This window comes from Myripristis murdjan, chromosome 21 (assembly GCF_902150065.1).
Source record: "Myripristis murdjan chromosome 21, fMyrMur1.1, whole genome shotgun sequence".
NCBI lineage: Eukaryota > Metazoa > Chordata > Actinopteri > Holocentriformes > Holocentridae > Myripristis > Myripristis murdjan.
In genome coordinates, this window is record NC_044000.1 from 14,168,811 (window position 1) to 14,273,075 (window position 104,265).

General features: G+C 42.4%; 7 protein-coding genes across 10 annotated transcripts; 5 read left to right on the forward strand and 2 right to left on the reverse strand.

The window, feature by feature from the left end:
• Positions 1-416: 416 nt before the first annotated feature.
• On the forward strand, positions 417-20,510 carry trpm2 (transient receptor potential cation channel, subfamily M, member 2). Its single transcript, XM_030080632.1, has 32 exons — positions 417-586; positions 980-1,148; positions 1,563-1,743; positions 1,831-1,997; positions 2,496-2,673; positions 2,816-2,877; positions 2,984-3,184; positions 3,294-3,396; positions 4,635-4,756; positions 5,856-6,203; positions 6,405-6,545; positions 6,913-7,042; positions 7,186-7,331; positions 7,939-8,051; positions 9,275-9,368; positions 11,060-11,299; positions 11,841-11,959; positions 12,046-12,178; positions 12,920-13,091; positions 13,299-13,479; positions 14,799-14,980; positions 15,709-15,841; positions 16,953-17,040; positions 17,268-17,364; positions 17,509-17,651; positions 17,788-17,852; positions 18,171-18,200; positions 18,299-18,385; positions 18,487-18,565; positions 18,667-18,768; positions 18,851-18,964; positions 20,032-20,510. Exons 1-32 carry the CDS (start codon positions 417-419, stop codon positions 20,155-20,157), a joined length of 4,416 nt encoding a protein of 1,471 aa, XP_029936492.1. The 3' UTR covers positions 20,158-20,510.
• A 1,828-nt stretch (positions 20,511-22,338) lies between these two features.
• map3k13 (mitogen-activated protein kinase kinase kinase 13) lies at positions 22,339-58,207 on the forward strand. 3 transcript variants are annotated; one of them, XM_030080365.1, is made up of 15 exons: positions 22,339-22,417; positions 34,519-34,602; positions 45,054-45,764; positions 47,132-47,315; positions 47,561-47,752; positions 49,136-49,294; positions 49,584-49,742; positions 50,318-50,426; positions 50,666-50,775; positions 50,961-51,077; positions 51,827-51,970; positions 52,394-53,165; positions 53,285-53,355; positions 53,462-53,753; positions 54,626-58,207. In XM_030080365.1, the coding sequence occupies exons 3-15, from the start codon at positions 45,122-45,124 to the stop codon at positions 54,725-54,727; spliced, it is 3,054 nt and encodes a 1,017-aa protein (XP_029936225.1). In that variant the 5' UTR covers positions 22,339-22,417; positions 34,519-34,602; positions 45,054-45,121; the 3' UTR covers positions 54,728-58,207. The 3 variants fall into 3 exon arrangements, with proteins under 3 accessions (XP_029936225.1, XP_029936224.1, XP_029936226.1); XM_030080364.1 differs by having other exon boundaries at positions 34,519-34,594; XM_030080366.1 differs by lacking the exons at positions 22,339-22,417; positions 34,519-34,602 and adding an exon at positions 35,999-36,193.
• Positions 58,208-60,302: 2,095 nt separating this feature from the next.
• Positions 60,303-70,954, forward strand: pfkla (phosphofructokinase, liver a). The gene is made up of 22 exons (XM_030080691.1): positions 60,303-60,557; positions 61,065-61,138; positions 61,328-61,405; positions 62,237-62,426; positions 63,115-63,280; positions 64,087-64,131; positions 64,246-64,354; positions 64,549-64,644; positions 65,012-65,104; positions 65,807-65,932; positions 66,023-66,087; positions 66,472-66,535; positions 66,764-66,910; positions 67,015-67,085; positions 67,825-67,912; positions 68,013-68,165; positions 68,716-68,880; positions 69,438-69,499; positions 69,760-69,871; positions 70,033-70,132; positions 70,240-70,345; positions 70,501-70,954. The coding sequence occupies exons 1-22, from the start codon at positions 60,473-60,475 to the stop codon at positions 70,646-70,648; spliced, it is 2,343 nt and encodes a 780-aa protein (XP_029936551.1). The 5' UTR covers positions 60,303-60,472; the 3' UTR covers positions 70,649-70,954.
• Positions 70,955-71,726: 772 nt separating this feature from the next.
• Positions 71,727-74,247, reverse strand: LOC115379788 (neurofilament heavy polypeptide-like). Its single transcript, XM_030080693.1, has 10 exons — positions 74,201-74,247; positions 74,063-74,105; positions 73,881-73,968; positions 73,605-73,746; positions 73,390-73,457; positions 72,781-72,992; positions 72,484-72,619; positions 72,361-72,402; positions 72,251-72,278; positions 71,727-72,169 (listed from the first exon to the last, which is right to left on the reverse strand). Exons 5-10 carry the CDS (start codon positions 73,432-73,434, stop codon positions 72,024-72,026), a joined length of 609 nt encoding a protein of 202 aa, XP_029936553.1. The 5' UTR covers positions 73,435-73,457; positions 73,605-73,746; positions 73,881-73,968; positions 74,063-74,105; positions 74,201-74,247; the 3' UTR covers positions 71,727-72,023.
• Positions 74,248-76,625: 2,378 nt separating this feature from the next.
• tmem169b (transmembrane protein 169b) lies at positions 76,626-80,366 on the forward strand. Its single transcript, XM_030080692.1, has 3 exons — positions 76,626-76,749; positions 77,443-77,852; positions 78,533-80,366. The coding sequence occupies exons 2-3, from the start codon at positions 77,579-77,581 to the stop codon at positions 79,165-79,167; spliced, it is 909 nt and encodes a 302-aa protein (XP_029936552.1). The 5' UTR covers positions 76,626-76,749; positions 77,443-77,578; the 3' UTR covers positions 79,168-80,366.
• Positions 80,367-81,313: 947 nt separating this feature from the next.
• Positions 81,314-89,052, forward strand: LOC115379778 (X-ray repair complementing defective repair in Chinese hamster cells 5). Its single transcript, XM_030080679.1, has 21 exons — positions 81,314-81,410; positions 81,737-81,850; positions 81,946-82,129; positions 82,392-82,440; positions 82,828-82,950; positions 83,240-83,437; positions 83,605-83,719; positions 84,144-84,282; positions 84,471-84,583; positions 84,751-84,813; positions 84,897-85,034; positions 85,135-85,222; positions 85,438-85,568; positions 86,333-86,529; positions 86,779-86,869; positions 87,052-87,121; positions 87,269-87,378; positions 87,763-87,859; positions 88,079-88,146; positions 88,283-88,357; positions 88,528-89,052. Exons 1-21 carry the CDS (start codon positions 81,393-81,395, stop codon positions 88,540-88,542), a joined length of 2,196 nt encoding a protein of 731 aa, XP_029936539.1. The 5' UTR covers positions 81,314-81,392; the 3' UTR covers positions 88,543-89,052.
• LOC115379777 (collagen alpha-2(VI) chain-like) lies at positions 88,990-98,693 on the reverse strand. 2 transcript variants are annotated; one of them, XM_030080676.1, is made up of 28 exons: positions 98,500-98,693; positions 97,496-97,652; positions 96,663-97,270; positions 96,544-96,564; positions 96,233-96,298; positions 96,074-96,127; positions 95,877-95,921; positions 95,747-95,773; positions 95,626-95,652; positions 95,453-95,497; positions 95,298-95,351; positions 95,110-95,172; positions 94,763-94,825; positions 94,613-94,666; positions 94,462-94,497; positions 94,301-94,363; positions 93,618-93,680; positions 93,261-93,323; positions 93,056-93,118; positions 92,898-92,948; positions 92,719-92,817; positions 91,905-91,967; positions 91,775-91,810; positions 91,642-91,687; positions 91,364-91,516; positions 90,155-90,610; positions 89,979-90,017; positions 88,990-89,878 (listed from the first exon to the last, which is right to left on the reverse strand). In XM_030080676.1, the coding sequence occupies exons 2-28, from the start codon at positions 97,638-97,640 to the stop codon at positions 89,277-89,279; spliced, it is 3,105 nt and encodes a 1,034-aa protein (XP_029936536.1). In that variant the 5' UTR covers positions 97,641-97,652; positions 98,500-98,693; the 3' UTR covers positions 88,990-89,276. The 2 variants fall into 2 exon arrangements, with proteins under 2 accessions (XP_029936536.1, XP_029936535.1); XM_030080675.1 differs by having other exon boundaries at positions 97,487-97,652; positions 98,500-98,692.
• Positions 98,694-104,265: the final 5,572 nt, after the last annotated feature.

A 104,265-nucleotide genomic window follows, 5' to 3' on the forward strand; every position in this document is an offset into this window, starting at 1 on the left:
TATAGATTATGCATCCAAAACTACAATTAATTGTTGTGAATTTGTGTTATCAGCCATTTAGAGAATATTCTTTCCAATAATGCATGCTTTGGAATGTTTTGGAAACTCTCCATTTTGCTATTTTGGCATTAAGCTGAAATGAAATGCATCCAGTCTCAATAAAGCCAGTTATCTATTGATTACTCCCAGAGCTGGCGCCTGGCTCCCTCTGTCCTGTGAGCCAGAGGTTTGTTTTCAGCCCTGCCCAGCAGCCTCCTGCTGTAGCGCTCCTCTCGGCTCTGACATCACTGATGCAGTGCTGAGTGCCAGCCTGCTACAGCACCAACTGCAGAGGCGACTTTGCTGTCATGCTGCTTTCAGCCCCGGCTCCGGCCTGAACCACACCTGAGCACAGCAGCCCCCATGTCGCCTCCAGGATGGGGGTCTCTGAGGTGGAGTCTAACCTGGTTCATTCTCTGGCTCACAGCATTGCTACGACCTCTAAGCACCTATCTCTGTCTCCCTCCTTTCAGCGCTGCACCCTCGCCTCCTGGATCAGGGAGCACATTAGGAAGAAAGAATGTTTCTTTTATGAAACGGGTGACAGGTAGGCTGTGCTTTGTGGTACTGTGTTGAAATTTGGATGAAATTCTCCAAAATGACCTTGTGGTTACTGCTGCTGTTGCATAGTAGCATAGCAATACTGTAGCATCTGTCCTCTCCTGTCCTCAGCACACACCTCCCTCAGCATGTTGTGCTTGCTTTTTGTTCAGTATATGGTAATATGCAATCTGTGCTCTCTGGCCTATAGCATAATCACCGAGTAATTACATCTATTATCCATTAGCTGTATACAGTAGCTGCCATCATCCTCTTGCTTTTACCCAGCTACTGTTTTTCCAGTTGTCTGCTGGCTGCTGAGTAATTATGCATATCAGTTTATGCTGCTATTTTGTTATCCTGACATCTCCATGCAGTTTCCTTTTTGTCTTTCCACTAGGGAGGGGGTATGTAAGTGTGGCTACCCCAAGATCCATCATGTGGATGAAGCAATCAAGCCGGAGGACTTTGTGGGCGAGTCATGGAACAGACACAGACATATATGTGAAGTGCCCACTGACGCTTATGGGGACATCAGCTTTGACGGCGTGGGACAGAAGACTGGCAAGGTAAAATATTCGACTTTGTGACTCAGAACAGTTTGCACGTCACTGTGATTGCTCATGTGTGCATTTGTGTGTAAATAAATGTGGGCATTGGTGACAATATTAATGTTTTTGTGTTAATGCGTGGATGTGTGTGTCCTTTAAGGCTGGATCAAGCCTAAGAGTTCCTGAATCCCAGTAGGCAGCTCAGTAACTGAATCTTGAATCCACAGTGTTCACTTCATTGTTCACTTTATTGTGTAATTCCATTATTTAAATTGTTCTATACTCATTGTTTATAGTGTTTATATTGCTTGTTGCTATTTATTTATTATGCTTCATATTTTGCTATCCACTTTGCTGCTGTAATGCTGGAAATTTCCCCACTGTGGGACTAATAAAGGAATATCTTATCTTATCTTATCTTATCTTTCCCAGTATGTGCGAGTGTCCACAGACACCCGGCCCGAGGTCCTGTACCAGTTACTGACTGAGCACTGGAACCTTACCCCCCCCAACCTGTTGATCTCAGTGACTGGAGGAGCCAAGAACTTTTATCTCAAGGCCCATCTCAAGAACATGTTCCACCGAGGTCTGATCAAAGTGGCCCACACAACAGGTGAGCTCACTAAGAGAGAGAGCGAGGGGGAGCCTCCTGGTTGTGTTTTTACTTCTTTCACTGACGCCTAACATGCGGTGTGTGCAGGTGCGTGGATCATCACAGGTGGTACCCACACAGGTGTGATGAAACATGTAGGGCAGGCTGTGAGGGATCACGCCCTGAGCAGCTCTTCCATGCGGGGCCAGATTGTGGCCATTGGAGTGGCCACATGGGGAACCCTCCATAACAGGCACGCCCTGGTGCAGCCAGAGGTAAAGACTGAAGATTGTATGTACACACTAGCAGAAACTTGTTGCTGCACTGCCTTCCAAAAGTTACAGCTTTCAGGTATGTCGCAGCTGTGGCCACACCCAATCAGTGATGTCCAGTCAAACTCATATCTCTGGGAAGCCAAGCTAATGGTGAAAAGTAGTACTGGTACTGGTACTAAACTGCCTGATCTTTGGTGCCAGGTAATGGTGCTACCTGTTGCACCTTGTAGAAGATGACATCACCTGCAACCAAAGGCCAACCAACAGCAGGCGGCCAGTTCAGTACCCTACTTTTCACCATTCGATGTCAGGCTTTACAAAGATTTGTGGGGTTTATAGTCTTTATCATCATGTTATACAAAGGGCCTTACAAGTACATAGAGTGCATGCATTTGTTCTATGGGTTTCCACGGTGAAAATATGGCATCATACCCCACAACTGAAAGTGCTACAATATGTTCTATCCATACCAGATCCTCTTTCCTGCCTCGTTCTCAGGGTTTCTCCACCCATTACTCGATGGACATCCAGGGCCAAGGCCACCTGACCTGCCTGGATGACAACCACACCCACTTCCTGCTGGTGGACGATGGGACCCATGGGCGTTATGGCGTGGAGATCGAACTGCGCAGCCGCCTAGAGAAACTCATTTCCCAGCAACCTCTTGGAACCAAAGGTGACACGGCTTATGCAACGTCTACAAAAAAAAAACAAAAAAACAGCCAGACTGCCATTACAGATAACATCTCCTAACGTCTCCTTTTATCCTCCCTGTTCTTTTTTTTTTTTTTTCACATCGATCGCTTTTTGCCCTTCAGAGAGTGATGTGACCATCCCTGTTGTTTGCGTGGTTTTGGATGGAGGACCAGGTACTCTAAATGTGAGTCATCCATTTGTGGTCAGGCCACCTTCTGTCTCAATCTCTCTTTCTCGCTCTGTCTCTTCCTCTCTTTCTCACTCAGACTGTCTTGTTTGTTTCCCTCCAGACAATCTTTAATGCCATGCTGAATGGTACTCCATGTGTCATCTTGGAGGGCTCGGGGAGAATAGCAGATGTGATTGCCCAGGTGGCAGGACTGCCCATGACCAGGGTCACTATTGCTCTCATTCATCAGTTGATGAAGAGGTTCTTTGGTCACGAGTACGAAACCTTCTCGGCCCACAAGATCATAGAATGGACCAAGAAGGTACTGTTTCTCTCAAATTTCGCAATTCATTTCTCAAACAATAAATGACCAACCTGCTTTTGATATTGAAATCAATCCACTGTAAGTGAATATTCATTTTCTGCACCAGATTCAGGACATCATCAGGATGCCTCACTTGCTAACAGTGTTCAGAATAAGCGAGGACAAGCATGGGGATGTAGACGTTGCTATTCTTCAAGCACTACTTAAAGGTAGGTAGAGTTAGTTTTTGGTTGCACCTTTCATGGTTAACCTCGGCTGAAAATGCTCAAGTCCTTACTGGAACACTTAGACATATGAAAGGGCATGGGGCCAGAACAGCTTTTAGAAAGTATAATGTTCCCTCTTAAAAAAACGAAGTGACTGGATGATGATATCAGAAGTGCTGAAGTTGAAACTCTAGACAGATGCTGCTGCAGATATTTTTGATTTTGAGATTGCTTGTGCAACCGCTCTATGCAGACACTGATATCACCTTATTTATAAAGAATGAGTTTTGTTTCTTGAATGCTAATACTGCCAGTGTTGCTGATCTTGAGAAAGAGTCATCAATCTCATTTAGACCAAGCCTAATGCAGGCTGTGAAAATGGGCACTGATCTAATAGCATACTGATCCAAAGTGTAGACTTCATGTACCATATAGGAGATCAACCTGATACTAATGATTTGTCTATTTGTATATAAACTACTTTATTTCCATTACTGATTCCTATATCTGCTAGAGTACCCACCAAGGAATTACAAGGCATTTCCAGGCAGTTTTCATGTTGTACCCATGTCATCCTCTCTCTTTCCTATCAATGATCACAAAAGTAGAGAGTTTGTTTGTGTGTATAGTCTTGTTACCTGACAGTCTGAGCATGTAATTATTCGCATGATATTTTATGGTGTACATCAAGTCAGAACCTCCAACACTAGGTGATGTTACATTACAGTGAAATACAGGGAGGGACTATGGATTAGCCCAGGGCTGTCCATTATCACGCACAATATCTTGGACACCACTGATTGGCTTTAAATAAAACTCAGGGAAATCTCCCCACTGCATACCAGATTTCAAAATTACACTGATTGTCCTGAGGGAGAACAACATTTACAGCCCCAAACAAGAAGACATATTTATTACTGACTGGCCCAGATGGGGACTTCATTAATTGTAGAGGGACGGCGTGTTTGCTCTTGTCTAGTTATCCATTTATTATGCATCACTTACATGCAACTACAGGCCGCAATGACTTACATCCTTTAACCCATGAGTGATGAGGATGGTAGGACGACCCAGGTCCCACGTATGACCCTGTAACAGCTAATGACAACAGATATGTGTCGTAAAAATGTCCTTGAGCAAGACACACCACCCCATCCTGCTCACTCATTGTACACTGCTAGGGATAAGAATGTCTGCTAAATGCTGTAATGTAAATGCAGTATACGTTGCTGTCCTCTAAGCTTCCAGGAACAGCGAGTCACTGGGCAGAGAGAGCTGGCAGACGCAGCTGGAGCTGGCTATAGCCTGGAACCGGGCGGACATAGCTGAGACTGAGATCTTCACCGAGGAGAGCCAGTGGAAGGTGGAGCTTCCTGTTACACCACATACCAGAACACCAACAGCAGCAATTTATCACAGAAAAAGGGCTGACAAACGTAAAATAAAACCTGTGTGAACTTGATCCAATGTTGAAATCCTCTCCTCCATCTGTAAGATAAAACAATGGAATTCTGACTGTTGAAATTGCATGATGACTACACAGATAACAGCTCACTCAAACAGGAAGCCAAAAAAAAATAGGCAATTTTATTTTCCATTTTTTGACGAGAGGAAAGTGCAGCAGTGTTTAAATGGTGCAAACATCTTTTGCTATACCTCATCGTCAGATTTGTTAAAAAAAAAAAAAAAAGGAAAATAATTTTTGCCGGACATAGGAAATCAAAAAAATGAAAAATGGAATAAATCTAACATGACAAAGATATCAATTTTCACCATCTAAAAATGATGATAGATAGATAGATAGATAGATAGATAGATAGATAGATAGTAGAAAGAGCACTAACAGTTGAAAAGTTGTAAGTTGTGTGTTGCTGCAGTTGTTGGAGCAAGAGATGTATTGTAATAATAAGCCCAGTTTATTACTTTCTTTGGTGCATGATACTGGACTAACTCTACAATATTGTCACAATATTAGACATTCTGCTAAAACATGGTGTGTGATGGAATGAGTTTGGTTCAGGTTATCTGTTCCTTTCTTCAAGTGAAGACAGAAATCAGCAAAGAGCGATATGTCTTGATACAGTGCTTTGGGGTGAAATCATGTCATTGATTTAAGCATCTTTCTGTATTTTGTATATGATTATACCCATGGGAGACCAGTGATTTTGTGATACATTTTTGTAGCACAGTACATTGTTAGTACGTTGTTAGTCATTGAGTATGACGTTGTATGCATGTTGAGGCACATGTAATCTTCATGTCTTCATTTGGTGACCAAGGCACAGATTCACTTTTCTTGGTTGTTAGAGTATGGAAGCTCTGAAAGCCAAAATGTTTCTAAACAGTGGTGTCTAGGAGGAGTGACATAATAAAAGTGACGTAGCTCACTTTTCTCCAAAATGCAGCGCTTACTGGGATGCTCACTGTGTCCTGACCGTTCTGTCTTTTTCCACACACTCCAGTCTAGTGACCTCGAGGAGGCCATGCTCTCAGCCCTGATTGGTGACAAGCCTGAGTTTGTCCGTCTGCTGCTCGAGAACGGCGTGAGTCTGCGGCACTTCCTTAAGGAGAACACACTGTGTGAGCTCTACAACCAGCTGCCCAACTGCTTCCTCCTCCGCAAGCTGGCCAAGCGGCTCCAGTCTGATCGCTGGGGCCGAGGTCAGGTCAGCTCACGACAAGGCACCACCATCTCCATGACTCACGTCTCAGACGAGGTGCGCCACCTGCTGGGCAGCTTCACCAAGCCCCTCTACCCTCCACCCAACATGAGATGCCACATCTTGTCTTTGGAGGATGCATCTGTTTCAGTGAGTGGCATGGCCAAGAGCTGACCTGAATCTATCCATCCATCATCTTGTATGCTTTGCTTAAAACATGAGATGACAGCTAATGTGGGGAAAAAAACACAGCTATGATTGAATATGGTTTGGCTACCAACACTGAAATATTCTCCCTACATTTCCATGTACATGATGAAACATACAGCAGTTTCCTTTGCTTTTCTCCAGCTGTCAGGTAAGGGTGGGGTGAGCTCCCAAGCTCCAAGCCAACCGCAGACTGTTGGGGTATTCAGGGATCCAGAGAGAGACCTTTTTCTCTGGGCTGTACTCCAGAACAACAAGGAGATGGCTGAAATCGCCTGGGAGCAGGTGATCAAAGCCCATACTTGTATATAAATCATGGAAGGTGTATGCATGCCTGCCTGATGGTATCTGTACCAGTCTGACCTACCTGCATCTGTATTTGTATGTGAGGCATTGGCTACACTTGTCATTTCGATGCAAATTTGTATCTTTTTATCATTAAGCAATGTAGACTAGGCTCTACAATCCCTATATCGCTCGTATTGCTATCAGAGCCTCACAACCACATAATAGAAACAGTCATGCTCAAGCTAATGTTCAAAGCTTGAAAAAAAATTTCATCATCAAAAGCATCAAAAATCATATCGACAAGAGTAACCATGAGCTGTATTTGTATTTGTGTCTGTATCTGTGTCTGTATTTGTGTGGACAGTGTAGAGACTGCATGTCTGCCGCTCTGGCAGCCAGTAAGATCCTGAAGAAGATGGCTCAGGAAGGAAGCGATGCAGATGAGGCAGAGGAGATGAAAAAGCTAGCCAATCTCTATGAGACACGTGCCATAGGTACATTGACATAGACATGATGAGTAACTTTGCTCATGTAAAGACACTATAACAGGGACTAAACCACATTAGCATTTTTGCATGCACATATCACTCTTCACTGTGCATGTGTGTGTATGTGTGTATGTATATGTGCATTTCAGGGGTGTTCAGCGAGTGCTACAGCTGTGACGAGGAGCGAGCTCAGAAGCTGCTGGTCCGAGCCTCGCCGTCCTGGGGAAGGACCACTTGCCTTCGACTGGCCCTGGAGGCTGATGATAAAAGCTTTGTGGCTCAGTCAGGGGTTCAGGTATCCTTCACTTAAGCATGAGGGCTTTAACTACTTTAACTAAGTCTTTAAATTTTAATAATATTTTGTCTATTTTATTGTTGTTTGATTCTGTGTTGTACTGCTGTAACTTGATGTTTTTAAGCTGCTTTCGTGGACAGGCTTCCCTTGGAAAAGAGATCCTTGTGTCTCAATGGGATCAACCTGGTTAAATAAAGGCAAATTTTTAAAAAAAAGAAAATAAATAAATGGTTTTATAATTATTATGTAATAATTTAGGCTTTTTCCTTTTAATAATAAGAATAATAATAATAATCAAGCTTAGAAATTCAGTATGCCGATTTGCATACGCCTGTTTAGACAAACTGACAGAACACATGAATTAAGCATCAAACATGAATTTGATGGTTGATTCAATATGGTTGTCACTGTTGGCTTGATTCACTGATAACTGATGTGCTTATTTCAATTTTTCTTGCCAGTTGAGTCTAAATGATTCTTACTTCAATCAACCCTAAATTTTACAAAGTTTCATCAGTTTTCATTTGCATGATGTGGACAGCTTCATTTTAATATGCACATCTGAGTCAGTGGAATGACCCAGTCTGATAAAGTGTCCCCCTTCTAGGCTGTTTTGACCCAGATCTGGTGTGGTGAGCTTGGGGTGGACAACCCTGTGTGGAGGGTGCTGATCTGCATGCTGTTCTTCCCCCTGATCTACACCGGCTTTGTGGCGTTCAGGTGGGTTCAGCTACATCCGTGTCAAAATTACAGGTGCATCCGTCACAAAAACGGATTATTTAATGTGGTAAGGAGGAAAGACGTGAACGCTATTCCAGTATAATCTAAACATGGACAGACGGTGCAAACACCACGCTATGATAAAATTCCCATATTTCTAGATGAAACTGCTGCCATGGATACTGGTGGTCAAAGAGTGGTTTTATGAACACTGGGACCCAGTAAAATGCCTTGTGTGGCACCCTAGTCATTATATTAATACATTACTGGTCCTTTATCAGACATTTTGAGTTTATATTATTTTGTTAAATTGTACTCACTGTAGATTCATTGATTTGGTAAACAACAGAAGAGTTTGTCACGGCCATTACTGTTCCAGTGTTGTCCCTCTGTAGATTGTCTAATGCAGTGGTTCTCGGACTTTTTTCAATAATGTACCCCTTTTGAATTTTTTTTTCCAGCCAAGTACCCTGTGACCAGTGCAAAAAAAGGCACAAAAAAAAACTATATAAAGAGGTCCCACACAGCCCCACCAGTGTCTGAAACAACAACCTGATACTGACAATATTTTGTTGTCTCTGATTTTGCTTCTTTTTCTCTTCTTTCTCCTTGTCTCCAGCTGTGTCGCTGCTATGTTTCAATCACAAATCCATGATGCTGACGTTTGTCTGGCTTCCTGGTCGTAGTGAACAAACATCCTTGCTCAGTTTAAACCAGAAACACACTCGTTTGACAGGTTCAGGATACCTGGAGGGAAAATTGAATATGAAATGTGGCTTATCAAACTTACATTTAAATTTTTATTGAACTTCTTATAGCATAAGGCTGATTATTTTAGGAATTATGCATGAGTGATATTTTTTAAATTAACATGTACCTCCTGCAGTACTCCAACGTACCCCTAGGGGTATGCATACCTCCATCTGAGAAACACTGGCCTAATGTATCAGTAGCCGCCACCTGGTGGCAGTAAAAGCCCTTGTCAGGGCTTTTACTGCCATTCATGCCACAAGGGCATGAATGGTCTCTGCTTAACAAAAAATTTGATTCATACAGTTCTTCATGATTATGCACCATGAAAGGTGGATGTGATTTAATGTGGGCGCAGTTCGCCCTGCCCTTTGCTTATGAGCTTGAGTTGTTAAAGATCTGGGCACTACTGATCAGTAGTGAATGATGGTCAACAATATTACTTTATTCATTCATAAAAAAACACTCTCTAGGCGTGATGAGGCAATCCAGAGAGAAGCTGAGAAGAAAGGGGAGATGATCACCATGGAGAACATAACAGGAAGTTCAGTTCGGAGAAAGCCTCATGTCCTGTAAGTGGACAGTTGCCTTTTATATTGCATGCCCTGCTTACAGTAAAATAATAATACCTCTACTGCATGCAATTTGATGGTACATGATAAAAATGATTCCACATTATTTCTTGGTTCATTTTGGGACACTTTACTGATAAAACTAATTTTTTTTTTTTTATGACCCCCTCATTCCAAAATATTTTTTCGTTGCCTGAGGGCAACGTCGTGCAACAATGGTACAAAATCACAGAGAAAACTGTGAACTCATTTGTTGCAAAACAATGCTTAGAGAACAATACAACACCAAAAAATCTTTTTGAAATGTCAACAAATAACTAAACAAAATGCAAAAAAACCCAATTAAAACATACTGACATATTTCATTTGATACAGCCGTAGGTTTCATGTATCATCATTTCATGTATGTTTTGTGTCACATGAAATTCTCCAAAAGAAATTTTTTGATGGCTTCCCAGCGTGCAAGAGGCATTACATCAGCAACATGTGAAATGCGGCTACTGTTGCTCCAAAACATGCGGGTGGCTGGAAGACCATATAATGACATATGGAGCACAGTGCCAAAGAACTGTTCAGGTTCTTGAACAGTAAGGTTGAGTGGCTTGGCAGCATTGCATTGGATGCTGTACAGGTTTGACTCATCAACAATAAGTTCCAAGAGGTCATCAGAGAGAAGACCTTTGAAATATTGGTATGAAGATAGAATTTCATTGGCAGAAGAAGGGATGTGTAACCATTAAGACTGTACTGTAGAAACAGTGGTGTGACATGTTTTCCATCGAGGTGTCTTGGAAGAACTACTTTTGCCTAACATGCCGATCCTGTTCTTTTCTTCCATAGAAAAATACTGTGTCCATTTTCTTTCAAAATGTGTTAAAAGAAGTAAAATTTAAGACATATAAATATATTTAGATCTCATACTGTGCATGTGCTATGTAATTACATCCAAATACATAGTCAGCAAAGACATCTATTAAAAAGCACCCCTTATCGCACAACGTTGCCCTGAGGCAACGTTAAGAAAAACTGATATTCTGAACAAGCTAAATAAAAAAACTTCATAAAACCTGACAAAAGTCTTCTCTATACCTTCATGCACACACACATATTTTTTATTTACAGTTTTTGTCATTTTAAATAAGATTAAAAAAGCAAATAATCTTGCCTTCTTCTCACACCATGTGCGCCTGTGGCCATGTGTCAGAAAAGGAAGTCCCACCCTCAAATGATGCTTGATAGAGAATCCCAAACTTTACTGGACTATTATTTGATATTTTTTCTGTCACTATAGCTGGCTGCAATTATTTAAAGCAGCATACATTGGTCACAGGGCTTAAGAAAACTTTACGTTGCCTGAGGGCAACGCTGTGCAGTAGAGGGATAATAAAAAAAAATAAAGTATTTGAGAGGCTGTCAACCATTTACTTGACAAAGTACTGTAACTACTTTGGGGGTATTAAATAAGTTAACAAAATGGTCCTGTTCACTGAAAAACTTGGATTTTCTAACCATTTTGTAACAATTTGAGTCTAAAGAAGAGACACTTTGAAACCTTGAATTTTTGTTAGCCCCAGAAAAGCGGCTGAGTGTGCTCCGTGTTTCCAGCAAAGAGGTCACACGTGTTGATTGAAGAAAGATAACCAACTGAACATCAAAATATGATGCTATCTTTTTAACCCCAGTGAGTCCCGTGTGTTCAGCGCCCCTGCCAGCAGCAGGCGTCTGAAGCCTCTGAGCTGCTGGTCCAGGCTGGTGGGCCTGTACGGCTCCCCTCAGGTCAAGTTCTACTGGAATATCGTGGCCTACTTCGCCTTCCTGTTCCTGTTCGCTGTGGTGCTGATGATCGACTTCCAGGCCACGCCCTCAGCAGGAGAGCTGCTGCTCTACATCTGGCTCATCTCTCTGGTGTGTGAGGAGGTCAGACAGGTGAGACACTGCTGGTACAGACACACAAAAAAAAAAAAAAAAACATGGGCCGAGCCAAAGAACCACAACTGTTTGCAGCATTGGTATTTGCTAACTGACAAACTTGCATGGCATTAGATAACTCATTTATGAAAATAAAACTAAAATTAGAATGATTTACACTTTTTGTTTATTCATGACTGTGGTGATCGTCATCTTGGAGGCTCAGCAGGCAGCTAATTGGCTACTTAGACAGCTGTAAACTAGTGCAGCTCACTAGAGGGTCAACTAAGATAACTACTGAGGCTGAACTGCATGTTCCTTTGTTTAGCAGCAATGGTGCAAGTGTCGATACTATTAGGTACCTCCACTCTTACCTCCCGTCTTTTTCACTAGGCTTGACTTAAATGTTTATTTAGACCCAGAACACTCTGGTTCAGCCCATGGAGATTTAACTCCACCAGTGAGATTATCTCCGCTTCCAGAGCAGCTCTTTCTCCAAGAAATGTTTGTATAACTAAAAATCCAATCTGTCCATGTTAATCTGTCCTTCCTTTATCAGCTGTTTCATGACCCCGATGGCTTTGGGTGCCGTAAGAAGGCCAGGATGTACATTAACGACCTGTGGAATATTCTAGATGTGCTATCCATCCTGATCTTTATTGTCGGCCTTGCATGTAGGTAAGTGTCCCTCGTCCGAGAGAGAAATACTTCCAGGCTGCCCGCATGCTGGGCTCTCGATGTATTTCCATCTCCTTCTCTTACAGGCTAAAAACTGAGCTCTTCTATGCGGGTAAAGTCATCCTGTGTGTCGACTTTGTTGTCTTCTGCCTCCGTCTCATGGCCATCTTCACCATCAGCAGGACGCTGGGCCCCAAGATCATCATCGTCAGGAGGATGGTGAGGGGGTGGATGAGGATTAGACACAGCGCTATCAGAGATGCAGAGACAATCAGCATAATGCAACATTAGCTTTAAAAAAAAAAAAAAAACAATAACAGTATTGGTCCTGATTGTGAAATTTGGCACTGGTTTTTAATTTAATTTAATTTTTTTTTTTTTGCAGAGCACTTAGTTATCTTAAAACTGGCCTGTCTGAACAGCTGACCCTGTTTTGAACCTGTATTTGTATCCCACTTCCTACAATCATGCATATCAGTATCAGCCGTGGGTGTGGGTGAAAAGATATTGGATAACAGCACTGGCCTCAAAAAACATAATGACAACAACAACAACAACTACAACAACAATAATAATATTGATAAACTTTATTTATAGAGCACCTTTCATTTCATTAAAAATAAAAATATTGTTTGATCAACTAGTGTTATGAATGCTGGTTACTGGTGTGATGTGGGAGCAAATGCAGACCACAGAGGACAACACTCCACAATGTCTTTTATCTAACACAATAAGACGTCTCTGCCTCTGCATCTCTGGGTTCTGTTAAAGCCTGTAGTGATGCAGTTTGTGTATACCCTCACATTGTATTTGCATCAATCTAACATCTCAACCTCTCGTGAAACATGCAGCAACACACTTGAAAACATGCAGGCTACCTTTTATATACTGGGATCTGCTCCCTGCCCCTCTGATATTCTGATGTGTCAGTTTGTGATTGTTGTCTCTCTCTGCCTTCAGATGATGGATATGTTCTTCTTCATGTTCCTGCTGAGTATCTGGGTGGTGGCGTACGGCGTGGCCAAACAAGGCATCCTCATCCACAATGAGAATCGCCTGGACTGGATTGTGCGGGGGGCCGTTTACGAGCCATACCTCATCATATTTGGAAACGTACCCACCAATGTTGATAGTGAGTGAAGATGTTCCTTACAATTATGTTCACATTTAGAAAACTAATTACAGGTTTTCTAATGTGAAAATATATCAGAAAGCTTGATAACTTGTATTGCAGGCATATACACATTTTTGACATTTCAGAGGATCAAATCACTTTGTTTAATGTAAATGTTACCACAAAACAAACAAACCATAGTGTACCTGCTCTTGCCCCCTGCAGATGCCGGATTTGACTTGGATTCATGCAGCATGAATGGCACTGATCCTCTGAAGCCCAAATGTCCTGTACTGAATGAAAACCACAAGCCTGCCTTCCCTGAGTGGCTCACCATCATCATGCTCTGTGTCTACCTGCTCTTTGCCAATATACTGCTGCTCAACTTGCTCATAGCCATCTTCAAGTGAGTTTTCCTCAAATTTATTCCATGAAACATTTCAGTCGTCAGCAGTGTGAATAATTTAGATAAACGAAAGCTTTCTCTGCAGCGTGCTGCTGCGACCTTCAACGTGACATAAAAAACACATGAGCCAACACTTACAGGATGGAACTAAGTGATTAAAACTAAGTTAGACAATAATCTGCACTGGGAAAATAACATCTTGGAAGTCTTGTCTCTGTGGTGAGACCTCAAAAATGCATGCAGCCAAGGAAAAAAGTAGGTAACGCTTTACAATAATGGTATTTGAATTAAGTGTATTTTAATCTTTATTACTAATGTATGAATCATGGTGGATTAAGCCATTTACTAAGGATTAAATGATAAAGAATTAATAGGATACAGTGAGACTTTACTTGGCAGGGCACGTCCCTGTAATTCATCAGTGCCCGGTTGCACATGCCCTCAGAAGGTAATTAATACATCAGTTCATGGTATTAATTAGCACTATTAGTTCAGAAAATTGGGAATTAAAGCAAAGATTATGAATAGTTAGCTCAGGTAGATACGTAATTAATTCTTGATGATTTAATCATTAGTATATGCCTTAACTCATGATGATTCATACATTAGTTAGTAAGTATTAATGTATACTTATTTCATGTACATTGTGAAGTACATCATGAGATGCCTCATCTTCAGTCACTTTGCTGTGACTGATGCCTTTGGCCAAGAGCTGATGTCATCAGAAAGTGCCCTTTCGTCGGTTGTTTTGACTCTTAAACAGTAAAACTCTCCAATTGGTGGATTGATGGATCAGTTCCACTGATCTTCCCCTCCAACTTTCCTCCACCAGATGTTGTTGCTCAGCTGGGATCATCTGTTTCCACTTTCTTGCATCTGATTTTCCCATCGCTGGAGGTGGTTGGTTCCAAGCCCCTATCTTCCCATGCATGAGATCCCAACAATGTCCTTCATCTTTAGCACCATTATTGTAAAGTGTTACCAAAAATGTACCAAGGCACTCAAGGACACCAGTCCTCAAGGCCTGCCTGTCCTGCAGGTCTTTGTTCCAGCTCTACTCTTTCACACCTGATCCATGCATGAAGGCGTGTGGCCTTGACTGGGTCAGGTGTGCAAGAGTAGAGCTGAAACAAAAACCTGCAGGACTGGGGGTCCTTTAGGACTCATTTGGGAACCACTGCATTAGATGATGATGTGTCAGTTTGCACCACCTTATGGGTCAACTTTATTAATCTTCATCGGTTTTCTTCCTTGTAGCAGTAAAATCATTCCACTATAACACATTATCATGTTCTGTCCCTCTCTGTTTTGCGTCACAGCTTTACGTTCCAGGAAGTGCAGGACAACACCGACAGAATATGGAAGTTCCAAAGATACGAGCTGATCAAGGAGTACCACAGCCGCCCCGCTGCCCCTCCACCTTTCATTATCCTCAGCCACCTTTACCTGTTCTTAAAGCATGTGGTGCTGCGCAGACCCCCCGCCAAATATAAGGAGTTCAGTAAGTGCTCTATGCTTCTGTTTTGTCTCGCGTGAAACTGAAATGAATGGTGTATGAATTGTGTGCTCACTAACAGTGGCCAGATCATCCTCCTGAAAAAAATACTGTGCTTTTTATCCAATTACATGGACACATCTGTGGCTTATTGTTTCAGACTTTTGTCATTTTTGTAGGGATCATCTAGCCCTTACAGAGGGCTATATAACTGCTGTTTATGACTTCAAATATGTGAATAACGCTTTCATATGCAGAAACTCTTAACTGATATTTGCTTTTGTCTACCACAGTAATTGCCTAACCTGCGTTTGGACCATGTATTACTATTAGACCTCGACTGAAATATCAACAGCTGCTGTTATTGCCTGATATTTTCTTATTACAGATATGTCAATAGTGGTGTATGTGTTGTCTAAATAAGTAAAGTGAGTGTGTGTAGTACAGTGTTGTGAGTTGGCACAGTAACAAATCACAGCTCAGCAGATGGTCGTGCGGATTGTGTTAAGAAGTTAAGAAGTTTATTTTTCAACTGTAACATTGGTTCCTTTTTCCAGTTTTGTTATTAATAAAAATATATTGGCTGATATATCTTAATCAGAAGGTTTTACTCACTAAATTCACTAAATTCACTTACTAAATTCAGTATCTGTCAGGCTCTAGTTGTTATAATAATAGTATTTTTTTGTTGTCCCTCTGGAGTGCCTGACCATTAGTATTCCTGTGTTTGTCAGAGGATAAGCTTCCTCAGGCTGAGGAAGAGGAGCTGTTGTCCTGGGAGGCCTTGATGAAGGACAATTACCTGCTTTCCACGCGGCAGGAGCAGAGCCAGAGCATGGAGCGGCGCATCGACGACACAGCCCGAAAGTAAAATCTCATGGGAATATAGACCAGGATACTGCAACTCCGTAGGAATAAACATTAAAGTCAGACTGAAATTTCAAGTACTACGTCACTATTATAAATAGTAAATTGTCACTCCTAAGAATTTGTAATTATACACTTTTTAGCTCCTTGGTTTTGGAGACGTTTAACTGTAAATTGTTCTTTCTGCACCCACTCACTAGGGAGAGAGCCTCACTCCTTTCTGCTGTTTCATTGCTCTGGGTAACCCCTCTACTCTTCATTATCAGCAAATTTAAACAACTTGACAGACTGGGAGTAGGAAAACAGTCCTTTGTACAGAGTGAATACAGAAGCAGAGGCAGTACACAAACCTGTGGGGTGCCAGTACTAATATTTAGGACTTTTAGGACTGTTGTTTATTTTGACCACCTGTGTCCTCACTGACAGAAAGTCAAGGACCTTTTGACTCAGGGATTGCACAACGCCCCTCTGAAGCCCTTTGCCATACAGCCTGGATGGAAAAATAGTATTAAAAGCGTAACTGTAATCATCAAACAGAAAACATGCATAGGTAGCAGCAGCATCTGTTGGAAAATAGCATGAAGACATAATAAAACAGCAGCATCAGCAGACCTGTTTGCCTGAAATGCAAGCTGATAGGGCTCTCAAGCAACTGGACAGATAGTTACCAGATGTTCAAAGATTTTCATGATAACAGATGTTGAGGCAACTTGGGGTTGATTTCTTGGACAAAGACACAATCACAGCACATTTAAAACATGCCGGAACCCTCTGCTGAAACGAGGACGAGGTAAAACACACATGCTCTCTAAATATAAATCGTGGAGAGTTAGTGTCTTGCACACTTTTAATATAATAGTGACAAAAATGCCAATTTCTACCATTTCAAACACTTAAAATGAATTCTACACGTCTGACCATGCAGATGGCTGTGCTGCAAAATATCAGCATTGCAATTTCAGTCTGACTTTAAGGCAGCAGTGCGACATTTTTAAAAAGGTGTGATGTCCCCCGAACTCTACTTTGGCTACATGACAGCTGCATTATACACTCTGGGAGTGCTGGTTACATAAATGTCAGACAGCCAGACTGTGCTTGTTTGTTTCCTGAGGGTTTCCACCATATTGGAGCGGATGGAGCGGGAAGAGGAGGCGAGCTCTGCTGCCGTGGTGAAAAGACTAGCCCGACTAGAGGAGCAGGTTGTGACCTGATTTTCTTTTATCACTGCTCTTGCACCTGTGTCTGTGAAGACTGAACATTTGACGTTATGCAGGAGCGGCTGACACAGTTTTAGATGCAAGCCATCCGTATACATGTAATTTGGATTCCTGCAGTGCATGTGAAAAATCGGTCATGATTCAGTACAGTATAAGCTGTCACATGCGGTCAGTGAAAGTATTTGACCCAATTTTTTTTGTCTCATCAGGTCATCCAGTCAGCCAAAGCCCTGCAGTGGATTATGGACAGTCTCAAATCTCAGGGTCACCCAGCTAAAGAGGCACCGCTTTTGAGTCAGTCACTGAATTCCTTCTTCACTATTATTCTTTTATATTTTGCCATTACAGGATAACATTTGCTTTTGTTTTGTTGTTCTCTCGTTGTCAAACTGGCTGAAATGTAACATGACAAAATGTATACCCTCATCTTCCCTCTCCTTCCAGCTACACCATCACACAGCGAGAGCCCTGAAACTTTGGGGCAGGTGTCAGAGAAAGACAAGGCCAGCTTCCACGTTAACGCCCGGCAGTTCTATTACCCAGGCACCAAACTCGTCCGCTTTCCTGTGCCTGAGGAGAAGGTGCCCTGGGAGGTGATTAACATCAGTCAGCTCATGATGGCCACTGAGCCACAGCAGCCACCGGCCCATAAATAACCATTCCATAAAATGAGAGTGGTTCAGGTTTATTGGGTCCAGTAATTTTTTTTTTTATCCTTTTTCCCCCCAGGTTAGCTTCTCTTCATATCTACCTCCTTTTTATACCCCTGAGGAAATTGAGGATCATGTGGATGGGTATGTTTCCATACTGAGAAAGCTGTGCTTCCATTAGGCTCGGTATGAATACATTTTCAGATGAGCTATTTTAAGAGATGTGTTTTTATTCAAATTAGCATGGCTTTTTATTCTTAAAAAAAAAAAAAATCCATCTAGCCCATCTTGAAACAGTAGACAATGAATGTTCATTGCTGACTAATTAATAACATATTCAGTCAATAATAATAATAATTATAAGAACTGACCCGACCTTGGCTCTAGTGGTGCACTGTGTCATTAAAATCTGCTCCAAGGCACCAGCGCTTTGATTTTTATCTCCTTTGTCTCCCCTCACAGATCAGAATCTGGAGCCTCAGATAATTACAGGTATGGTACCACATAAGATACATGAGACATTTATCAGAAACCTAATGAGCATGTCTCGATATCTAATATGTATCCAATTTCCTGTAACACATCATTAGAAACCCAGGAGGGAGGACGGGCATCAGAGGCAGGGGTGCGCTCGACTGCCTGGGCCCAAATCTGGAAACAGATCTTGTCCTCACACGGTATAGGTTTTCTTCTTTCTTTCCAGTGATATAGGCAAGCAGTTGTGTACTAATACAGGCAGGCAGTACACGATCTAAAGCTTGTGTAAATGGATCTTTAGCTGGCGAGACAGTGGGCGATCCATCTTGGACTTCCTGGCCATTTGGGATGAGAGTGAGGGGGCCTGGGCTTTACCTGGGGTGAGTCCAGTTCTTTCCTCTCTTATGGTGTTTTACCTTCAGAGCTGCACAAGCACAATTACAGATTTTATTATGCTGTGACTTCCAAACTTCTCCTTCAGGGGCCTGTTCAATCCAACGAGCTCCTGCCAGCAACTCTAGAGACAATAATAGGAAAGCGGCTTTATGAAAAATTAAACGCCAAAGTGGTGGAGGGAACCAAGGTGAGTCTGTTCAGCACGATGGCTTGATGCTGCAGTGCTGACGAACAGGGACGATTAGGAGCTGCTGCTTTCTGTGTTTCAGGTGTTTGAGGGCTACGTGGACGACTGCAGAAACACAGATAATGCCTGGGTGGAAACCACCGTCCTGAACATTCACCTGGATAATGCAGGCCTGATAGCAGACATCAACCAAATGGTGATGCATTGTTATCATTATTTGTTTTCACCTCATTTATTTATAGCATTTTAAAATGTACAGGCCATCCAGCAGATTAGAAATATATAAGGCATTCTAAACATAAACGGGCATTTAAACTCTGTGTTGAGCAAGTGCTATTGTTTTAATGTTTAGTGTTCCAGTTTAGTGTACTTAGTTATAGCTTAGCTTAGTTATCTCTCTATTTTTTATTGCTGTATTTCTCTCTTTCTCATTGTCTGAGTAGCTAAATATGTTCCCATTCTTCATCCAGGCTCTTGAAAAGGAGATCTCAGTCTTGGTCAGATCATAAGATCCTAATATAATAAAGGTTGAATAATAATAATAATAATAATAATAATAATAATAATAATAATAATAATAATGATAATAATAATAAACAGACAAAGAATACACAGTTAAAACATTGTATAACTTTAATATTACATCATGCAGCTGTCCATGTTGCCGACATCGATATAGCTGTTGATTATTATGTCAGGGTTTCTTCAGAGGCTGAACCCCACATGTCCTCAGTGTCTGTTTGTTTTTCTGTAGATAATCAGCCTGAGCAGCGACAGCCTGACAGACAGTTAGCCATTTGCTTGCTGATAATTGTATTTTCAGGCCTTTTCCATAGTGATGTAACGGTATGTAGACAGAAATACACCACATTATTTTGTGAGGGACATTATTATCATTTGGAAGAACTCGATACAAAACATGCAGCATGACTAAGCTGAAGTAAAACAATACTAATAACAAAAATAACATAATTGGGTGTGTTTGGAAATACTAGTATTTGGTTGTTCTGCTGGTTCAGTACAGCTCAGTTCTAAAGTGAGATACTGAACATTTGAATGAGGTGACAGCTCCGATTGCAAAATAACTAATATGTCATCTATAAGGTCATTTAACTCCCTATATGTTATAATTATAATATTTTTTTATTTGGTCCTTTGTGTTTTAGAGGGACTGAATGACTGGACTCAGGTGACACTTTCCACACTTTTATTGTACCCTCATGTATTATTATCATTATTATTATCTTGCAACTGTCTCCTTAGGTGACCGCCCGCCGTGGCTCTGCTGAGGTGGCTCAGTGGCAGGAGGTGAGCAGTAAAACACGGCTCTGCTCCAACCAGAGAGACACTCTGCGACGCGTTGCTGAGCTGCACAACAGGAAGTTCTGATGCTGCTCCTGTCCGTCCTCGGGTTCCTCACGTCTTGAAATATGGCCTTTTATTAGGGCTGCTGTACATGCAGCACTGAGAGCACTTGAGAAAAACGCTGAGAATAAAGACATCAAAGCCATAATGTATGCTGCTACAAATTATTTTTTATTGCAATGTGTTGCACAAACATGATGGGGCAGTTGAATATTGAATATACATACTGTGGTGTGCACTTCAGTTGTAATCACACGGTATGATGAATAGAAGGATTGAGTGGTTTTTCTGCTCAGTTTCCTGGTATAATGAGCCATTAGTTTATGTTACACTGTGTTCACCTGTCAGCTGTGTAGGGTAAGCACCCCTGGCCTTAATGTTTATTAAATACACAGTACCAACTCCATTGTGTCTTGACTTTTTTTTTTTTTTTTTTTTTTGTGACTGAATCGTGTATCCTGGTACATTATCCTACAGATGAATGAAGCGGAACTGAATGAATTCACTCCACTCGTGTGTTCAGGTGTTATCCAGTGCTGATCGCCACCTGTCAAACATGCACTCTTGTAGTTTCGCAGCAGATTGGAAGAAGCTCATTGGTCCAGACAGAGATGGCCAGACAGAGCAGTATCGGTTTCACGCCCTCTTGCATTCCTCTGTGCCTTTTTTCTTTTCTTTTTTTTAAGCCATGAAATCACGCAGTATCAGTCCTTCAGCAGTGCGGATTTTATAATAATTTTCTGAATATCTGAAAATGCAGAGTCATGACTTTAATATAGTGGACTAAGCCGATTTCGGTGAAGTAGGTTATGAATACAGGAATATTGAAACTGATTAGCAAAGGCACCTTTTTTGTATGATTTCTAAACTGTTAGTCTGTGCTGCTCCACTTAACAATGGCTAGTTTTGTTTGACATCCAAAAACTAGGTTAGCATTATTATTATTATTATTATTCATCTCAGCACACCGTGGGGCGGCGAGGCTTTGGATCTATTTTTATCCACAGCGTCGGAGAGGGGCAAAATTAAGACCTCTCACTCTGCTCTTATTTCCGGGACCACGGACGGCAGTGCAAAGCTGGCTCGTCGGTGAGTGTCCTCGCAGCTGCTGGGTATCAGAGGAAGCTGAGTTGCACGTACCTAAAATCATCTTTACGGGATCAAGATTAGGCCACATATAATTTAAGTAAATTATATCTATCTATCTATCTATCTATCTATCTATATATATCTATATCTATCTATCTATCTATATATATATATATAGATATAGATAGATAGATATAGATATATATATATACACACACACGCACATATATATATATATATATATATATATATATATATATATATATATATAGTTTACAAAGGACATTGTAAACAGAAGTGAAACCGGTTTTTGAAAAAAAAAAAATCATGTAAATGATAGTGGAGCACTGTCAACAAAAATGCAAATGAAACAAAGTTGTAAATAAATTTGAATAAAGTATTTAAAAATAAATAGTTACACACATGTATTTGCTATTCATGTCTTTTCTGAATGTAATAAGAATATAAAAGCCTATTTTTTTCTCTTTTGATTGCAATTCTGTTTGGCCTCATTTTGATTGAATATGGGTTATTTGGAGCAAAATACACCAAATATAAGTTTTGTTCACCTCCAGAGATAGGATAGGCCTATATGTTTTTAGAATTAGGACTCATGTGTGTCAGCCGGGTTAGTCATCCTTATCTTGGGCAAGTCCAAGGGTGAATGGCATATACATAAATGCCACTTCACTGGGGACCAACCCTTCCAAATAATCTTGGAAGGAAGAAAATATTTATTCTGTAACCTATGACACAGAGCTGCTTGGACGTGAAGAGGAGTTACACTGTCTTAGAGCACAGTGGAGGGTCATGTGGTTGTTATAAACAAGGTAGGTGTTTATTATTATGCATATTTTGAATCAAAAGCAGTTGCTTTTTAATACTGGTGACAACTTATCCTAGATGCAGGAATTTTGCCGTGGCTCAGTTTACATCATCGTCCGTCCAGCCTGAGGCAAAATAACACGAGGCTTCATGCGCACACTTTTGCAGCCCAGAAGGATCCTCCGAAGGAGTCGACTCGCTCAATAGACGATCTTTGACGACGTGCATGCAGGGGTTACAGGTGTATGGCTCCAGAGAGTCCGGAAGTGACGCGGTCGCTCACAAGACTTGGATTAAACCATTGGATTAGACAGTAAATAGAGGCACCGAGCGAGAAGAGTCGGATAGCCGCCGCGGAGCGAACTGAATGGTAGGTTGTTGTTGTCTTTTTTTCTTTATTGAAGCTTTTTGACAGATATGAGCGTCACGGTGAGATGGAGAGCTTGGCATTTGTGGTAGTTTGACGGGCAGCGGCGGGGTTTGGCTGCGGGATGGAGCCACATTTGCTGAGGCGGCTGTCACCGGAGCTGCGGGCTGCTGGGAGAGAGAGAGAGAGAGAGGGAGAGCGAGAGGCGATAAACCCTGGCCGATGCGATTTGGAGACACTTTATCATCACTTTAGTTTATGACTGGATCCCCAACGTGACAACAACGCCCGTTAAAAGCCAAATGTATGCGACATATCAGTAAATATAACAGCCCAATTTTCCTCATGAGCAATAAACGGTGTGAAATAGCTTGCAGACACCGGGTCCTGCGCAGAGAAGAGTTGAGAGTGGGCTCTAGCCTCAGTTCTCTCCCAGCATTATGTAACGAGCACAAAACATTTTGTTTAGACCTACAAAAGTGTCCGTCCTGGCCTGTCACATGTAGGAGTTGGAGGAAATTATAGGCTGCTGCTTGCTATTGTAAGAGATAGAGCTAAATTAGTGGGTTGTGAGGAAAAATGTTTGTTTTTGTTGTCAGATGTTATTCAGGAGCGTACTTTTTTTTTTGTTTGTTTATTTATGAGGGTATTTTTAGCGCAAGACTAAAATAAAAGGAGTGATTTGCCTCTAGGCTGAGTTTTGTTTTATTTTATAGCTTTCTTCAACTTTATCAATCAGCCAATCAGTTAGACTGTTTTGTATAGCACTGTTTATACAATCAAATGTAACTTAAAGTGCATCTCACGATACAATAATTGAACAAAAGCAATAACAGCAGAAGGTGTAAGTCATAGATTAAAGTTCAGAGGTGGTGTGTGGTGGTAATCAGTGCTCTTGCCTGGCATCATCCCCCTCATGCCCTCTGTGGCAGCCATCACGGCATGTGTGGCACAGCTCAGGCATGATCATTCATCTCTCCCTGCCTTTCACCAAGCCCCGGTGTCACAACAGTTTTATGGGATGGCTGCTTTTCATTCCTGTCCCGAGCCTTGGCAGTCAGCTGTGCACGACGCTGCATGTTTGACGTGTGGATGCTGTGCGCTGTCATGAGAGCTAGCAGCATTGTATTCCACTCCATTGTGCTGAGTAGGACATTTCCAGTAAGTGTCCACGTGTGCCACTAATGGCTGTGCTACTCCTGTGACTGCTGCTTGTCTGCTATCAGCTGAGCGCTGCAGGGTGCAGTTACAGGTCACACATGGCGCCAATCAGCCAAATGTAGTCCCCCCACAAACAATGCGCTGCATGCTACACCTCTCAGGTATTCTTTGTGTGGTTAAGTATGGCACAAAGACACCTAACACCAGCTCTACAGCACATGCAAGCATCTACACATGTGGAGTGGCCTTAACCTCTTCAGCTGGGGTCAAACCCACAGAGCTTCATTTGAAATGCTTGTGGTGATCTCAGTGTTTCCAAAGATACCACATATGCCCCACTGAATAACAGGGAATTGTGTATTTTCTATTTGATGTTATGCTGCAGCCATAAAATAATGGCATGTTGGGGTTGAATGTTTCAGGTGTGATGCAGCTTCAGTTAAACACTGAAACAGTTCAACACAGAATATGTATATGACATTATCATACGATGGGGGAAAAATAATGTGTTTTCTCCCTGTGCAGCTACTGAATGGGAAGTTCAGTGGGTTTATACTTATTTATATTTATACCCCATAAACGAGAGGAGAAAACACTAAAGCCTTACAGTACAAATTTGAAAGACAGCTGTTGTCATGTACACATAATAAGCAAATGAGATTTTTGTGTAACAATTTATGTTACTCAGCCCAAGAGGCTTTTATGTTGATATTGAGCCTGACCTCTGCCACAGATGATAAATCGGCAGATAATGTCTATCTTATCCAGTGATATTAGCGCTGATGGATGAGACCAGAAATTATTCATTTGAAAATAGCCGTTTCATTCCGATTCCTCGGAAATGACAAAGACATAAGAATCCCTGATATTTGCCCCCATACGACACTAGCAACCAATATATTGTGATTATTGTTCTTCCGAGACTTTATCTCCTTTGTGTCACCTCAAGTGATGTTGTTGCATGGCAACATGTGTGTCCAGTTGTCAAGGGAACCTGCACATCCGAGTTGTCATCACTGAGTGCATAGTGTCAGCAGAGACGTGCACGGGGGTGGACTGGGCTCTACTGGTGTAGGCAGCGACAGGGAGCCGTGTTTATGTAATTGACATGTGTAGCATCAGCAGCAGAGTAGCCATGCAGCTGGCCTGATCTCTCTAATCCCAGCCCTGCAGACCAGCTCTGTTTGTTTGGGATCTCATTTTTGATGCAGTGTGGGCCCGGTGATAGGGTTGTCGTCTGTTATCAAGCTTTGATATGGATGAATAAGCTCTTTCAGAAGATGGAGATGTCAGCGTCTTGTTAACGTGATAAGCTTGTACCTGCTTCATCAGGGGTGGACTGCCCCCAGAAGAACTCATGCATTTCAATGTGTGCACATTAGCCACTCAGGTTTTGATATTTGGGAAAAAATCAAAACTAGCAGAAGATTTCACATTACAACATTATGTCAATTTTTTAAAGAAAAACATAAATATGCATTGAGATTTTCCATAGAGAGACGAACATATTTCACGTGCAAACTTGTGCTTAAAGTACTGACACCATCCCACATAGGCCACTGTTAAGTAAACAGTGAGGCGAGAGGAAATTGGAGGAGAGATACTGTAAATGTGAGAATAGCACACTTACTTCAAAGCTGTGCGCTATGCTGTGCACCCATGGGTGGATGCAACGATGAAAAGCTATTTGAAGCTGCACGAAAAAAAACAAGTGGACTCAAGTGTTTGGGTTAAGCATCTCTCTGAGGTTCAATGAAAAACCAAAGCAGTTTGTTTTGTGCTTTGTTTCCATGAGCAGCTATTGAAATAAGAGTTTACAAACTGTAGGTTTTATATACTGTACGGTCACATCACATGGTGTGCAAAGCGGCTCTTGAAGGGCAGTTGAGCGGAAAAAGCCAAACAACAAACCTTGGGCTGAAGCAGGGATGTGAACATGAATGCCTGGCCCCCTGCCTTCTCTCTCTCTCTCTCTCTCTCTCTCTCTCTCTCTCCCTCTCTCCCCTGCCCTCCAGGCCTTCCCCTCCTTTCCTTCCTGCTGAATGACATTTCTGTAATGACACTGTCTGAGCTCCACAGGGCCTGCCTCTATCCCATCCTCTCCTAGCTGTGCTCCACATGCGGGGCCAGCTTGTCACACTGAGGGCCCGCCCGGCTCACCTCACATCTATATCAGGCCCCTAAATGCCAGTAATGACGACTCGACTTGCATAAGAAAATAAGCGTCCTCCGTCTCCTGGGCCCTTTCTGTTCTCCTGGGCTTGTCGGAGAGAGAGAGTTGCCGTTTACCAGGCATTTATTTATTGGATGCACTGTCAGGCATTCTGCTGGTCAGCCTGTTTAAGCATTGCGACTCTTGAAAAGTGGGTTAAGCCCCATAACTCTTTATACTTGGGCAGGGGTATTACAGTTGTGACTGCGAGGGGTAAGCTCAACTCGGCATTGTTGAATCCCAAGTGTGCCGGGGCTTTGCTGCTAATATTATGCAGGCTTTGCTTTGCTGCCTTGGCTGAATTTGGCACGCTGCTGCCTGTCTGCTGGTAATTATGAGTGCACAGTCATATTTAGAACGATTAGCCTATAACTTGATCTGCACTATTAAAAGTTTTAAATGCACCCAAACGCCTTGAATAAATATTTACTTAACTTCATAGGAGACCCATTTTACCTTAAAAAATGTGATCAGAATGTACATTTCTCGATTGTTTATTTTCTGTGCCAGCCACGTGCAGTCCTTTGGTTGTACGTGTTTCGTGTGTACGTCTGTGTTTGTGTGTGTGTGTGTGTGTGTTTGCGTGTATGCATGTATGTATGTATGCAAGTATGCATGGCTTTAAATGTACTGCTCTCTTGTGATTCCTCTGCGAGCCGAGCTTCTATAATTACCACAGCCTGCAGCGCCTCATGGGGAGCATATTAACACACACGAGTGGAGGAGCAAGAACCAGAGCACGCACACAAGCTATACGGGCTCTGTGTGTGTGTGTGTGTGTGTGTGTGTGTTATTATGTGTGTTTGAATATTCATGTGTGCAGATGTAGTGTACAATAACAGTACAGTATGCTGCATAAATAATCTAATTATATATTGCTTTTTTATGTTTTCACAGTTAATAATCATGTAATTCTGTGATATTGAAGTGTTTGTTATATTTTCAATTCCCCTCAAAGTCGTGGTGGAGTGTATCAAGTGCTTCCTGATCAGTCAAACCCTTTGGATGTTAATGTGGACCATGTGATCCAAAACCCAAGTCAACAGGGAGATTACACAGACCATCTCCGGAGAAAGAAATGATTCACTTTTTCAATTCTGATGGACATGGACCACATTATAAATATGATAAATAATAGTGAAAACAAGACTTTCTATCTGCTTAGACAAAAAAAAAAAAAAACTGCCTTGAGAAAAGTGAAAAGTTGAAACTATGCTGAGGGCAGGCATGTGCAATATGAACAAAGTGAAAAATAACCATCATTGACAGAACATCAGTATTGTGATGATATTGCTGGGATGACTATTGGTGCTTTCAAAAGATATTTACACACAAGATTTCTGATGAAGAATCATCAGTAATGTGGATATTATAACCATAAATAGGGATTGGCAAATAATAAAACAGCCAGAAGAGTCTAAGCATCAGCATCAGTTTACTGTAATTCAGCCTTTAAAACCAGGAAACAACAACGCATATCATATCACGATAAAGAATAAAATCCTGATATTTCACAATATATGTCCCAGATGATATCTAGCCTCACGATATCGATTTAATATCAATATACCGCCATGGAAAACAGAATGCAAACTCTGCCTGACTGAAAAACACAAGCTAACACTGAAAATAACCCCCACATAAATCTTCCCTATGCCCTTATGGACAGTGTGTATTGTGTATACACTTATGTGTCGGTGTCTCCATGCAGTGCATTGCCACTTCCCTCACAATCTCTTTTCTTAGTTCCCCTGTGACCCTGCATTTCGCCGTAACCTCTCACCCTTGATCCACCACAGCAAGCGGCAGGCAGCAGCGGCGCTACATCCCCCCCTCCGCCACACAGTTGTAATCTCAGCCAGAGCTCTTCCTCCCCCTTCCCATCCACTCTCTCTCTCCATATTAAAATGTCCTTTTCACAACCCCCCCTTTTTCATTTCCCCATCCCCCTATCTCTCCTGCAATCTGGGATGTGAAAAGGAGGTGGTGAACTGTCCTCAGACACAGCGTCCCAGTGTGTGTTCACTTCCTCCTGCTTCTGTAATTCTCCTCAGTGCAATAATTAGAAGCAAGGAGGCTGGGGGAGCCTTCATAACGCTTCTTGTTATCTAAGACAGGCTGCTGTATTGCAGCTCTGCACGCAACGCCATAAATCATGCTCGGGATTACCAGGTGCATTCAGTTGGGAGGGAGGACAGCACAGCAGCCCGGCTTTTCTGTCTATCCACCGCTGTTCATCTGTTTCCTCCTACAGCCTGCTCTGAATTCATGACGGGAGGGAAGCGGGATAGAGGGATTGTTGTGGAGTGGACAGATTCCTCTGGGAGTGGTGAACAGTCATTGTTATGTAATTTCCTTGCAGCGCGGCTTGGTCAGGGCTCGGGGCCGTTTGGTAGGCCCTGCACTGTAATCTCGCAAGCATTATCTGTCTCTCAGAATCAGAGGCTGTGTGTATACAGGACGCACTCATCCATGCCCGCCGTTCCCTCCTGTGTAGAACCAACCAATCAGCCCTTTGCCCGTTTTTATCAATCCGTCTTGGACAAACAGGTTTGTCCTTGTCCATCAAGTCAGCATTCCCAGGACTAGTCCTTTCTCATCAATTTCAGCATTTCCCTGACTCATCTGACAAACTAACCTCAAACACACTTTTCTATCCAAAGAACAGTCCCTGCTACTTGTGGTGGAGGTGTTGAGATGTTGCTATAGAGCTGCCACACGAATCAATACTTAGGTACCAAGCCTACAGTATTTTTTTTTTTTTTTTTAAGATTATTTTTTGGCATTTCTGCTTTATTTGATAGTGTTAGTAGAGAGCAACAGGAAAGGCAGGGGAGGGAGAGGGACTGACATGCAGCAAATGGCCTGGTCCAGATTCATGGTACCTGCTCCATCGGGAGTAAATTTTGAAAGTAATACCAATACAAATGTTTTTAGTATCTGTATTATTGATACAACTTGATCATTCATGCATTAACTCAGTGTTGTTGTTCTAATGTAGCCTATATGTTTAAATACTTGAAACATCAAGTATTTAGTTACACAAAGTGTTTTAAATAAAGGAGTGTGCGCTGAATGACATTTCTGTGTTTACGATGGTATCAAATCAGGGATCAAGAGTCATGGGATTCACAGGTATAAGCACCAACTACCAAAACTGTTGTGATGATGAAAAAAAAAACAGTCACAGATTAAAAACTAGGGCAGGACAATGTGGGCAAAATCACATACCATGATATTTGTGGTATTTGAATATCTCAGTATTGATGCTGTGATAATATTGTAGAGTCCTTACATGGCATATTTCCACTCAAGATTGATTTAATAAACAGTCACTGGTAATGTAGAAATGATGAGTAAACAGGTAGAAGCAAACAACAGAACAGCTAGGGCAGTCTAAAAAGTTCTGACAGTCAGACCGCTTCACTGTAAAATCACTGATGCCCATAGTACAAAATGCAAAACCTCAGACAGTGTCTAGCAGTGGTGGGAATCACAGGGTAACTGGTCATACAATACTGTCAGGATAGTTTACCAAAGATAACGATGGTGTCACGATACAAGCGATTCTGCGATATGCGATATATTGTAAGATAAACAACCATGACACATCACGATATCTGTAATAAAAGAAGAAATAAATACCCTGAAAAAGACAAAATCATTTTTAAACAAGCACTAATCAGTCGTGTATTCAGTGTTTTAATCTGCACACTGGCTGTTACATGAACATGACAGAACACTTTCATTTAAAATACCGAAAGGCAGGGAACAAATATGCCTTACAGGAACTCAAATGTGCATCTGTAAAAATTATGTTGAAAACTCAAACGTCGAAGTTTATCAATCATGTGTCACAAGACAAAGTGTCACAATATTTCGATATTTAGTCCCACGCCTAGTATCTAATCTCATATTACAGTAATGATATATTAATCTATTGCCCAGTCTTGATAAAGAAATGCATCTGTGCAACAGTGAAACTCAAGATAGACCCTCGCTGACCCAACAAGACCATGAGCCCGTCTGCGGCCGAGAGAGACGTCCATCCCGTCGGCAGGTTGATTGCCTTGAATGCGATTATCAAGTTTGATTCCAAGATAAAAGATGCAGAATGTCACTGAACCAGTGACCTCTAGAATAATCAGTGAGCCACTGAATCCTGGAGGCCAAAGACTGCAATCATGAAGGGTACATGTGTCTCAGCTACAGTATCATGTGTAGCACAGCTTGGTAGGATAGCCAATATACAGTACGTCTCATCGTGCTACTTAACAGGCACGGTCAGCGCTAAGTACCTCCACGGAGTCTGTTGTTAAGTGTGCAGGTATAGGTGTGTGTGTGTGTGTGTGTGCCGGTGTGTCTGGATGTGACTGTTCCATGCGATGGCAGATTGGAAAGGTAAACCACTGTGAGCGTGTGCGTGCGATGGTGCTTTTTCTCTTATTAATGTTGGGGACACAGGAGCTGTCAGTGCTGCTGTTCCGTTGCTGGTGAAATAGTAATGAGTGTGCATAACAGCGCTCGGCCAGTGTGGTTTACAGCCGCGCTGCACTCGGGGGAGCGGCCGGGAGACATGCGGCGCTGACTGTCGGCACAGTGTGTCTGTGTGCCACTGAGGGAAAATGGGGCACCAAGTTTGGGCCACCGCTGGAATACGGCTAACTGAGACACAGAGGTCAAGCTATTTTTGTGTCTTTGGTTTGGAAATGTTTAAAGAAACCGTCCGGAGTTTATTTCACCATCTCGGCCATCAAAGCAATCTGAACAGCCTAAACACTGGGTATAGCCTAGAAGGAAGTAAAACAGAAGGATAGTCTGTTAGCCATTTCTGGTGTTAGAGCATTACAGTATGACCCTGCCAAATGTATTACACCTCCAAGCTTATAGTGCAGGTCACAGGGTGGGGACACAAGTTGAAGTACAGTTCACTTTCTGCAAGTTCGCAGTAAGAGCAGACATTTCATTGAATAAAGATGTGGTGAGTGTCTGAGCTTGCTGAAATTCCTTCCACCACCTCTCCCCAGCCTTTCAAAAGATTAAAGATAAAATAATTATTACTAAGTGTTTCAGGACAGCCTGAACTATATCAGCGCTCTCTTCCCACACCCACAGGCATGCTATGTGGTGCAGGATGGCAATGGATGTGAAACTGCTGGCATCTGTGGTAAAAAATTAAAAGTGTGACAGCAATAAGTAGATTAATTCATTAATTTGGTGGGGTTTTACCAAGTTAGATTTGTACAATGCAGATGATAGCCAAACTGCCAACGGCATTCCCACAAGCAGCCAACTAGGCATAAATAATCATCTTGATTAAACACTGCAGGCTGTGTTTTTGCATTTAAGTGAGCCATGAACATTTTTTAGATGTATCAGAATCATAATGGAAGTGTAATTGACTTCTGATCTCTATTCCCAGATGCCATTCAAGACTTAATTTACAACTTGTATATATATATGTATTTTTGCTACGTGTTGTTACCAGCATTATGTCTGGATGCAAATCAGGCAACTAGATGGGGATGTGGCAAATCTGTCTGCCACCAAACAAATATAGCAGATGACCAGAGGTGAAGTTACTGTACATTTAATTATTTTTTTTCTGCAGTTTCTAGTGGGAGGCAGCAGAGAATGACAGCAAGTCCTGTTTGACACAGTTGTCTTTGCAGCTGTTGTGAATGCTACTGCAGTAATTTGCTTACCCTGCAGGCGGGAATGGAGCAGAGTGTGTTGGAAATCTTTTGTGAATTGATGATTACATTTCTACCTGCTGTGATAACATTTTTTCCTGTGGGTGATTACTTTCTGTCTAACGTGAACACGCTGTACAGTCAGCCATACACCTGGTTGACTCAGGCTAAGGTCCGATCTCAGTGCAAGTCGGCTCGCAGTGTGTGCTGGGTGTATTTATACCGTCCATTTCCCCCAATCCAGATATGAAAGTTTGCAGCTACAGGTCACCTTTTAAGGCCACATGTTAAAGTCTTTACAAGTACTAATACAAATTGAAAGTCTGATGTACTCCAAAGTTAACATACACTAAAACATATTTCACATGCTGAAAATATTAGTAAAATACATGTTTGGTTGCTTAGTTGTGCCAAAACCTTAGCAAATCATTTTCAGGGTGAAGGATTTTTTTTTTTGGTACATAATTAAAACTGCAATAATTGAATAAGGACCTTTTTGACTCAACTGAAAATTGCACAATAATCACATTTTTCAGTGACTCAGGTGCTTATTCCACTTTTTCTTTTTTGGCAAGACACTCAATAAACCATCAGCAATTTTGATTATTTCAGCTTTAATCACCATGTAAACAAAGCTAGCTGTGGGGCAGCAGACTTTCAACAGATGTAGTGTTTAAAATGAGTATGCACAGATTAGCTTGTGTTTGGATGTCTTGTGTGGTCCTTCTTATTTATGTGTCGTTGAGCGTAAATGACTACTCAAAGGCTTTGAGTGTTCTTCATGATTTGTCTTGTGCTTGTAATAAGAAGATTTTGTATTCTGGTGCTGAAAGAGGCTCAACACTGGATGAATGGAAGCTTGCTAGTTTCCTGTGCTGAAGCAGCTCTCTACACCCCCCTGGCTACTTCACATGAACGTCTTCACATGTGCCATCCCGGCAGCTACAGCACAGGCCTCTGAGTGCTGTGTAGTTCTGCTATTCAGCTTCATAAATGGAGCTTGCTGCCGTGCCTTTCAGAGTTCCCCGGCTATGCAACACTCACTTGGGGAGCTGCAGTGTGGTTTTCATAATGCGACGTGGCTTTGCATGTTTCCACATGAGCACACAGGCTTGTGATCTCCTGACCTTTGGATTTTTGTCTATAGTGCCGGGCTCAATGCTCTCGCTGAGCAAACAGGTCAGGTAGCTGAAGTCCCTGCTCTGTCCCGGATTCCTATCTCTCTTTTAAGTTCACTGGTCAATGTTCAACGACAGTGTTGCTGCAGTCTTGGGGAATTCCCCAGCTGTGTTTTTGTGTGTGCAGGCATGCGTCATCAGCAACAATGTGGGAGTAGCCTTTTTTCGTTTACACTCACTTGTTTATATTCTTAAGAGCCTCAAGGATGTCTGATGTTTTGTTAACTTTGAACTGTGCACTGCTGAGCTGCAGTTTGGGTTTTTTAACAGATCCGGCAGCGCCTACATTCATCATTCCTTAATGCCAGTCCCATTTGAGCCAGTGTCCTTGGCCATCTGTACTGTGACTCATTTGAATGTCATTTCACGCCATTTATAGGCTGTGTTTGGAGGCCTCAGCTTTAGCCTCGCCCCAGGGTATCAAACCTCCTCCTCTGGCAGTGTCCCCTGCTGGGGCATGTCTGCAGGACAGAGATTGGACAATGCTGCTCTGATCCCCCAGCCGCCCCAACCCCCTCTCGCCATGCATCATTACATTCCTACCCCACCACCACCACTCAACACCACTGCTCCACTCTTTTGGTGCCCCACACCCCCAGAGGTTTGGGCCTATAATGAGAGGATGGGATGGAGCATCTGTTCCCTGAGCCGCTCCCCTCAGCCTCAGGCCCTCCCTCTCAATCAATCGGGTTTGATACCCCCCTGGCTTCAGTCAGTCTCAATCTCTGATTCTGGCATTAGCCCTCCAGAGACAAATACACACACACACACACACACACACACACACACACACACACACTGACAACAGTACCTCACCCCTTCTGAGTCACCTCCTCTCACCGCTTCTTTTACAGTCCCTCTCAGTGTCCAAGGTTAACTTTGATTACTGGTTGGACGATATCACAATTCAAAATCACAGTTATCATTCTGAAAATTTTCATGGTTTTCTGTGTTATTTTAAAAATTTGCTGAAATCATTTCACTATGTTTTGTATTGAAAATTACAACCTAAAGACTACTAAGTTTGAAATAGGAGGACACACTGTTTTGTTTATTAATGTTAAAGATGAAGCTGAGGAGGGTTGAAACCCCTCAGGTTCATGCAAAGATTAATAACGCATACAATTAATGTAACACTTTATACGCGTCTTTAATCTAATGTTTTGATGTCAAATGCTCACAAAACAAAAAACAATGCAGCCGAATGCTCTTATATTTTTGGGTTTGGTGGGTTAAAAGGGTTGTTCTGATCTTTTGTGGCATTTCTAAGTTCTGCTCTTTTGAGAATTGGTGGCATTCATCATTCTTTACCACATCATAACAAGGTGGGGTGCCCTGGCCTTTGAAACTGCATAGTCTGCCTTTAAATGATCAGTACTATCAACTGTTTGCATTAAAACTCACAACTAATGCCAATTGTCAACATATGAAATACAGAAGTGTACAGTTTGTGTTAACAAGACTAGGCCGCAATAACTGCAGACTAATGTGTGCATTCGGCTGTTAGCGAGATAGACAGGCAAAAGGGCAATGAGAATCAAGTGCTTGATGCTGATGTTGGTTGATGCCAGTTAAAGTTGTACCGTTAAAAAACATGAGTCTCTAAAAGCATGCAAATCAAAAACGGCTACTGTGATAATAAGACTTTAAAACGGTGCAACTAACTGTATCACAGTTTATAGGAAAATCAGTAAATGTACCATGTGCCTTGGATATGTTACACGTGGTTATTCCCCCCAGGCTTTCCAGCGTGCATTATTATTTGAACACATCCTAATTTTCCATGTTAGTGGTCTGTACAAAGTTAAACATTTCACTCATCCAGGTGACACTTTTTTCCTGTTGTTCTTATGCGTGCAGGTGAAGAGCAGGAGAGCATCTAACCTGGACCCTGAATACACTCAGCAGACTGAGATGCTCAGCAACCACCTGACAGGTCAGCAGGTATACACACTCATGCTAGTGTATACACACACACACACACATACACACACACATATATTAATGTATAAACAACAAACACATGCAAAAACATGCATGTCCATGTGTTAACGGGTAGAGTGGGAAAATAAAGTGGTGTCCTTTCAGCCCCGATCTGGAGGAGCATGAGAGAAAAGCATCAGTGACATTTTGGAGAGAGAGCAAGAGAAAAGCACTGCCCTTCTTCTATACTGACTCTGACATTTTAAAATCTTCTCTTGACTTCCTTAACCCTTTTTCCAAAACTGCAGCTGAACCTTTACTTCTGTCCCCAGAGTATAGGCTCATACCTCCTCTTTAAGTGTTTTGAAATGTGATGTGATAAAATGTTGAAGCAGGCCAACTTTGGCTGCTCAATTCAGTTGTCAGCAGCACACAGACTGTAATAACCTGTCTAGCTTGTACGTCTGTACTGTTGCAGGTCTATGTGTCTGAGAGAGGACTTGGATGTAGCTTTGATTAATGTTAGATTTTAAAGGAATACACTCTTGGATATCCTCATTCTGAGAATATGGCTCTCCGTTCCACCTCTGTTCAGCATTTAATGTGTTCTGAAATTTTTGAAAATGCTTAATAAGACAAACTAACACACAGCACGATGCAGAAATGTTCGCACACCCCACAACTAACCGAATAAATGCTGCACACAGAAAAGAAGTGACGGTGCGACCGGTCGTCTCATCAGCTTATAGTTGCATTCAAGTCAAAATTCTTTCACATCTACTCTTAATGTTAATGCTCTCTTGCTTAATTAGCCCTAAGTGCTACTGACACACAGATAGGCTTGTGTAGCCGAAAGAGAGCTGTTACTGCAGCATTATGCAATTAGAGTGACAGAGGATCAATTTTTATTGGAAAAAATTAGCTGTTTTTTCCGATACACTTTCAAAAGAAATCAGGGATGTTGCTGTATTGCAGTATGCATGCATATAGGAAATATTTTGGCGTGTAGCTTAATATACCCTTGTTAGGAGGATACAGTGCGCCTACATATGTGGGATGTTGATACAAACGGGATGGAGTGTGCTGATTACTAATTCGGTACAATGGGATTTTCTCTTGTGCAGAAACGGTCTGCCCTACTTACAGAGAGCTAGACGCCACCGCAGCCTAACCTGCTGTTCCCAGCTGGTGTTGCTTTGAAATAATACTCCCCCACCACCACCACCACCGCCACCACCAAACCCCTTCCACCTCCTCCTCTCTGGGTCTGCGTACAAGGCCCCTCCCCTCCCGCATCCCCCCCCTTTCTTCCCTATGAGCTGTGTCCTCTGTGCGTCAGGCAGCTCCATTCATGAAAAGCGTGACGTGAGCAGCTCTTCGGCGACCGGTGACGCTGCCACCCACTCACACAGCCCCGGCTCTGCAAGGCTCAGTCAGAGGAATGCCTGTCGTCCTCCTGCCTCTCTCCCTCTCTTCCTCTCCCCGTATTTCTCCATCCTGACTCCATCCAGTCCAGTCTTTTCTCCCCTGGTTGGGTTGTGCGCTTTCTTTATTTTTTCCCCTTCCTGGGCTCAGAGCTGAGGAAGGACCATGCATCTGAGCTCTGTCTGCTGTGAGTAATGTGCTGATGCAGTGCCGTTGCCTTAGATCTGTGGAGGTGGTACGCCTGCCGCTGTGTTTACGTGTGCATGTGTGCGTTATGCCTTCCAGTATGTTTGACCGCTCATCCCCGTGTCTTCATGTGTGTGTATGTCCGCGTGCGTGTGTGTAACTGTGTAAATCAATTGTCAGTGTTTGTTCAGTAGCAGCACTGCGGGAGCGTGCTGAGCGGTCGTGCATGCGGCCGTGCGTCGGTGCGTGCAGGAGCTATTTTGGGCTCAGGCAGCAGTGATGCTGCTGCTGTTTTTTGATGCAGTAGTTCTCTGCCCTCTGATGAAGGACAGGTTGAGGTGTAGGTAAAGGTAAGGACGAGCTGAGCCTCCCCCTCACACACTCCCCTTCCCCGATCCACGCCGCCAACCCAATGACACCAAACACACCCGTGACAATGCTGATGGTCAAAGAGGGCAGACTTTCCTGGGACACATGTGTCACACACAGCCACGGGACGGAATCTGTTGCTATCATACAGCATGTGCACATATACCAATCACATCCCCTGTCGATTGTCCACTCTCTCATTATGTCTTAGTGAACTCTGCCTCTTCGCTCTGTTCTCCTTCTCTGTCTTTTTCTTTTATCGCTTGCTTTGCATCTTCACCCCTCTGTTTATTTACATGTTTTCTCAAGCAGGAAAGCTCTGCATGTCTGTGTGTGTATGTGTGTGTGTGTGTGTGTCCACCTCTGTCCTCTGCTAAGCATTTATGTAACGGCTCAGGATGAGTAGCCCGCAGCCGGGCTTTAGAGGAGATGAGGAGGGGTGGAGGAGAGGAGAGGAGAGCTACATCCATCCTCCACAGAGAAGTGAAGTAACAGCCCCATATTCATATTCAAGAGGTGTTTGCTATTTGGATTTGTTGTAGAGAGTGTGAACATAAGCTGCTTGGGGTGGAACGGAGGAAGTAGTGTTTGCTCAGAGTCTAAATGGAGATGAGATGCATGTTGTGGGTTTTTTTTTTTTTTTTTAAAGGCGAGCAGGGATAGTATGAACCCAGGAGCTAATAGAGGCACTAATGTGTATTGATTTCCTGGCTTTCTACTATGGCCGAGTCTTTCTTCAGGAAGAAGAAAGAACATGTGCAACACCCACTTCCTCTCTGTGCCCCATTTTTCTTGCCTTTGTCGTTTTGTCATTTTCATATTGCTGCCATTAAAATGGTATCAGTCACGGCCAGCCTCCTGCAATATGCGTGTTTGTCTGTTGTGTCACTTTGGTGTGTCTGTCTCTCTCCCCGTCCCTCATTGTTGGCAGGCCAGGCAGGCCGTCCCTATTAAAGGAGCACAAGGGGGATTGTTGTGGCAGCAGCTGCTCTGGTGTGCTGTGCTGAGTGTGTGTGTGTGTGTGTGTGCTGTCTCCTGGCTGTGCAGGGCAGACAGGCCCAGTTCACATGGAGCCGGCTCCTCTTGTGTCCTTTGTTGTCGCTCTGGGAGTCTTTCCCATTAGAGCTCGGTCAGTACAGTATCAGCCCGCAAGCAGCCACAGCAGCAGAATAGCACTGGCTAGCATTCTGCCTCTCCTCTCTTTGCCTCTTTTTTCTCTGATCTTGTTCTTTCTGTCTCCAACTACAAATTTCCCTTGGTATCGCTCTCATTCACAGCCTCTCCAGGTCCTTTTCTTTTTTTTTTCTTTTTTTTAAATCTCTGAGCCATTCATCTATTCTTCGCTTTCCCCTGTTTCTCCTTCCACAGTCTCCTTGGCCTCACTGTCCCTTTCGTTCTGTTCAAATTCGTCACCTATCCGGATGGATCTGCTTGGTACTCATAAATAGAGCTCTATAATTATTTATCGCCAAGCAGAACCGTGAACAAAGTGTCGGCCTGAGTGAAAAGACTGCAATCGAGGGCTCTTGTGCGTCTGAGGCATAGAGTGTGCATGACAGTTTCAGATTTGAAAGTGTTTGAGGAGGCTGGTATCTCCTGCTTGCCCTGTCGGCTGCAGCCTCACTGAGTGGCTGGGGGAATGAGGCTGGAGGGAGAATGTGTGACGTGTCGATGGCGCACACACTTTTCCTCAGTTATTTATTTTCTCTGATTCTGGCTGGTACCGGTTGAGGCTATTTGAGGCACAAGTTATGTATGTTATGTGTGTGTCTGTGTGTTTGGAGTGCCTGTGATTCACAGTTCTGACACTGTCACCAGCCTGGATTTCTGTACGTTCTCATAGCTGGAAGAGCGAGCTGGGATCTGCTTGTATGCCTTTGCTTTCTGCTTTTATGGATAGACCATGCACTTGCAAGCTCACTAACAAACTGCACAATTAAACGTCACTCATTTGGACTTGAGCGCTGAAGCCGAGACCTCAGACCTCTACCTGTTTCCTTGTTACTCTCGCTGTCACCCGTCCGTCTGTCAACACTTTCCAGTCAATCTGTGCGCTGTCCCGTTCATTCACCTGACTGCCCTCCTCTCCCTAGCCTCCATGAGAAACCCAGCTCTCACAACAAGCCACGCCAGTTCCAGATGATTCCACCTGACACTTTCCCTATGGCTTCAGCGGCAGCGGGCTCGCTTTGACCTTGTTCTCATTTGCCCAGCAGCACCAGTCTAAACCCCATGCAGGCAGGCAGGCGGGCAGGATTACTGCTTTGTGGCCTGCTCTGCTCTCCCCCTCAGCCAGCAGGTATTTTAGTCAGCCAGGTGAGTCACCAGAAGGAATCAGAATATAAAAAGTGGAGGATTATGGCAACATGTTAGCCGTGTGACGACAGATGCCTGAACACTTTGCCAGAATTTGTTTATTTTCCCTTCTACCTCCATGCTCGGACCAGACAGATTAATACTGTCACCCACCTACAGCAGCTAGTCCAATCCCCTCTGGCAGGACTGGCGGCCAGGGGCAGAGAGGGAAAGCTGATTTAGGCATCGGCCCACATCCCGACAATCAAATCAGGACTGGGTGGCTCTCTCGCTGCAGTCACATTTTCAGATGTATCCGTAGTTGATGCTCCATATTGTAATTGCGTTAGAATTTCATCAAAAGAGCAGAAACAGGCCAATATGTGCAATGTCAGATATCCCAATATCTTTGATTGAGTACCTCAATGTTGATATTGCAGGGATGACTATTGGCATTTGAAATGTATACACGTTACTGTTTTTTAATTAACAATCAGTAATGTGGACTTGATGGCCAAGCAAGACAAAAAATAGTACAGCTAAACAGCTATAGTTGAGAAAATTTCATCCTTTTACTGTAACACAGCCTTTAAAACATGAAACCAAGAAAAAGCAGCAGTTAGTGTCATGTCATTCCGAAAATCCCAAGTGATCTCTAAGCCTCATATTGATTTATCCCACAGCCCTAAGGGGGAGTCCGTGCTTGTTTTGTATGATATGTTTCCAGATGAATATTTCACAAGGTTGTTTACCTGCCTGCTGACCACCGACCCTGAAAAAGTCCAAAGTCTGCACTGACTCGGCAAAGAAACACAGATACCAGAGTGTGGCTGTTCCACTGTGACCCAGAATAACAGAGGCAGTCAGGTGGAGAGTTCAGATCGGAGTGACTTTGACCAGAGTGACTCCAAAGCCGCTGATAAGTTACGCATACGTTCATTCATTGCATTTGACTTTAATACTGTTCCTTTATTACTTCCTTGAGGTGATTGGTGGTGATGAGCTCTGCACTGCACACCCCTCACCAGCCATTTCAACGGCCATTTTTCACTCCATTTGTTTCAAGGGAGCACGTTGGGAGGGATGGAAACAGGGTTCAGAGCTGGTATTTATCAAGCCTCCCACCAAAGAGCCCTTGAGGAAATCTTGGTGATTGAGTGGAGTAGTCAGCTTGGCCCGGACTGTATCTGTGAACGGCTCTGAGTCTGTCAGTGCGCGCTGCAGTCATGCTTCTCTGTGCAGGTCTGACTTCCACGTAACCTGTGTGAAAGTCACATTTTTCAAAGAAAAGAGCAATGGTGTTTTTAAGGCATATTTATGTTTTTATCTGAGGTGGAAAAAAAACATTGCTAAGAATCCTACAGATGGTGGGGTGATCTTTTTAAAGTATGACTCAGCTGTTTTCCATCATCCAGTGTTTTAAAACTAGGCATCCAAGTACACCAATTACAAGAAATTATAACATTCCATCACAATAATTTCACAGTCCCAACACTTGCACTATCGCAACACACCCAGGAATTGTAAGATCCCTGTTGATTCTCATTCCTAAAGGCAAAAAATTAGTAGTACAAGTAAAATATTATTAAATTGTGCTTCATGACTTTCAGTGAACAAATACATTTTTACTGAAAACAACTCTTAAAACGATGATATGATGTTTTCTTTCATCTGGAGAGTATGATTTTTAGGCCAGTGCATCTCTGTAGCGCCAACACATTTTACCTTTATCAAAAAGTTGCAAGTCCTGTAATTTAGATGTTGCATTTGGCCTATTGTATTTCCGTATTATTTTGATTTCAGCTGTAGTTCAGAATGGCAACCCAATATTTATTCACAAAAAGACTGATAACTCCATTGTTGTGGCTTAAAATAAGCCGTCATGCTTCTTATTTTGCCCTGTGAGGTGACAGCTTTGGCAGGTAGAACATAGCCCCCATGCTTGCCCCACCCTGGGGTTTTGGCGTTTCTAAACATGAGGGAGGGACGGCGCAGAGTGCGACTGGCAGCAGAAGGTCAGGATGGATGCTGTGTTGAATGGTAACGTGTGAATGATTGGCTGGGACGGGGGTCTAAATTGGTTCTTTGTTGGTGGCGCAGCTGTTAACTAAAGAGAGGTTCCCCTATGGGGCCCAGCAGGGCTTCCCTTAATGAGGAGTGGAGTGATAAAGACACAGATGATGCTGCTGCTGCTAGTGTGTGTGTGTGTGTGTGTGTGTGTGTGTGTGTGTGTGTGTGCGTGTGCGTATGTGCGCGTGTGCGTGATGGAGAGTTATCATGAATGCGCTGTGCAAGTGTGTATATATTAATGCTCCGTAGTCTCCCTTCATTTTCAGTTGCCATATTGGCAACATATTGCCATATTGGTGGCCCAGTTGCTTTGCGAAGCCGCTTTGAAACAGAATCTGAGAGATCGTTTTGGCGTTTGCTGACTGGTACAGAACAGGGCTGCCTTCCCCAGTGGATTGCTGGAGGTAGTGGGATTATTGGATCCTGCCAGACACGCCCCGGCCTGTGTGTGTGTATGTGTGTGTATGTGTGTGTGTTCTCTGAACCTGATCCCCCTGCCACACCAGCTGCTATACACTCACACATGAATTCTACTGTAACAATGCCAATAGCATCTTTCTCTGTCAGTGCTCCACACTTATGAATATATCTGTATCATTTATGCCATAATGCGTTATATACTATTGTCGGTTCACATTGTGGAAACCGTAAGAGAAGGAAGAAATGAAAGGAAGTGTGTAGAGGTTATTTTGAGGGGGAGGGCTGAATAGGGTCTGTGTTTGTACAAGCCTGTCTCTAGAGCCCTGTAGAGGGATTAAAGGATCAGCCCCTGGTAATTCTCTCTCTCTCTCTCTCTTCCTCTCTCTCCCACTCTCCCATTTGATTTTGCCCATTCTGCTTCTGAACTGTCTCTCTCTCCGAGATGATAACTGCGCTGGACAGTATTTTGCTCACATCAGAGGGATGCTCACCGTGCCCCGGCCTAGTCACGGTCACTACGGAAAGTCCTGTAAATAAATCACTGTGTAAATGACACCCTGGGCCTTTGTTGATTGGGTGCAGACATTATTCATGGGATTCTATGGCTTTAGAGATCTTCCATTAGTGATTAATGGGAGTGAGCGAGAGGTGCATTTCCTATTGTTGGTGTCAGATATAGATGTCCAGACCAGGCCTATTTGCATAGGAAAGAGATGGGGGCAGACAGAGGAGAAATGGGTGAAATCACAAAGTGATGAAAAGGCATCATATTGTCTGAAGATGTGCTGTCTTGATGTCCGCCACCCAGGCAAGATAATTGTGCTTTTTGAGCAGGTCTGATGGGGGTCATAGGGGTTGCTGTGCATATGGCCTCGTGCGTGTGTGTGTGTGTCCGCAGATATGTGTGTGCCTCTGTCAAGCAGACCACATCCACCCACTGTGGGCCACGTCAGTAGTCCAGCTCTGAGGATTGTCCGTGGGGTGGAATTACAGCACGGGCCCCCACTCACATGGCTCGGTTGTCTTGGCTGTGGAAGGGACGGATTTATTGGATACCTGAGAGAGCATTCTCTCCTTCCCCTGCACTCTCAGCAGCCTGCTAAGAGACAGGCCTGCATTATAGATGAGCTCCTGGCAGCCACTACGCTCTCACAGCGCTCAGGTTACCAACAGTAGATACACACACATGCATGCATTCACGCAAACACACACATACTATATATATATATATATATATGAGGGAGAGAGAGAAGATACACACACCACACACACAAACCAGCTGGGTGCCGAGGCTGCCCAGGCTGGGTGTCTTAGCATTGCGGCATTATGGCAGCAGTGTTAGAGTCATGAGATGGTTCAGCTGAGCTTCATTGTGCTGGTGTCCGGTGCCAAGTGGATGAAATGTGCACTCATGCCAAGGCTGCACACAGGGGCTTCCAAGCACACAGGGCAAAGTAAACCAAGTGCATTTCGACTGGACTCAGGACTGTCCGCTCCCCTTCAGGAAGCTGCCACGTTACACACAGCCGGCACCCTGCTCTCCCTCTCTGTCTGTCTCCTCCCTTATGGACTTTGCTCTCCTGTTACCAACTGTACAAACTGTACAGTCTCTCCCTCTCCACTATCTCCCTCCCTCTGTGCCTCTCACTCTCTCCATTTTCTACTGTATGAGCATGCTCTCTCCTCTTATTCCCCCTAGCTTGATTGGATTTTAGAGGCCATGTCCTTAGGGGGTTTAAGAAGAAAAAAAAATCAAGTGTCATTTACACTGAAATTGATTCACTGTTTTGTGCTGCTTTTTTGCCAAGATTGGTAAACAAGGACAGTCAGACTGTGGATAAATGGCCATCTGTTAATCTGAAAACGCAGTGTATGCTACAGTTGCAGCCAGTTAAAATGCACAGCAAAATATGGGGTAGGTGGACAGGCACAGCGTGGCACAGTTAAGCAGGTTTTTCCTCATCTATTTTTCTATGATTTCAGGAATTATGAATCTTTGGCCAGTGTGCAGCTTTGTGGATAACAGGGACTGGAGAAGCTGTGAGCGGTGGGAAAAACATAGGAACATTTAATCCAAATTTGTACATGGTCCATGTACCATTTCTACATGTAGACATTTCAGTAGCTTATCAAGCCACAACTAGTAGTTATTTTCAGTGACAGTCTGTCTTCTGTTTATTCATTAATAGAGCAGTAATTCCATGTGTAAAAATTTAAAAAGAGGGATAAATTCTATTCACCTTTTCCCAGTGCCCAAAACCATTCTTGATATTGCCTCCTTAGTCTGAAAAGCAACCAAAAAAACAACACCAATTTCATTTTATAGGAATATGAAACAGGGAAAAACAAATAATTCTCAGCCTATGTGAAGCTGTAACCAACAAATGTTAGATATTTTTACTTGATAAAGGACTTAAACGGTTTAATTTATCAATAATATGATCAAATATTTTTGTGTTGACTAATCAACTTATCTTTTCAGCCCTTTTGCAGACCTTTCTGTATTTGGGTCTTGTGTTAACAAACTGTAAAATGATGATCATTTGCAACCTTTAATGCTGCCATATTTGCAAGATTATCCGGTATGTTGTGTCTCCATTCTTTAACCTTTCAAACATCTGACACCGTACACCGGGGCTGAGTGCCGCTGCTGTGTGGTGCCAGGAAACCAGCAGATAGTCGCAGGGTGTCGGTAGAGTGTGTCCGAAGGTGGCATTTCAGATCAAGCTATCATCCTGTCACAATATCTCAGTAATCAGGGGGGTTTGTGACAGCAACACGTTGCTCTGTGACCTATGTGTATTTAGATGCCGGAGTAATTCCCTTTTAGGAAAAACTGTCCTTGTCCCTGGTTCAGCAGCAACTTGCGTAACAGCAGCAGGCAGATTAGGACAGTATGGATTTTCTGTTGGTGGGGCAGTGACTGTAGAATAGCTGGTATGGTGTGTGTGGTGGCTGTGTGGCTGGCTGAGGGCCTGTGATGGCTGTGGCCGGCCCTGCCTGTTATCCAGTGAGAATGGGCCGTGTGTGCCAGATGTTTCACTCTCTGCACTCCTAATACGCAGCCAGGCTTTTAATCCCAGCTATTGCTGCTACTGCTACTGCTTCACAGAGAATGTAGTAAAGCCCTGTGTGTGTGTGTGTGTGTGTGTGTGTGTGTGTGTGTGTGTGTGTGTGTGTGTGTGTGTGTGTGTGTGTGTGTGTGTGTGTGTGTGTGTGTGTGTGTGTGTGTGTGTGTGTGTGTGTGCGTGTGCATGTGTCCGTCTGTGTGTTCAGTTCAACCCAACCAGTTCCAAGAACTGCACTATTTGTACGTCCTCTTCACTGTCTTTCATTCACTAACTCAATCTCTTTTGCCCTGATTTAAGGCTTTTCCGGTATTTCCTGCATGCCAACTCTTGTAGTTTGTGCTGCATGGTTAAAAATAATCATCATTAATGTAAGCTCTTTCAATCCCAGATCTATGAGAGGAAATGAGGGGATTGAGACTCTATTTGTGGAGGTAATGGGAGTCCATGGCAACATTTCTAATCATGTGTTTATGTTGTATCAGAGGTGTCTACAATCAGTGTAATGGATTTAGCTTAGCTTGTCGTTTTAATCTGCATTTCACGTCTCATTTGTTGTGTACTTGATGATTTTGTTAACCTCTTGCTCTCCCTTTGCCTCTCTCCTCTCTCTCTCTCTCCTCTGTTTTCGTTCTACAGGTGACTTCCAGCATTCAGAGGAACCCGTGTGTTAGGACCACGCCCCACTCATTGTCCCCGGGCAGCCCATGCACATGCACGGCACCATGGGTAGCTCCCCCGAGGTGCTCTCGTGGACTTCCTGCCCCAGTCTGCTGGTGGGCAAGCTGAAGGAGGAGCTCAAACTCACCGTGGTCGGGGACGCCATGAAAAAATCGAACACACCCAACTCTCAGCCGCAGCCTCCTCAGGGCCCTCCCTCTAACTTGCCCACTCAGATCATCACAGACCTGGCCCCCCCAACACACCTGCCTGTTCCCCTGCAGACACTGCAGCCCCCCGGCCAGGACGACGACTTGATGCTGGGTGGCGTCAGCCCCCCTAACACAGCCCTGAGTGAGGACTCGACGCGGAGCGAGGGCGGGCACTTTGACAACAGCGTGCTCCAGCTGCAGGAACAGGACCACGAAGAGGCCGGGTCGCCAGCCTCCTGTGACCACGGCGGCTGCGGCAGCGGGGGGGAGGAACAGACTGAAGAGGGAAACTGTCCCATGGATCACAGCGGAGGGGGGAGACCAGGCCACCCGCAGCATCCTGACGATATCAAGCTGCACTTCCACAGAGCAGGGCCCGGGTCAGGCGGCTTCCTAGAGGGACTGTTTGGCTGTCTGCGCCCAGTCTGGAACATCATAGGGAAGACGTACTCAACAGAATACAAGCTGCAGCAGCAAGGTTAGCTCACGCTTTCATCTAACTGCATGCTATCCAGATTTCCCCTCAGAGTAGTAGTTAGGTGAGTAGTTAGGTGAGGTGGGGGCGGCACAAAAAACATTCAAGCATAAATATTAGCAACAATCTAATGTAGGTTTCTGCCGTTTGTCCAACATAGCGACTTCATTTTTGATGAAATTTGGCACAAGCCCATAGGGAGACCGGACTATTCAGTCATCTTGTTTGCTTTTTTGCCTGACAGACCCTGATCGTATCTACCTCTGTGGATCAGTTAACTAGACCCAGGCAAAAATCCAGAGAATGTTAAAAATCCATTTGTGGCGAAAACAAAAGCATTTTTTTCTTCGGTTTTCTGCTTTGGTTTTATTGGATTTTATCCAACTGACATTAGGCAAGGCACTCACCTATAAACGTCTGGGGGAAGCCCTGCCATTAGTGCAGTCTGGAAATCCTGAAGTCCTGGTGTACTAAGATAGCAGCTTCAGATGCATCTACTATTTCTCCCAGTGTACTCTCAAACCATAATTGAATAGCCATTTCCAGGTTGAGCATATTGCTGCTTTGAGTGGAGCTTTACAGCTGTCAGTTTGAATTGGGGTCGTGGTAAAGGTGAGACTCCCCTTGCTGCAGGGCTGCCTGTTGAAGCTGGACACGGGCTGCAGGCTACAAGTCCCGCTTAGACAGAACTGGGTTGGGTCTTGTGGTTGGTCAGCTGGCATGCTTGTGCCTTCCAACAGTGCGTTGGAATATTCAGCTGCACAGCCTCTGCCTCCACACGTGTTTCAAAACCACATAGTGAGGACGGAACAACATATGACTCACCATCTGAATGTATCCGACATTTATAGCACTTTCACACAGAGCATTACATTTATTTTGGTCAATATTTTTAGTTTGTGTTAGCTTGTAGTGCCAGCCATGCTGTGTGTGTTTTTATGTTGTGCTGCATATAAGGCACATACGCCCTTCCTATGAGTTATTACAACTAAAAGGATGAAAAAGAGACAGCAGGACATTTTTGACACAAATACATACAAATTCTCAGGTAAGTTAAGAAAAAATTCTAATTCACAAGGACAGAAAATCACTTCATAAAGATGGAGATGAACAGAGTTTAGACAGTCAACACTTGGCTCCTACCTCACTTATGATAATCTAGGAAAAATGAAAAATGAACACAGGGATCTATCAAAAAAACAAACAAACAAAAAAAAAACACTTAGGGTTAATATCAAACAGAGCCACAGGGTTAGAAAATAACAGCTTGTAGCGTCTAAATCATATGACATCTCTAAGTATAACAAAATTAGAATCAAACTGAGTAAATAAAATTTACACGCTTTTCTCCCGTGCTGTCTTTTGTCTAGACATGTGGGAGGTTCCGTTTGAGGAGATTTCGGAGTTGCAGTGGCTGGGCAGCGGGGCGCAGGGAGCCGTTTTCTTGGGCAAGTTCCACTCCGAGGAGGTGGCCATCAAGAAGGTGCGCGAGCAGAAGGAGACGGACATTAAGCATCTGCGGAAACTCAAGCACCCCAATATCATCGGTTTCAAGTAAGTCTACAACCATCTTGCTCACCATTAAACTGCTTTATGTTGCATAATAGGTTGATAAATTCTGTAACTGAGCATAAAGTGATTTTATGGTGTTATATAACTCATCTTAACTGGGGACAGAATGTGTGGAGCATTTGGCTGAACTAGAGTCCAGACAAGTATGCATGGCTGACACTTGTTGTTATTGTTCAGATGTCTCTCTCCATATATTCTGAGTGTTTCCTGTTTCTTATCCCACCTAGGGGTGTGTGCACGCAGGCCCCTTGCTACTGCATCATCATGGAGTACTGTGCCCAGGGCCAGCTGTACGAGGTGCTGAGGGCCGGCCGTAAAGTCACCCCCAGGCTGCTGGTGGACTGGGCCTCAGGCATCGCCAGTGGCATGAACTACCTACACCTCCACAAAATCATCCACAGAGATCTCAAGTCTCCCAAGTGAGTCGCCTCTTAGCCCCATTATCATTAAGTAGACTTTGTTCCTTTGAATATGTTCCACAGTATTTTCTTCAACCAAGGAAAAGGTCTCTTGACTCCTCCTTCGTTTTACTGATCAACATCAAACATTTTCGGCCGCTGCCTTCATCACGGTGGTACAGAGTTGAGTCACACTTCCTGAAATATGAATATTCCCTTTAGAAAATTCAAATATCCAATTATTAAATAATTAGAAATATGCCTCTATATAATAATACATATTTTAAATGATAGATCAAAACCTATTTATATGTATTTCTTTGGTTACCAGCCCTATTCGTTTATAAGAACAACCTCAATTTTAGTTCCTTCTTTAACCCGTTAGGGCTTAAAAAGGAAATTTTAAAATGCCTCCTTTAAGAAGCATTTAATCCAAGTCCCCCCTCTGGAGACAGCATTACTTTTTATATTTCAGTATATTGGAAAGATGAAAGTGAATGGTTCATTTCCATAAAATTAATTTTATGGAAATAGAATTTATGCTCAGCTATTCTTTGTTTGACTTCCCAAGACATTTTCCCAACTTATCCTTTTCCACACAGACCTGTTCACCTGTAGATTTACCCACTTGTAGGCACCTTTTTGTGTGTGTGCTTTTCTATCGGAACTGTTGACATTATTTTGTTACCGTGAGCATATGTACAATTAGGAAAATGCTGCCTAATGCTGTAGTCAGTCTTCATCAGTATTTTTCTTTTGATCCTCACGGAAGTCTGTTTTCCTTGTTTTTTCCACTGTTGTGTAGCAACCCGTGGGTGCTGTGATCAGTCTCAAACTTTATTGCTCAGCAAAGATAGCTGTGTGTGTGTGTGTGTGTGTGTGTGTGTGTGTGTGTGTGTGTGTGTGTGTGCGTGAGAGAGAGATTTCCTGGCCTGCAGCACTAACAACCAATTCAGCCTATTGACTCAGAGATGGCCTGCCATTAGCTGGAATGCCATTTTCAGCATTAATAAAAGCAAGTTGTCGGCCTTAATATGAGGCTGAAACGCAGTGCACTGTCTCACCCAGCTCTTGCCTCTCACTCTAGCCCTATTTCTCTAATCAATATCATCATGCTGCAGCAGTGCCGAACACTGTATTAGTCAGCAGAATAATGGCAGGCTGAATCTTCTGGAAAGGTCACTCACTCCCCAGCACGATGATTCAGATGGAGAGACGTGCCTCTGTAACAATAGTTTTCCGTCGTGGTGGCACAATAAGAAAGATTATACTTAAGCGCTGCACTTCAAAATGGTGCAAAAAGCAGCTCAAAGGGCCACCAGTTTCCTGCAATATGTTTTTTTTTTTCTTTCTTAGAACATTTCCAATAAGTCTCGAATCTTTTTTTCTGTCTGTCTGTTTTAGTGTTTTGGTGACCCACAACGACACTGTGAAAATCTCGGACTTTGGAACATCCAAAGAGCTCAGTGACAAAAGTACAAAGATGTCATTTGCGGGTACGGTGGCCTGGATGGCCCCTGAAGTGATAAGAAACGAGCCTGTGTCTGAGAAAGTAGACATCTGGTGAGTGCTAAAATCTAGCAAACGACCTTTTAAGAATTACACTGAAGAGCATTTGCCATCTCAGCACTGATAAATAATTCATTAAGTGGTTCAAGCTTGAGATCAGTGGCTATATTTGTGTGATATGTAAGCTAATATTAAATTAGAGGGCTGCAAACATATATATAGATATAGATATATAGATATATATTCTGTTTTTTTTTTTGCATTGTCTACTTAAAAGTACTGTAAGACCTGTATGTTGATGTTGGTGTAGCAAGACCTGTCTAGCATTACTTGTGTTATGCAGGTCATTTGGAGTCGTGTTATGGGAGCTGCTGACAGGAGAGATTCCTTACAAAGATGTGGACTCCTCGGCCATTATCTGGGGTGTCGGCAGTAACAGTCTCCACCTCCCTGTCCCCTCCACCTGCCCTGATGGCTTCAAAATCCTCATGAAACAAACATGGTGAGCACAGATCATATATTAAACACACTGATGTATTTGCTTTGTTTATAAGCGATTACCTGTTTAAGGAAGATGTCACCCAAACGTTGTATCATTTACTCACTCCGAGTTGTCTTGAATCTCCAACAAAGAGATTTGATCGCTTGCATTGCTAATAATGAAGGTTACAAAAAGAAGAGACATTGCTTTTTAAATGGAGTTGATTAGTGAATTTGACAAATTAGCAAAAGGCAGCAAAAAGGATTTGAACATATCAGCTTCAAATTCTTCAGCCACACAGTCTAATCCAAGTCTTGACTCTATATTTGTATGTTTAGAGCATCACAAACCAATAAAGGTTGACTTTAAGATTGCTAAATATGGGATTTTTAGAAAATGCTGTCATGCAATTTGAACACATGCCTCCAGCTTGTTAACTGGTCAGGAGTCCTGCTCACTCATTGACCACACGGACACCTCTGACACTGAGGTATCAGCCAGTGGGTGAGTTCCAGGCCAATGAATGTGCAGGTCAGTACGAGTACAGTTACATTGTCTTTGATTTCCTCCTCCTGGTTTTCGTCTGTCCCTCTCAGGCAAGGCAAGCCCAGGAATAGGCCTTCGTTTCGTCAAATCCTCCTACACCTCGACATAGCCTCTGCTGATGTTCTGGGAGCCCCTCAGGAGACCTACTTCAAGTCTCAGGTCTGTGCCACCACCACAACACACAAGCAAACCAGCCTTGCTGTGTATAGGTCAAATGCTCTTTCTTCAGATAGGTTTGGTATGCACTTTGTGTACATGAAGCCTGGTGTTGGAGCACTGCTCCAAGCCCTAGATCTTTGCTTGCTTCAGATAAATAAGTCCCTTGCTTAGCTTTACATCAAAGGGTTTCTGACTCAGAGTGGACTTTGAGCATTTGATTGTGTGTGTCCACATTACAGGCCGAATGGAGGGAGGAGGTGAAGAAACATTTCGAGAAGATCAAAAGCGAAGGCACCTGCATCCACAGGCTGGACGAAGAGCTGATCCGACGCAGGAGGGATGAACTCAGGTGTGCAAAAAACACAAAACACAGACAGAGAAATGACTGGATACAGAAGAAAAATGACCCATCTTAGACTTTTAAATGCTACACAAATTAGTTGCATGTAGATTCCCTGCATTGCGTGATCGGAAAATGAGGTAAGGAGTTATTTGAAGTGTGAGTGCCAAGTCTGCATCTCCCAACCCTCGCAGGCATGCCCTGGATATCCGGGAGCACTATGAGAGGAAACTGGAAAGAGCCAACAACCTCTACATGGAGCTGAGTGCCATCATGCTGCAGCTGGAGGTCCGAGAGAAGGAACTAATGAAGTACGTATTCAAACCCTTTAGCACAGTAAATATTACCCTGCCTTACTTCTATTCCACTCCTCACCCCATTGCCAGTGCTTAGTGGTTGTCAGTATCTCATTGTTTTCAAATCCCATGGACTTTCCTCTCTGCCATTTCCAATAACCAGTGCTTAAACTGATTATGACGACCTAGCATGATTCCCTAAAGTATGTTCAGCTTTTGGATGAGATTACAACCTTTTGCAGCGTGATGTAGTACTCACATTTGAAGTATTGCTCAATTTATCCTTACAACAGAGCAGAGAAGAATTCGGTCACTATTTTGGGTTGTTTTGTATTTAGTAGAACAATAGGTCATTTTTCCTGGAGTTTGATGAAAATCAGTTCTCAGACATTTCTTCTACTTCAGCCTAAGTAGCTTAGGCTGAGTTTTGCGTGAGTATGACTCAAAGGTCTCAAATGACTTTACAGTGAGTTTCCTCTCCCTTGATTTGTTGCCAGTTTCTTGACCTAGATACTCACCCAGCCAATAGCCAGGATTTCCCTTCTCTTCTCAGTGATTGCTGTGCATGTTGTTTTGTGTCTCTCATAAATGGAACTATTTTCACCGTACCAAGAATAAGGGAAACTGGACTGGATTCACAGACATTTTTATTTTTGCTTGTCCAGGGCTGCTAGTTATAAATAAATAAGACTCTGTAAAACTGGACCTGAATGCTGTTCACTGTCCTAGCTCCCTACTAACCCTGCCATCGCCCCTCCCTGTAGGAGAGAGCAGGCGGTGGAGAAAAAGTATCCTGGGAACTACAAGCGGCACCTTGTCCGACCCATCGTCAGGTCAAATGCTGTAGAGAAGCTCATTAAGAAGAAAGGAAGCATTTCACACAAGCCTGGGATGCCCCCCACCAAAAGGTCTGAGTCCTGCCAAGTTTAACAGATTGCTATAGGGGAAAGACAACAGAGCCCTTTGAAATAATTCCCTCTTATAGCTACTCTGCTTGTGTCAGCAGTTGCAGGTTCATCTTGATAGGATTTACATACTGTACATACACTAATCCATAAACTAATCCCCAGAAAATTTCAAATAATATTTCCACCATAACTCATTGTCAGAGTTTTTCAATATATTTAGCTTGTTATCATCACTTTAGAGAACAGAAATGTTTGTCACAATATCCAAACATCACCTATAATGTTGAATTATTGCCCAGCCCAAGTATATAAGGTATTATACAGTATTGTTATTAAAGTGAAATTGGCCTGAGAAAATCAAATCAACTTTAAAGTCTGTTAAATGTGTGTATGTATTAATATTGCTTTGTGTATTCCCTCCAGGCCAGATTTACTTCGTTCTGATGGCATCCCCAGTGTTGACCCCCTCCCCTCCCCGTCACCACTATCCGCCAGCCCAAAGGTCTCCACACCTCCGGGCAAGGCCCGCTATCGAAGCAAGCCTCGCCACCGCCGCGCCAACAGTAAGGGAAGCCACAGTGAATTCCCTGGGGTGCTTAAGCCCGGTGCCGGGGCAACAGAAGAGACTCAGCCCTTACAGGAGCAGCAGTACCACCATCATCATCATCACCACCACCACCACCACCCAACACAAGATGGCCCCTTCCTCCCTTTGAAGGGCCGTGAGGAGGCCGTAGTCAACTGTGCCAACAACCTGCGCTACTTCGGCCCGGCCGCGGCCCTCCGCAGCCCTCAGACAGACCACCTGCAGCGCCGCGTGTCCGGCTCCAGTCCTGACCTCATTTCCACTACAGTGGATGCGGACTCGCGCCAGCGGACCACATCCACCAGCTCCAATCCTGTCCCGGGTACCGGTGCTGGTTCTCTGTGCCCCTGCTGCCAGGCCCATCCCTTCCCCGGCTGCCTACACTGTCAGGAGACGCCTCCTGCCTCCAGCCAACCAGAGTTACCCCACTACTCACTGCTCAGTACCCAAGAGGGCACCCCGTCTCCGTTAGTGGCACCCAGTAAAGTGCCTGACCCGGCCTCAGGTGGAGAGGCCACAGAGAAAGCAGAGCCACATGAACAGGAGGCATCCCAGCGTACACACACCCTGCCCACGGGACTGCCCCGCACACTCAGACCACTCAGGAAGGTAAGCGCAGCACATGGCTGGACTTCAATGTGTGTGTGTTTGTGTGTGTTTGTGTGTGTGTGTGTAGGTAGCACTGAAAACTTGTTATGGATTAACAGCTGTAATTGCCTGTCTCTCAGGGTGGTGATGAGTCATCTGAAGAGGAAGAGGGAGAGGTGGACAGTGAGGTGGAGTTTCCAAGGAGACAGAGGTAAAACACACTTAATCAGTGTTTTACCAGTTGACCCTCCTCTTGTTCTTTCTCTGTGAGGTAAAATCTTCCTCCCTGTTTTCTCCTCCTCTCTCTCCCTTTCTAGACCTCACCGCTGTATGAGCAGCTTCCAGTCCTACTCCACCTTCAGCTCGGAGAACCTGTCGGTGTCCGATGGGGAGGAGGGCAACACCAGCGACCACTCCCACAGCGGGCCCCTGGAGAGGCTGAGCGCCAGCCAAGAGGAGCACCTCGATGAGCTGCTGTCCCACACGCCCGACATCCCCATTGACATTTCCACCCAGTCAGACGGTCTGTCCGACAAAGAGTGTGCTGTCCGCAGGGTGAAGACCCAAATCTCCCTGGGCAAACTGTGCTCCGACGAGCACAGCTACGAGGTCAGAGACACACACGTGCCCTTGCTTCTCTATTATAATATGTATAAGTACACATCAAAAGCACAGACAAAAAAACTCTATTTTTATTTTTCATTCTGTTATTGTTGTGTATTGCTTTGAATAGTGTATCGGCACATAGAGCAGAGTCAGATCATTGTACTGTTTTGACTGTTATTGGGTTGGTATCACGTTCAAGGTTATTGTAAAGAGCCACACTTGACAAATATAAAATGGGATGTTTTTTTACAGTAACAGTTTGAGGAGTTCTTCAATTTTAATGTATGAAAATGCAATGAGATACATAAAAGATAAAACAATTACATTAGCAAAGATAACTATATTTTCTTTAGTTTCCTCTTTTTTTATTCCTGTGTTAAGCTGTCCTCATATATGTATGCATTTATTTATTTATTTAAAAAGCATCTCATTTCATATTTTGCCATGGCGCTTTGATATTATATTAGCAATCAATAGATATTTGCAGTTGATATTGGATTACTGCATAATATGATGGACTCCAGCTACATAAAACTTTAAAGAATGCAATGAAATTTCATTTTCTTGCACATTCTTGCACATTTATTCATTCATTTCTTCAATAATGCACTCTATAAACAAACCCCCTATTTATATCACAGTTACATAAGGTATCAAAATTATTTCAGTGGAAATTATTAGTGTCCCCTGGTGGAAATGCTGTTTCTGAAGGTTTTACATCCCGACAAGGATAAAATACTGGCAGGCTCACTGAATACTTATCATTTTTTGTGGTATGAAAGTGGTCATGGTTAAAGAGTTTTAGGCTGAGTAAATGTATTTGAAGTGTTACCATTGTGCACTAATGTACGCACTCTGCTCTGTGTCCCCCTCAGAATCCACTACAGTTCGGTGACTCTGACTGTGACTCTTCAGAAGCAGAGTGCTCTGATGCCACCATTAGGAACAACAAACCTGGAGCCCCCTCCTCATGGTGAAACCCACCGCCGGCTCCGTTCTCTCTTTGCCTGGAAGCCATCATGTCCCACCCAGCCCTGCAGGAACTACAGCAATAAGAGGACCACACTGTAAACAAAGCTCCCCATTTGCAAAGCCCCGTGCAGTCGCTCCTAACCGACCGGCCCATCCCACCCTCTCCCAGCCACCTCATCTTCTCTTCATAACCTCTCCCCCATCTCTAACCCAGCATCCAGGCAACCCAAGGCAGGGATTCCCTTTTGAATGATACTGTACAGTAGATAGTGTAACATTCATAATTTATTTTTGTCTGAGTTTTGAGGGAAAATTCAGGAACTCTGTATATTCTCTGAAATGAACAACAACAACAAAAAAAACAACAAAAGACACGTTTTGAAACTGAGACTGAGCATGGGCTGACTGTGTTGGTGAGAGATCGAGAATGGATGAAGATGCGGTTGATGATGATGATGATGAGGAGGAGGAGGAGGAGGAAAATGCAGGAAAGTGTTTTTCCATCCAAGGCTGACAATAAATCAGTGGCGGTTAGATCTTTCATCGTCTATCAGTGATCGTTGGTCTCTCAGGTGACCGACCCAGACGAGGAGCATCACAACAAATCCTGATCTGGGACAACAGGACGGCTGCAGTCACTGTTAGCATCTTACTGCATTAGACCGAAAACCCCCTCCAACCAGCACTATCTCCATGACTACTACAGTGTGACCGACCTGCTTTATCATAAGTTTACAGTTCAAAGCCCGCCTCCCTACCAGGGAGACCATGAAAACCATGTGAACACCAGCATGAACAGCCCGACTTCTCCCAGGACACTCTTCCCCCACACCCCTCCAACCACCATGTATGTCTAGTCATCATCCAAGCATGCCTGTGTGGCTTGCAAACGCAAAGGCTGCCAGAAGACTGCATGAAGTGGACGAGCTAGAAAAGGAGAGGAAATGCAGACTCAGCTGACGTTAAGGAATTAAAAAAAAAAAAAAAAAAGGAAAGGAAAGGAAAGGAAAAAAATACCTTCCTCTCCCGTTTGCAACTCTGACCCAGCTCATCCTTCTCCGAGACATGCCGACATCATCATTGTCATTAATCAGATGTCATGAGTGGATCGCGAATTATCAGTGTTTATGAACACGAAGCCTTTCCTCTCCATCGGACATTACAGTTTCAAGTCTCATCTCAGGATCGTTCTAGAACTGTGAGAAACCAGACTGGACCAGTTATCGTGTGTTGGAATGTTTCTTGAGTGGCACATATAATGGACCATGCAGGTATATTTTAAAAAAAAAAAAGTCTTAAAGATAGCCTTGATGTCCAACCCTTTATTGTTGTAATGGACATTACTGTCACGTAGGGACGTAGAGTTTTAGTTTTAGTTGCAACCAAGGTGCAGTATCCCTTTTCTAAAAATCTTTAGGTCCAGAGTTTCCCATTTACCATTTTCTAGCAGGGTAATACATACAGTCTGATATGAGTGTTTGTATGTGGCACCAACTGTGCAGATTAGTGAAAAGCAATGTCCAAAATAAAGGCACAAAATGCTTTCCTGTGCTGTAATGAATGAAACAGCAATAACGTAGCTTGACGCTCAGGTGCAGAGGGGTTTCTAGCTCAGGATATGGGGTGTCTAGCTGGCTGGACACAACGCAGTTTGGCTAGAGGATAGCAGTAAGTGGCAAAAAAAAAAAAACTTTATAGATAGTATATTTTTAAATGGTCCCATTTTTGTGAATTTGCCTTTCCTGGTTTGATGCTCAGGTTTTAAGTTGCTGATTGAGAGCAGGAGCAATATATCAACAGCCACTAGATGGTGACAGCTACAATGAATTATTTTGCCTTGTGTTATATAAATGTACTGGCTTAATTCCCTTTATCTACTCTAGGTCCTTTATCTAATGTTCTCATGATCGTTCTAATCCTAGAATCCTAGCAATATTACTTTTTTTGTCTCGTTCTCTTTGAAATGGGATACTGCATCTTTTAGAGCGATAATTTTTATCCCTGTTTCAGTGTTTGTCGTCCACCCTAAATGATTTTGTCGTTAAAATAGCCAGCCAGGGTTGAATTTAACAAGATAATGTCAAAATGTCTGCTCAAGCGTATGAAGATGGCTGTGATTCTAAGTAAGGAATATATAAGCCAGAGACAAAGGCCACAGAGCACCGACCCGCTCTTGGTTTTCAACAACCTCATCTCAGTATTAGCTACTCCTGTATATAAACATCTGTAAATGTAATGTGACCTGTTTTATGTCCCCTCTTATTGTATTGGATGGCTCGGTCAGAGCTCCAGGCTTCTGTCGCTGACCAGCTGACTGGTTGGAAATAAGCAGGAAATAATTTCAACAGTACCCATCTGTATTACATCAGTATTGACCGCTGCACGGGGGTGAGTCATGAAAGCTGGGTAGCACAAGGTGAATCTAAAACTTTGTTGATGGTTAATAATCTTTTGCTTGACAGCTTTGGAAGTGCTTACCACTGGTACCCTTTCCAAGAGCCTGTACTCCTTCAACCTTCTTTGCTCTGTTTACGTTTGAAACAAAATAACCTAGTGTCTAGCAGTGACTGGGTAATCAGATCAAGCTGTTAATAACATTGTCTTTCTGGCATATATCCTGTGAAGTATGATTGTTGTAAAGTTTTAATTTAATTTTAATCTTTTTTTTTTGTTTTGTTTTTGGTTTGTTTGTTTTTTGTTTTTCTTTGTAGCTGGCCTACATGATGATTGAATTAATTTATTTTGAATGACTGGTCAGGTGTAGCAGTCTTTTTAATTTCAGGCAGCTTTAGAAATGTCTTGTCTTATGATTTCTCCTGAAAAGTATTATTGAAAGGAAGCACAACAAATCGGAGTGGGAAGAGGACAGTATTGCATGGGAAAAAAAGGCATTGTCATATTGTTTTTGGCATCTGTTATCTTTTCTTTTTTTTATCCATATACCATTCATCAGTTAGATTCTCATGTACAGCTCCTCTCAGCTCATGCCACTGGAGATAAAGTATGGATTTAGCTGGCTTTACATCATTACTCAGCAACGTCAAGTGCTCCTAAAGCCTCTTTATCTCAACACAGACTATAAGGAAGTCACTTCTGTTGTAAAGGACAGGCCTGTCGAAGGACTTCCACAGCAGAGATACTACATCTGAAGGCATGTGTGATGAAGGTTTTCTGTCAATTCTGCAGTGATCTCTCTCTCTCTCTCTCTCTCTCTTTTTCCTTTTTAATCAAAATGCCAGTTACTTACACCCGAGTTTCTGTGAAAGCGTCTCTAACTGTGGACATCACGTTGCTTCATCCCATGTATCAGACATCCGTTTCTTTGTTACTCTCACATTTCCAATTCCCTCTCCTGTTGAATGGCATTATGATCAACCAATCCTGTCAATTTCCTGTATTATTCAGTGTACAGTGCAACGGGTATCTGGGAGAATAAAATCAGAGCAAACAACTGCATGGAATAAATGCTGATGTACTGTACCCAACACCTTGCAGCCTCGGCCTCTTCTCTGCCCAAAGAAGTTAACACTGATTTTTTTTTTTTTTTTTCAGCTTTAGATTCAACCCATAATGTGATGCTGTTGTTTTTTCACCGACTGAGTCTTATTTCTGTGGCAGAGGATTAATTTACCACTGTTTTGCACAGCTTGTAACTAAGGAGAACAGTTTTCCCTGCTTAGTCATCTGCAGAAACATTCACCTCAACAAGTCCCAAGCCTTTCAACGAAACAAATTACATTCATTTTTGTTGAAAAATATGAACAGACATTTTGTAGGGGTTGAAAAACTTCTGAAGAATTATTGCACAGTTGTTTTTACACTTACGTGTTATTTTGACTTTAACCTGAAACAGCTGTAGCTTACAAGTAGTGTTAAATGGCAAGGACAGTGAAAGTAATTACTGGAAGTTTTTTTTTTTTTTTTCCACATAATTCACAACATATTAAAGTGGAAACAGCAAACCTAGAATATAAGAACGCTTGACTCAAAATGACGATAAAATCTACTGACTATGCACCACTGCTTGTCCAAAGGTATTAGATTATAAGTATTAGATCATAGCATGTTAGAGTCATAGCATAGCATTAAAGCATTTTAAAATCTGAAATATTAATAAAAACTAGGGAGCAGGAGCCACTGGTGGGCAGCAAATGATCATATTTTTTTGGTGCAATGGTTTGTATGGCATGAAATCACTGACACTGCCTGTTTGAGAGCTGAGTAGCTGGTATGGATCTTTTTTTTTTAAGGAAAGACCAAATTATAAAAACTTCATATGAGCTCAGTATTTGGTTACACACTCTGATGTAAAACACTGACCATGTTCTGAATACACTGAACATGCCATGGCACAGTCCAGAAAGTTTGCTGATATATAGATATAGATAGATACAGCAATGGTCGGGGCGGGCAAGTTGAGGCTTAAACTCACAATTTCTGGCATGAAGGACAAAGCTCTATCTTACTGAGCTAATTAGAAAGTATCAATTCATGTGAGGCTTCACAAATTGACTACGCCAGTCACATGATAGCAGCTACCTATGCATGGAAAGGCAGATTTCAAACCACTGTAAAAAAAAAAAAAAAAAAAAAAAACAGTCATCAAGATAAAAATATGAAAATACACATATTGCATCTAGACAGCATGGAGATGTTGATCATTTGTTTTTTTTTTTTTTTTAACAATGATTGATTGGCTCCATGAGTGAAAAACTGATGTTTAAAAATGCCATTCTTGCATTGACTCCAATTGTTCACATGAGAGCAAAATTCAAAATGCTGTCAAAAACTGAGTTTTTGAGATAAAATTCTGAAATTTGCCACACATCATCTACCATGACTCAAAAATTAAGTCAATTTTTTTCATAAACACTGAAGATTTATTTACCAAGAATTTGCAAGTGTATGTTTACAATACCGTTTACAGTCAAACATTTTGATGCACTGTAGGCTTAATTTTTGATAAATCAAAAATCTATGAGGATCGTTTGTCTGAAGATGCTCTGTAGCAGGTTTGGTGACATTTGAGCAAAAATTGTGGGAGGAAATAGGTTTAATAAGTTTTACAGTTTAAAAAAAAAAAAAAAAAACAGAGTGATGGATTTCATAATTTGCAATAGGTTTAAATGTACAAAAGTTTCTTCAGTATTGGCGCTACATTTTGGTGAAAGTTGCAAAGCTGTAGCACATATGGCTGATTTGTTATGAATTTTTAAAATTTTGAAATTTAGAGGCTGGCTGTAGCGCCACTATTGGCTTGTGTTTGCAGTTGAGGTAATCTGGCATGGGACTAGACCTTTGTGCAAAATTTGGTGATTTTTCGCGCATGGGAAGTAGGATTTCCGCGGAAGAAAGAAGAAGAACACGCAGGAATACAAGAGGGTGTTGAACCGCAGGTTTGCTGTCCGTGTTGAAGTTGCCGGCTGATATATTGCTCACAGCTCGTCGGAGAGGCTGAGTTAAGTTTAAGACACCTTGATACAACAGGAGGCGGAGTTTAGCGGGCGCTTCGGTGTCATAAAACAAGCTCCTCTTCGTGACCACTAAGGTACGTGCGCTCCTTTGGACAAGGAGGAGCCAAACGCGGTCCTGGAGTCGGCCAGGGGCTGTCAACGAGGAAGTGAGGGAGGACAAACAAACATCTGGCCGAGCCCACACCAGCTTTGCGTAACTCACCCGCTTTCCTTCAGATAAGGAATATCGGCTTGTTTTCACCCAGTTTTTGTTGTTGTGACGGGAGGGGCTTCACAATGTCATCGATGCAGTTGGAGAAGCTGAGGATGACTGGCGCTGGAAGGGCCATGGCTGTTCTGACCAGCGGTGGAGATGCCCAAGGTAACTCAGAAACCCAGATAAAATGTCACCTGTAACGCTAGCATGCCTGTAACTTACCACGGTGTTAGCTACAGTGTGTTTGAATAATAGACTTTAACATTAACAACACTTTGTGAAGGATACATTAAGTGAAAATGCTCACGAGGAGCAGCCTGGTATCTGGCAGTTCCGCCCCTTTCTCAATATCACTAGCTATCAAGGTTCATATGTGTAAAGCATGCTATAGAAGTGAGTACAGACAGTCACCAGGAACTGCCCGGGTCAGTGTTTGTGTATATAACCCGTACTATCCACGCTCTGTGTGTCATTGGCTCTGCCAGCAAAGACAAGGACTGTCAAGGTTGCAGTTTGTCTCCACCTTTGCCCCACTAGACATCATGATGTCAGAGATATGGCTCGATTGATTTCACCATGCAGGATGTGATGTAAGAGCTGCTGTGAAATGACTTGTGGAGATTCCCTGGTGCTCAGTCTAAGATGTGCTAATTGAAATTGCCCCTCACCCAGGAATGAATGCTGCTGTCCGAGCTGTGACCCGGATGGGCATCTATGTGGGAGCAAAGGTCTATCTCATTTATGAGGTACAAGCTGCTCCATCCTCCACTTCTATTAACACCATGCTATCAATCATACACACACATGGGGTTACTCCCTTTTTCCCACCTCTGATCAGTCTACAGTGTCTGAGTAATGCATACCGTATTGCATTGAACTTACTCGCAGATACATGCAGTTTCTGACATTTTTACGATGTTGAAATTTGACATCAGGGATACCAGGGCCTTGTGGATGGGGGAGACAACATCAAACTGGCTCACTGGCACAGTGTCACCAACATAATCCAACAGGTAGGCTAAAGCAGACTACACGTATTTCAGCACCATCAGTTACTGTTCAATATTTTGTGGAGAAGCTATTGAAACAGTCATCCTCAGCAACTTTACCAGTAGCCTCTCTGATGCCTCTTCCTGGTCTAAAACTCTTTCTCTCTCCCTTTCCCCCCTCATTTGTATGGTTTTGATAGGAATTTTCTTCTTCCTCCTCTTCTTTCATCCATCTCTTCACACCCCTTCTCTCCTTGCCTGTGTAGTTCTGGTTATAAACTGGTAAGGGACCTTGCTGCATGTGCTATAACCGATTAGGCATTAATCAGGCGTTATCAGCTGAAGAGCTCAAGTTTAATGATTCAAAGAAAGTTGGAAAAAGTCTCATCGTTTGTTTTGCAATGCGGAAATGGTTTTCTTGGGTCTGTGCGTCTGACATGTTAGAAAACGGCATGTGCTTCCCTCTCTGAAGTAATTTGTATTTGGGTTTTTTTTTGTCTTTTTTTCTCCCAGTATTTCAGCTAAAACTTGAAGTCCATTTGCTCGCGTATATTTCAAGTTTTACACTCCCATTTGTGTGGTTGACTGTCACCTGCTGTGCTTGGCCTTCAGTATACTCCATCCAGTAAAATCACAGATACTGATCTTTACCTCCCATATCAGAAATTCATGCCTCTCTGCTTTAATTAAGTACCTGATATGACTGATATCCCATTAAGTGCCAAAGTAAAAAGGCCTGTGCCTGTTGTTCAGCTTGATTTTTTTTTTTTTTTTCAACTATGAGAAGGTCAGCTTTGCTCTCCTTTCCTGTCTGTCCTTAGATTTGTGACTTTTGGTGTTATGTGTCTGCTGCAGGGTGGGACTGTGATCGGCAGCGCTCGCTGCAAGGCTTTCACAACCCACGAGGGTCGGCTCAGCGCAGCTTTCAACCTGGTGAAGAAAGGCATCACCAACCTGTGTGTGTGTGGTGGAGACGGCAGCCTCACTGGAGCCAACATCTTCCGCAGTGAGTGGAGCAGCCTGCTGGAGGAGCTGGTACAGAAAGGTAAGGCCTGTCAACTTGAAAAAACCTAACATTTCCCGAAGTAAATCTTTTGCAGCTCACTGATAGTAATGTGGGTCCAAAAGTTCAATATCTACCTCATTATCTCCTAGATTTCCATCACTGATCATGCTTTGGTTGTACACACAGCCCTCAGCAGTCTGGCAGAAGACACTGCTTGCTGCTATAGGGTGCACACGCAGCCAGAGCATCGCCAGCAAAGGAAATGTATTGGGCTTTTGGACCCACAGTGCAATCGTTAGACTACAAAACATTTGGCTTATGCTGTGTTAGTACTGTAGTGGGCATTTTCTGCTTTTTGTTGGGGCTGTAAAAGGATGGCCTCATTAACCTCGATCATTTGGCAGATACTGAGGTGGATCTAAAGTGGCTAACTTGCTGTGTTTTTGATGATCCTGTGAACCCCGTGCCATGAGAATGAGTAGATTAATGAATTTTTATTTCTGAGCTATTCCTTTAAAGCAATTTTTCAGTGACCAGTGCAGCAATTGTATTGAAGTAGCACATTAAGTCTCCAAGTCACAATTTGTGTTTACTTATTCCCTCTTGTTGGATGATAATTCCCCAGTTTTGCTTTAATTTTATACCCTGGTCGATGTATATAATAGCAAGCAGCTACTGGCATGTGCAACATTGTGTGTGATTGTCTGTGTGTGTGTGCCACTTGCAGGAAGGATCACAGACACCCTGGCCAAGCAGCATGGCCACCTGAACATCGTGGGGCTCGTGGGCTCTATAGACAACGACTTCTGCGGCACCGACATGACCATTGGCGCCGACTCTGCGCTGCACCGCATCATCGAGATAGTGGATGCCATCATGACCACTGCACAAAGGTCAGAGCCGCCGACAGCACCGAAGCAGCTGTGGCTTCACCAAACCTAATGTCAACACGTTTCTTACACACATAATGTTTTGTTTGTTCAGTTACTCTTGTTAAATGAGTAATAGAATATGCATCGAGGAACAAAGTATTATTTTTATAAAGACAGTCTTAACATTAAGATCAAGATTAGTCTTTATTGTCTTTCTTAAGGGAAATTTGTCTTGGGCATTGGAGAGAACTCAGTTGATGTAGCAGCACACAGCCTGTCTATAAACACATATCCTTATACATGTAAATGTAAATTGTACTTTAATAAGATAAGATAAGATAAGATAAGATATTCCTTTATTAGTCCCACGGTGGGGAAATTTCACGTATTACAGCGGCAAAGTGGATAGCAAGATATGAAGCATAATTTACACTATAAACAGTATATACAGATAATAAGTACCAAATAAACAGTATATACAGATAATAAGTACCAATCAAACAGACTTAGCTGTGCAGTATTCAGGTGTGTATTACAGTGACCTATTTGCAAGTGATTGTAAAAATGCAAAAAAAAAAAAAAAAAAAAAGGGTTAATATTATGTGTCTACTCTATTCAAGCCTGTTTGGCATGATTTCTGTTATCATGCCCATACATGCCCAAACTATTCCTGTGCCCTGCAGTATGCGGCTACATTACACTAGACAGTCCTGTCAGTGTGGTTTTCATTATTCTTTTAAACAATGCTCTGTGTGTTGATTTGGGCACTAAATCGTGTGTTTTTCTTTTTGTTTGTTTGTTTTTAATGTTAAAATTGTGCTCCACAGCCATCAGCGCACTTTTGTTCTTGAAGTGATGGGACGTCACTGTGGGTGAGTCATGGTTTTGATCTGTCATGCACATAAAATATTGTCCTGTTACCATAGTGTCTGCATGTTAATGTTGTTTAATGACTTACCATAGGCCTACCTTCTGCCTTGATTTAGGTACCTGGCCTTGGTGTCAGCGCTGGCCTCTGGGGCAGACTGGCTCTTCATTCCAGAGGCTCCTCCTCAAGAGGGCTGGGAGGACCGCATGTGTGATCGTCTGGAGGGGGTAAGACCAGAATAACCTGTAATTTCACCCAGGGATATAGATTTTTAGTCACAATAAAGGCAAGCAGTCCGCAGTTTCCCTGAGGGTAAATTTAGACATGTGCATTCCAGGTGTACACTTTCAGTTGCTCTGAAATTGACTGACATGTTTGTGCTGTATGTGGCATGATTTTTTTTTTTTTTTTAAATCTCTAGAGTCGCAGTAAGGGATCCAGACTCAACATCATTATCATTGCAGAGGGGGCGATCGACAGAAACGGCAAGCAAATCTCCACAAATTATGTAAAAGATGTAAGCTCGTATTTTCCATCTATGATATCTACTGTTTTATTTGATGAAATGTTTGTAGAACTAGTCTACTCTCTCAGGGCCCAGACCATATGAATGCAGTGATGATTGATGACTGTGTCTATGTGATAACTACGTCCCCAAATCACAGCTTTTCCAGGCTTATTTCTGGGATTAACACTTTAAAACATTACTAACCAGTGTAGGCGGGGAAGCGTTTCACACTGTCTGTGTTGGCTTCTTTGCAAGCCTGTGACTAATTTGTAAAATGTCGACATAATTGTTCTCATAGTCTCCCCATAGTTTACATCTGCTAAACGGCAAACATATAACATATAATACAGTAAAATGCCTTCATGTTTCTGTGAAGCTGGTGGTGAAGAGGCTGGGCTATGACACCAGAGTGACAGTACTGGGCCACGTCCAGCGAGGAGGAACTCCCTCAGCTTTTGACAGAATCCTGGTGAGTTATAGAACAGACATCCATATCTCTGGTTATATTGAATATTGTGATATTTGCAGCCATGTGAATCATTCTTGTGGTGGAAGTTTCAATTTACTACTTGTGTTCGGGGTGTATTCTTAAAACAGTGACTTAACTCTGATTTGTTTCAGACTTATTGTTGTATACAACTTCTGTTTGATTTAAAAAAAAAAAAAAAAGGTTAGTTAAACTTTTAGCACTGCAGCTGGTGGCAAGTTCCTCCCTGTATGTAGCTGCTGAATAGACAGAGTAACAGTAATAGCATGCATAGTGCATTTTGTTTGCACACATGGCAATTTTGTTTTATGTGCAAGTCATGCACATAAAACATCTCATTTTAAGTGTATATTTCTAAAACATCAAATATTGCGATATTTTGACATGATAATATACATCATCAACAATCACTAACAGTGTTTTGCCATGAAAGTGCTGTGTCTGTAAGCCATTTGTTTGGCTGCAGATCTCTGCCATCTAACAGCTTCACTGTTAGTACTTCCCAGATACCATACACTACCCTAGACTTTAATTAGGCAAAGCTCATGTTGTAATCTGCATGGATTTAATCAGAGCGTTATGCATATCAGCATTGTACATTACTGCAGAGATGCTGATGACACGCTTCCAGCTCAACTTAGACATTCATTATTTCTGTGTGTGTGTGCGTGTGTGTGTGTTCAGAGCAGTAGGCTGGCTGTGGAGGCAGTGGTTGCCTTGATGGAAGCCACTCCTGACACCCCAGCCTGTGTCATCGGCCTCTCAGGTAACCAGCCCGTGCGTCTGCCTCTCATGGAGTGTGTGGACATGGTGAGTCTGCTCTCGTCCTCTCCTCGATTCATATTTGTGGACACAGGCATAAAAAATGCGGCTATATATTTACCTCACTGTCGTTTGCAGACGAAGCTGGTGCAGAAAGCCATGAATGAGAACAGGTTTGATGAGGCTGTCAAGCTGCGTGGAGGGTGAGAGCTGTGATTATAAATGCATAGTAAATATTTTTTATACATGGAGTGCTATCAGTTTCATTGCACAATAAGATTTCTACTACCTAAAAAAAAAAAAAAAAAAAAGATCACCTACTCTTCAAAAATGTTTATTGCCATGAAAGTAAAGCTGTATGTGTAATGAAGTTACAAGTTGGCTTCATCTGCTTATTCAAATATGATTTTTAAATATACCTCATTATTGGAAAATGCTTTGATGCATGGTAACTTGTGTTTTTTTTTTTTTAATTTAAGAGAAAGTAGAGAGGGTGATGCATTAAAGAAAGCTGTGGCACACCATCTGTATTCGTGACTTTATACATAAAAAATACATCCAAACTAAAACCAGAGTTTTCCCTGCAGGAGTTTTGAGAACAACTGGAACATCTACAAACTTCTTGCCTTCCAGAAGCCTGCCCAGTCCCAGGTAAGACTCCTTTTGACTCTGACACACACACACACAATTCTTACTAACCGTTACTCCAATCTAAACCTAATTCTAGCTTTAACTTTAACCCTAAAAAGAAGTACAGGAACACACACAAACACATGCACAAACTGCGTGAACAAATACTCCAGGTAGTGGCTTTTAAACACCAGTTACACCAGTTTAAACACAAATACATTCATTTATTTTTGACTTGTGCTCCTTCAGACCAATCACTCCTTGGCTATTCTGAACGTGGGCGCCCCCGCTGCAGGGATGAACGCAGCGGTGAGGTCTGCTGTGAGAGTGGGACTCGCTCATGGACACAAGGTCTACGCTGTCAGTGATGGCTTTCAAGGACTGGCCAATGGAGAGGTAAAGATGCTTCATCTTTATCACATCAGAGACATTTTAGAAATGAGTAGTTGATGTGACACTGAGAGGGAACTGGACTAGCACTGACGTGTGCCTCTGTACAGGTGAGCGAGATACAGTGGCACTCTGTGGCTGGATGGACGGGCCAAGGAGGATCACTGCTGGGGACAAAACGGTGAGGCGCAACAAGCCCCTCTAATTTAAAGGTTCAACCAAAACACAAAAAAATATGTTTTTTCCCTTCCCCCTAGTATCCTCTACCTGTCTACATATGTTCTGTGTGATTTGGCGAGGTTTCCAGTCTGTCACAATCTTCTCTCTCCCAGTATGTCAGTGCAGTGGAGCTGGATGGGTACTCCTCTGTGGAGCTCAAATTATTGTAAATTTACAAGTGAAAAACTTGACAATCTCTTTCCAAAAACATTGACACAGGTAATCCACAGCTTTTCGGGGTGAAGAGTTTTCCTGATGGCAGATAGATTTTTTTTTTTTTTTAATTTGGATAAGTACATATATGGGCAGACAATAAACAATCAAACAACACTGTAGACAATGACACAATGGCAGGTAACAAGTGAGAGATCAGCAGGATTTTAACATAATGAGCAGAAGACTGAGTACATTTAGTTTCTGCATTACGTTAGGAAGATTAGGTTTTAAAAATGGTTACAACTGGGAGGAAGAAATAGTAGTCTCTTTTTGTGTTTTTGGTGAATGGTCCTTTAATGAGGAAAGGCTCAGGATACACCTTAGTTAGAAAGTGTGACTTTCACTTGTTTGTAACTTAACTGAGTAATTCATTTAAAATATATAATGTTTTGCAGTGTTCACAATGTAAAATGCAGTTGCAAATTTTATGTCATCTTAACTGAGAGCAACAGTGAACGGTTTTATCTCTCTTTTGTATCCTTCAGGACTCTTCCAGGCAAATACATGGAGAAGATTGTAGAAACCATCAGCAAATACAACATCTCAGCCATTCTCGTCATTGGAGGGTTCGAGGTAGGTATACAAGACAGATGTCTGAGGAACCTGAACTGAATTACTTGCATCTTAATTTATATCCTGAGCATGTACCAACGTGGTTCTCACTCTTCTAAAGGGTTATGAAGGTGTGCTGCAGTTGTATGAGGCCCGCAATCGCTACGATGAGCTCTGCATTCCCATGTGCGTCATCCCTGCTACCATCAGCAACAACGTGCCTGGAACATACTTCAGCCTGGGAGCCGACACCGCTGTCAATGCTGCCATGGAGGTGATGCTGAGCAGATGGCAAATTAGCATAGTGGCTTTGATGTTTCGGGATTAAGAGTAATGGACCCCGCACTATGTCAGTGTAGCGCTAAACCAGAAAACATGACCTGTAATGAACTGCTTTATTACCGTGCTAGACCTTGTCATCGTCATACTTCATACAGCCTTAGTCTATGTCTGTAGCAACTCAAAAGACTCGGAGAGGAAGGACACCAAGGCAGCCGTCTGGTTCACTTCTGTGCCTCTTTGTAAATATAACACACCACCAGTGCTTGTGTCTTCATTAAAAATCAATCCTCACTGGGATGAGTCCTACAGTTTAGCTGCAGCCTTTTCAGACTGATCCTTCCTAGAATCGGTGTCAGCTGGCGTCGTCTCAGTCCTGAGGCTGATACAGTAAATAGAGAGGGGTTAATTAAGAGCAGGTGAACTTTGTTCCTCTCAGTGAGCGCGCCTTGTTTCTCTCTACTTCCTCACCAGCACTTTTGACCCCACCTTTGATTGCCACAGTCTCCTCTCACTCTGCCACTTCTCTCTGATTTCCTCTTCAGAGTTGCGACAAGATCAAACAGTCTGCCACTGGAACCAAGAGGCGGGTGTTTGTGGTGGAAACTATGGGTGGCTTCTGTGGCTACCTGGCAACCTGCACTGGTATAGCTGTGGGCGCTGATGCAGCCTACATATATGAAGATCCCTTCAACATCCATGACCTGAAGGTGAGAACAAAAGGAAAACCCTTCTGACTCACAAAAGAAATATATTTTCGCACTTACCCCTAATGCAGTCTATCCTGCTGGATTGTTTTTGTTTGGTTTTGCAAAGTTTCCAGTTGCATATGAGGATACATAAATGAATGCAACTACTACTTCTTGCTGAAAAACACCAGCAATTAACATCTGTGTCCAGCTAAGAAGTATGAATTTTTTTGTGGAAGGCGCTGTTGCTGTATTTCACATGTATATTTTTTATGGTCTTTGCTCCACAAAATGATCTGTCTTGGGGTGAAGGGAATCAGGGAAGGTTATGAACAGGAAACCTCACCAGATCACACTGATACTATCTGAATAGAAAGACTGCACTGGGGTTGAAGTGAGGAAATATCTTTTTCCTTTTTTTGTCTTTTCTTTTGTATTTTGGGTCACCTGTTCCCATCAAGAGTATTAGATCAGGAACCCAGGGGCGCTTCAGTGTTTGGGCCCCCTGTCTCTTGAGTGTTCATCACAGTAGTTTCCATCTTTTGTTAAGACTTCTAAAATACCTTTCCTCTCCACAGACCAACGTGGAGCATTTAACAGAAAAGATGAAGAAGGATATCCAGCGGGGGCTGGTGCTCAGGTAAATGACCCCCTCATCCAGCCAGAGATCCTCACACAGTGCCAGTTTCAAAATCAGTCTGTCCAGTGTCTCTGTGTCTGTGTCTCTGTGTCTCTGCTGCTGTTGCTGCTGTATGTGTGTATTATATAATCTCCATCCCTTGAGAGCAAATGTTTTATTTTTTCAAATGAAATGCTTATATATGAAATGTTATTTATTTATAAAACATTTAGCATGGATTTTCTTTTTTTCTCATTGCTGTTCTCACTCTCGATGTACAGGAATGAAAAATGCCATGAGCACTACACTACAGATTTCATCCATAAGCTGTATTCGTCAGAGGGGAAAGGCATTTTTGACTGTAGGGTCAACGTGCTGGGACATCTGCAGCAGGTATGGAGCCACCAGATACCCACAGTTTATTTTTTACGGAAAAACAGAGAAAAGCAACTTAGTTATTTAGGTGGTAACATATTTTACTTGATGTGCTGTTATGAGAGGTCACTAAGTAACCCCGCTTACTTTCTCTCTACTTGTGTTTTCTCCCTCTCTAGGGAGGAGTACCTACGCCCTTTGACAGAAACTTTGGCACAAAGTTGGGTGTGAGGGCTATGCAGTGGCTTTCAGAGAAATTGACTGAAAACTTCCGGCAAGGTGCAGAGAAGAAATCACACTTGACATGAATCAATTTTTGTTGTAAAGTTGTTCAGAAATTTAGGGTCAAGTGGTGGCATTGTACTGATTCCACTTCATCCCTTCAGGGCGTGTGTTTGCCAACTCACCAGAGTCCGTGTGCGTGCTTGGCCTCAACAAGAAGGTCATTAGCTTCACCCCTGTCAGCGAACTGAAGGATGAGACTGATTTCGAGTAAGTAGTGAACAAAACTCCATTCACTTTTTGTCAAATGACTTAATAATTATTTTATGTTAATAACTTAACTCTTATTAATGGGGTAATGGATTAGATCTCAGAAGCACAAGTGCACTGAATGTAGTAGTACAATGTATGCCTCTGTTTTGCAGGCATCGCATACCGACGGTCCAGTGGTGGTTGAATATGCGCCCAGTGCTTAAAATGTTGGCCAAATACCAAACCAGCTTTGATGAATATGTGCCAGGAGAGATCGAGCACGTGACTCGACGTTCCCTCAGCATTGACCCTGGCTTCTAGACACTGCAGGACTCTGCACCCTCAACCCTTATCAATCAATCCATCCTGCCTGCTTCTATTAAGACTGCATACAGTACAAGTTTGTGATACAGCTCTTATGCTACTGAGGGACTGACGGCATGGAAATTTATTCTTGCCACTGCAAAACCTTATAAACCCCCCTTCCCCATTTGTACAGCAGTATTTGTGATATGAGCTCCTATGCTACTGTGGAATTAATGGCATTTAAAAATAGCATTAACCTCAGTCTAAGATGTTGTTGTAGTCATAACTATATTTAATGAATGATTAAAGAATGCACTAAAATAATTTTTAATCAATTGACTGAGGAAGGTGTATCTACAAATATTAGATTTACTACTGAATAGTTTAAAAGCAGAGTGCACAGAATATGAGGTGTAAATGGTTTGTGCCCAGAATTACATACCAAAGTAAATACTCACTTAGATAAATCACAATAATTTGCTAAATAATTTGTAATAAGTTGAGCATACAAGCACTTGTATTGTCAGAACAGCATCTTGAGGGAAATTAATGCTCAAAATGTAAAGGTATAAGTTGGTGTCTAGTCGAATATCCATTTTAAATGTCTGTATCTGAATCTGAGCTGGAAGCAAACATAAAATAATATTGTGTATCTGTGAGCATAATCAATGAGTCAAGCATCTGAGGACTTTATTTGACAGTACTGTAACAGGCTAATGTCTCCTTACAGCACCAGTGGGAGATAGAGAGGCCTAACACATAACAAAAGCTCCTGTATTTGCACAAAAACAAAAATTTGGTTTGATTTAGTATGTGGTTGTATACTTGTTTACCATGAGACAGTCACATGGCTTCTGATCTCATGGTGCCAGTTGTTCTTAGAAATGCAATTTTCCTGCTGTTTCATATATTGTATGATATTGCTTCTGCCATTCATAAAAACAGAACAGCTAACTGAAAACAAATCTCAGCTGGAGCTGAATTACTCTGAATATTTCATAGATACTTTCATCACAACTACTAAAAAATTGTAAAGTCTCCAAAGAAAGATAAATGAATGTCATTGCATTTAATTTTGATAATGATTATATACGCCTTCAGTAAAACATAAATAATGATAATGTCGGAAATGCTTTCAATTCTTCTGTTCTTACATGTCTTATTTAAGATAAACATACAAATATATACATAAACATAACTGCAAATAAATCCAATTTTTGGAGAACCTGTAAATAACTTCACTTTTTTGAAACTGTTAAAGTCTTCTGAACTTGAACTTCTGAACTGATTTGAGGAAAACAATGTTAAACCAGTGAAATCCTATCTTATTACTGTCACTGTCAAAGAAGGAAACAGGACAGGAACTGGTCCTACAAATTCAACGTTTTTCTTAAAACTTTCCAAAGTTGAATGAGAAGGAAAAGTCATCACTGCTAGTCTTATCTTGGTCAGCTGTAGTTGTCTGGGGACTCTTTGAGGCAAAGGAAAACTGGAAGTCCTCACACTTGTCTGTTTGCTCAAACAGAAACCCCGTGCCTACAGATACATGTTCACAGGTTAAAGTGGGCAACATATACATACTGCATGAAATCATATTCAAAAACATCTTATATTTACCGCTTGGTGATTGGGATTCAGAGATTTTCTGAAAAGACAGATGAACACAGTTTGGTATTTTTGTCATTAATATACTGTATGAAGTAAAGGTCACAGTGAACGTGTAGTACCTTGTCACTGAAATAAGAGCTAGTGAAGGTGAAAGGTGACTCCTGCAAGGAAACATACGTTAGTCAAATATTGAGAATCAGTGATTACTTTTAACTCTACTGGCCCTTTTCCTCACCCCTCACCTCCTCTTGGGAAGAGCCCATGTCAAACCCAAATCTAGAAAAGCCTGTGGGGCTGCGACCAGAGTTCATGGAGAACAGGGAAGCTGGAGACTTGACTTCAGAGGTCCCTTTGGATGGGGAACTGCTGGGGCTACAGCTGAAGAGAAAACCAGAGAACAAATTATCCTTGTCACTGACAGTCATAACATTGGTTCATATTAACTGCTATGTTGATTAGTCGAGACATGGGTTGTATCAACTTTGTGTACAGCACACTGAGGCTGTGTTACACAACTTCACAAACGAAATGATGATTACCCGAGTGAGAATGTTGGGGTTGAAAACATATCTTTAACTCTAGCTGGCGAGGACTGGGGACTGGCTCTTGGAGAAGACTGAGGTAAAGCACTGTGTCCCTTATTATCCTCCTCGTCTGTACTGAGTGGTGCCTGCTCCTCTTCCACAGCTACTCCATCCTCCATCTCCTCTTCCACCGCCTCATCTGTGTCTGATATGATGGCTGCTTCCTCCTATTTATAAAATAACTTGAGTGTTTCCACTAGGAACACGGGATGCCTCTAAAATGGTATTTACTGTCTAGACTCTGACACTGAGTGCTGCTGAGAGCTTTGATCATTTATAATTTGTCCAAGTGTGCAACAGACTTATATTACATAATGAAGCAAAAGTCATTCACTGAATATCATAACAACATAAGTATCAAACAGGCTGAAGACCATATGGCTCCTGGTTTTGCAAGAGAGATCACACACAAACATGGTGATTTTACTTCCATTGACTGTAAGAGCAGTATTATTAAATATTCAAATTTAATATTTCACTCAATACACTCATACTTTTGGCATCTTCAAACACAGTAAGAGAGAAACTAATGGGTAAGCTAAAAAAAAAACAAAAAAACAAGACCTGTTCCTCTGGTGCGCTCTCCTGGTCCTGATCCTCAAAGGCCATTTGATCTGATTGTTGTTTTTGTTCTGGAGGAATTAATTAACCATTTTGATGATGGGTTATGTGAGAATCCTGCAAATCTCAGAGCTCAAAATATTGTGTCACATAATATCCAAAGGAGCTGGAAGATCAGTGCATTCAGTGAAATACATGTCAAAGTTTGCTATACACACTGTACAACTGCGGATGAGAAAACAGTTGATGGCTTGCTTCCTCTGGTGCTACAGGGTAGGAAGGAGTATCCTGGGCTTTGCAATTCTCCTCAACCTCTTCAGCATTTGCCTCTCCAGATGTTTTATGGCCATCCTGAGAAATCTGTTCGGAGTTTATATTGGAGTTTATATTTTGCATGAACGATGTGTAGTGCAGCAGGTAAAAAAAAAAAAAGAAAAAAAAAAAGAAGAAGTTAGTATTTTAGCACCTTTCAAAAGGATGATGATTGTGAGTACCTTTATCTGGGCAAGATTAAGCGAGGAGATCTCTGTCTGATGATCTAACTGTTTCTCCGGTGCAGTTATGGTCAGCTCGCCAGAATCGCTAAAGGGAAAAATGGATATGATCAGAGAAAAACGAAGCTTTGCTAGAGGCTAAGTTTTATTTTTCTTACCCGTGAGGATCCTCTGATGGATACCTGTCTGGTGGTTTCTCAGTGGAAGAAGAAATGACTGTTTGACCTGGTCAGGCAGAGATGAAATGAACTGTGTAAAGAGCTGCAAACAATCCAGCCCTACCACAGCAAGGTATTTGGATTATGTAATAAGTTTATTACCAACTAGACCGTCCAGCTCTTTCTGTTTTATTGCTATCTGATCCTCACAGGCGTTGATTCGACACTCGATCGCCTCATTTTCAGCTTGTAGTGTGAGAAGCTTTCCAGCAAGAGGCCTTTGGTGGTAATACTCTTTATGCTCCTGGAACAACTTCCAGTAGTTTGCAATCCTCTCATCGAAGACCTCCCTTATTGGGTTACAAATGAGAAACATGTCAGCTTGATTTAGCATCACACGCTAAAATGCCTTGGGATAGTGTCAAAATCAACCGTGGCAGCTTACACGTCTTGGTTGTAGCTCGCTTCTCTCCTCTCCAGTTCTGCTTTCAGCGTCTTCTCATACTGAAGAAGCTGGCTGTGAGATGCCTTCATGCTGAACAGGTAGCAAGTGATAAAGACAGTACCAGTGCACACATGGAATACATTGTATGCACCTTAATAAAATGTTAAAATAAATATTACACCCCAGCTGTAATCACAAATCATCATCAGTGTGTGTACCAGCGAGTCATCCTCATTTCCACCAAAGTGCCATACCTTTTTACAGTTACTTTGTTATGTCTTACAGTATTCTGCTTCACAGAGATTTCTTCCTCCAGTTTGTTGATATTTCTCTTGGTTGTTTCAATGAAAGACTTGGTGTTGTCTATATCAGCTCTGCAAACTGTTGACAAAATAAGCCCAGAGGTCACCTCACAGGAATTGTGTTAATGATATTGGCTGACACTGACATTAAGGGACTTGAGCTGCTTTGACCAACAGTTCGCCCCAAGCCTAAATAATGTGTGAAGTTAGCCATAAAACTGGCTAACATACACTAAATAGAGAAAAGTAGACTTACCTTTAATTTGCTCGTAGATGTCATTCTTCGTTTGGAATGATTTCCGAGTTTGAGCAACTAGTAAGATAAAGATATTACATTTCTTTTTCTTGAAAGTGCCTGTTTTAGCTTAAATGACTACCACATTATCGCTAGCTGTTTTTGGTTAAGAAGCTAGGTTAGCTACCTTACGACTAAAAACACGACAAAACTATAAATATAACAATAAAACACACTAAACAACACGACAGCATAAGCTCACCTAACTGAAACAGTTTGTTGTCGATGTTTGAAAGTGAAGATTGTTCGTCGTCCATTTTCAGCGGGCAGGTCGGACGTTAAGCAGAGAAAGGCCCAGTTAACGACATAAAGACGTACAGTAGTACGGAAGCGTATTGCTGCCATGCCAGAAAAAAGAATACATACCAGTATCACGTTATTACGTGAAAAGTTTATTGTTATAACAAGATATTTTTCACGTTATAGCAAGATATTTGCACGTTTTAACATTATGTTTTCACGTTACAAGATACAACCTTATCACGTTATAACAAGATATAATAAGACATAACAATATATATTATCACGTTATAACGTGAAAAGTTTCACGTTATAACTTGATAAGTTATTGTTATAACGTGAAACTTTTCACGTTATAACGTAATAAATCGTATATTGTTATAACAAGAAAAGTTCCTTGTTATAATGTGATAAGGTTGTATCTTGTAATAACATGAAAACATTAAAACTTGAAAATTGTTATAATGTGAAATCATCTTGTTGTAACAATAAACTTTTCACGTAATAACATGATACTGGTGCATATTTTTTTTCTGGCGTGGCAGTAACATGCTTCTGTACAGTAGAGGCTCTGGTTTTGCTCTCTTTTTTACCTTCAGGAAACCCGAGTATAACGAATATAAAATGTGTTTTGTCAATATACTTTTACTGGACTTATTGTATGGGTTAATTATTTTAGGAATTAAAATGAACATTTAAAACCAAAAACACATGTAGCCTAGCTACACTCTGCAATACTCGAGATACCCGTATTACCACTGTATCTGTGTATACTCCTGCTTTTCAAATTCTTATTTGTTTGTTTGTTTGTTTGTTTATTTACATTTTAAATATGTCCAAATTTGGTCCATGAGGTACGTTATTACACAGTCTGACTTGCAGGAATCATTATCCCAGCTTTTTTTGTCTTCAGCTCTCCCTTTTAATAATTTGTCTTGTGTTGATGCGACGCAGGCTACACTACGACAAATCTCATTAATGTGTGTGTGTGTGTGCATATAGCCTATTATAATTTCTGATATTTCGCCTGTGTTTATGTTACACCTGCTGTTAGAGGAGAGCAGTAATGTCAGATAGTGGGTGATTCCGCCTACATATCGTTGCGCACACACAGAAAAGGGGCTTGTTTCTCCGGGACAGATGTGCTTTGTAGGCACAACACGCTGGATTGAGGTCTTTCCGTCAGTTTTGTCCTGTTAATCCACACACTGTCAACTGGGATTGGTGTGACAGAGGTTGGAGGGGCGGGTTTAGTGCTATTCTGGAAAACAGTTTGCGGAGCGCATCTGTATCGCCAAAAAACCCAGCGCGGTGATGTGTGCGTCCGGAGAGCTGTGTGTGAGCATTTGAGACATAATCTGGGCATATTCCGCGATTATTCACATGGTGTAGTTGTTTACGTGCTCATCCATCCCGGTGCCTGCTGAAGGTAAGATTAAATCACGTTGCATTTTCAGTCACAGTACATGATGTATTCGTCGCTGGCGTCTGCAGACAAAAGAGCGGACATGGGTGTGATTTAAATGGGAGGGGATCAGCTGTGTGGAGAATGGGCTACATTGTTGATCCCCTCCACCCCTCATCGAATTATGCATTCCTTTGGGAAATCCCTGTTTAAACCTTATGTATTTTGTAGTCAGCTGCTTAATATGTGTGTTGTAGGCCGAGGCTGGTATTTGCACACACTGAGCTCGGTTATGATAGGGTGTTGGCGCGGTGTCATGCAACGAGAGGCACCTTCTGTTGAACAAACCAAATGTACAATGCCTTGTTTGTGGCATCTGCCGTGAATGTTTCTCTTTGTCTCGTCAAATGCTCCATGCAAATATTGATCAGTGATAATATAAACCACAGATCACATGCACATTTATTAATAGGCAAGTGTTTGCTACTGTGCAGAATCCAGGCCTACACAGGCTACACAGACGATTTAATTATTTTGACAGAAAGAAAGCAATCATCACAACTCTACTTTTTCTCTAATATCTCTGTGTCTCTCCATTTGTCTATCTATCTGTCAATCTGCCTCTGTGTGTGTGTGTGTGTGTGTGTGTGCGTGTGTGTGTGTGTGTGTGTGTGTGTGTGTGTGTGTGTGTGTGTGTGTGTGTGTGTCTTTATTCAGCCACTGCTCTTCCTCAGATTGAAAACTTAAACACAATGGGTGGACATAGTTTGGGCTGCTCAGGAAGTCACCACTAGTCTCCATACAAACCAGTAGCAGTATTAGAATCAGAGAGCTCTCCCAGTCTGGTTTGAGCATGGCCCAGGTGGAGGAGCAGCAGACCGAGGGGGAAGGCAGCCCCCAGATGATCTCCTTAAGGTCAGACATTTCAGGGAATCATGTTGAGGAGGGAGAAGTGGGACATTCCATACGGAGGAAGAGGAGGAAGAAGAAAGACCCGCGTCCTGAGTCCATCATAGTCTACCGCTCTGATATGGAGAGGGCACCCGGAGAGGAGCAAGGTGGTGACGAAGGTGCAGAGAGGAACACGGAGGAGGGGGCTAAGTTCCTCTGCACACCAACAGGCGAAGGTGAGACGGACGCAGAGCAGAGGGTTTTTACTTTGAGCTCACAGTTCACATTGTCTTGATAATTATCATCATGCAAATATAATTATATTTTTCCACATGGTGTGAACAAGGCTTTTTCTGAAATGTAGTAGTCAGTGTGGGACCGTGCATGGGATAGTGGCACTCCTGTAATATTCTTAACTACACAAATAAGAAGGGATCTAAAATAGTGTTGAAACAATAAGTCAATAAACAGATTAATTGTTCTAGGGGAAAATCAGCAGTTATTTTGATTACTGATTGATATTTTTTCATTAAGTAAAAATGCCAAACATTTGCTGATCACAGCTTCAGTAAGATCACTAGGATGCTCGGATTGTCTTACTTTTTGCTGTTCATATCATTATAGACTTAGTACTACTTTTTTTTTTTTTTTTTTTTTTTTTTTTTGCTGCTAATCAAACTAAATAAGAAAACATTACTTTTAGGCTGTCAACCTCCCATGAGCAGCGGGCATTATTTTTAACACTTGTATGAATCAGTTAATTTAATAGATGAGCTTGCAATTAAAATAGTCATGCATTTTGTCAGTTAAGAGGATCTGTGCCGTCACTGCATGGTTTGTAATTCAGTGGTTGTTTACGTTGTCAGTGTCTGTCTCATGGATAACTGTCTTTTGTCATGTCATGATCTCCTGACAGGAGGAAGCTGGAGCCTTCCTCCGGACAGCCGCTACGTGACTCTGACAGGCACTATCACCCGGGGCAAGAAGAAGGGTCAGATGGTGGACATTCATGTCACTTTGACGGAGAAGGAACTCAGGGACCTGGCCAAGTCGAAGGAGCGCCTCGATGCTGAGTGCGAGGCAGGAGAGGGCTCCAAGCGCACCTGCAGCTTAGGCTTCGGCGAGGGACCCCATGTTGTCCTGTGGAGCCTCTCCTGCGCCCCTGTGGTTTTTCTCCTCTCCTTTGTCACCTCCTTCTACTACGGCACGCTCACCTGGTACAACGTCTTCCTGGTGTACAATGAGGAGCGGACGTTTTGGCACAAGATCACCATCTGCCCCTTCCTCATCATCTTCTACCCCATGCTCATCATGCCCATGGCGGTGACGCTGGCTCTGTACTCCGCTGTGGTGCAGGTGTCCTGGGCCTTCAGTGAGTGGTGGCAGGCGGTGCGCGACCTGGAGAAAGGCTTCTGTGGCTGGGCCTGTGGGAAGATGGGACTGGAGGACTGTTCCCCCTACAGCATCGTAGAGCTGCTTGACTCTGACACCATCTCTGGCACTCTGCAGAGCAAGGCCCCCAGTGAACTGGCTCAGACATCGTCAGTGTGAAATGTAGTGACTCTAAGGAACATATGCACGTAGGCTGGACTCTAAGCACTATTTGCAAATGTAATTCAGTTTGTTGGGTTGATAAAGGTTTGACAGATGAGTGGGACTATCATGCAGGACAGTCCAGTACCAGAAAGTTCAATCACAGGAAAGTCACCTCAGTATAATTTTTTTGTGATTGACAGCTGGCCACTACTTGAAATGTACTGATGTGGTAAACATTTGGTGCGAATTATGGAGCGCCTTTGAGTTGTGGTAAAACTGTAGGATCACTTTTCACTTTAAAGTCATGAATATTATTGCTGTTCCTTTCAGGTCACTAGATGGCCAAAATGAATTATTGCACAACAGCAATCCTCCCCGAAGAAGTGTGATACATAGGGGCCCTTGGGTCTTCTCTGTGTTAAGGTTTGGATCTGTCAGCTGTGGGCATTGGACATTGATAAACAAACACTACTATCTGAAGCCTGTAAGTTACACATTTTCACTTCATCTGTAAATATCTGTACTTTAATGTATCTCATCACTATACTGTGCACTGTACTCAAAAATGGCATTATTTCAAAAGCAACTGTCGAGTGTTTTACCATTGTTTTGTAGCTGGAGTGTTCATTATCATCCAATGATATTATATTTGAAGCCATAGTCATGATAAGCTGACAAATCCGATATTTTTGTGGTGAATTGAATTTCTATATTGTTATACTTTCACATGTTTGAGACACTATCAAAATAGCGTGATCCAAAACTGCCTGTGTTGTTTTCACAATTTTGGTACATACTCACGCAGAATAAGTTCTCCGTTAATGTCCACCTGACAATTCCTGCTTCATGTTCCATATTTCCCAATTTGTATTGCTTTTTAATTTATTTTAATAATTTGAGGCTAATAGATTGGCTCAAATTGTTGTAGGTAGGTGTTTTGTACTTTTGAAAAATTATTTTATTGCAATCAACTATTGAAACACACAGCTGGTTGAAAGTACTGTTTGAGTTGGTTCAGGAACCAGATGGTCTAAATATGTGGCGGTTAATATATTTAAGATCTGAGCAAAGTACTTTTATTATATTTTCATATGTTCGGGCTGGTGAAGGCGTGGATTAATACTCTTGGGTGGTTAAGTTGGTATGACATGTTATGTTACGTTTCACATTACGTATGTTGCATCTAGAGGGTGGAAAGGAGAGAAATACACAAATGAAATAAACTTATATGGCATTGCATTACAAGTGTGTGCTGTTTGGTCTACTCACTGAGGAATATTTGCTCATCTCTGTGTATAATCATGCTATTACAGCAACACATAAGGTCATTTTCCCCTATGGCTTCACAGTCTTCATAACATACAGTAAGTCAGCATATATCCCAGTGGGGTTTACACTCCTTAGCTACAGATGGCTCTCTGTGGGGTTTGGGGGCTTTAACAGTGTGTTTTGTGGTCGCTAATGCTCCTCCCTGCTTTGAGATTACTACTGGCACCCTAGTGTTGGCCTCCAACACAGGCCTCCAGACATTTGGGATGTTAATTTAGACATGTCCATATGCTGCTATGGCCAAAGTTAAACATACCTTGAAGAAGGTCAGAGGATCGAAAATGTCCACGACAAGAAATGAAAACGCAGATTCTATTTCTATGTGTGCAGGAGTATTTTCCCTCTCTTCTTGAGGATTACTAGGAGGCTCTGCACCCAGCACCGCAGTCTGAGAAGATTTTGGGCAGTGCATCTTTTTGTAAGCTGCTCTGGATCTGAATTAACAATGTACCAAAAAAAAAGAACACTTTCAAGTACTGGTGTTTTTTCTTGTTTATCTCTGTGTTTCATTAAAGCTAAAACCACACTATTAAGCTGCTGGGCCCCTTTGCAGAGCATGTCAATAGAAGAGCCCAGCCTTGTGTCACAGCGCACACATTATTCACTGGGTGCACACTGCCACTCACAACGCTGGAGGGCGTTTGACCTACTTTTTGATTTTACATTTTACTGCACACGTCCCAACACAATAAAAAATATAATTCCCGGCTGATATACATTTAGTGCTAATGTACTGCAGGGAGCATATGTTACAATAATATATCTGCTCTGAGGCATCGGCAACGAGGCTCACAAAGAAAGACGCGGAACTGTTATTACTGAGAGTGGGAACTGTTGTTCTTGAGTCATAGTTTTCCTGCGGAGTCATAACAAGGTGACGCTAGATCTGGGAGAGAGGGAAAAGAGAAAAGATGGCACGGGCAGCAAAGGTAAGTTTCTGGAGAAATTTCTGGCACTGTGGGTACAAGCGTTTGCACTTTAGGTGGCCATTCATCACTTTACTAAATATTCGTGACTATAGATTCACAAGTGCCTTAAATATTTAAATTCTTGCAGTTTCGGGCATGTAGGGGCATGTACGGCAACCGCTGTCACGCCCCCTACTGAAAATATATGAAAGCATAATAACAACTTTTCATGCCGCATGATTTATACTTTCCTAAGAAAAAAAAAAAAACATTGTATGTGTCTGCTAACTCGTGATAGCTGCTAATACCTCGGTTTATTTAACTAAAAAGCTCTTGTTGTCCTGCAGTCAGCACTGGTGTTGTGCATGGATGTGGGCTTCTCCATGTCCAACTCCCCTCCAGGAGAAGAGCCTCCCTTTGATCAAGCCAAAAAAGTCATCCAGAAGTTTGTCCAGCGCCAGGTAGCCTCACCAGCTCCCACACATCTGTAAAGACACATGAACCCGAGTCCAGCTCCCCGACATGCAGCAGACACTTCTGTATTTCTCCCCCACAGGTGTTCTCTGAGTCTAAAGATGAGATGGCCTTGGTTCTCTTTGGCACCGACGCCACCAAGAACCCACTGGACCAAGACGGCCAGTACCAGCACATCACTGTACGCCGCCAGCTCATGGCACCTGATTTTGAGCTCCTGGAGGAAATTGAGAATCACGTCCGTCCTGAGAGCCAGCAGACTGATTGTATCTTTTCACTAGTGGCAGTGGGCTTGTTTATCCAGCGGATAAAGATGTTGCATGCTGGATTTAATCGCTTCTTATTATAGATGTTTTCTTCCCTGTTATGATCAATGTGCTCTTAAAATTTGAAGTTAAGGGTGAGCTGGCTTATTTATGTTTGTCTAAACCTGTTTGTTATGTGTACGTCAATGCTCAGTGTTGCTTAAGAGGCTTTTTGTTTGCTGTTTATTGATTTGCTGGTTGTTGCTTAACTGCTGATCATCAGGGTTGGATGCTCTGGTTGTCAGCATGGATCTCCTTCAGAAAGGAGCACAGTAAGTCAAACTTTTACCAAACTAGGGCTGAGCAATTAATCAACTATTATTTAAATTACAGTATGGCCAAGAGTCATATATCTACAAGGTAAAATGTGTGGAAAAAATACCATTATAAATAAAGAGATGCCCAGGCCTACAGATCACATTGTTTGTATGGTAAACACGCCAGCAAAAATCACATCATCTTTTTTTTTTTTTTTTTTTTTTTTTTTTTTTTTTTGAGTGAAAATTAATTAATTAATTAATTAAGAATTACGATATCTGTGAACATTATGGCGAAATGATTTTTTAAGGCATTATCCAGCCCTCCTCCACACTAACTCTTGTGATTTGCTGGTAGCATTTTGATGCTCATCATTACATTGTTTTGGGTTTTGTTCTGAGGGTGAAGAAGTACGACCGTCTCAACATTGTCCTCCTGACTGACCTCAGCACCCAGGTCAGCTCCGACAACCTGGATGTTATTATTGGAAACCTGGGAAAACTCGGCATCACCCTGCAGTTCTTGTAAGACTCAGAGACACACACTGTGTGCCATTTTTAAAGCAGAAATTTCTTCATCCATATGTGTGACCCAGAAAACAGTAACAATATGGGAAATAGTTATTAGTGTAGTTTTTGTTTTATATTAAATATTGATGTTTGCATTCAGAGCATTAAAATGGTGTTTTACACAGTATGGTCCATCATATTTGTTACAATTTCATGATTGAACCAAAAAGTGCAGTTTTATCAAACCTTCACTGATGTGAAATTGTCTGATTCTGACCTCGACACTAAACATTTGTGTTTCCAGCTTTCCCTTCCCTATGGAGGAGGAGGAGCACAATGAGGAAGGAGGAGGAGGAGACGGGGACGGGGACAGAAGGGGCTCCAGTCGGCCAGGTGTGGGGAAAGGTCTGTCCAGGGAGCAGAAACAGGGCCTTGAGATGGTCAGAGACATCATGCTGAGTCTGGATGAGGATGAAGGCTTGGATCAAGTTTACACCTTCAGGTTGGAGGGCATTTGCTGAAGGCACTTTTTTATGTCTTTCTACATTTTGTTTTGGCATATTCTCATGTCACATGTTTACTCTTTTTAAACAAAAATGAATTGTAGTGAACGTTATGTCTGGATGATGTTACTGACACTGTTATTCATGTTCTTCATCCCTGTTGTAGTGAGGCAATTGAGCAGCTGTTCATGTTCAAGCATATCGAGAGGCGTCCCATGGCCTGGCCCTGTCAGCTGACCATTGGCAGCTCTCTGTCCATCCGAATTGTTGGGTACAAAGCAGTAAGTTGATTGTCATGTATCTTAGATTAATATGCATCCTTATTACGCAGCTTTGTTGCATACTGAACTGCAAGTGGCCGATGAGTGCATTCTGAGACATGTTCTTTCTGAATAATAGGCCACTGTCTCACATTTAATGTCCCGTCACATTCAAAATATGGTTTATCTTGATTTCTACTCAAATTAACAAGCTGCAGTTTATGGCAAAAGATGTTACTGTTTGGTTGCTATACAGTTTTGGAGGAGGAGTATAGCTGTATGATTTGGTAGTTGAGTGGCCATACGATTATGTAAAAGGTGATATTTCATAGTATTCTGGCCTTTTTTTTTTAAATAATGTATTACTATGATGTCATTCAAACCTACTTAATGGCATGTCAGTAGTTAATAAAGTCTTCCTGATCGAGTTGGTCATGTCGTCCAGGTGACTGATGAGAAGCTGAAGAAGATGTGGATCACAGTTGATGCTCAAACCAGCAAGAGAGATGATGTGAAGAGAGAGACTGTCTACTGCCTGGATGACGACAATGAGACAGAGGTGCAGAAGGATGACACCATTCAGGGTGAGAATGCACTCGCCACCTACCACACAGTCACTCACTCTCTCATACACACAAACATGCAAAAAATAAAAATTTCACGTTTTCATGGCTTGTTCAAAATAAGAATAATAGTAATTGTTTATAGACACCTTGAAAATCAGACTCTAAATGGTTGTCATCTTTTAAGTTTGCCTCTTATTTGTGCGCAGGTTTCCGCTATGGAAGTGACATCGTGCCCTTCTCCAAAGTAGACCAAGAGCAGATGAAATACAAGCATGATGGGAAGTGCTTTGCTGTCCTCGGGTTTACCAAACATGACTCGGTATGGTGCTCTTTATGGTTGTGCAGCTCTGTGTGGCGGCTAAACAGCATTGAGACGCAATAACACAGATGTGTGCCAGGTTCTTTCTTTGAAGTGTGATTTAAATTGTGTGTATGTCATTTCTGTACTTACATTCCACTTCCCTCTGTGTTTGTTTTTGTCTGCAGATACACCGACATCTGTTCATGGGAAGCCAAACCATCAAGATGTTTGCTCCAAAGGATGATGAGGTGAGAATGGAGCATGCCAGTACTCAGATTATAATTGTCTGCTACATACTGATACAGGTTTGTGTTCCTCTGTGTCTGAGCAGCATGCAGGAGTAGCACTGTCAGCTCTCATCCAAGCACTGGACAAACTCAATATGGTGGCCATTGTACGTTACGCCTATGACCGGCGCTGCAACCCTCAAGTAGGAGCAGCCTTCCCTTGCATCAAGCAGACATATGAGGTGAGATCGCCAGCTCCTAAATGTGCTGCTTTTCCCACTAAATTAACTGAGCATGTGTTTAATATCACTGCACTAATGGCTCCTCCCACACACTCCCTAGTGTCTGGTCTACGTTCAGCTGCCCTTCATGGAAGACCTCAGACAGTTTAGTTTTCCCTCTCTTGAAAACAAGAAGTTCACCCCCTCAGGTACAATTACTGCAACTCCTACTCATTCAAAGGAATAACTCATGCTGCTTTTCTAGTGAAAATTAAATAAAGGAGTTAATGTGATCTATTGCGTAAGGTATGAGCTGTGGCTTATCAGACCTGGCTCATGCCCTTGTTAAGGGAGGAACAAGTATGAGTGTGTCAGAGAAAAACACGATAACATGAGTTTTGTGTGTTTTTCCTGCTGCCTCTAGAGAGCCAGCTGGCTGCGGTGGACTCTTTGATTGACTCCATGATGTTGGTGGAGGAGGATGAGAACGGACAAAAAGAGGACATGTACAAGGTTCACGAAATTCCCAACCCTGCCTTCCAGAGGCTCTTCCAGGTACTGCAGTTCCCTTTATATTGGAGCCCTTGGAGGAGATGCAGCACTTCTTTTAACTTTATTACTTCTGAGTTGAATTTTTCAGTGTGCTGCAGTTTTGTGTAGTGGACCAGGCAGTCCTAACCCTAACCCAGTTAATTGTGATTTAAGGATCATATCACCCAAATGACAAGCCTAGGGTGGTAATTTTAACCTATTCCTCCACAGCAGAAAATGCTCCACATCCCTTTAAAAATGACAGCAATAACACTATTTATTAATCATCCCACTTTTACTACCGTAAAAGTCAAATGAAGGCAATTGTAAACATGCAGATGATTGTGCTTAATTTTTTGTGTAATTTTTGGCAATCATTGAAATGGCACTGATGCCAGTTTTACTGTTTATAGTTGACTACGTTTAAAATACAATCAGCTACAAAATCAAGCATTTTTTAATACAGTCCTTCTAGAAAAATGCCCTGGCTAAACTAGTCAGTGGTCTAATCTGTTGGTCCAAACGATGTGTCTGTTACCCCAAAATGTTCCCTCATTATCCAGTGAAGGATGCAAACTACTAACTTTTAGGTGAAAGTTGTTTCTGAATCATTTCTTATTATTATGCGTCCACCACTCTACTCACCTTTTTTTCTCCCACCATGACTGTGCATCTCTGTTCAGTGACTGCACTTGGACTTCTTTTGCAAGTTACTTATCGTGCCTCTCAGTCTGCTGCTTACTTCTTTACCACTATCTCTCTCACCGCTCCAACCTTCCCTCTCTCAGTGTCTGCACCACCGAGCTGTGAACCCTGGCACGCCTCTCCCCACTATGGAGCAGTGGCTGAAAGATGCTCTTGAACGCCCCAGTGCAATCAGTGAGCGTTGCCAGGCCCCTCTAGAGGAGATGAAGAGGAAGTTTCCTCTGAAAGCGGTGGAGAAGAAAAAGGAGTTGAAGACTGGTGCTCAAATTTTTGGCAAAGGGTACGCCTAGGGCCAGTGTAGGAAGGGTTCAGCTGCCTTTTGTTGTGAAAAATGCACTTTATTTGGCCAAAACAATGCCTGAAAGAGTATAGTATCACTTCATATGTCATTTAGATCAAGGATCCGGTTTTAGATTTAGATTTTAAACATTTAAGTATGTAAGGTATGCACTTAATGAAAGTAGTGATTAATAATTAATAAAGTTTTTTCCTTTGTTGTTGGTCTAACTGACTTTTTTGCCTGATATAGCTCTGCAGAGCCAGATGCCAAAAAGTCAAAGGTGGATGAGGAAGAGGAGGAATTCAACCTGGCTAAAATTTCTGAAGGCAATGTTACTTCGGTGAGAGCCAGAGGGCGCTAGATCACATGCAAGCCAACGCATATCCTGCGTCCTGTTCATATCAACCCATTTATAAGTCTAATTCTGAGCTGAATGAAGTACCTCACAGTGTGCTATAACACGAGTGCTTCTGAAACATTCAATTTTGACCTGATTCTCACCAATTCTTAATACTTACCCAGGTGGGTAGCGTGGATCCAGCCCGAGACTTCCGCTCACTGATCAATCAGAAGAGTCTTCCGTTTGGAGAGGGTGAGATCTTGTTTTGTGTCCTTTTAAGCAACCTGACTTAATGAACATTTTGTCTGATTGCATTATAAATGCTCATGACTCATGTTCAGCCCTTGTAATTCTGTTTATCGTTTTGTTTGGTTGTGGTGACCCCTGTGTCCTTCCCAGTCTGTCAGCAACTGACTCACAGGATAGAGCAGTTGCTTAGCAACAGGAGCACGCACTACTACATGAAATGCATCACCTGTATCCAGACTTTCAGAGAGCAGTCGGTTAAGGTAAATAAACATTCACTATGATCCATCTGGCTAATGCACGAAGACATAAGCACATCCATTCTTAGAGGCTGTGAGAGATAATCTTGAGATAACAGAATGCATAGTTTTGGCTTTTCTCTGGAGATTATGAGTCAACTTGAAAAGATTGCAGTGTGTCTATTTTGTTTCTCACAACTTGAGCTAGGGCCAGCTTTTCTGTGTGTGTGTGTGTGTGTGTGTGTGTGTGTTTGTGTGTGTGTGTGTGTGTGTGTGTGTGTGTGTGTGTGTGTGTGTGTGTGTGTGTGTGTGCGTGCATGCATGCGTGCACACATAGATGTTGTGTAAGTGAGCTGAGAGTGGAATCATAAAATGGGTTTTAAATGTTTCATATCTTTCCTTATACAGCTGGGGAATGCTGATCTGTACAACAGCTACCTACAGTCCCTGAAAAAGAGCATTCCAAACAGTGGGCTACAGGTCTTTTGGGATCTGCTTGTTCAAGGTATGATAAGCCTCTTTATTGGGGGCAGCAGATTTTCTCCCACTTGAATCTCCCCATAGGGTGGGATATGAAATTTCTCCCTAATGTGTTTTGAGTCCAAGATAAGTAGATTAGATAAAAGTGGGAGTTGATGTTTGTCAGCCGTGGCCTAAATTTCAGCACAAGTCTGGTGAAACTTTTCCATGCTTGTGGGCTTAGTTCTGGCTGTTTGATTCACAGATGCTATAACTCTGATCAGCAAAGACGAGGTTGAAGGCAGCACCGTATCCAAGGATGATGCTAATCAGGTATCTTTGAGAAAACCCTTAGAGCCTTATTTAAACCATTGTGAGCTGGTGAAGAATGCATTTCTCCGTGTGTAGTATAATGTGATCTTGATACTTTGTCCTTGTTGGTATAACCTGAAACCTATTTTGCCCTCAGTTTCTGGCTACAGAGGAGAAGAAAGAGGTGGAGACTGAACCAGCAGTGGACGATGCTGGAGATGTGGATGACTTAGTAAGCGTTTGTTTGAATTCTTCAGCACTGAAATACCTCATGTTTGTGTCCTAAACACATATGTCATGGCCGTTTGCCATACATTTGCAGGTCGTTTTTGGTGCCTAATTATGTGTCTGGCCTATTGAGACATTTGTTATAACCTCTTTTTGTGCTGTCTTCCTGTGCAGCTGGACATGATGTAAGAAGGGAGGCAATGGGAGGCATCTCCAGTAGACATGCAAAGAAATGAGAAGAATGCATTCATTCAACCAGACCAAACCAATTCATCTGTCCATTGTTCTGCCCCTCACATGGAGACCACAGATAATTTGCAGTACATCACACTGCTGTGAGTAGGCAAGCAACTGTCAATACTGAGTCAGTGCATGCATACTGCACAGAATGTAGTCTGACTTTAGTGTGGTTTGCATCAGAATGACTCAGGATGCTTTTCTTCAAAATTTATTAGAGCTGCGCCTTATGCAGATGTGTCCAGTGCTATGTACAAGTTTGTTCACTTTTAAGTGTCAGTTGTTGTAATTGTCTAAGAAACTGCTGTTTTTATATGTTCTTATTGATTGCCTTAAATCTCTAAAGATTTATGTGTACTTTAAACCCTTTAGTACTTAACAGAAAACAGCACTGCTGTGTCTGATAGACTGCGGGTTTATTATCTAACATTAGTGTATCAATAAAGCTTTACGGTTGATGAAGAGTGCTCAATTTGTGTAATATTTTAAAGCAGTTTGTCCAATGTGAATACATTTTCCTGCCAGATCTAGTTAAATCAAAATCATGAATATTGAGTGACATCAGCAACCTTTTACAGTGCACAGTAGAATCCATAGTAAACCAGTATCTTTTCATGTATAAAATGCTAGGTAAAACAGCAGTAGCACCAGTATAATGTTCATGTCCACATGACAGTGGTCCCTCCTTAACATACCCATTGGATGAAGCGGTCAAAGAAACTGGGCTTAGATAGATGTGAGAAATCTTTCCCTCTGAAGATGGCCTCCTGGTCACCCATAACCAGCTTCGTCAAGACGTCCTGGTCAACATCACTTCCCATGGCAATCACCGTGGAGACAACCTGTGCCCTTCGCATGGCGCTGACCGCCTCATCCAAGTTTCTGTTGTCAGTGAAACCGTCGGTAATGAAAACAAATGAAATCTCTGCATTGCGTCTGGTCTGGCGGACACCTCCAGTGGTCAAGAGATTGTTGATGGCATGCAGGATGGCAGAGCCCACACTGGGGGAAGAATCCAAGTAAGGCATGCGTGCCAAGCCGTTGGAGATGATAGCAGGGTCATGCGTGATGGGGAAGGCCACAATTTGCTCATTTTCCTTGCCATACTGTATCAGTCCCATGCGCGCTCGCATACGATCATTCTTATTCCGGGCTAAGGTCAGAGTGTCTGCCGTCTTCTGCAAAAGGTCACGGACCTGGCGGAAGTTCTCTGTGCCGAGGCGCTCTGAGCCATCTAGGAGAAACACCACATCCACTGGCCGCTGGGCACACCTGGCCACATCAGGCTCTATAATCACAGTCAACATAGCAACTATTACAGCCACAACTATTAACTTCAGTGGTACCGCATCACAGCGCTGCACGAAATAAAAGTTGAGTAAACGTACCAGCTTTGCAGGGGAGATCAGGGCATACAATCACCGGTTCTAGAAAGGAAATCAAACAGACGAGATGGTAATTAGAAGTAGCAATGCCATCCTGCTGTACTTGAAGAAAGCTTACATCTTCTCTGAAATATAACAACAGGGAAGTGTTATTCTGTGCTGGACTGTCAAAGGCTCACCGGGACAGAGCACACTCTCCATCTGGTCTATAAAGTCCTCAGCCACCAAGTCAGCGAAACGCTTCATTCCAGTGACACGGTCCTTCTGTTGGCACGCGATTGACCCCAGGATTTCATCATCCTCTATCTGTCCAAACATGTCACCAACTCCGATGGCATTCACCACCACACTGTTGTCGTTGCAGAGGTAAGTAAGCAGAGCATCATCGTCTCGCGGGTCAAAGCGTCCATCTGTGATCACCACCACGGATACTTTGGCTCTGGCTCTCCTGCTGTCCCTGATGAGGTTGTCGTAGGCGAATTTGAGAGCTGAGGGTGTGAATGTGCCCCCGGCAATCCACTGTAGATTCTTCACTGCCGTCTTGAAGGCAGACATGGAGTTGATGTTGGCGTCATCAAGACGAATGGCCTCAAATGTCCCGTTGTGACTGTATTGTACAACTCCAACTCTTGTGCCTAGGAAAGACGGGCAGGTTAGAGTAACATTAAAACACCACTGCATTTCTAAATCTGTGAGCTGGGCATTAACTTCAGTTAGTTAATTTCTGTGATTTCAGTCCAAAAGGTATTTCAAGAGTTGACAAATCACAACTACTATGTATGGACAATTGTTGATGTTTTGGCTTTGTACTGCCCTCACTGTTGATGTGGAATGAATCCGATGAATGTCTATGAAGTTGAAGTATTAATAGAAATTTACCATTGCTGAAAATACAGTTATGGCTTCAACAACGTAGTCATCATGTTATTTCATATTCAGAATTTCATGCCCGAAATAGCAGTACAAAGTACAAAGCCAAAATGTGATTGTGTCTAAATAGCTTTGGATCTCACAAGATATCCGATATATGAATTAAATCATTTATTATGTGGAAATAGTCTGTGATGGCCTCGGTAGCACTTTATTTGGAATGTGCAATATTAATACTCAAGATGAAATTTACCAACCTAACCCTAACTGAGGCAGAGTTAAAAGTCACTTGAAAGTGTATTGATGAGTATTTACATTGGAAAGGTTGGTATGAGGTAAAGTATCTCATTTACTCGGTGGTGAAACTCTGAGATGCTGATACAGAGTTGATACTAGCAAATGTGAACATGGGACAGTCCAAATACAGTGTGATCACTGCCTCTACTTCTTGTGCTTTCAAAACATGTCTGCAAAAGGATTTATAGAGATGTTTGTGTGCTGTGTTTTCGCTCAACTACCGGTTAGTGACTCAGGGTCATTGGCCATAGAGCCCAGTCTGTTGATGGTGTTTATAACAAAGTTCTTCTCCAGGGTGAAGTTTGTCAGCCCGACACTCTCTGAACTATCAATTACAAAAACAATGTCCAGAGCTCCACAGCGCTTCTCACAGTCTGGCAAGAGAAAAGTACAGGATTAGTCCGTCAAAATAAACTTGAGACATTGTGTTAGCTTTGTCCTTGTGTATTTTAACTTGGCACGCATATATGTCTTTACAATGGCTATAAAAATTGTTTACCACAACAGCCACATGTCTCCCTGATGTAAGTCATAACGTCACAGTCCTGCAATGGGAGGTATTCACATCAGCGGTGCTAAATCTGATGAATAGAACATATTTTAAATCTTGATTCTTTAGAAATATTACTCACAGAGAGCCCAGGATCTCCTGCTGGTCCAGGGTCACCCTGCACACAGAGCACAAGCAGAGAAGGATGCAATTTGATCTAAAATATGCAGACATGGTCAAGTCATTATTTGAGCGAGATGGCTGTTGCTTACATCAGGTCCAAGTTCACCTCTGGGTCCTCTCGCTCCTGGCTCACCCTGTGGACCTGGCTCACCCTGAACAGCGGAAAACAGACACCGATCAGAGGAAGTGACTCACTTCTCTTCACAAGATAATAGAATTTGGTTGTTTTTGGCAAACCCTATTTTTGATCAGCGTGACTACAGGCCAGAGTATGCTCACTATTCTTTACTTAAAAGTGTTGCGTGAAGCAGAACTTAGTAATCCTTTGTTTTTAATGGTCTTAAGTCAAGTATTTCACTATGAACTAAGCTTGAATTAATGAAGCACTATGAATAAACAAATGATGTAACAGAACATTTTAACATGTCATTAGATGGATGCAAAATACCTTACACCACCATGAATGTATACATTTGTATTTGCATGCATTCTCCCAGTGGCAATCAAGCCATCATCAAATAAAGATGATGATGAAGCTCAATACCCCTCCAGTGTTTGTGCCAAGGTCTGATTACTGAGCGACTGTATGCAGCATAAGGAAAACTGCCATTCACAATTTCATTTTTTCGGGCTGGGCTGTAGGCTACCCTGATATTTTGGAAATGTGCATGCCTAGAAGTGCTCCTCACACACCACAACACCTGGTCTTGTTTAGTTACTCAGATAAGAGTCTTCCAACCAAGACGCCTCAGAGGATAGGAGCTTATCTCCTGCTTCTCTGGTGTACAACTGCTTAGTGTGGGTTTACACACGCACGCACCTGGCCTGCACTGAGGCAGCTCTGACTGAAATCCAAATTTCACTGCACTTTCTGCATTTGATTGGTTAGTTCATTAAACTTACTGGTTGTCCCGGTGGTCCGTTGTCTCCAGGTGCTCCTTTGGGGCCACATTCACCTCTGCCCCCCCTGGGCCCTCTTCTGCCTGGATCACCCCTGTCTCCCTGGGAAGAACAGCATTGGTTTAAGCAAAAATACAGACTCATTACTCAAGACAAGACACAAGGCAAACAGGAAGCCGTACAGTGGGTCCTCTCGGTCCAGGATAGCTGAATCCGTTGCGTCCTTTGTCACCCTTTGGACAGAAAGAAAGAAAATGAATCAAATGTTGTATTATTCAAAAATAATCTATTTTTTGTGCTCATTTTAATGCACCTGTAAATTGAACAAAAACTTGCCCACCTTTGGTCCACGGGGGCCAGATTCTCCTCTTGGTCCTGGATCTCCAGGGTTCCCCCTGGTGCCCTGTGACCAAGAAAGATAATATTGCATTAAGGCAGGATCTATCATCCATGTTTTAGAAACAGCTATTTTACTAAAACCCTCTCAAAACAAGGAAGTGATAAATGAACACTTTGTGTCACATGTTAAACAATATACAACATACATTTCCACCGGGGTTTCCTGAATCTCCTGGTTGGCCCCTTGGTCCTGGTAGCCCTTGGTCTCCCTGGTAACAGAAAAAGCAACACAGGGAAATTACCATTATTGAATGTTACCACTCCTCCAACCCAAATACATGCTATTATTTATGTTGACATGAATCTGGCAACGCATATTACTGGACAAATGTGAAAACACTTTCTTTTTTCAGTAGAATTTTCAGTGAGTTTTTTTTTTTTTTTTTTTTGGCAGGACATTCAGTATATGAAGGCGTAACTTCAATAATGGAAATTCAGAAGAAGCCTTGCAGCTGCTGAGTCATGCTCTTCCCAAAATCCACCCACAGAACCGATCCCTTCACCTTTGCGCCCTTGAATCCGTCTTCCCCAGCTCGGCCTCTTCCTCCCTCTGGCCCTCGTTCTCCCTCAAAATATAAATGAACTTGTCAGTATTTGCACCACTCCATTAATCATCAACAGATGTATACAAAGCACAACACTAAATGAGCAGCAGGAATTCTATTATCAGCAAAATATGTGGAGAATTTTCCTGTAAATGTGGCTGTGAAATGTCCTGTAGCAGAGCTGCACTGAGTCGATTTATATTGGGCAGGGAAGTCTTTATGTTCTCCCTCTCTAGGAGTAATAGCCAGCGGAAAGATTTGAAACTCAGGGGACTCGTCTGTCTCTCCGTCTTTCTCATGTGTTGAAAGCCCTTATTAGGGCTGTGGAATCCACAGGGATTTGTTGATGCTTCAAATAAGTTGTTTTTGGGTTTTCAGATTACCACTTCCTCAGCTCTCACTACATCTTCCTCTCTATCTCTTGTACCTCTCCATGCTTTATATGCTGAGATGAGTCATTGTTTTTATATGAAACCTTGTATTATTGTATTGTCTCTATCTTTGCCAGGTCATTTGAAGATATTTTTGCTCTCAGTGGGATGAACCTGCTTCAACAAACAAGCAAAAAAAAAACCCCAAAAACTATATACATGAACTGAATGTCATCAAAGTATGTACCTCTACAAGAGACCTTGACTTACCTTCTCTCCTTTTGTCCCATCAGGTCCTTGTTTTCCCTTTGGTCCAGGGTCCCCTCTCCTTCCCTGGTGACATTTATTGAACAATATTTAATAATGCACTAAGATATACAGTACAGTATTCTGATAAACATTTTTCTTAAAATAAGAAGTGGCTGGAATACAGGTTCGCCTTTTCGTCCAGGTGCGCCGTCAGGCCCCTGCAGAAGTCAAATACAAGAGCTGTAATTTCAGATTCACTGATGAAATATCCACAAATCACAGCAGCAATTGTTATGGAAATTATTCACATGAAGTAACTTCAGTAAAACATACTGGTTCTCCCTTTGCTCCTGGTAACCCTGGATGGCCGGAATTTCCTCTTTCACCCTTTGGAAAAGAAATGTGTTTGGATGGTTCAACAGTTCAGGTTGTCATATAGGAGAATCTTCATTTTCAGAAGTTTTTTGTTTATATGAAGACTACCTTTGGTCCTTGATCACCCGGAGGGCCAGGGGGGCCTGGTTTTCCATCACGGCCTGGATCACCCTGAAATTACAATAAAGGAACAAACTTGACAGATGCTTATTAATAAGCATCTGTAATAAGCATCTCTAATAATAATAGTAATTGTCTATTAAGATTGAATGAGAATGAATTATTATGTACTGTATGTTGCTATGTGGGAAATTAAACTAAAAGAGGCGTCATCTATCCTCGTAAATACGATGAAGGTTATTCATCCCCTCGTTTGTGGGAGAAATAATAAGAAAGCTGCTCATGCCGTGGGTTTGATTTGAACAAATCAAGCAGTTTTCAGTCCACGTTCAGACCTCATCTCCTTTGTTGCCCGGAGGCCCTGGTTCCCCAACGTCTCCAGGGTGGCCATCTGGTCCCTTTCAGAAACATAAGAAAACAAACCATTAGTTACAAATAGTGCAGAGAAGGAGACTAAGTTTTTAATAGAAGCCAGCACTTGATATAAGATTATTTATGCGCCATGTTTGCCTGTTGGACTCACCTTGTCACCTGGATCACCTTTGCAACCAGGAGCTCCAATTCGGCCAACTTTACCCTGAAGATTTTGCACAGACGATCATATTAGTAAACAGAGAATAAGTCACTTAGGATAAAATATTCACTCTTATTGAAGCCCTATAGCAGTCTAAAACTGACCTTTTGTCCATCAGTTCCATTCCTCCCCGGTAATCCTTCAACACCCTGATTATACAGAGATCATTCAGGACAGAAAATTATTTATGGAAAGATTCAGTGAGTATAGTAGATGTAATTTCTTTCACAAGCAAACATGCATGCAGGTATAATATTTTAAAGCAGAAGTTATTTACCTTTGCTCCACTTGCTCCAATTTCACCCTACCAAGATAAAAGGGAACAATGAATTCAAATGACATTCGTTTGAATGTTAAAGATCAAGACAAAAATAAGAGTCCAAAGATTTGCCACTCACCCTTTCACCTTTCAAACCAATTTCTCCCTATATCAAAGAAAGGAGATGTCATTTGTTATTGAGATGACAAGAAACATCCAACATGGGTAACTCTTGAGCAAATAAAATGATAAGTTTTCCTGAAACAAACCTTTTGACCAGGTCGTCCAATTGGACCTTCAATTCCAGGGTCCCCCTGTAAAATAATAAATCACGTTCACCATTAAAAGGACAATACAACTTTCTGTAAAAATAGTGTAATAAGAATTTTTGTAATTTTCACAATATCTGTTGATGTTTAGCCTAAATATAGAAGCGTAAATTTCTGTATTCAGGACCTTTACATACCTGGTGACCCTTTCCACCTTTTGGTCCAGGGTGACCACTGTCTCCTTTTGCACCCTATAAATGAACAAATAATTTGAAAAAGTAGCCTTTGGTAAAAAAAGAACTATGCATTCCCAGTGTTTGTTTTTTTTTTTGTTGTTGTTTTTTTTAAATACTCACTTTTGCACCTCGGTACCCTTTTGGCCCAGGAGGTCCAGGTGTCTCCAAACACGCATGCTTATAACACTAAAGATCAGTGGATGAAACAACGTTAATTGTGCAACACTTGACAACATAGTAACACCAATACTTCTAACACTGCGAACAGTGTTAGGATATAATCAAAGTGATAATTTCTTTAAAAAATCCATTGCAGATTCATCTTTAATCTTTCAATTTGCTGATCTCATTCCAATGCTAATGCAGCGGGAAGTTCATATAATGAGTTTCTGAATAAAAAGCAGAGTTGTAGTTATGCACGGAGGTCTCACCTCTAAATAGGCTTGATATTTCTGTAAAGAAAAGAAAACAATAGGTGAGAAGTGCAAATATGCTTTAGAATCACACATAAACATGACCATTTGATAGAAGGACAATTCACTTAGATCACCATGGCTTTTATGATTCTATCAATGGAATCGGTCATTATTTTTGGCCTCCCATCGACGATATCCACAGCGATGTAGTCATCACGGTACACTTCAGCAGGAGAGCTGGCTATCTCCCTCATTCCTGTTTCATCAATGTTCCTGGACGCTGCCACTGAGAAGATATGGATCCCCTGCTCCCTCGCTCTCTCCGCAGTCACCTTGATCCCTCCACATGGATTTCCTGTCACATGACCGTCAGTGATCACCACTGAGAAAAGGGAGGTCTTCTCCCCCGGGAAATGGTGGGTCATCTCATAGGTCATGTTGGCGAGGGCACAGTCGATGTAGGTGCCTTTGCCCAGGTATCTAATCCCGCTGAGGCTCCGGATGAAGTTCTCTCTGGTTGAGAAGTGGCTGAAGACCACCTGCCTCTGAGAGAAGTGGAGTCCTCCGATGGACCAGTGGATCCTGACCTGGTCTCTGTACTCCTCATCAGCGAGCCTCTGGGCAAAAATCTTGGTAAACTCCTTGATGTTTTCCACCAGTATGCCAGGTGGGGACTCTTGTAAGGCAATGGTTTCTGAGGTGTCAATGGTGAAATACAGTCTGATGGGACAATCAGGTATTCCTGCAAGAGCAGAGAACAGTGACAAAGGTGTTAAGACACACACTCTTTTGTCTGGTGCACTTCCTCTGCTCCACTGAACTGAAACTACAAATATATGATATGAAAATACATGAATTCTAACATTGTAAGGAGAAACTGGCGTGCATATAATGTCATTTAATTAACCTGAATTTCAGGATCCTGGTTTGCACGCAGAGCTAAGTAAACTGGACTCACTCTCACAACCTTTAGGATTTGGTGGCAGCGGAGGTGGAGTTGGTCCCGGCTGGTCACCTCGCCCTGGTATTGGCCTCGGTCCACGAGGGCCTAAACCTTGAGAGGCTGCAGCTTGCAGAACACACATGAAGACGAACCCTAATATCAAGGCCATTTTATAGGACCCCTAAGGAATGGGAATTGAGAGTGGATAGAAAAGCTGTTGAAGCATTATGCTGCCTTAACAAAGCAGGAAATAGCTGTCAAACAAGTGAGTCTTCACAGAAGGCATCTACAGAGGGCTTTGGAATGTTTATAGTTGTTTTAAACAATGTCAGTGAATAACTACGCTTGTGTGGAAAAAAGCAGACAATATTTAAGTTAAAAGCTGAAATGGAAATGTTGTTTGGCTCGCCCACTCCAACTCAAACACAGTTCAATCTACAGTGTAGTCTGGGATCTTTCTCATTTTTATCCTTGTATAGGGGTTCCCAAGCCCACAAAACAGACATGCTTCAGCCCCAGTGTGTCTACTCCTTGAGATTCTGTATGAGGGAACACCCTCTGAGCAGAGTTTGGATGCTGGGTATCAGCTGGCACAGTACAGGACACATGCCCATAGTGCAGGAGGGGAGGTCACAGTGGATACTGATACCTGTGATAATAATAGGAGCAACTGGGGTGCATATAATAACCCCAATTTAAACTTCATAAAGTAATAGTGGGATTAATGTAGAGCTGTTTTTGTGGATGCAGCCCTGCAACCTCCTTAGAGCTCACACTGGAAGCCACTGGCCTTCTGGATTATGTGTATGTCACTATATACTCCTTACTACAATTAAATTCGCATTTCCAACAAGCACATATTACAGTTCAGAATCAGTTAGACATGGATAAAATATTTTTTAAAAATGTACATTTCACCATTAGCTCTTACTCCGTTTCTCTATAACTGGAGCTGTATTTCTAAAAGCGCTCTACACTGCACTATAGGTACACTATTAGGAAACTCAAGCAAAAGGAAGTTTACTTACCACGGCGACTGTGAAAAGAATGTAAAACCCGAGCTGCAACTTCGCAAAACTTCAGGAAATTCAAGCAATTTCCAAGGAACAGATAGTCATCTCTGTTGGAAAGTCCCCATATCGGCGATCACACTGAGGGTCAACATTTGGTGGAGTGGCCGCCTCCTTTCATCTGCAGGGGCGCGCAGGCGAGTCTGCAGGAGCGCACAGCCTTAGATGGAGGAGGGAGAAATCATTGGAGGAATAATCAGCGTTCAGCAGCCTACTAGTTCAAATATCCGACAAGCAGACTCAGGAAATAGCAGACTGTTTATAAACAGAGAGGACAGTAATGATATTGTAAACAGTGCAGGCTTGAAAACAACATAGTATATAGGCTAATATCACAGAGCTTATAGCCTCCACAGGGCAGTAATAATAACAGTGATATAGTTTCATGCCTACTTTGACATTAAAGAGCAGCTATAGTTCCCCCCCCTTATTTATTCAGCGGCAAACACTGTGTATCTCGCAGACAAATCAATCCAAATTCAAGTCATTTTCTTCCTGCAAAACGTAATAGGTTATTTATTGTTCCATGCCAATGCATATGCCTGTGCATATAGTGCACACAGACTTGGGATTTATTCAAAATGTAATCAGCATTCCTTTGGCATGAGTTGGCAGAGGAAATGATTGATTTCCTCCAAAGTGCATCTTTACAAATACTTGAAGCAGACGACTCCTTCCCCTTACATGGGCAGAGCTGCTCACACTCGAGGTTTGTGTATATTTTAAGGCTGTAGCACGAATGATGTGTCTCTGTGGTTTGTCTCTGTGGTGGTGCAGCTTCTGCAACTATGTTGAAGAGGTTACCACAGCATCAGCAGTCATTACCTGTTACATTTATAGAGAAAATTCAGGTATACAATCAGACAAATAAACAATAATAGTTTGATCTATTTTCAATACTGGACAAAAAGAGTGGTACTGAGTGATCCATAGGGGGCGCTACAATAACCCATCAAAGTGTAGGACTGTAGCACTGATCTAGTCCTACAATTCCCTCCATTTGGGATTTGCTTGTTTGTTTTGGAAAGAACATTTGAAATTCATAGGCTGCAGAATAAATCACAAAGACAAAATGCTGAGAAGACTATATTAAATGGATAACCACATCCTGATCTGTTGAAATGTGAAGAAAATACAACCCTTTCATCTTCTGTGTTGCTGTGATAATAACTAAAAATCTAATACCCACGATGCCTTGTCAGACTATCAGGTAACCCAGCATCGTTTTACCTTTACACACCAACTCAGTATTTTTGCCAAACCTGCTCTATTGCTAAAATCAGCTCCACTTGCCCAGAAAACTTTCAAACATACGCAGGGTGATAGTATTGCAGATACAGCAGGGCATGCTGCTTACATACTGCCATGAAATGTAAAATCAATTCTTCTTTGTCTCCTGTAGCAGCTGAAGGACTCTCACCCTTGCAGGCGCTGCAGATAGATCATTACAGATGACCTGCCTGTCTTTTCATGCCTCCTTGATTTTATTCATTTTTTAAATAAATCAAGGACGGGGATGTGTCCTCCCTGCATTAACTGTAGTGAGGTCACTCAATCGTTGAAACTTTATGCTGTGCTATTGTAAAAATGTTAGGCTATTGGAAGAACTCAGAGCACTCTGGTGTGTACACTTTCCCTGTACCTTTTCCAGCTGACCCAGAGGACACACAGTGAATTAAGTGGGTGGAACTGTGTCTTTGTGCTGGAATGAAGTCTCTGACTGTTATTTTAAAAGTATGCAAATGGTGTTAAAAGTTCTCTCATTTTAGGTACCCAATATTATGTTTAAAAAAAAAAAAAAAAAAAAGCAAGATTTGTTTGAGCTTCTACTCGTTTTCATGCTCTTGAATTTGACTTAGATGGAAAGCAGCATTTTTAGATTCCCTGTATCCTCAGCCCTTTATCACTCAAATCAGGTCTAAAAAGATAACAAACATTTTCAAAATATATGTAAAATTCATGTTCAGTGTTTGCATATATGTGTTTTCATTATCGTAGTTGAAGGCCAGGCATGGTTTATGTTTATTTATCATGTGGTCCTCTAACATAACAGCATGTGATTAATGCTGTTTTGCAGCTGAGCTGGTCGGATTTCCAGTACATGAAAGCAGCATGATAGTTGTGGCTATAAAACAGGAAATCATCTAATAGCGGATATCCCAGATCCAGATAGCCACCAAAAGCTGATCTACTGATCCTTGGGCCAAGGGCTAAAATTTCACCGACATGCAGCCAAAACCATCTGTAGCTTTCTGCTCAGGGCGGACAGACGGGTTGCAAACAACTTCTTTGGCAATGCTAAAAAAGTATTTTCACTCATTCACAAATGCAAACAAAGCAGGCCAAGCAATGTTTCTACAGGGAATGTGCTAGTGCAATTTGGGAATGGGCCTTTAATGAGGAGAATGCCCTAGTTGAGGCAAGAGATGTGTTTTAATCAGGTCATTGCATCATGACCTACTGTAGCCTGACACTGTGTGACTGTCAGAGGGAATGCATTAGCACTAAGCATGTGTACACGGCTGTCTGTTTATCGACGTTCAAAGGCAGCGAGCTCAAGAAGGAGCTCATCAGGGGCTCAATTAGAGAAGCCCAGTGATGCTGCGATTGACCTGCTCACACAGAGCAGGCGCTGTTTATAGAACACCCAAGTAAGTGTGTGTGTGTGTGGGTGTGGGTGGGAGGATGGGTGGGAGAATGGGTGGGTGTGTTCCTGAAAGAGAGATGCTGAGTGAGCGAGTGTGTGATTAAGTGAGAGGGAGGCAGTGTCAGATACTTACTCCTGGGTAACAGTCTTTGAAGGTGCCCACTGTATCCAGATGACATGAACAATTACAGGTGAAAGCATCCTGCTAGAGGAAAAAATGGAAAGTGTTCATGTACAGTAGCCTCCTGCCCTGTGCCTCCAGAATCTAGGACACATCAGGAGAGCATTTCTGCCCCTTTTTTGGTGAGAGGTTGATACATCTTGTAACGACACACTTTCATCGAATCAACCGGTTTTAACTCTGATTTTGACAGAACATTTAAATACCTTGTCTCCAAGAGAGCCTTTATCAAAGCTTTTGAGACACACCATCATCATTTCACAAATATAAAACCAATGGCAGGCTGCTGGCAGGGTGAAGATGTTCAAGTTTGACATCTGAGCAATTTAATACTTAACACAAACTAGGGCAAAATCACCTCAAATGGCACTCTGTAGCTCAATGAAAGTCTGCTCTGGGGCGTGGAACATGAAAAATTTTGAAAAATCATGGTCTAGTGGTTATTCACAGGTTTGTTCTTGTAGTAGGCATGTGTCCTGGGGAAATGGTCGTGAGCAAGGCACTTATAATGCCTATTTTGTAGCTTGCTCTGGACAAATGCATCAATTCAGTGCTTGAGCTGTATTGTTGCAACAGCCTGTCAAGCAACTGCTGCCTCTGAGAAGTGTGCAGACTGCAACAGAGAGACCTGATGGATAAGGTGGCCTAATGGGAAATAGCCTGCTCTACAAGTCCTCAAGAGCAGTGCCTAAATGAGCCACCAGGGGGCGAACACAAGCTGCAAAAACACAAGAATGAGACTAATTCTCACTAGAGTTTGTTTTTTTGACAATGGGCAATAAATTTCTCATCTTTTTCAACTGGCATTTGATTTGTGGAAATCTACATAATGAATGATATCAGAAATGGTGATCACTTTGAATGTGTTTTTTTTTTTTTTTTTAGATCAAAGTTTTCCACATTCAGAAAGCAGAAGAGCTTCAACATACCATATAACGCCACTCATTTCATCTCACAAAATTATAAGTGGGCAGCTTCAAGATGTTTCTTTTCATTTCCAGAGGAGAGAGAAGTTGCAGACAGCGACTGAATGTGCTGTTATTTTGACAGTGTAATTCAGAGTTGAGATGACCTGCTTGAATAGCACATTAGCTGGATGCAATTTATCCAGTTTCAAAGGTTCAGTGTTCTACCTAGTCTGCAGAAATCCTTTTTGGGGGTCAATTTTCTGCAGATGAAAGAGGTGCTTACAATGGCTTACTAAACTGTAGGCTACACCACACAGAAGAGCCAGGACCCTTCTTAAAAGCTGGTGTCTCACCAATCAAACCTAGACAGCACAGACTCTGGCTTTGCATAAAGTCTCCCTGATACTGGTGAAGCACATATGCTGTTTATAAAAGAAACTAAATGATCTGATTTAAAAAAAAATTTACCAGGGTTTATTGAAAGAATTGCCTCTTGTCGTCATAATTCCTTTGATACAGAAATGGCAAAAGCAGCTACACCAGCTCTGCCTTGGTTTCAATTTTGACTCCTTTTATGTTAAAAAATGAACAGCATGTCTGAGGGGTGGAAACTATCCAGAGATCAAATTAAACCTGGAAATTTTGAAAAGGCATCATCCAGCACTTGAATTGACCCCGTATAAATTAACGAGGCACAGAGAGCCGTACCCTGTCGGGGCTGGTGTATCGTTTCAGAATATGATCTCGAGAACAGAAATAACATTACACTATTGATACTGTATTAAAAGTAAGCTGTCCGTGTTCCAACATCTATCTATCTGGAGACTATATTGTAGGCTATATTCCTTCCTCTGCATGAAATAGATCTGATTTCTCAACATGCGCAGCATCGTACACATGAATTCCCATGGGGTTCATTTGGTTTGACTCGTTCCTGTTCCTGCTGCACCTTTGATTTGGACTTTATCAAAGCAAGGTGTTTGTGCAGCAGTGAATGCATAGAGACAGGGTGTGAAGAGAAGTGAGGCAAATGAATTCATGGTGAACTCTTGGCAACCTCCTATCTCCTTGCAAGTTGTTAGTGTACAGTAGCTCCCACCCATTGATATCAGCACTTCATGGCTTGAATAATTCAGCGGAAAATCACAGAGCTACCTGATTCTCTGCAGATACTGTACTCCTGACATATGACTATTATGAGAAATAGCAGAATAGCACAATGGAGCATCCACCAGGTAATGGGTAAGATATCAATTATAAATAACACCAAAAGCCGCACAGAGTGCAGAGTTAAGAAAGAGACAGTACACTTGACAAATTATGCTGTTTGATGCATTTGGCTTAATTGTGTGAAGCACTTTGCTATCCTTTGGTATTGCACATCACATGTAATCAAATTCTCAGTTGGTTAAATTATTACTGTTTGCACCGTGTTATATTGATCAGACATAGTCATTATGTGATTTCTTCAGAATAACGGCTGCATTACAAAACCCAATTGAAGATAGAGCTCCAACATTGCTTTGACTAATGCGGTTCCTACATGCCTGATGTACTTGTGAGTTATAGAGAAGGGTTTTCATTTAATGTGTGATGGAAATACATCCAAAGCAGAGTTCCTAAAAAACATTTTCAAACTGTGATATTCTTTGTCTTTGTTGTTTATAATGGATCACATTAGCATCCAAATGTTTTTAGGAGGCTGGATCCTAATGAGCTACAGCACTACACAGTGTCTAGACAGGACTTCTCTGCCCACTATCACAGTATCAATCTGTTGAGGCTGCGGAAAGCTGAGGAACTTCAATAAATCCCCTGCTATGAGCATGTTTATGACAGTGTTTCTTCCCCCCTACGGCATGCTTCTGAGATCTAGTGTCCCTTGTGACGAAAAATGATCTTTCATGGACATGAAACAAGGGCTATGAACAAGTATCAAAGAGCATATCTGATTTTGATGCTCAAGAATGAAAGGGCTGGGAAGCATT

Coding starts and splice junctions, on each gene's coding strand:
- trpm2 (XM_030080632.1), top strand. CDS start 417: ATGGGGGTCTCTGAGGTGGAGTCTAACCTGGTTCATTCTCTGGCTCAC. Junction 4,757..5,855: donor CCGAGGAGAGCCAGTGGAAG/GTGGAGCTTCCT, acceptor CACACACTCCAG/TCTAGTGACCTCGAGGAGGC. Junction 13,480..14,798: donor TTGCTCATAGCCATCTTCAA/GTGAGTTTTCCT, acceptor TTTGCGTCACAG/CTTTACGTTCCAGGAAGTGC.
- map3k13 (XM_030080365.1), top strand. CDS start 45,122: ATGCACATGCACGGCACCATGGGTAGCTCCCCCGAGGTGCTCTCGTGG. Junction 45,765..47,131: donor ATACAAGCTGCAGCAGCAAG/GTTAGCTCACGC, acceptor TCTTTTGTCTAG/ACATGTGGGAGGTTCCGTTT. Junction 47,316..47,560: donor CCCAATATCATCGGTTTCAA/GTAAGTCTACAA, acceptor TATCCCACCTAG/GGGTGTGTGCACGCAGGCCC.
- pfkla (XM_030080691.1), top strand. CDS start 60,473: ATGTCATCGATGCAGTTGGAGAAGCTGAGGATGACTGGCGCTGGAAGG. Junction 64,645..65,011: donor CCACAAATTATGTAAAAGAT/GTAAGCTCGTAT, acceptor GTTTCTGTGAAG/CTGGTGGTGAAGAGGCTGGG. Junction 70,346..70,500: donor AAGGATGAGACTGATTTCGA/GTAAGTAGTGAA, acceptor TCTGTTTTGCAG/GCATCGCATACCGACGGTCC.
- LOC115379788 (XM_030080693.1), bottom strand. CDS start 73,434: ATGGCCTTTGAGGATCAGGACCAGGAGAGCGCACCAGAGGAACAG. Junction 72,620..72,780: donor ACCCCAACATTCTCACTCGG/GTAATCATCATT, acceptor TTTTCTCTTCAG/CTGTAGCCCCAGCAGTTCCC. Junction 72,279..72,360: donor GCTCTTATTTCAGTGACAAG/GTACTACACGTT, acceptor CTGTCTTTTCAG/AAAATCTCTGAATCCCAATC.
- tmem169b (XM_030080692.1), top strand. CDS start 77,579: ATGGCCCAGGTGGAGGAGCAGCAGACCGAGGGGGAAGGCAGCCCCCAG. Junction 77,853..78,532: donor CTGCACACCAACAGGCGAAG/GTGAGACGGACG, acceptor ATCTCCTGACAG/GAGGAAGCTGGAGCCTTCCT.
- LOC115379778 (XM_030080679.1), top strand. Junction 82,130..82,391: donor TGAGAGCCAGCAGACTGATT/GTATCTTTTCAC, acceptor GCTGATCATCAG/GGTTGGATGCTCTGGTTGTC. Junction 82,951..83,239: donor GGCATCACCCTGCAGTTCTT/GTAAGACTCAGA, acceptor TTGTGTTTCCAG/CTTTCCCTTCCCTATGGAGG.
- LOC115379777 (XM_030080675.1), bottom strand. CDS start 97,640: ATGGCCTTGATATTAGGGTTCGTCTTCATGTGTGTTCTGCAAGCTGCA. Junction 94,498..94,612: donor CAGGAGCAAAGGGAGAACCA/GTATGTTTTACT, acceptor TGACTTCTGCAG/GGGCCTGACGGCGCACCTGG. Junction 92,949..93,055: donor CTGGCCCCCGTGGACCAAAG/GTGGGCAAGTTT, acceptor TTCTGTCCAAAG/GGTGACAAAGGACGCAACGG.